The following is a 140985-nucleotide window of genomic DNA, read 5'->3' as shown; positions in this document are numbered from 1 at the left end:
ACTTTTACTGCCTTTCCATATAGGTATTGGCTGAATTTTTCACAACCATATACGATGGCTAACAGCTCTTTTTCTATGTGAGCATACCTTTTCTGGCAGTCAGTTAAAGCTCTTGAACCATATGCCAAAGGATGTCCATCTTGGAGGATGACTGCTCCCAGACCCTCTGAACTAGCATCAACAGAAAGAGTCACTTCCTTGTTGACATCATAATATTTGAGAACTGGTGCATCGCTCAGCTGTGCCTTCAGTTTCTCAAAGGTCTCTTGCTGCGACTTATCCCAGTGCCACTCCACCGCTGTATTCCAGAAGTTTTCTTAATGGCGCACTGGTCTCAGACAGATTCGGAACAAATTTTGCAAGGTATTGAACCATTCCAAGAAACCTCATTAAAGCAGATTTGTCTTGTGGCTTGGGAATTTTCACAATGGCTTTAATCTTCTCCTGGTCTGGCTTCAAACCCTCTCCAGTTAGTACATGACCAATGTACTTTAATTCATCCATTCTGAATTTGCACTTTTCCCGATTTAGTGTCAGATTAATACTCCTCACTCTTTCTAGAAGACTTTGCAGCCTCACATCATGCTGTTCCACATTTTCTCCCCACACGAGTATATCATCCATGACATTCACCACTCCATCCAGATCCTGAAGTCTTTGAGCAATGCACTTCTGGAAGACTTCTGGAGCTGAAGATACTCCAAAAGGCAACCTCTTGAAGCGGAATCTTCCAAAAGGTGTATTGAATGTGCATCTAGTACTGAGAAAATTTTTGCTTTTGGCATCTCGCTCACTACCTCTTCAATTGTCTTCAGTGGAAAATGCTCTCTTTTTATGGCTTTATTCAAGTTCTTTGGGTCAATGCAGATGCGAATTTTGTTGGGCTTTACAACAGTCACCATGCTATTTATCCATTCTGTGGGTTCTGTCTGTTTCTCAATGACTCCAAGACTTTCCATTCTCATTACTTCTGACTTAATTTTTTCTTTCAGTGCGATTGGCACTTTTCTGGGAGGATGAATCACAGGAGCCACTCTTGGATCAATCTGGATGTGATGCACGCCTGGTATGCAGCCTAACCCATTGAACACATCTTCAAACTCCTTCAGTACATCCTTGTTTTCATCACAGACTACATTGTAGATTCTCTGAACAAGTCCTAAATCCGTGCATGCAGATCTCCCCAGGATGGCAGGTAAGTCCTTTTCTATTACCTGAAACTCAATTTCTGCTTTTTTGTCTTTAAACTGGCAGGTGAGTTTTATGTTAACTTTTGGCTCCATCTTGTGGCCAGAATATGCAACCAACGTGCAGTTAGACTCGCTCAGTGATTTAGTTTTACCTATCATAACTTGAAAGTCTTTGTACCATATGACATTGCACTCTGCCCCTGTGTCCAATTTAAATGACAGTGCTTTTTTATTAACTGTTAGCGTTTCAGTCCATTTATCTCTTTTTAGTACTGTCGCTTCAGCTACCTTGTTAATTTGCAGCTCTTGACTGTTATCAGCCTGCCTCTCTTCAAGAGCACCCACAAACAGCTCTGTGTGATCCTCTTTTTCAATCTCATGCACTTTCTTCACAACGAACCTTGTTTTGTCTTTTTTAGTTTTACACATCCTGCCAAAGTGTTTTTTTCTGTGACACACTTTGCATGTTTGACCAAACGCTGGACACTTCTTCGGCTCGTGGCTGTACCCACACCTTTCACACTCTTCTTTTTTCAACACTGCACCCGAATAAGCACTTTTCTCTTTAGTTTTTTTTTGTAAATTGCATCTTTGCAATCTTGTTTACAGTCACTTCAGTTTCTTCTTGAAGAGCTTTTATCTGGCTTTTAGTGACTTCACTTGCTTTACAGATATTAATGGCTTTGTTCAAATCTAGATCTGGCTCTCTTAAGAGTCTTGCTCTGATTTAATCATTGTTCACTCCACAAACAATGCGGTCTCGGATCAGAGATTCTGTCAACTGTGCAAATTCGCACTCTTTAGCTTTATACTTTAAATCAGTCACATAAGCATCAATCAGTTCATTTGGTGCCTGTGTTCTACTGAAAAACAGGTGTCTAAGATATGTCAGGTTTTTTCTAGGTTCGCAGTAACTTTTGAACTTTTCCTTTAGCACTTCATAATCATTAGTTTCATCGGCTGTGAACTCCATGGTATTAAATACCTTATGTGCTTCATCTCCAGCGATGTGTTGAAATGTAGCACATTTTATTTTGCCTGACTTTTTAGATGTTCCACTTGCCACGAGATACAGTTCAAACTTTTGTATCCAGATTCTCCAATTCTCAGCAGTCCTTCCTTCAAAATTTAACTCTTTCGATGGCTTTAACTGATCCATCCTTAACTTCTGACACCATGTATTATATTCCGTAGACTCTTAAAGCTGTTTAGGCTTATTTAGATAAGAGGATAGAATGTTATAATAAAGACAGCAGAAGAGGTTCTTTTGTTAGCCGGAGTTTCTCTTGTTCTACTTATGTTGTACATGATGCTTCACAGCATACACAAGTACAGGGCACCACCTAGTGGTGTAACTCAGAATACATCACAAAAAACGCTATAATATTTACTCTAAATCACAATAGAGTTTTTCATGAGGTCATTAGTCCGCGATAAAAAATGTGAACGAGATCTCCGCCACTGGTGACTTTCCAGGTGGCAAAACAGCGAGGTTCGGCAAGTGTCCGACTTCTGATGTCATCAATTTTTGAGCCCTCCTCTTACTGCAGACGCCTGCTCTCGTTCACATTGCAGTCAAGGCAAGGTGCACCTCAAACGAGCCTACTGATAAGCGGCAGGCGGCAGGCGGCAGCGGCGATCACAGCTGATCCATGATAGACATGGTGGAGAAAACTCTGCAGACACGCGCTCGTTTCTGTATCAAGAAGTAACGCTGTAAGCCACTCCAGCAGGTCAAATTGGCCTTATTGGTGTGTGTGTGTGAGAGAGAGACAGAAATAAAGAAAGAAATGGAGTACTTTCATTCTCTCAATCGCAGTGAAATAGGGGCTTTTGCTGTAAATGTCAGTGAAAGACTGATCCAGCAAACACACACAGTGAAACTGCACAGTTTATGAGTTTTAAGTAGTTAGAGTAGAGTTGGAGTCGAGTCCACCTTTGTCGAGTCCAAGTCGAGACCAAGTCCTTAACCAGTCGAGTACAAGTCCAAGTCCGAGTCCAAAAGGGGTCGAGTCGGACTTAAGTCCGAGTCCTTAACATCCGATTCCGAGTCGAGTCGGGCCGAGTCCAGACAGTCTTAAAACTCATTTATTATTTTTTCTTTTGGCTTAGTCCCTTATTTATCAGGGGTTGCCACAGCGCAACGAACTGCCAACTAGTCCAGCATTTGTTTTACGCAGCGGATGCCCTTCCAGCCACAACCCATTCACACTCACACACCACGTCCATTTTAGTAAATTAAATTTACCTATAGCGCATGTTTTTGGACTGTGAGGGAAACTGGAGCACCCGGAGGAAACCCACACCAACACACGAAGAACATGCAAACTCCACACAGAAACACTCCTGGCCCAGTCGAGACTCGAACCAGTGACCTTCTTGCTGTGCGGCAACAGTGATAAGCATTGAGCCATGGTACCACGTATGTAAAAAAAAATGTAAAATAATAATAATAAATCAAATATATTTTTCTATTAACAATTAAACTGTTAAATGAATATTTTAAACTTTTGGTACATTTTTACAAAATGACTTGTATTTTTTTGTTAGCTTGCTTCAAATTAAAATGAAAATAGGAGGATATATGTCGAATTTTTATTATTTTACAAGACTCACACGTTTGACATTATTCTAATGCCACTTTTTCACATTTCTTGTTTAAATACGCTTGCATTACCAAGGCAACAATGCACAATGCAATGCACAATGCAAAGGCAACATTAATTCCAGAGTACTCTGTTATCAGCCCAGTGTGGAAAATGAAACCATATTCATGCCGACTGACCCAGATCTGCACAGAACATAAAAGGTTCAGCAATGGGAGACCATTCGGCTTCACCGCTGTCTTAACAGGGAATTAACAGTCAGAAGAATTTTGTTTTAAATAAACAAAGAGTAAATAAATAGCGGGGTGCAAAATAAAACCCAGTGGGAATCAGACTGAAAAAATAGTCCAGTGCAGTTTTCTAGGCTCATGATCTGGGTCTATCTGTTAATGATAGCCTGAAACGGGTTCTCAATGTCTACATTAAAAAGTCCAAATCTGAATTTTTTTTATTAAGGTCAAAGGTGCAGATTTCTAGGCTCATGATCTGGGTCTATCTGTTAATGATAGCCTGAAACGGGTTCTCAATGTCTACATTAAAAAGTCCAAATCTGATTTTTTTTTATTAAGGTCAAAGGTGCAGATTTCTAGGCTCATGATCTGGGTCTATCTGTTAATGATAGCCTGAAACGGGTTCTCAATGTCTACATTAAAAAGTCCAAATCTGAATTTTTTTTATTAAGGTCAAAGGTATGAAACAATTGATATTACATAACTTGTTTTTAATAAACATCTATAAGATGCAGCACGGTGGCGCAGTGGGTAGCACAATGGCCTCACACCAAGAAGGTTACTGATTCGAGCTGGCTTAGGGCAAAATAAACATACTTATCTGTTCATTCAACTTTGAACTGTCTATTCTCTTAATCAGTTCTTTTCAGTGAGGCAGACATCTTCTTCCATTAAAATCATTGCTTTGCTGCAGTGTGTTTAAACAGGCGTGCGTGCGCGATTATCCAGCATGATCATGATTAGGCCCGGCCCTAACCAATTTGGAGCCCTAGGCAAGATTTCAGGTGAATTCCAGTAAATTCAACTGCTAGTGTTCATTGACTCATAATACACTTATTTGCTTTGTCTTGAACATTATTTCCTTTTAATAAAGCAAGTATATATTCAAAATACTTAGAAGTTTTTGCAACTCTGGGACACCTCGAAAAAATACGCAGAGGACATTTAGGACAAATTTCTGTTATTTATTTAGAATATTAATTGTATAATAATAATAATTATATATATATATATATATATATATATAAATGGAGGGTGGGGGGCTTTTGAGGATATAGGTCATAGTCCTGGTCCTCAGTTCAAAAGACAGCGATGATGACATCAGCATACAACTATGCATAATTCTGAATCATTTTAAAATGAAACATTTGAGATGATTAATTGTGCAATACACATATTCTTGTGTCATTGACACCATATAAATAGAATCAGAAATGTGTCATTATCAGATTGTCTCTTGCATATTCAACATGTAGGGAAGATATATACTGCTGCTCACAATCAGTAATGTTTATTCTCACACAAAAGACTCACATTGTGGACACAGGCACACTTAATCTCTCCAATGTCTCTCATCAAAATATTACCTGAATATTAATTTTTACACAAATTCAAAGTCAAACCTCATTCTCTCTTTAAAAAGATAAAATTATTGCTTGAATTTGTGGACTTTCTGGATTTGAATATAACTCTACATTAAATTAATTTGTGCTTATATTGACTTAATATAATATGCAACTCCAAGCAACATTATTACAACATTTTTGGTAAACCATCATTTAATTACTGTAATTTTACACACTCGTTATACCCTCCCAACCCTATCCTCAAAAGCAGAAGCTGATCTGGGATGAGTTTATTATACGGAACGCGTCAGTCAGTCAGCATGTATAGGCTACACTGATTCAGAAATGTGATGATCGACGCACATCTTTAATGGAAGTGAATGCAGACATTTTTATATTCATTTTAACGTGCTTTCAAGCCAAAATAAAGCGAAAGCACAATTCTCTTGAACAGCTCTTGCAGTTCTATCGTATTTGAGTTTGGCTGTGTTGACGGTACTTTCACTTTTCATAGAAAGATTAAGCATAAGGGGGAAGTATTGGAAAATGAATCAGGATGATAGCGGGATGTCATTATAAGAGTCACACAGGAAAACTCCGGATTTGAGAAGCCCTGGCCTAAATCAAGCGCTGAACGCATAAAGTGCAAAACATTGAATCCTGCAGTTATTTGCGGACATTTTGACACCAATATAAACAACAAAACAATATCGCCAGTATGTTTTAACATCATCCCTACGATATGAATGTACAATTCAAGTAAATAAGCTCTTACCTTTCTTTGTTTTCTTTCAACATGTCGGTAGAAGACAAATTATTGCTGATTTTAAAGACATTATTGTCCTAAACCTACAGTAGCCACGCATTGTGTGATTATGGCTATTTCTGGTTACACGTTTAAGGTGATGACGTGCTGCTGCTGCCTGCTGGTATGGTGCGGTGGCGTAAATAAAAGCTGGCATGCAGCCAGAGAGATCGCTAAATTCTTGTTATAGTTTCATGCTGGTATTTATTAATTTTTAGTATCTTTATTTGGGTTGTGAATGATGTGGACTCGACTGGACTCGTGATATTTTCCGAGTCCAAAATGTCCAAGTCCGCGTCAAGTCCGAGTAACCGTACGTTCACACCGAAAGCGGCGAGAGCGTCAAAGTAGCCGGAAGTCATTCATTTTCAATGAGAGCCGGCTGCGATAAGCGGCGAGGATCAGCGCGGCGCGTCTTCGCCGGCGTGAGCGTCGAGGAGAGTTGAAATGAAGTCAACTTTATGGTAATGAGCTATGACGCGGTTCGGCGGCAAGCAATCAGAATGAAGACGTCCATTGCTTGTGGCAGTTCAGAGAACACAGACCTGTGAACTTTGGTTCCGACCACAGTTGTTCCCAAGGGTTTGATTATTGCGCTCGCCGGATTTCCAATTATTTACAATTTTTTCCTACAGGAACATGCATTAAATAAGTTACTGGCGAGTTACTGATGTTCATTAATGTTATATATTTATCTTAAAAAAGCGGGAATCTCACGCGATGTGACAGTACAAAACAGTACTGCTGCTTCAGGATATTTCAGGCATATGGACACATATTGGATAAATAGAGCAAAGCCACACGCAACTTGATCTTCCATTGTTGTATGAATTTGATAAGAAGTGCGCAACATTTTCACGCTAGAAACATGTTTTATGCAGGAATGTAACTGATATGCTGCAACGGCTCCTTTAAATATGAGATCAATGTAGCGAGTTTTGACGCTCTCGCCGCAGGAGCTGAAGGCAGAGAGCGTTGTCGCCAGGGCGGCCAGAGCGACCTTGGACGCTCTCGCCGCTTTCGGTGTGAACGTACGGTAAAAGTTTCCCCAAGTCCGTGACAAGTCCGAGTCCAAGTCCGGACTCGAGTCCAAGTCCAAGTTCGAGCACCCCAACACTAAGTTAGAGCATTGTAAATACTCGCACTCGCCTCCCTCACGACAGATTAATCCAGTGGTCACCAAACTTGTTCCTGGAGGGCCGGTGTCCTGCAGATTTTATCGCCAACCCTAATCAAACACACCTGAACAAGCTAATCAAGGTCTTACAAGGTATACTTGAAACATCCAGGCAGATGTGTTGAGGCAAAATGGAGCTAAACCCAGCAGGGACACCGGCCCTCCAGGACCAGGATTGGTGACCCCTGGATTAATCTGTGGTGACAAATGAGAGGTTCAGTTTAAGGATTTCTTGCAAGAAAGTAACCACTATTCTCTTCTCTGTGGAACATTAATATCATCATCAAAAGCATAATGAATTTAAAGACATCTACAATGCAGAAATAAACATTATTGAGACAGCAAAAGTTTGAAAAGGCAACTTAAAGCAAATATATCAATGCAAATCATCTGATTTTAATGATGTGGGTTAACAAACACATCAAAAGAATTATTTGAAAAAATTTACATTTATTCATTCAATTTCTTTCAGGCTTAGTCTCTTTATTAATCTTGTATTAAGCATGTCTTTGGACTGTGGGGCAAACACTAGGAGAACATCTACCTACAGCACTACCTACTGTGCCACTGTGTTGCCAAAAGATTTGCATATTAAAGCAAATTTATGTGTGAATACTTAACACTTTAACATGTAAATTCTAAACACTTTCGCTGACCCCCCTGCGTGAATTCCAGGGTGATTAAATAAGTTTATCATGTTACACAACAAAATAAGTATATATCTTTATTTTATTATTTTTTTAATGCCTAATACTTATATACTTAAATAACGGTGGCGCAGTGGCAACTGCTGTCACCTCACCGCAAGAAGGTCCATATAGTTCAAACCTTGCATGGGTCTGTTGGCATTTCTGTGTGGAGTTTACATGCTCTCCCTGTGTTGGTGCTCAGGTTTACCCCACAAGTCCAAAGACATGCGCTATATAGGTGAATTGGGTAAGCTAAATTGTCCGTAGTGTATGAGTGTGTATGAATGTTTCCCAGTACTGGGTTGCAGCTGGAAGAGCATGCACTGCATAAAACATATGCTTTATAAATCGAAGGTCTATTCCGCTGTGGCGACCCCAGATTAATAAAAGCTACAAAGAAAATGAATGAATGAAATATTGCAAAACATCCTAATTACATTGTGTAATACTGATTCTGAAATATATGTAGCAACATTCCTTTTTTTTTTAAACAGCTTAACAACGATCATATTTATGAGTAAAAGGGTGCCACCATTGTAATTGCTGCAGGAGAGATCAGAGCTGCTGGATTTACAACATGGTAATTCACCACTTTTTTTACCAAAACACATAAGAGTAAGTGGCTGTTTAACTGGGCGAATACATTTTAAAAAATAATTGTTTTTGCCTACTACACAAACGTGCAGGCCCGGATTGGCTAATCGGGAGGACCGGGAGAATTCCCGGTGGGCCGGTCGGTTTTTTGGCCGCGAGGGCCGGTGTCCCTAGCTCCAGAATCTGTTGCTCTCAGCAGTCACACTTTTTAAATTTATTTATTTACTTGACCAAAGCCTTTTTATTCATTATTTTATCGCAACTCTTCTCTTTTTATCTATTTTAATGATAATAAAAGTTAAATGTGTCTCCATGACATTCACAGCTGTTGTGGTCCAGTGGTAAGCACGTTCGGTTAAGACTCCGCTGACCTGGGTTCGATCCTCGTTAGAGTAATTTATTGTTTTCATTTTTATTGTTAAGATATATAATACTGTTAGGGTTGTTGAACATTTGAAGTTCTGAAGCAGCTGTTTTCTCAAAAAAAAGACGTGATAGTGTAATTAGCAACTGAATTGGAAATGAGCTTATTTTAATATAGTCAGTCGTGAACTGAGGTGGGCCGGTCTGAGGCTTGAAACTCCAGGGCTGAAAAGGAGTCCCACTCCGGCCCTGCAAACGTGTATGTTACAAAATGTTGTTTTGCTAGTACTTTGTGTATTTGAATGTCTGAAACCTAAACTATATGTTATTTGCTTGAAAACACTGATAATTTGTGATTTATGTCAAGCACCACTCCTCCGAATATGTCTCAGAGTAAGCCATCGTAGGAATCAGATTGAAATTTTTGATGACAGATTTTTAATCTGAACGATCTAAACAAACCGGTGAGATTGCATGCCGAAATGTTTTTTGAATATAATATAAATAAAATTAAACATAAACATGAAATATAAATTCATTGTTAGCATGTCAGCCATCAAAAAAGTTTTTCAAAATTGTCCTAAGACAAAAATGAGTGTGTGTGTGTGTGTGTGTGTGTGTGTGTATGTGTTAATATTTTCAATTATTCAAAATATACAAGTAAACATCCATGTTTGCTATAATTGGAAACAATTGCTCCATCTATGACATGTATTTTATATATGTGAAATCCAAATATAAAATTGTATGTCATATATGTAATTTTTTTATATTTCCATATATTAGATTTACACTCCCAGAAGTACAACACAAAACTTTCTGTAGTATAAACATTATTATAGATGGTGTGTCTCATAGTGATTAGTGCAGTTTTGGAGATTATGCACGTTGTACTATAAATGTTTCTTTGCTGCCATCTTGTGTCAGACTGCAATCAGTGTTGCCAATTTAGCAATTTTTTGGCTAGATTTAGCAACTTTTCGTACTACCCTAGCAACTTTTTTTTCAAAAGTGCCTAGCAACAAATTTAGAATTTTTTTTAATTCATTTGGCCACTTTTAGCAAAGTTATAAAAGTGACTCAGAAGAGCAGTGGCTCCAGACTTTACTCAGTAGAGAAAATTCCTAGCTCAGATGTTTTTCATAACTGTTATTTTACTGATATTTGATAACACATAAATGTGTTGGTAATTTAAGTAGAAATAAATTCCAATAGTGCTGTAATTGTTGTCTCTTTCACAAATGTGTACCCAGCTGTCCATTAACAGTGTTATATATAAAAAATAAATAAATAAAACTCAAAAAGTGTCTGTATTACTTCTACAAATAGTCAACTCTATTTTTCCTACACACCTATATGGATATATTTCAAATCATGTTTTTGCTGAAATGGCCAGTCAATTTGAGAAAACATGAATTATTTTCTATACTACATAAAGATGCAGTTTTGATTTGCAATTTCGCAATGACGTCATCACGCAAAGTAATATGTTAATAAGAACCTATTTATTATGCATCTGGATGTAATGTTTTAATATAATATAATATACGGCGCCTCAGAGAGTAGAGACATGATGGGCTTAAGCTTGTCAGATACTACATGATGACATCAGTGATATGCAAATTAGTGTGTGATGTCATCTGGCAACCTTTAGCTAGTTTTCAGGCAGGCTTTAGCTACTGACTGCAATAAAGTCTCAATTTCTCAGAAACGAATGCACATTGCAATCAAGCACTTCTAATCATGCATTTTATTATTTGATTATCAACGAAATAACAACATCAGCAATGATGTCAGAGAAGCGTTTGCTGCTGCCATAAATCTAAGAAGAGCAATACACAGTTGTTTCCAAATAAATCAAGTTCATAATTCCACAGTGAAGATGTTGATACACAAGTGAAAAACATTTAAAATAGACACTAAATGACTTTGCACATTTGAAATTAACCATGGGACATCAAAAACCTTTTATAAATGCAATTATGGATAGGGTTGCTTGATTATTTTAGTCTTTATTTATATATTGATTGTTTTACATGATTACTCATTGACTTTAGAAATTGGTTGAATGTATTGAACAAAACAGTAAATAGTCCATACAATAAAAAATATATATTGTAATCTATGACATTTACATTTTTACATTTATTAGAAACAGTTGAAGTCAGAATTATTAGCCCACGTTTGTTTTTTGTTTGTTTTTTTGTTTTTGTTTTTTTTCCTTTTTTAAATATTTCCCAAATTATGTTTAACAGGGCATAGAAACTTTCTGTCACCAACTCGGTCCCAGTCATTCCCCTCGCTGGCCAGCAGAGGTCATCATCACCGGACTTTTAACATTACGTCATCCCCAAAGACTGATTGCCACACATAACTGCAGCACATCACCTTGATGACCCAACACTCTTATATAAGCAGCATACACACACACACACCTCACTGCAAAATCTTGTTCTGCCCCTGCAAACACTACTGAGCGGTCCTGTTCCTTGCCTGCTTTCCCTGTTGCTAACCCGGACTGTATACAGACCTTGCCTTCCCTGCCACTTGCCTTAACCCCCCCTGTATCCTGACTGATCCTAGCTGCCTGCCTTTGACCCATGCCTGCTTATCCACTCTGTGTTTGCCTGCTGCCAGCCCATAGATTGAATACTACTGTGTTTAAAGTGAGTTCGCACACGAGTAACATCTGTGTGCCTTTTTTTTTTTTTTTTTTTTTTAAACTTTGTTTAATAAACATACTGCAAATGGATCCCTCCCTGTCAGACCCTTCGTTACACTTTCACAGTATGTCTGATAATATTTTTCTTTTGGAGACGGTCTTATTTGTTTTATTTTGGCTATACTAAAAGCAGTTAATTTTTTTTAAAAACTATTTTAAAGACAAAATTATTAGCCCCTTTAAGCTAATTTATTTTTAATGGTATACCGAACAACACATTGTTATACAATAATGTTATACAATAACTTGCCTAATTACCCTAACCTGCCTAGTTAACCTGGTTAAGCCTTTAAATGTCACTAAAATCTGTATAGACGCATCTTGAAAAAGATCTAAAATATTATTTACTGTCATCATGGCAAAGATAAAAGAAATCAGTTATTAGAAATGAGTTATTAAAACTATTATGTTTAGAAATGTGTTGGAAAAAAAATCTCTCTGTTAAACCGAAATTAGGGTAAAAATGAACAGGTGGGCTAATAATTCAGGGGGGCTAATAATTCTGACTTTAACTGTATATCTGTGACCTAAAAATGTTTAAAGGGCATTAAATTAAAAGGAACAATGTACAGTATTACACTTTCATAGTCTCTTAAAAACAAGTGATTTAATAAAATACAAAATATAAAATATATATTTTATAATAAATAAATGTGACCAATAAAGAAAATAATTGCGTGTGTGACTTGATATGGGTAACAAGTTACTGTACACTGAAGAGTGTAGACTGGAACCAGCGACCTTCTTGCTGTGAGGCGACAGCCTTACCTACTGCGCCACCTATTATTATTGGTATTATTATTGTGTCTGGAAGGGCATCCACCACATAAAACATATGCCAGAGAAATTGCTGGTTCTGAGGTTTTAGGAAACTGGTTGGAATAATCAAACAGATCAGCCACTTTTGATGCTCATAAACAATCATAAAGTCCTCGTGCTGCAGGAATTAGGAGGTTTGCTGAAGGTACAGCTGTCGTGCCGTGAGAAGTTTGCGTCTTTAATAATCTACAGTACGACAGTTTGCATTCATTGAACAGTAAGAATGATTAATCGAAATGAAACAGTCCCTTAAAGGTCACTTCTTGCTTTCAGTTTTGGGCCCAGGGGGGTATTCCAGAAAGCTGGGTTAACTTACCATCTGCTAAACCCTGAACTCTCGGTTGATTTACCCAAAACCTGCTTACCGCGAGTATGTTGGTTCCAAAACAGGTGAAAAGAGTTAGTTAAATCAACCTGAAGATAACCGCGGGTTAATGCGCGTGCACGGCACACACCTGAAGGCATTTTCAGTAGATCGCTGAATTCACGAGACACCATAGAAAGTCACGGTGAGAAAAAAAAAGGGCAACGCACTTTACAGAGGCGAAGCTGGAGGTTTTAATCACAGATTACACATCTGCTTCAACGAAGAAAATAAATATAAGATAATAAATAGATAAAAGAAAAAAATAAATAAGAAGAAAATTCGTTAGTTAATTAAATTACACATGCCACCCTCCATTTTATTGTAGTGAAAAATTTTAACTTTTCTTTAACATTCTTTTTGAGTATGTTGTGTAACCATTCATGAATTTATTTTTCTTGCCATAAGTTTCTTAAGACCACAAAACAAATGTGTATTGACTATTAAGGCTTATAGAAATTGTAATCTTTCTGGAGCTAGAACTCTGTCCTAAGTCATTAAACAAAGAAACATTATCATAAAAGGTCATATTTAATAACTGGAATTCTGTATTTAACACTCTAGAATATTCTTTCTGTCATGCAGCTAATAGAAAGAGGCCTGTCTAACTGCTGTGGGCCACCAGTTAGAGGAGCTGCTCTGTCCTTTAATAAAGGCTCATCAGTGATTGAGTTTTTGACTTAAACCACACAATCTGTCACTGTTGTAATTGATTGTTGTCAGGTAGTTTTAGGTTCTTTTTATGCTTTTTAATTAGCATACAGACGAAGTTCCTTCTGCCTCAACTAACAAGCAGTGTAAGAATTTGTCTGCACTTTTCCATATTTGAATTTTACTCTTGGATCACAAAATCTTATATTTATATATATATATATATATATATATATATATATATATATATATATATATATATATAAATAAATTCTAAAGTAGCTGTACAAGTCCATCTTCAAAGATAAATAAAGTCACATGAGTATCACCTTAAGGTGAGAAATGTATATGAAAAATCTGTTACATGTTCAAAGGTGCGTGTATAAAGCAGTGTAAAAAATCATTCATTTTATTTCAGGAAATGAAGAAATGAACAGGCCAAACTATTTGATTAAAAATACATTTTTGTGGCAAATTATATTTCTTAGCACTCTTCCATCTCTTTTTTTCTGCTTGGGTCAATGAGATTTTCTTTGGGTCAGGCTGCAGGTAGGGTGTCGTCGTATAAGGCAGAAAAGGTTATATTTTGTCCTCCAGCAAGTAACAATGTAGTGCCCAGTAATGATTTAATTGTATAATACAAATATATTAAAAATGAACATTGTGTAAAGAAACATTTGCTTTCCAGTTTGTTTTTTTTACTATATTTGTATTATACATTTAAATCATTACTTCCTGAAAATCAGCCATTTAGCCTCAACATAGTGTTGAGGTGAGGTCATCACATATGAGCTAGTGGAAGCAGTAATGGGTTTAACAGTTAAAATACCAAAAGATTAAGGACAGAAAATTAAGTTGTACCTGCACATTTATACTATCATTACTATGGACAGATTTCATATTATCAGTGTCCTTTAGTGACCGATGGAGCTTTAAAACCGGCTGCAATTAATGCACACAATAGAATTTGGAAACCCTGAAAAAAATATATATTAAAAAAATGTAGGTGTGTGTGCATGAATGTATACATATGAACGACGTCCTACATCTTAAATTATGGATATATTTTCCTACAAAAGACAAAGCTGCCACTTATAATATTATACAGAAAAATTTGAGGGTGCAGAAGGAGAGAAAAAACACAAGATCTGTATGTGAGATTCGAACTCGCTCCGTTGTGCGCTCCGTTGTTCTTTATCGACGCACTGTCCACTACACTATTGCCATGCGCTGAATCATCTGTGTAATGATACGCACTGATTTATGACCAAGGAACTGTACGAAAGTGTAAAAAACAGTTCAGTGCCAGGCATACTGTACAGGTGGTCATACTGCCACATTGTACAGTTGCCTAAAATGCCCTGACGCGAATACAAAGAGCTGCACTGAATGTTTTTTATGGTAAGCGCAGACCCGCGGTTTGTCACATTTGATTTCAAAAAGGTTTGTTAAATACATTAACATTATGAATTTGGTTATGAAAAAAACTATGCACTTATAACCCTCTCACAACGAAAAAACTTGTATCTGTGTGTCCACATCCATAAATATTCTCATCAAAAGAGCACGCAATGCTCAGTAAACTCTCTGAAACAGACACACTCTGGAACATAGCAACTTACTCTCTGAACATAACCTGCTCCCGAGCAGGTTATCTTCAGAGAGTAAGTTGCTATGGCTACTTAACATACCCAGAAGTTACCTCCGATTTTGGAACCAAAGTTGAGGTTATCCACCTACTTACTCTCAAACTTACCCGGGTATGTCACATAACCTGCTTTCTGGAACAGCCCCCCGCAGTTTGTCACATTTGATTTCAAAAGGTTTGTTGAATATATTAACAATTCTTCTGAGAATATAAATTATAAATTTGGTTATGAAAAGAACTATGCACTTATAACCCTCTCACAACGAAAAAACTTGTATCTGTGTGTCCACATCCATAAATATTCCCATCAAAAGAGCACGCAATGCTCAGTAAACTCTCTGAAACAGAACAACTCGGGAACATAGCAACTTACTCTCTGAACATAACCTGCTCCGGAGCAGATTATCTTTAGAGAGTATGTTGCTATGGCTACTTAACATACCCAGAAGTTACCTCTGATTTTGGAACCAAAGCTGAGGTTATCTACGTATTTACTCTCAAACTTACCCGGGTATGTCACATAACCTACTTTCTGGAACAGCCCCCAGGTATGCTTTGCACTCACACACAAGCTTACCTCGCTAACGCCCAAGTGAACCGCACTCAGGCCCAATTCAGAGCACTCGCTTTTCCCAACGATACGGGAAACGGGCCTGGGCACGATTCGTATAGCAAAGTGTAAATATGCCCTCAATGTTTAAGATAATTTGAACTGAAGACTTTTTCTGCATTGACCAAACCTCCCTTCAGCAGAAAGATTTAGGTTAAACAAAGCGTTTATTTTCAGGGGTCAGCTAGAAAATATTAAGGCCATAATCAACTGTGGTATATAATTTTCCCATTTAATTCTACCTAAAAAAAATAATAATAATTTCTACAGTAATATCATACATGATCGTTTTTTGGTAGCTAAAGCTATAAAGTTAAATGCTCTGCAATTTTGCTTTTGTTGACTTAGTGAGCGACATTTCAGTCAAAGATCTTGCAATGTGATTGCATCAGCTTTTATTTGGGAGGACTTTAAAAGCATGTCTGCACACAGGAGAAAACATCAGACATGTAATATTATGGCGTGTGGAATGAATAAGCATACTATTTTAATTAATTTGATGGTGTGCTTGTTATTTGTGAAAGACATTCACCCAGAAAAAAAATTAATGTGCTGTTTAATAAAAGGGTAAGACTTTATTTTGATGGTCCCTATTGCACATTTTGTTGACTAAAAGTTGCATTGCAACTACATGCCAATTACTTCTCCATGAAGTTAACCTCCACTCTCCAGCAGCCCTGTCCTGACCTCTTCATGCAGCTCAAAGGACCGAGCTGTCCCGGGAGAAGCTTGCTAATACCCAGAGTTGGACCATAGGCCATTTGGCCATTCAAAGCAGTTGCAGACATGGACAGTGTTGTCCAGCCTAGCACCTCTTTGTGTTGCAAATGGTATCATTTGTCCCAATTGGTTCTTAGCCAAGGTTTGAATTGCGCCTCCTTCCGGCGATCCTCTGAAGAATTGGCATTCTTTGACTGCGTCAGAAAGAGAGAGAGAGACAGACAGACAGGCAGAACCTTTTTAGGATCAAAGCCGCTGGTAGTCACAGGGGCATCACATGCATACTCACGTGGGTTGCGATGACAGTCCGTGCATCAGTAAAGGAGGGTTTGCCTGGAAGTCCCATACTGGTCCATGCAGATTGAAAGTATTTGTTCAGGGTCCAACAGGGACTTGCTCTGGAAGTAAAATAGAAATAGGTGGCCTGGCTCCCTCCGGGGAGTGCAGCCCGCAGACCCAAAAACCTGCAGAACTAGCTGTATTCTTCCTTGTTGAGAGACAACTGTTTGTCCTATGCATGGTGATTTGGCGTCAGAACAGGAAGAGAAAAAAAGTGAGTGAGTGAATGCATACTACTTGTGGCCCCCACCTTACTCGTGCCATACTCATGTTAATGACATGAGCAGACTCGTCGAGGCTTCTGGAGGCCTCTTCAACCTCCTGGATGGTCAAATTCTGGAAGACTCCACAGCTGTGCCCCGAGATGGAGGTTAGGTAACCAGTCAGAAAGCCATAAAAGCGCCTTTGTTGCCTAGTGTTTGGGTTGGACTCCAGGCTATCTGATGAAGGCAGTAAAGTTAGACAAATTAGACCCCCCAATGGTTTAACTTAGCAAGAGCCGTTGGTGCCCGAAAGCAAAAAAAAAAAATTCTGCTCCAGTTCACCAGCAACTCTTGGTTAACCCAGTTAAACCAGCCACGTCAGTCTGCCCCTCTTCCCCCCGAATGGAATCCTTTTCCCAAAAAGAGATTGTTTAAGCCCCATCGCAGCACTGTAGGGAGGGGCATCATTGGCACGTAGTTCTAACATCAGGTGATAATAGAATTCCGTGTTTGCTTGACATCGGGGGGTAAGCCAGCCATAAAACCCTGCTTCTCCAGGTTGCGTGCCTGTTGGCCTGCGTGGAAACGAACACTTTCACGCGGGTTAACAGCCCAGCCATAGACCCCTGCTTCTCCAGGACACGCGCCCATTGGCCTGCGGGGAAACGAACGCTTTTGCGCGGGTTAACAGCCCAGCTATAGACCCCTGCTTCTCCGCTAAGCGCTCCAGAACGCGCACCCGTTGGCCTGCGGGGAAACAAACGCTCTCGTGCGGGTTATCAGGCTTGGACCCCCTGGTTCTGTTTCAACCGCAAAGCCCAAAAATAAACGTCCCCTTTTCTTCGCCTTCGCCGAAACCTTGATGGCAGATCAGAGGAAACTAGCATCACACATGCATCTCCAGGCGTGGGACATGCCGGGAAAGGTGATCTCCCTTCGGCAATGGCTTAGTGGGCTTGGGCCTGGGTCTAATTAACCGAGAAGCGCATCATTGTTTCCACAGGCCGATCCAAAGACAGAACGAGTTTCTGCTGGAGCTTTGCCAGATGCTTAAACGGTGCCACTGGTGCCTCTACAGGGGCCCCACAGTGCCCACCTGCCCTGGCCCAGCTCGGACCCTCTTACCTGGGGCAGCGTTTGATGCCTCTGGACCCTGGATCCCCACCTGCACAAGGGCTATAGCGCGCACCAGCCTTGCCCGGACTCGGATACTTTTACCGCAGCAAGCTACCCAGGGGCCAGCCTCTCTCCCAAGACTTGCAGTCTGGGCCCCAGTGGGCCCCCTTGCTCTATACCTAAAGCGTCCCTGACCCCAGCAAGCTACCCTGGGGCCAACCTTTCTCCCAGGACTTGCAATCTGGGCCCAAGTGGGCCCGTTTGCCCTACACCTAAAGGGTCCCTGACCCCAGCAAGCTACCCAGGGGCCAACCTCTCTCCCTGGACTTGCTGTCTGGGCCCCAGATGACCCACTTGCCCTCCACCTAGGGGTCCCTGACCCAAGCTAGCTACAAAGGGAACCACCACTCTCCCTGGACTTGCAGTCTGGACCCCAGAAGGCCCCCTTGCCATATAACTAGTGGTCTATGACCCCAGCAAGCTAACCAGGGGCCAACCTCTTTCCCTGGACTTGCAGTCTGGGACCCAAAGGCCCCCCTGCCCTCCAAATAGGGGGCTCTGACCCCAGCAAGCTAACCAGGGGCCAACCTCTTTCCCTGGACTTGCAGTCTGGGCCCCAAAGTCCCCCTTGCCCTCCACCTAGGGGTCTCTGACCCATTCAAGCTACCCAGGGGCCCACTTTTCTCCCTGGACTTGCAGTATGAGAAACAGAAGGCCCCTAGCCCTCCCGCTTGGGATCTCTGACCCCAGCAAGCCACCCAGGGGTTCACCTCTCCCCCTGGACTTGCAGTCTGAGCCCCAGAGGGCATGCTTGCACTCCATTTTGGGGTCTCTGACCCCTACAAGCTACACCTCTCTCCCTGTACTTACAATCTGGGCCCAAGAGGGCCCCCTTGCCTTCCATCTAGGGGTCTTTGACCCCAGTAAGCTACCTAGGGGTACACCTCTCCCCCTGGACTTGCAGTCTGGGCTAAAGAGGGCCCCCTTGCCATCCAACTAGTGGTCACTGACCCCAGCAAGCTATCCAGGGGTCCACCTCTTACCCTGGACTTGCAGCCTGTGACACAGAGGGCCCCGTGGCCCTCCACCTAGGGGTCTCTGACCCCAGCAAGCTACCTAGGGGTCCACCTCTCTCCCTGGACTTGAAGTCTAGGCCCCAGAGGGCCCCCTTGCCCTCCAACTAGTGGTTTCTGACCCCAGCAAGCTACCCAGGGCTTCACCTCTCCCCCTGGACTTGCAGTCTGGGCCCCAGAGGGCACCCTTGCCCTCCATCTTGGGGTCTCTGATCCCTTCAAGCTACCCAAAGGCCAACCTACCTCCCTGAACTTGCAGTCTGGGCCACAGAAGGCCCCGTTGCCCTCCACCTAGGGGACCCTGACACCAGCAAGCTACCCAGGGGCCCACCTCTCTCCTTGTACTTGCAGTGTGGGCCCCAGAGTGCCCCCTTGCCCTCCACCTAGGGGTCTCTGACCCCAGCCAGCTACCTAGGGGTCCACTTCTCCCCCTGGACTTGCAGTCTGGGCCCCAGAGGGCCCCCTCGCTCTCCACATAGGGGTCTCTGGCCCCAGCAAGCTACCCTGGAGTCCACCTTTTTCCCTGGACTTGCTGTCTGGGACCCAGAGGGCCCTCTTGTCCTCCACCAAGGGGCCTTTCACGCCAGCAAGCTACCCTGGGGCCCACCTGTCTCCCTGGACATGCAGTCTGGTCCACTGAGGGCCCCTTGACCCCCACCTAAGGATCTCTGACCCCAGCAAGCTACCCAGGTTCCAACCTCTCTCCCTTGACTTGTTGTCTGTGCCCCAGAGGGCCCCCTTGCTCTCCACATACGAGTATCTGACCCCAGCAAGAAACCCAGGGGCCCACCTCTCTCCTTGAACTTGCATTCTGGGCAACAGAGTTTCCCCTTGCACTCCACTTAGGGGTCTCTGACCCCAGAAAGCTACCTAGGGGCCCACCTCTCTCCCTGGATTTGAAGTCTTGGCCCCAAAGGGCCCCTTGCCCTCCAACTAGGGGTCTCTGACCCCAGCAAGCTACCCAGGGGCACACCACTTTCCCTGGACTCGTTTTCTGGGCCCCAGAGGGCCCCCTTGCCTACCACCTAGCTAACAAGCTAACTAGGGGACCACCTCTCCTCCTGGACTTGCAGTCTGGGCCCCAACGGGCCTCCTTGCCCTCCACATAGGGGTCTCTGACCTTAGCAAGCTACCCAGGGGTCCACCTTTTTCCCTGGACTTGCAGTCTGGGCCCCAGAGGGTCCCTTGCCCTCCACCTAGGGGTCTCTGACCCCAGTTAGCTACCCAGTGGCCCACCTCTCTACCTTGACTTGTTGTCTTGGCCCCAGAGGGCCCCCTTGCCTTCCACCCAGGGGTTTCTGACCCCAGCAAGCAACCTAGGGGCCCACCTCTCTCCTTGGACATGCAGTCTGGGCCCTGGAGTTCCCCCTTGCCTTCCATCTAGGGGTCTCGGACCCCATTAAGCTACCCAGTGGCCCACCTCTCTCCCTTGACATGCAGTCTAGGCCCTGGAGTTCCCCCTTGCCCTCCTTGTACTTGCAGTGTGGGCCCCAGAGTGCCCCCTTGCCCTCCACCTAGGGGTCTCTGACCCCAGCAAGCTACACAGGGGTCCACTTCTCACCCTGGATTTGCAGTCTAGGCCCCAGAGGGCTCCCTTACCCTCCACCTAGAGGTCTCTGACCCCAGCAAGCTACCCAGGGGTTCTCTTCATCCTGGACTTGCAGTCTGGGCCCCAGAGGGCACCCTTGCCCTCCATCTTGGGGTATCTATTCCCTGCAAGCTACCCAGGGGCCAACCTACCTCCCTAAACTTGCAGTCTGGGCAAAGAGGGCCCCGTTGCCCTCCACCTAGGGGATCCTGACCCCAGCAAGCTACCCAGGGGCCCACCTCTCTCCTTGTACTTGCAGTGTGGGCCCCAGAGAGCCCCCTTGCCCTCCATCTACTGGTCTCTGACCCTAGCAAGCTACCAAGGGGCCCAACTCTCTCTCTCTCCCAGACTGCAAGTCCACCTAGGGTTTTCTGATCCCAGCAAGCTAACTAGGGGCCTACTACCTTCCCTAAACTGGAAGCCTGGGACCCAGAGGGCCCCCTTACCTTCCACCTAGGGGTTTCTGACCCCAGCAAGCTACGCAAGGGTCCACCTCTACCCCTGGACTTGCAGTCTGGGCCCCAGAAGGCCCCCTTGCCCTCAATCTAGGGGTCTCTGACCCCAGCAAGCTACCCAAGGGCCCACCTTTCTCCCTGGACTTGCAGTCTGGGCCCCAGAGGGTCCCCTTGCGCTCCACCTGGAGGTCTCTGACCCCATCAAGCTACTCAGGGGCCCACCTCTCTTACTGGACTTGCATTCTGGGACCAGAGGGCCCTCTTGTGCTCAACTAGGGGTCTCTCACACCAGCAAGCTACCCAGGGGCCCACCTCTCTCCCTGGACTTGCAGTTTGGACCTCAGAGGGCCCCTTGCCCTCCATCTAGAGGTCTCTGACCCCAGCAAGCTACCCATGGGCCAAAATCTCTTCCTGGACTTATGTCTGGGCCCCAGAGGGCCCCCTTGCCTTCCACCTAGGGGTCTCTGAACCCAGCAAGCTACCTAGGGGCCCACTACTCTCCCTGGACTTGCAGTCTCGGCCACAGAGTGCCCCGTTGCCTTCCACCTAGGGGACCCTGACCCCAGCAAGCTACGCAGGGGTCCACCTTTCCCCCTGAACTTGCAGTCTAGGCCACATAGAGCCCTCTTACCCTCCATCTACGGGTCACTGACCCCAGCAAGCTACCCAGGGGCCCACCTCTCTCCCTGGACTTGCAGTCTAGGCCCCAGAGGGCCCCCTTGCCCTCCACCTAGGGGTGTCTGATACCAGCAAGCTACCCAGGGGTCCACCTCTCTCCCTGGACTTGCAATATAGGCCCCAGGGTGCCCCCTTGCCCTCCACCTAGGGATCTCTGACCCCAGAAAGCTACCCTGGGGTCCACCTCTCTCCCTGGACTTGCAGTATATGCCCCAGGGTGCCCCCTTGCCCTCCACCTAGGGGTCTCTGACCAAAGCAAGCTACCCAGGGTTCTTCCTCTCTCCCTGGACTTGCAGTATAGGCCCCAAGGTGCCCCCTTGCCCTCCACCTAGGGTTCTCTGAACCCAGCAAGCTACCCAGGGGTCCACCTCTCTCCCTGGACTTGCAATATAGGCCCCAGGGTGCCCCCTTGCCCTCCACCTAGGGATCTCTGACCCCAGAAAGCTACCCTGGGGTCCACCTCTCTCCCTGGACTTGCAGTATATGCCCCAGGGTGCCCCTTGTTCTCCACCTAAGGGTCTCTGACCCCAGCAAGCTACCCACGGGCCACCTCTCTCCCTGGACTTGCAGTATAAGCCCCAGGGTGCCCCCTTGCCCTCCACCTAGGAGTCTCTATTCCAAGCAAGCTACCTAGGGGTCCACCTCTTTCCCTGGATTTGCAGTATAGGCCCCAGGGTGCCCCCTTGCCCTCCACCTAGGGGTCTATGACCCCAACAAGCTACCCAGGGGTCAAACTCTCTGCCTGAACTTGCATCATAGGCCCCCGAGTGGCCCCTTTCCTTCCACCTAGGGGTCTCTGACCCCAGCAAGCTACCAATGGGTCCAACTCTCTCCCTAGACTAGCAGTTTAGGCCCCAGGGTGCCCCCTTTCCCTCCACCTACGGGCCTCTGACCCCAGCAAGCTACACAGGGGTCCACCTCTCTCCCTGGACTTGCAGTATAGGCCCTAAGGTGCCCCCTTGCCCTACACCTGGAGGCCTCTGACCCCAGCAAGCTAACAAGGGGTCCAACTCTTTCCCTGGACTAGCAGTTTAGGCCCCAGGGTGCACTCTTTCCCTCCACATAGGGGCCTCTGAACCCAGCAAGCTACCCAGGGGTCCACCTCTCTCCCTGGACTTGCAGTATAGGCCCCAGGGTGCCCCCTTACCCTCCACCTAGGGGCCTCTGACCCCAGCCAGCTACCAAGGGGTCCACCTCTCTCACTGGACTTGAAGTATAGGCTCCAGGGTGCCCTCTTGCCCTCCACCTAGATGACTTTGACCAAAGCAAGCTACCCAGGGGCCCACCTCTCTCCCTGGACTTGCAGTCTGGGCCCCAGAGGGCCCCCTTGCCCTCCACCTAGGGGTGTCTGATGCCAGCAAGCTACCCAGGGGTCCACCTCTCTCCCTGGACTTGAAATATAGGCCCCAGGGTGCCCCCTTGCCCTCCACCTAGGGATCTCTGACCCCAGAAAGCTACCCTGGGGTCAACCTCTCTCCCTAGACTTGCAGTATATGCCCCAGGGTGCCCCCTTGCCCTCCACCTAGGGGTCTCTGACCCCAGCAAGCTACCAATGGGTCCAACTCTCTCCCTGGACTAGCAGTTTAGGCCCCAGGGTGCCCCCTTTCCCTCCACCTACGGGCCTCTGACCCCAGCAAGCTACACAGGGGTCCACCTCTCTCCCTGGACTTGCAGTATAGGCCCTAAGGTGCCCCCTTGCCCTACACCTGGAGGCCTCTGACCCCAGCAAGCTAACAAGGGGTCCAACTCTTTCCCTGGACTAGCAGTTTAGGCCCCAGGGTGCACTCTTTCCCTCCACCTAGGGGCCTCTGAACCCAGCAAGCTACCCAGGGGTCCACCTCTCTCCCTGGACTTGCAGTATAGGCCCCAGGGTGCCCCCTTGCCCTCCACCTAGGGGCCTCTGACCCCAGCCAGCTACCAAGGGGTCCACCTCTCTCACTGGACTTGAAGTATAGGCCCCAGGGTGCCCTCTTGCCCTCCACCTAGATGACTTTGACCAAAGCAAGCTACCCAGGGGCCCACCTCTCTCCCTGGACTTGCAGTCTGGGCCCCAGAGGGCCCCCTTGCCCTCCACCTAGGGGTGTCTGATGCCAGCAAGCTACCCAGGGGTCCACCTCTCTCCCTGGACTTGCAGTATAGGCCCCAGGGTGCCCCCTTGCCCTCCACCTAGGGATCTCTGACCCCAGAAAGCTACCCTGGGGTCAACCTCTCTCCCTGGACTTGCAGTATAGGCCCCAGGGTGCCCCCTTGCCCTCCACCTAGGGGTCTCTGACCAAAGCAAGCTACCCAGGGTTCCTCCTCTCTCCCTGGACTTGCAGTATAGGCCCCAAGGTGCCCCCTTGCCCTCCACCTAGGGTTCTCTGAACCCAGCAAGCTACCCTGGGGTCCACCTCTCTCCCTGGACTTGCATTATATGCCCCAGGGTGCCCCCTTGTCCTCCACCTAAGGGTCTCTGACCCCAGCAAGCTACCCACAGGCCACCTCTCTCCCTGGACTTGCAGTATAAGCCCCAGGGTGCCCCCTTGCCCTCCACCTTGGGGTCTCTAATCCAAGCAAGCTACCTAGGGGTCCACCTCTTTCCCTGGATTTGTAGTATAGGCCCCAGGGTCCCCCCTTGCCCTCCACCTAGGGGTCTATGACCTCAACAAGCTACCCAGGGGTCAAACTCTCTGCCTGGACTTGCATCATAGGCCCCCGGGTGCCCCCTTTCCTTCCACCTTGGGGTCTCTGACCCCAGCAAGCTACCAATGGGTCCAACTCTCTCCCTGGACTAGCAGTTTAGGCCCCAGGGTGCCCCCTTTCCCTCCACCTACGGGCCTCTGACCCCAGCAAGCTACCCAGGGGTCCACCTCTCTCCCTGGACTTGCAGTATAGGCCCTAAGGTGCCCCCTTGCCCTACACCTGGAGGCCTCTGACCCCAACTAGCTAACAAGGGGTCCAACTCTTTCCCTGGACTAGAAGTTTAGGCCCCAGGGTGCACTCTTTCCCTTCACCTAGGGGCCTCTGAACCCAGCAAGCTACCCAGGGGTCCACCTCTCTCCCTGGACTTGCAGTATAGGCCCCAGGGTGCCCCCTTGCCCTCCACCTAGGGGCCTCTGACCCCAGCCAGCTACCAAGGGGTCCACCTCTCTCACTGGACTTGAAGTATAGGCCCCAGGGTGCCCTCTTGCCCTCCACCTAGATGACTTTGACCAAAGCAAGCTACCCAGGGGCCCACCTCTCTCCCTGGACTTGCAGTCTGGGCCCCAGAGGGCCCCCTTGCCCTCCACCTAGGGGTGTCTGATGCCAGCAAGCTACCCAGGGGTCCACCTCTCTCCCTGGACTTGCAGTATAGGCCCCAGGGTGCCCCCTTGCCCTCCACCTAGGGATCTCTGACCCCAGAAAGCTACCCTGGGGTCAACCTCTCTCCCTGGACTTGCAGTATAGGCCCCAGGGTGCCCCCTTGCCCTCCACCTAGGGGTCTCTGACCAAAGCAAGCTACCCAGGGTTCCTCCTCTCTCCCTGGACTTGCAGTATAGGCCCCAAGGTGCCCCCTTGCCCTCCACCTAGGGTTCTCTGAACCCAGCAAGCTACCCTGGGGTCCACCTCTCTCCCTGGACTTGCATTATATGCCCCAGGGTGCCCCCTTGTCCTCCACCTAAGGGTCTCTGACCCCAGCAAGCTACCCACAGGCCACCTCTCTCCCTGGACTTGCAGTATAAGCCCCAGGGTGCCCCCTTGCCCTCCACCTTGGGGTCTCTAATCCAAGCAAGCTACCTAGGGGTCCACCTCTTTCCCTGGATTTGTAGTATAGGCCCCAGGGTCCCCCCTTGCCCTCCACCTAGGGGTCTATGACCTCAACAAGCTACCCAGGGGTCAAACTCTCTGCCTGGACTTGCATCATAGGCCCCCGGGTGCCCCCTTTCCTTCCACCTTGGGGTCTCTGACCCCAGCAAGCTACCAATGGGTCCAACTCTCTCCCTGGACTAGCAGTTTAGGCCCCAGGGTGCCCCCTTTCCCTCCACCTACGGGCCTCTGACCCCAGCAAGCTACCCAGGGGTCCACCTCTCTCCCTGGACTTGCAGTATAGGCCCTAAGGTGCCCCCTTGCCCTACACCTGGAGGCCTCTGACCCCAACAAGCTAACAAGGGGTCCAACTCTTTCCCTGGACTAGAAGTTTAGGCCCCAGGGTGCACTCTTTCCCTTCACCTAGGGGCCTCTGAACCCAGCAAGCTACCCAGGGGTCCACCTCTCTCCCTGGACTTGCAGTATAGGCCCCAGGGTGCCCCCTTGCCCTCCACCTAGGGGCCTCTGACCCCAGCCAGCTACCAAGGGGTCCACCTCTCTCACTGGACTTGAAGTATAGGCCCCAGGGTGCCCTCTTGCCCTCCACCTAGATGACTTTGACCAAAGCAAGCTACCCAGGGTCCCACCTCTCTCCCTGGACTTGCAGTCTGGGCCCCAGAGGGCCCCCTTGCCCTCCACCTAGTGGTGTCTGATGCCAGCAAGCTACTCAGGCCAAACACTTCCCCTGGACTTGTTGTCTGGGCCCCAGAGGGCCCCTTGGCCTTCCACCTACGGGTCTCTGACCCCAGCAAGTTACCCAGGGGTCCACCTCTCTCCCTGGATTTGCAGAATATTCCCCAGCGTGCCAACTTGCCCTCCACCTAGGGGTCTCTGACCCCAGCAAGCTACCCTGGTGTCCACCTCTTTCCCTGGACTTGCAGTATAGGCCCCAGGGTTTCCCCTTGCCCTCCACCTAGGGGTCTCTGTCCCCAGCAAGCTACCCAGTGTAGTGGCAATTTCCTTTAAGGAGGCGCTCTTGGTGGTCAAGAAACAAAGTCTTACCCGGGATGTCTTTTCAAAGCTTTTATTCTTTGCAAAGAAGGTCACAGTCATACAGCAACAACAGTTTCTGCAGAGTGAGACAATGATGCAAAGTGTGCTCATCCTTTTATCTGGGTTGTGCTGCTTACGAGGTCAATTCTAGTTCAACCTAAACCACACATACTACGACAGGTGTGAAAACCATTCTGCTGCTTTTCAGTCATATATCACACATCCCATGCCCCTTACCCCTAACAGATGTTTATCGTAAAGCCTAATTGGGAAGATAAGGACCAGGTGGTCACATACGGGAATGTAAGGCTGTATAAACAAAAGTACACTGTGAACACAAGTGACTTTTCACACATCTAAAGATGAGGAGTAAGCAAGTTTTCACTACACATTTTCATCTAAAAATTAATTTCCATTACACCAGGGATCCACCACTTTCCCTGGACTTGCAGTATAGGCCCCAGGGTGCCCCCTTGCCCTCCACCTAGTGGTCTCTGACCCCAGCAAGCTACCCAGGGGTCCACCTCTCTCCTTGGACTTGCAGTATAGGCCCCAGGGTGCCCCCTTGCCCTCCACCTAGGTGTCTCTGACCAAAGCAAGCTACCCAGGGTTCCTCCTCTCTCCCTGGACTTGCAGTATAGGCCCCAAGGTGACCCCTTGCCCTCCACATAGGGTTCTATGACCACAGCCAGCTACCCAGGGGTCCACCTCTCTCCCTGGACTTGCAATATAGGCCCCAGGGTGCCCCCTTGTCCTCCACCTAAGGGTCTCTGACCCCAGCAAGCTACCCAGGGGCCACCTCTCTCCCTGGACTTGCAGTATAAGCCCCAGGGTGCCCCCTTGCCCTCCACCTAGGGGTCTCTGATCCAAGCAAGCTACCTAGGGGTCCACCTCATTCCCTGGATTTGCAGTATAGGCCCCAGGGTGCCCCCTCGCCCTCCACCTAGGGGTCTCTGACCCCAACAAGCTACCAATGGGTCCAACTCTCTCCCTGGACTTGTAGTATAGGCTCCAAGGTGCCCTCTTGCCCTCCACCTAGGGGACTTTGACCAAAGCAAGCTACCCAGGGTTCCACCTCTCTCCCTGGACATGCAGTATAGGCCCCAGGGTGCCCCCTTGTCCTCCACCTAGGGTTCTCTGACCCCAGCAAGCTACCCAGGGGTCCACCCCTCTCCCTGGACTTGCAGTATAGGCCCCAGGGTGCCCCCTTGTCCTCCACCTGGGGGTCTCTGACCCCAGCAAGCTACCCAGGGGTCCATTTCTCTCCCTGTTCTTGCAGAAATAGGCCCCAGGGTGCCCTCTTGACCTCCACCTAGTTGTGTCTGACCCCAGCAAGCTACCCAGGGGTGCACCTCTCTCCCTGGACTTGCAGTATAGGCCCCAGGGTTCCCCCTTTCCCTCCACCTAGGGGCCTCTGACCCCAGCAAGCTACCCAGGGGTCCACCTCTCTCCCTGGACTTGCAGTATAGGCCCCAGGGTGCCCCGTTGCCCTCCACCTAGGGTTCTCTGACCCCAGCATGCTACCCATGGGTCCACCTCTCGCCCTGGACTTGCATTATAGGCCCCAAGGTGCCCCCTTTCCCTCCATCTGCAGGCCTCTTACCCCAGCAAGCTACCCAGGGGTCCACTTCTCTCCCTGGACTTGCAGTATAGGCCCCAGGGTGCCCCCTTGCCCTCCACCTAGGGGTCTCTGATCCCAGCAAGCTACCCAGGGGTCCACCTCTTTCCCTGGATTTGCAGTATAGGCCCCAGGGTGCCCCCTTGCCCTCCACCTAGGGCTTTCCGACCCCAGCAAGCTACCCAGGGGTCCAGCTCTCTCCATGGTCTTGCAGAAATAGGCCCCAGGGTGTCCCCTTGCCCTCCACCTAGAGGTCTCTAACCCCAGCAAACAACCCAGGGGTCCACCTCTCTCCCTTGGCTTGCAGTATAGGCCCCAAGGTGCCCCCTTGCCCTCCACCTGGAGGCCTCTCCCCCCAGCAAGCTACCCAGGGGTCCACCTCTCTCCATAGACTTGCAGTTTAGGCCCCAGGGTGTCCCCTTGCCCTCCACTTAGGGGTCTCTGACCCCAGCAAGCTACCCACAGGCCACCTCTCTCCCTGCACTTGCAGTTTAGGCCCCAGGGTGCCCACTTACCTTCCACCTAGGGTTCTCTGATCCCAGCAAGCTACCTAGGCGTCCACCTCTTTCCCTGTCTTTGCCGTCTACGCCCCAGGGTGCCCCCTTGCCCTCAACCTAGGGGTCTCTGACCCCAGCAAGCTACCTAGTTGTCAACCTCTACCCCTGGCATTGCAGTATATGCCCCAGGGTGACACCTTGCTCTCCACCTAGGGGTCTCTGACCCCAGCAAGCTACCCAGGGGTCCAACTCTCTCCCTGGACTTGCAGTATAGGCCCCAGAGTGCTCCTTGCCCTCCACCTAGGGGCCTCTGACCCCAGCAAGCTACCCAGAGGTCCACTTTTCTACCTGGTCTTGCAGAAATAGGCCCCAGGGTGCCCTCTTGAACTCCACCTAGTTGTGTCTGACCCCAGCAAGCGACCCAGGTTTCCACAACTCTCAATAGACTTGCAGTTTTGGCCCCAGGGTACCCCCTTGCCCACCACCTAGGCGTCTCTAACCCCAGCAAACAACCCAGAGGTCCACCTCTCTCCCTGGACTTGCAGTATAGGCCCCAAGGTGCCCCCTTGCCCTCCACCTGGAGGCCTCTGACCCCAGCAAGCTACCCAGGGGCCACCTCTCTCCTTGGACTTGCAGTATAGGCCTTAGGGTGACCACTTACCCTCCACCTAGGGTTCTCTGATCCCAGCAAGCTACCTAGGCGTCCACATCTTTCCCTGTATTTGCCGTCTCTGCTCCAGGGTCCCCCCTTGCCATCCAACTAGGGGTCTCTGACCCCAGCAAGCTACCCAGTGGTCCACCTCTCCCCCTGGACTTGCAGTATATGCCCCAAGGTGACACCTTGCTCTCAGCCTAGGGGTCTCTGACCCCAGCAAGCTACCCAGGGGTCCAACTCTCTCCCTGGACTTGCAGTATAGGCCCCAGAGTGCTCCTTGCCCTCCACCTAGGGGCCTCTGACCCCAGTAAGCTACCCAGGGGTCCACCTCTCTCCCTGGACTTGCAGTATAGGCCCCATGGTGCCCGCTTGCCATCCACCTAGGGGTCTCTAACCCCAGCAAGCTACCCAGGGGTTCACCTCTCTCACTTAACTTGCAGTATTGGCCCCAGGGTGCCCCCTTGCCCTCCACCTAGGGTTCTCTGACCCCAGCAAGCTACCCAGGAGTCCACCTCTCTCCCTGGACTTGCAGTATAGGCCACAAGGTGCCCCCTTTCCCTCCACCTGGAGGCCTCTGACCCCAGCAAGCTACCCAGGGGTCCACTTCTCTCCCTTGACTTGCAGTATAAGCCCCAGGGTGCCCCCTTGCCCTCCTCTTAGGGGTCTCTGACCCCAGCAAGCTACCCAGGGATCTACCTCTCTCCCTGGACTTGCAGAATAGGCCCCAGGGTGCCCCCTTGCCCTCCACCTAGTTGTGTCTTTCCCCAGCTAGCGACCCAGGGGTCCACCTCTCTCAATAGACTTGCAGTTTAGGCCCCAGGGTGCCCCCTTGCCCTCCACCTAGGCGTCTCTAACCCTAGCAAACTACCCAGGGGTCCACCTCTCTCCCTGGACTTGCAGTATAGGCCCCAAGGTGCCCCCTTGCACTCCACCTGGAGGTCTCTGACCCCAGCAAGCTACCCAGGGGCCACCTCTCTCCCTGGACTTGCAGTATAGGCCCCAGGGTGCCCCCTCGCCCTCCACCTAGGGGTCTCTGACCATAGCAAGCTAACAAGGGGTCCAACTCTCTACCTGGACTAGTAGTTTAGGCCCCAGGGTGCACCCTTTCCCTCCACCTAAGCAACTCTAACCCCAGCAAGCTACCCAGGGGTCCACCTCCCTCCCTGGACTTGCAGTATAGGCCCCAGGGTGCCCCCTTGCCCTCCACCTAGGGGTCTCTGACCAAAGCAAGCTACCCAGGGTTCCACCTCTCTCCCTGGACTTGCAGTATAATCCCCAGGGTGCCCCCTTGCCCTCCACCTAGGGGTCTCTGAACCCAGCAAGCTACCCAGGTGCCACCTCTCTCCCTGGACTTGCCTTATAAGCCCCAGGGTGCCCCCTTGCCCTCTACCTAGGGGTCTCTGATCCAAGCAAGCTACCTAGGGGTCTACCTCTTTCCCTGGATTTGCAGTATAGGCCCCAGGGTGCCCCCTTTCCTTCCACCTAGGGGTCTCTGACCCCAGCAAGCTACCAATGGGTCCAACTCTCTCCCTTGACTAGCAGTTTTGGGCCCATGGTGCCCTCTTGCCCTCCACCTAGGGGACTTTGACCAAAGCAAGCTAACCAGGGTTCAACCTCTCTCCCTGGACTTGCAGTATAGGCCCCAGGGTGCCCCCTTGCCCTCCACTTAGGGGTTTCTGACCCCAGCAAGCTACCCAGGGGTCCATTTCTCTCCCTGTTCTTGCAGAAATAGGCCCAAGGGTGCCCTCTTGACCTCCATTTAGTTGTGTCTGACTCCAGCAAGCTACCCAGGGGTCCACCTCTCTCCCTAGACTTGTATTATAGGCCCCAGGGTGCCCCCTTGCCCTCCACTTAGGGGTTTCTGACCCCAGCAAGCTACCCAGGGGCTACCTCTCTCCCTGGACTTGCAGTATAGGCCCCAGGGTGCCCCCTTTCCCTCAACCTAGGGTTCTCTGACCCCAGCAAGCTACCTAGGCGTCCACCTCTTTCCCTGGATTTGCAGTATAGGCCCCAGGGTGTCCCCTTTCCCTCAACCTAGGGTTATCTGACCCCAGCAAGCTACCCAGGGGTCCAACTCTCCCCTTGGTCTTGCAGTGTAGGCCCCAGGGTGACACCTTGCCCTCCACCTAGGGGTCTCTGACCCCAGCAAGCTACCCAGGGGTCCAACTCTCTCCCTGGACTTGCAGTATATGCCCCAGGGTGCTCATTGCCCTCCACCTAGGGGTCTCTGATCCCAGCAAGCTACCCAGGGGTCCACTTCTCTCCCTTGACTTGCAGTATAAGCCCCAGGGTGCCCCCTTGCCCTCCTCTTAGGGGTCTCTGACCCCAGCAAGCTACCCAGGGATCTACCTCTCTCCCTGGACTTGCAGAATAGGCCCCAGGGTGCCCCCTTGCCCTCCACCTAGTTGTGTCTTTCCCCAGCTAGCGACCCAGGGGTCCACCACTCTCAATAGACTTGCAGTTTAGGCCCCAGGGTGCCCCCTTGCCCTCCACCTAGGCGTCTCTAACCCTAGCAAACTACCCAGGGGTCCACCTCTCTCCCTGGACTTGCAGTATAGGCCCCAAGGTGCCCCTTTGCGCTCCACCTGGAGGTCTCTGACCCCAGCAAGCTACCCAAGGGCCACCTCTCTCCCTGGACTTGCAGTATAGGCCCCAGGGTGCCCCCTCGCCCTCCACCTAGGGGTCTCTGACCATAGCAAGCTAACAAGGGGTCCAACTCTCTACCTGGACTAGTAGTTTAGGCCCCAGGGTGCACCCTTTCCCTCCACCTAAGCACCTCTAACCCCAGCAAGCTACCCAGGGGTCCACCTCTCTCCCTGGACTTGCAGTATAGGCCCCAGGGTGCCCCCTTGCCCTCCACCTAGGGGTCTCTGACCAAAGCAAGCTACCCAAGGATCCACCTCTCTCCTTGGACTTGCAGTATAATCCCCAGGGTGCCCCCTTGCCCTCCACATAGGGGTCTCTGATCCAAGCAAGCTACCTATGGGTCCACCTCTTTCCCTGGATTTGCAGTATAGGCCCCAGGGTGCCCCCTTTCCTTCCACCTAGGGGTCTCTGACCCCAGCAAGCTACCAATGGGTCCAACTCTCTCCCTTGACTAGCAGTTTTGGGCCCATGGTGCCCTCTTGCCCTCCACCTAGGGGACTTTGACCAAAGCAAGCTAACCAGGGTTCAAGCTCTCTCCCTGGACTTGCAGTATAGGCCCCAGGGTGCCCCCTTGCCCTCCACTTAGGGGTTTCTGACCCCAGCAAGCTACCCAGGGGTCCATTTCTTTCCCTGTTCTTGCAGAAATAGGCCCAAGGGTGCCCTCTTGACCTCCATTTAGTTGTGTCTGACTCCAGCAAGCTACCCAGGGGTCCACCTCTCTCCCTAGACTTGTATTATAGGCCCCAGGGTGCCCCCTTGCCCTCCACTTAGGGGTTTCTGACCCCAGCAAGCTACCCAGGGGCTACCTCTCTCCCTGGACTTGCAGTATAGGCCCCAGGGTGCCCCCTTTCCCTCAACCTAGGGTTCTCTGACCCCAGCAAGCTACCTAGGCGTCCACCTCTTTCCCTGGATTTGCAGTATAGGCCCCAGGGTGTCCCCTTTCCCTCAACCTAGGGTTATCTGACCCCAGCAAGCTACCCAGGGGTCCAACTCTCCCCTTGGTCTTGCAGTATAGGCCCCAGGGTGACACCTTGCCCTCCACCTAGGGGTCTCTGACCCCAGCAAGCTACCCAGGGGTCCAACTCTCTCCCTGGACATGCAGTATATGCCCCAGGGTGCTCATTGCCCTCCACCTAGGGGTCTCTGATCCCAGCAAGCTACCTAGGGGTCCACCTCTTTCCCTGGATTTGCAGTATAGGCCCCAGGGTGCCCCTCTGCCCTCCACCTAGGGGCCTCTGACCCCAGCAAACTACCCAGGGGCCACCTCTCTCCCTGGACTTGCAGTATAGGCCCCAGGGTGCCCCCTTGCCCTCCACCTAGGGGCCTCTGACCCCAGCAAGCTACCCAGGGGCCACCTCTCTTGCTGGACTTGCAGTAGAGGCCCAGGGTGCCCCCTTGCCCTCCTCCTAGGGGTCTCTGATCCCAGCAAGCTACCTAGGGGTCCACCTCTCTCCCTGGACTTGCAGTATAGGCCCCTGGGTGCACCCTTGCCCTCCACATAGGGGTCTCTGACCCCAGCAAGCTACCCAGGGGTCTAACTCTCTCCCTGGACTTGCAGTATAGGCCCCATAGTGTCCCCTTGCCCTCCACCTAAAGGCCTCGGACCCCAGCAAGCAACCCAGGGGTCCACTTCTCTCCCTTGACTTGCAATATAGGCCCCAGGATGCCCCCTTGCCCTCCACCTAAGGGTCTCTGACCCCAGCAAGCTACCAAGGGGTCTGCTTCTCTCCCTGGACTCACAGTATAGGCCCCAGGGTGCCCCCTTGCGCTCCATCTAGGGGTCTCTGACCCCAGCAAGTACCCAGGGCTCCACCTCTCTCCCTGGACTTGCAGTATAGGCCCCAGGGTGCCCCCTTGCCCTCCACCTAGGGGTCTCTGACCCCAGCAAGCTACCCAGGGGTCCACCTCTCTCCCTATACTTGCAGTATAGGCCCCAGGGTGCCCCCTTGCTCTCCACCTAGGGGTCTCTGACCAAAGCAAGCTACCCAGGCGTCCACCTCTCTCCCTGGACTTGTAATATAGGCCCCAGGGTGCCCCCTTTCCTTCCACCTAGGGGTCTCTGACCCCAGCAAGCTACCAATGGGTCCAACTCTATCCCTTGACTAGCAGTTTTGGGCCCATGGTGCCCTCTTGCCCTCCACCTAGGGGACTTTGACCAAATCAAGCTAACCAGGGTTCAACCTCTCTCCCTGTTCTTGCAGAAATAGGCCCAAGGGTGCCCTCTTGACCTTCATTTAGTTGTGTCTGACTCCAGCAAGCTACCCAGGGGTCCACCTCTCTCCCTAGACTTGTATTATAGGCCCCAGGGTGCCTCCTTGCCCTCCACTTAGGGGTCTCTGACCCCAGCAAGCTACCCAGGGGCTACCTCTCTCCCTGGACTTGCAGTATAGGCCCCAGGGTGCCCCCTTTCCCTCAACCTAGGGTTCTCTGACCCCAGCAAGCTACCTAGGCGTCCACCTCTTTCCCTGGATTTGCAGTATAGGCCCCAGGGTGTCCCCTTTCCCTCAACCTAGGGTTCTCTGACCCCAGCAAGCTACCCAGGGGTCCAACTCTCCCCTTGGTCTTGCAGTATAGGCCCCAGGGTGACACCTTGCTCTCCACCTAGGGGTCTCTGACCCCAGCAAGCTACCCAGGGGTCCAACTCTCTCCCTGGACTTGCAGTTTATGCCCCAGGGTGCTCATTGCCCTCCACCTAGGGGTCTCTGATCCCAGCAAGCTACCTAGGGGTCCACCTCTCTCCCTGGACTTGCAGTATAGGCCCCTGGGTGCACCCTTGCCCTCCACATAGGGGTCTCTGACCCCAGCAAGCTACCCAGGGGTCTAACTCTCTCCCTGGACTTGCGGGATAGGCCCCATAGTGTCCCCTTGCCCTCCACCTAAAGGCCTCGGACCCCAGCAAGCAACCCAGGGGTCCACTTCTCTCCCTTGACTTGCAATATAGGCCCCAGGATGCCTCCTTGCCCTCCACCTAAGGGTCTCTGACCCCAGCAAGCTACCAAGGGGTCTGCTTCTCTCCCTGGACTCACAGTATAGGCCCCAGGGTGCCCCCTTGCCCCCCACCTAGGGGTCTCTCACCGCAGCAAGCTACCCAGGGGTCCACTTCTGTCCCTGGACTTGCAGAAATAGGCCCCAGGGTGCCCCCTTGCCCTCCAACTAGGGTTATCTGACCCCAGCAAGCTACCCAGTGGTCCACTTCTCTCCCTGGACTTGCAGTATAGGCCCCAGGGTGCCCCCTTGCCCTCCACCTAGGGGTCTCTGACCCCAGCAAGGTACCCAGGGGTGTACCTCTCTCCCTGGACTTGTAGTACAGACCCAGGGTGCCCTCTTGCCCTCCACCTAAGGGTCTCTGACCCTAGCAAGCTGCCCAGGGGTCCAACTCTCTCCCTTGACTTGCAGTTTAGGCCCCAGGGTGCCCCCTTTCCTTCCACCTAGGGGCCTCTGACTCCAGCAAGCTACCTAGGGGTCCACCTCTCTCCCTGGACTTGCAATATAGGCCCCAAGGTGCCCGTTTGCCCTCCACCTAGAAGTCTCTGACCAAAGCAAGCTACCAAGGGGTCCACCTCTCTCCCTGGTCTTGCAGTATAGGCCCCAGGGAGCCCCCTTGCCCTCCCTCTAGGGATCTCTGACCCTAGCAAGCTACCCAGGGGTCCATCTCTCTCCCTAGACTTGCAGTATAGGCCCCAGGGTGCCCCCTTGCCCCCCACCTAGGGGTCTCTGACCATAGCAAGCTACCCAGGGTTCCACCTCTCTCCCTGGACTTGCAGTATAGGCCCCAGGGTGCCCCCTTGCCCTCCACCTAGGGGTCTCTGACCCCAGCAAGCTACCCAGGGGTCCACTTCTCTCCCTTGACTTGCAGTATAGGCCCCAGGGTGCCCCCTTTCTCTCCATCTAGGGGCCTCTGACTCCAGCAAGCTACCTAGGGGTCCACTTCTCTCCCTGGACTTGCAGTATAGGCCCCAGGGTGCCCCCTTGCCCTCCACCTAGAAGTCTCTGACCAAAGCAAGCTACCCAGGGGTCCACCTCTCTCCCTGGACTTGCATTATAGGCCCCAGGGTGCCCCCTTGCCCTCCACCTAGGGGTCTCTGACCCAAGCAAGCTACCCAGGAGTCCAACTTTCTCCCTGAATTTGTAGTATAGGCCCCATAGTGCCCCCTTGCCCTCCACCTACAGGCCTCTGACCCCAGCAAGCTACCCAGGGGTCCACTTCTCTCCCTTGACTTGCAGTTTAGGCCCCAGGGTGCCCCGTTTCTCTCCACCTAGGGGCCTCTGACTCCAGCAAGCTACCTAGGGGTCCACTTCTCTCCCTGGACTTGCAGTATAGGCCCCAGGGTGCCCCCTTGCCCTCCACCTAGAAGTCTCTGACCAAAGCAAGCTACCCAGGGGTCCTCCTCTCTCCCTGGACTTGCATTATAGGCCCCAGGGTGCCCCGCTGCCCTCCACCTAGGGGTCTATGACCCAAGCAAGCTACCCAGGGGTCCACCTCTCTCCCTGGGTTTGTAGTATAGGCCCCATAGTGCCCCCTTGCCCTCCACCTAGAGGCCTCTGACCCCAGCAAGCTACCCAGGGGTCCACTTCTCTCCCTTGACTTGCAGTTTAGGCCCCAGGATGCCCCCTTGCCCTCCACCTAAGAGTCTCTGATCCCAGCAAGCTACCCAGGGGTCTACTTCTCTCCCTGGACTTGCAGTATAGGCCCCAGGGTGCCCCCTTGTGCTCCATCTAGAAAAATCTGACCAAAGCAAGCTACCCAGGGGTCCACCTCTCTCCCTGGACTTGCAGTATAGGCCCCAGGGTGCCCCCTTGCCCTCCACCTAGGGGTCTCTGACCCAAGCAAGCTACCCAGGGGTCCACTTCTCTCCCTTGACCTGCAGTATAGGCCCCAGGATGCCCCCTTGCCCTCCACATAAGAGTCTCTGACCCCAGCAAGCTACCCAGGGGTCCACCTCTCTCCCTGGACTTGCAGTATAGGCCCCATGGTGCCCGCTTGCCATCCACCTAGGGGTCTCTAACCCCAGCAAGCTACCCAGGGGTTCACCTCTCTCACTTGATTTGCAGTATTGGCCCCAGGGTGCCCCCTTGCCCTCCACCTAGGGTTCTCTGACCCCAGCAAGCTACCCAGGAGTCCACCTCTCTCCCTTGACTTGCAGTATAGGCCCCAAGGTGCCCCCTTTCCCTCCACCTGGAGGCCTCTGACCCCAGCAAGCTACCCAGGGGTCCACTTCTCTCCCTTGACTGGCAGTATAAGCCCCAGGGTGCCCCCTTGCCCTCCTCTTAGGGGTCTCTGACCCCAGCAAGCTACCCAGGGATCTACCTCTCTCCCTGGACTTGCAGAATAGGCCCCAGGGTGCCCCCTTGCCCTCCACCTAGTTGTGTCTTTCCCCAGCTAGCGACCCAGGGGTCCACCTCTCTCAATAGACTTGCAGTTTAGGCCCCAGGGTGCCCCCTTGCCCTCCACCTAGGCGTCTCTAACCCTAGCAAACTACCCAGGGGTCCACCTCTCTCCCTGGACTTGCAGTATAGGCCCCAAGGTGCCCCCTTGCGCTCCACCTGGAGGTCTCTGACCCCAGCAAGCTACCCAGGGGCCACCTCTCTCCCTGGACTTGCAGTATAGGCCCCAGGGTGCCCCCTCGCCCTCCACCTAGGGGTCTCTGACCATAGCAAGCTAACAAGGGTCCAACTCTCTACCTGGACTAGTAGTTTAGGCCCCAGGGTGCACCCTTTCCCTCCACCTAAGCAACTCTAACCCCAGCAAGCTACCCAGGGGTCCACCTCTCTCCCTGGACTTGCAGTATAGGCCCCAGGGTGCCCCCTTGCCCTCCACCTAGGGGTCTCTGACCAAAGCAAGCTACCCAGGGTTCCACCTCTCTCCCTGGACTTGCAGTATATGCCCCAGGGTGCCCCCTTGCCCTCCACCTAGGGGTCTCTGACCCCAGCAAGCTACCCAGGGATCCACCTCTCTCCTTGGACTTGCAGTATAATCCCCAGGGTGCCCCCTTGCCCTCCACCTAGGGGTCTCTGAACCCAGCAAGCTACCCAGGGGTCCACCTCTCTCCCTGGACTTGCAGTATAGGCCCCAGGGTGCCCCCTTGCCCTCCACCTAGGGGTCTCTGACCCCAGCAAGCTACCCAGTGGTCCACCTCTCCCCCTGGACTTGCAGTATATGCCCCAAGGTGACACCTTGCTCTCAGCCTAGGGGTCTCTGACCCCAGCAAGCTACCCAGGGGTCCAACTCTCTCCCTGGACTTGCAGTATAGGCCCCAGAGTGCTCCTTGCCCTCCACCTAGGGGCCTCTGACCCCAGCAAGCTACCCAGGTGTCCACCTCTCTCCCTGGACTTGCAGTATAGGCCCCATGGTGCCCGCTTGCCATCCACCTAGGGGTCTCTAACCCCAGCAAGCTACCCAGGGGTTCACCTCTCTCACTTGACTTGCAGTATTGGCCCCAGGGTGCCCCCTTGCCCTCCACCTAGGGTTCTCTGACCCCAGCAAGCTACCCAGGAGTCCACCTCTCTCCCTGGACTTGCAGTATAGGCCCCAAGGTGCCCCCTTTCCCTCCACCTGGAGGCCTCTGACCCCAGCAAGCTACCCAGGGGTCCACTTCTCTCCCTTGACTTGCAGTATAAGCCCCAGGGTGCCCCCTTGCCCTCCTCTTAGGGGTCTCTGACCCCAGCAAGCTACCCAGGGATCTACCTCTCTCCCTGGACTTGCAGAATAGGCCCCAGGGTGCCCCCTTGCCCTCCACCTAGTTGTGTCTTTCCCCAGCTAGCGACCCAGGGGTCCACCTCTCTCAATAGACTTGCAGTTTAGGCCCCAGGGTGCCCCCTTGCCCTCCACCTAGGCGTTTCTAACCCTAGCAAACTACCCAGGGGTCCACCTCTCTCCCTGGACTTGCAGTATAGGCCCCAGGGTGCCCCCTTGCCCTCCACCTAGGGGTCTCTGACCAAAGCAAGCTACCCAGGTTTCCACCTCTCTCCCTGGACTTGCAGTATAATCCCCAGGGTGCCCCCTTGCCCTCCACCTAGGGGTCTCTGAACCCAGCAAGCTACCCAGGTGCCACCTCTCTCCCTGGACTTGCCTTATAAGCCCCAGGGTGCCCCCTTGCCCTCCACCTAGGGGTCTCTGATCCAAGCAAGCTACCTAGGGGTCCACCTCTTTCCCTGGATTTGCAGTATAGGCCCCAGGATGCCCCCTTTCCTTCCACCTAGGGGTCTCTGACCCCAGCAAGCTACCAATGGGTCCAACTCTCTCCCTTGACTAGCAGTTTTGGGCCCATGGTGCCCTCTTGCCCTCCACCTAGGGGACTTTGACCAAAGCAAGCTAACCAGGGTTCAACCTCTCTCCATGGACTTGCAGTATAGGCCCCAGGGTGCCCCCTTGCCCTCCACTTAGGCGTTTCTGACCCCAGCAAGCTACCCAGGGGTCCACTTCTCTCCCTGTTCTTGCAGAAATAGGCCCAAGGGTGCCCTCTTGACCTCCATTTAGTTGTGTCTGACTCCAGCAAGCTACCCAGGGGTCCACCTCTCTCCCTAGACTTGTATTATAGGCCCCAGGGTGCCCCCTTGCCCTCCACTTAGGGGTTTCTGACCCCAGCAAGCTACCCAGGGGCTACCTCTCTCCCTGGACTTGCAGTATAGGCCCCAGGGAGCCCCCTTTCCCTCAACCTAGGGTTCTCTGACCCCAGCAAGCTACCTAGGCGTCCACCTCTTTCCCTGGATTTGCAGTATAGGCCCCAGGGTGTCCCCTTTCCCTCAACCTAGGGTTATCTGACCCCAGCAAGCTACCCAGGGGTCCAACTCTCCCCTTTGGTCTTGCAGTGTAGGCCCCAGGGTGACATCTTGCCCTCCACCTAGGGGTCTCTGACCCCAGCAAGCTACCCAGGGGTCCAACTCTCTCCCTGGACTTGCAGTATATGCCCCAGGGTGCTCATTGCCCTCCACTTAGGGGTCTCTGATCCCAGCAAGCTACCCAGGGGTCCACTTCTCTCCCTTGACTTGCAGTATAAGCCCCAGGGTGCCCCCTTGCCCTCCTCTTAGGGGTCTCTGACCCCAGCAAGCTACCCAGGGATCTACCTCTCTCCCTGGACTTGCAGAATAGGCCCCAGGGTGCCCCCTTGCCCTCCACCTAGTTGTGTCTTTCCCCAGCTAGCGACCCAGGGGTCCACCTCTCTCAAAAGACTTGCAGTTTAGGCCCCAGGGTGCCCCCTTGCCCTCCACCTAGGGGTCTCTGATCCCAGCAAGCTACCTAGGGGACCACCTCTTTCCCTGGATTTGCAGTATAGGCCCCAGGGTGCCCCTCTGCCCTCCACCTAGGGGCCTCTGACCCCAGCAAGCTACCCAGGGGCCACCTCTCTTGCTGGACTTGCAGTAGAGGCCCAGGGTGCCCCCTTGCCCTCCTCTTAGGGGTCTCTGATCCCAGGAAGCTACCTAGCGGTCCACATCTCTCCCTGGACTTGCAGTATAGGCCCCTGGGTGTACCCTGCCCTCCACATAGGGGTCTCTGACCCCAACAAGCTACCCAGGGGTCTAACCCTCTCCCTGGACTTGCAGTATAGGCCCCATAGTGTCCCCTTGCCCTCCACCTAAAGGCCTCGGACCCCAGCAAGCAACCCAGGGGTCCACTTCTCTCCCTTGACTTGCAATATAGGCCCCAGGATGCCCCCTTGCCCTCCACCTAAGGGTCTCTGACCCCAGCAAGCTACCAAGGGATCTGCTTCTCTCCCTGGACTCGCAGTATAGGCCCCAGGGTGCCCCCTTGCGCTCCATCTAGGGGTCTCTGACCCCAGCAAGTACCCAGGGCTCCACTTCTCTCCCTGGACTTGCAGTATAGGCCCCAGGGTGCCCCCTTGCCCTCCACCTAGGGGTCTCTGACCCCAGCAAGCTACCCAGGGGTCCACCTCTCTCCCTAGACTTGCAGTATAGGCCCCAGGGAGTCCCCTTGCCCTCCACCTAGGGGTCTCTGACCAAAGCAAGCTACCCAGGGGTCCACCTCTCTCCTTGGACTTGCAATATAGGCCCCAGGGTGCTCCCTTGCCCTCCACCTAGGGGTCTCTGACCCAAGCAAGCTACCCAGGGGTCCACCTCTCTCCCTGGGTTTGTAGTATAGGCCCCATAGTGCCCCCTTGCCCTCCACCTAGAGGCCTCTGACCCCAGCAACCTACCCAGGGGTCCTCTTCTCTCCCTTGACTTGCAGTATGGGCCCCAGCGTGCCCCCTTGCTCTCCACCTAGGGGTCTCTTACCACAGCAAGCTACCCAGGGGTCCACTTCTCTCCCTGGACTTGCAGAAATAGGCCCCAGGGTGCCCCCTTGCCCTCCACCTAGGGGTCTCTTACCGCAGCAAGCTACCCAGGGGTCCACTTCTCTCCCTGGACTTGCAGAAATAGGCCCCAGGGTGCCCCCTTGCCCTCCACCTAGGGGTCTCTGACCCCAGCAATCTACCCAGGGGTCCACCTCTCTCCCTGGACTTGCAGTATAGGCCCCATAGTCCCCCCTTGCCCTCAACCTAGGGGCTTCTGACCCCAGCCAGCTACCCAGGGGCTACCTCTCTCCCTGGACTTGTAGTATAGACCCCAGGGTGCCCCCTTGCCCTCCACCTAGGGGTCTCTGACCCCAGCAAGCCACCCAGGGGTCCAACTCTCTCCCTTGACTTGCAGTATAGGCCCCAGGGTGCCCCCTTGCCCTCCACCTAGGGGTCTCTGATCCCAAGCAAGCTACCCAGGGTTCCACCTCTTTCCCTGGACTTGCAGTATAGGCCCAGGGTGCCCCCTTTCCCTCCACCTAGGGGTCTCTGACCACAGCAAGCTACCCAGGCGTCCACCTCTCTCCCTGGACTTGCAGTAAAGGCCCCAGGGTGCCCCTTTGCCCTCCACCTAGGGGCCTCTGACTCCAGCAAGCTACCTAGGTGTCCACCTCTCTCCCTGGACTTGCAGTATAGGCCCCAGGGTGCCCGTTTGCCCTCCACCTAGAAGTCTCTGACCAAAGCAAGCTACCAAGGGGTCCACCTCTCTCCCTGTTCTTGCAGTATAGGCCCCAGGGAGCCCCCTTGCCCTCCCTCTAGGGGTCTCTGACCCCAGCAAGCTACCAAGGGGTCCACCTCTCTCCCTGGTCTTGCAGTATAGGCCCCAGGGAGCCCCCTTGCCCTCCCTCTAGGGGTTTCTGACCCCAGCAAGCTACCCAGGGGTCCACCTCTCTCCCTGGGCTTGCAATATAGGCCCCAGGGTGCCCCCTTACCCTCCACCTAGGGGTCCCTGACCCAAGCAAGCTACCCAGGGGTCCACCTTTCTCCCTGGGTTTGTAGTAGTCCCCATAGTGCCCCCTTGCCCTCCACCTAGAGGCCTCTGACCCCAGCAAGCTACCCAGGGGTCCACTTCTCTCCCTAGACTTGCAGAAATAGGCCCCAGGTTGCCCCCTTGCCCTCCACCTCTGGGTCTCTTGACCCCAGCAAGCTACCCAGGGGTCCACCTCTCTCCCTGGACTTGCAATATAGGCCCCAGGGTGCTCCCTTGCCCTCCACCTAGGGGTCTCTGACCCAAGCAAGCTACCCAGGGGTCCACCTCTGTCCCTGGACTTGCAGTATAGGCCTCAGGGTGCCCCCTTGCCCTCCACCTAGGGGTCTCTGACCCCAGCAAGCTACCCAGGGGTCCACCTCTCTCCCTGGACTTGCAGTTTAGGCCCCAGGGTGCCCCCTTTCCCTCCACCTAGGGGCCTCTGACTCCAGCAAGCTACCTAGGGGTCCACCTCTCTCCCTGGACTTGCAGTATAGGCCCAGGGTGCCCCCTTGCCCTCCACCTAGAAGTTTCTGACCAAAGCAAGCTACCCAGGGGTCCACCTCTCTCCCTGGACTTGCAGTATAGGCCTCAGGGTGCCCCCTTGCCCTCCACCTAGGGGTCTCTGACCCCAGCAAAAAACCCAGGGGTCCACCTCTCTCCCTGGACTTGCAGTATAGGCCCCAGGGTGCGCCCTTGCCCTCCACCCAGGGGTCTCTGACCCCAGCAAGCTACCCAGGGGTCTAACCCTCTCCCTGGACTTGCAGTATAGGCCCCATAGTGTCCCCTTGCCCTCCACCTAAAGTCCTCGGACCCCAGCAAGCAACCCAGGGGTCCACTTCTCTCCCTTGACTTGCAATATAGGCCCCAGGATGCCCCCTTGCCCTCCACCTAAGGGTCTCTGACCCCAGCAAGCTACCAAGGGATCTGCTTCTCTCCCTGGACTCGCAGTATAGGCCCCAGGGTGCCCCCTTGCCCTCCACCTAGAAGTCTCTGACCAAAGCAAGCTACCCAGGGGTCCACCTCTCTCCTTGGACTTGCAGTTTAGGCCCCAGGGGGCCCCCTTTCCCTCCACCTAGGGGCCTCTGACTCCAGCAAGCTACCTAGGGGTCCACCTCTCTCCCTGGACTTGCGGTATAGGCCCAGGGTGCCCCCTTGCCCTCCACCTAGAGGCCTCTGACCCCAGCAAGCTACCCAGGGGTCCACTTCTCTCCCTTGACTTGCAGTATAGGCCCCAGGATGCCCCCTTGCCCTCCACCTAAAAGTCTCTGACCCCAGCAAGCTACCCAGGGGTCCACCTCTCTCCTTGGACTTGCAGTTTAGGCCCCAGGGTGCCCCCTTTCCCTCCACCTAGGGGTCTCCGACCCCAGCAAGCTATCCAGGGGTCTACCTCTCTCCCTGGACTTTTAGTATAGGCCCCAGGGTGACCCCTTGTCCTCCACCTAGGGGTCTCTGATCCCAAGCAAGCTACCCAGGGGTCCACCTCTCTCCCTGGACTTGCAGTATAGGCCTCAGGGTGCCCCCTTGCCCTCCACCTAGGGGTCTCTGACCCCAGCAAGCTGCCCAGGGGTCCAACTCTCTAACTGGACTTGCAGTTTAGGCCCCAGGGTGCCCCCTTTCTCTCCACCTAGGGGCCTTTGACTCCAGCAAGCTACCTAGGGGTCCACTTCTCTCCCTGGGCTTGCAGTATAGGCCCCAGGGTGCCCCCTTGCCCTCCACCTAGAAATATCTGACCAAAGCAAGCTACCCAGGGGTCCACCTCTCTCCCTGGACTTGCAGTGTAGGCCCCAGGGTGCCCCCTTGCCCTCCACCTAGGGGTCTCTGACCCAAGCAAGCTATCCAGGGGTCTACCTCTCTCCCTGGACTTTTAGTATAGGCCCCAGGGTGACCCCTTGTCCTCCACCTAGGGGTCTCTGATCCCAAGCAAGCTACCCAGGGGTCCACCTCTCTCCCTGGACTTGCAGTATAGGCCTCAGGGTGCCCCCTTGCCCTCCACCTAGGGGTCTCTGACCCCAGCAAGCTGCCCAGGGGTCCAACTCTCTAACTGGACTTGCAGTTTAGGCCCCAGGGTGCCCCCTTTCTCTCCACCTGGGGGCCTTTGACTCCAGCAAGCTACCTAGGGGTCCACTTCTCTCCCTGGGCTTGCAGTATAGGCCCCAGGGTGCCCCCTTGCCCTCCACCTAGAAATATCTGACCAAAGCAAGCTACCCAGGGGTCCACCTCTCTCCCTGGACTTGCAGTATAGGCCCCAGGGTGCCCCCTTACCCTCCACCTAGGGGTCTCTGACCCAAGCAAGCTACCCAAGGGTCCACTTCTCTCCCTTGACTTGCAGTATAGGTCCCAGGATGCCCCCTTGCCCTCCACATAAGAGTCTCTGACCCCAGCAAGCTACCCAAGGGTCTACTTCTCTCCCTGGACTTGCAGTATAGGCCCCAGGGTGCCCCTTGCGCTCCATCTAGGGGTCTCTGACTCCAGCAAGCTACCTAGGGGTCCACTTCTCTCCCTGGACCTGCAGTATAGGCCCCAGGGTGCCCCCTTGCCCTCCACCTAGAAGTCTCTGACCAAAGCAAGCTACCCAGGGGTCCACCTATCTCCCTGGACTTGCAGTTTAGGCCCCAGGGTGCCCCCTTTACCTCCACCTAGGGGCCTCTGACTCCAGCAAGCTACCTAGGGGTCCACCTCTCTCCCTGGACTTGCAGTATAGGCCCAGGGTGCCCCCTTGCCCTCCACCTAGAAGTTTCTGACCAAAGCAAGCTACCCAGGGGTCCACCTCTCTCCCTGGACTTGCAGTATAGGCCTCAGGGTGCCCCCTTGCCCTCCACCTAGGGGTCTCTGACCCCAGCAAAATACCCAGGGGTCCACCTCTCTCCCTGGACTTGCAGTATAGGCCCCAGGGTGCCCCCTTGATCTCCACCCAGGGGTCTCTGACCATAGCAAGCTGTCCAGGGGTCCAACTCTCTGCCTGGACTTGCAGTTTAGGCCCCATGGTGCCCCCTTTCCATCCACATAGGGGCCTCTGACTCCAGCAAGCTACCTAGGGGTCCACTTCTCTCCCTGAACCTGCAGTATAGTCCCCAGGGTGCCCCCTTGCCCTCCACCTAGAAGTCTCTGACCAAAGCAAGCTACCCAGGGGTCCACCTCTCTCCTTGGACTTGCAGTTTAGGCCCCAGGGTGCCCCCTTTCCCTCCACCTAGGGGCCTCTGACTCCAGCAAGCTACCTAGGGGTCCACCTCTCTCCCTGGACTTGCGGTATAGGCCCAGGGTGCCCCCTTGCCCTTCACCTAGAGGCCTCTGACCCCAGCAAGCTAACCAGGGGTCCACTTCTCTCCCTTGACTTGCAGTATAGGCCCCAGGATGCCCCCTTGCCCTCCACCTAAAAGTCTCTGACCCCAGCAAGCTACCCAGGGGTCCACCTCTCTCCTTGGACTTGCAGTTTAGGCCCCAGGGTGCCCCCTTTCCCTCCACCTAGGGGTCTCCGACCCCAGCAAGCTATCCAGGGGTCTACCTCTCTCCCTGGACTTTTAGTATAGGCCCCAGGGTGACCCCTTGTCCTCCACCTAGGGGTCTCTGATCCCAAGCAAGCTACCCAGGGGTCCACCTCTCTCCCTGGACTTGCAGTATAGGCCTCAGGGTGCCCCCTTGCCCTCCACCTAGGGGTCTCTGACCCCAGCAAGCTGCCCAGGGGTCCAACTCTCTAACTGGACTTGCAGTTTAGGCCCCAGGGTGCCCCCTTTCTCTCCACCTAGGGGCCTTTGACTCCAGCAAGCTACCTAGGGGTCCACTTCTCTCCCTGGGCTTGCAGTATAGGCCCCAGGGTGCCCCCTTGCCCTCCACCTAGAAATATCTGACCAAAGCAAGCTACCCAGGGGTCCACCTCTCTCCCTGGACTTGCAGTATAGGCCCCAGGGTGCCCCCTTGCCCTCCACCTAGGGGTCTCTGACCCAAGCAAGCTATCCAGGGGTCTACCTCTCTCCCTGGACTTTTAGTATAGGCCCCAGGGTGACCCCTTGTCCTTCACCTAGGGGTCTCTGATCCCAAGCAAGCTACCCAGGGGTCCACCTCTCTCCCTGGACTTGCAGTATAGGCCTCAGGGTGCCCCCTTGCCCTCCACCTAGGGGTCTCTGACCCCAGCAAGCTGCCCAGGGGTCCAACTCTCTAACTGGACTTGCAGTTTAGGCCCCAGGGTGCCCCCTTTCTCTCCACCTAGGGGCCTTTGACTCCAGCAAGCTACCTAGGGGTCCACTTCTCTCCCTGGGCTTGCAGTATAGGCCCCAGGGTGCCCCCTTGCCCTCCACCTAGAAATATCTGACCAAAGCAAGCTACCCAGGGGTCCACCTCTCTCCCTGGACTTGCAGTATAGGCCCCAGGGTGCCCCCTTACCCTCCACCTAGGGGTCTCTGACCCAAGCAAGCTACCCAGGGGTCCACTTCTCTCCCTTGACTTGCAGTATAGGCCCCAGGATGCCCCCTTGCCCTCCACATAAGAGTCTCTGACCCCAGCAAGCTACCCAAGGGTCTACTTCTCTCCCGGGACTTGCAGTATAGGCCCCAGGGTGCCCCTTGTGCTCCATCTAGGGGTCTCTGACTCCAGCAAGCTACCTAGGGGTCCACTTCTCTCCCTGGACCTGCAGTATAGGCCCCAGGGTGCCCCCTTGCCCTCCACCTAGAAGTCTCTGACCAAAGCAAGCTACCCAGGGGTCCACCTATCTCCCTGGACTTGCAGTTTAGGCCCCAGGGTGCCCCCTTTCCCTCCACCTAGGGGCCTCTGACTCCAGCAAGCTACCTAGGGGTCCACCTCTCTCCCTGGACTTGCAGTATAGGCCCAGGGTGCCCCCTTGCCCTCCACCTAGAAGTTTCTGACCAAAGCAAGCTACCCAGGGGTCCACCTCTCTCCCTGGACTTGCAGTATAGGCCTCAGGGTGCCCCCTTGCCCTCCACCTAGGGGTCTCTGACCCCAGCAAAATACCCAGGGGTCCACCTCTCTCCCTGGACTTGCAGTATAGGCCCCAGGGTGCCCCCTTGATCTCCACCCAGGGGTCTCTGACCATAGCAAGCTGTCCAGGGGTCCAACTCTCTGCCTGGACTTGCAGTTTAGGCCCCATGGTGCCCCCTTTCCATCCACCTAGGGGCCTCTGACTCCAGCAAGCTACCTAGGGGTCCACTTCTCTCCCTGAACCTGCAGTATAGTCCCCAGGGTGCCCCCTTGCCCTCCACCTAGAAGTCTCTGACCAAAGCAAGCTACCCAGGGGTCCACCTCTCTCCTTGGACTTGCAGTTTGGGCCCCAGGGTGCCCCCTTTCCCTCCACCTAGGGGCCTCTGACTCCAGCAAGCTACCTAGGGGTCCACCTCTCTCCCTGGACTTGCGGTATAGGCCCAGGGTGCCCCCTTGCCCTCCACCTAGAGGCCTCTGACCCCAGCAAGCTACCCAGGGGTCCACTTCTCTCCCTTGACTTGCAGTATAGGCCCCAGGATGCCCCCTTGCCCTCCACCTAAAAGTCTCTGACCCCAGCAAGCTACCCAGGGGTCCACCTCTCTCCTTGGACTTGCAGTTTAGGCCCCAGGGTGCCCCCTTTCCCTCCACCTAGGGGTCTCCGACCCCAGCAAGCTATCCAGGGGTCTACCTCTCTCCCTGGACTTTTAGTTTAGGCCCCAGGGTGACCCCTTGTCCTCCACTTAGGGGTCTCTGATCCCAAGCAAGCTACCCAGGGGTCCACCTCTCTCCCTGGACTTGCAGTATAGGCCTCAGGGTGCCCCCTTGCCCTCCACCTAGGGGTCTCTGACCCCAGCAAGCTGCCCAGGGGTCCAACTCTCTAACTGGACTTGCAGTTTAGGCCCCAGGGTGCCCCCTTTCTCTCCACCTAGGGGCCTTTGACTCCAGCAAGCTACCTAGGGGTCCACTTCTCTCCCTGGGCTTGCAGTATAGGCCCCAGGGTGCCCCCTTGCCCTCCACCTAGAAATATCGGACCAAAGCAAGCTACCCAGGGGTCCACCTCTCTCCCTGGACTTGCAGTATAGGCCCCAGGGTGCCCCCTTACCCTCCACCTAGGGGTCTCTGACCCAAGCAAGCTACCCAGGGGTCCACTTCTCTCCCTTGACTTGCAGTATAGGCCCCAGGATGCCCCCTTGCCCTCCACATAAGAGTCTCTGACCCCAGCAAGCTACCCAAGGGTCTACTTCTCTCCCTGGACTTGCAGTATAGGCCCCAGGGTGCCCCTTGTGCTCCATCTAGGGGTCTCTGACTCCAGCAAGCTACCCAAGGGTCCACCTCTCTCCCTGGACTTGCAGTAGAGGCCCCAGGGTGCCCACAAGCCCTCCACCTAGGGGCCTCTGACCCCTGCAAGTTAATCAGGGGTACACCTCTCTCCCTGGACTTGCAATTTCGGCCCTAAGGTCCCCCCTGGCCCTCCACCTAGGGGCCTCTGACCACAGCAAGATACCCCGGGGTCCACCTGTCCCCCTGCACATGCAGTAGAAAGCCCAGAGTGCCCCCTGTCCCTCCACCTAGGGGCCTCTGACCACAGCAAGTTACCCAGGGGTCCACCTCTCACCCTGGACTTGCAGTATAGGCCATAGGGTGCCCCCTGGAGCTCCTCCTAGGGGCCTAAGACCCCAGCAAGCTACCCAGGGGTCCACCTCTCTCCCTGGACTTGCAGTAGAGGCCCCAGGGTGCCCTCTTGCCCTCCACCTAGGGGCCTCTGACCCCTACAAGCTACCCAGGGGTCCACATCTCTCCCTGGACTTGCAGTAGAGGCCCCAGGGTGCCCCCTGGCCCTCAACCAGTGGGCTTCTGACCCCAGCAAGTTACCCAGGGATCCACCTCTCTCCCTGGACTTGCAGAATAGGCCCTAGGGTGCCCCCTGGAGCTTCACCTAGGGGCCTTTGACCCCTACAAGCTACCCAGGGGTCCATGTCTCTCCTTGGACTAGCAGTAGAGGCCCCAGGGGGCCCCCTGGTCCTCCACCTAGGGGCCTCTGACCCCAGCATGCTACCCAGGGGTCCACCTCTCTCCTTGGACTAGCAGTAGAGGCCCCAGGGTGCCCCCTTGCCCTCCACCTAGGGGCCTCTGACCCCAGCAATCCACCCAGGGGTCCACCTCTCTCCCTGGACTTGCAGTACAGGCCCCAGGGTGCCCCCTGGCCTTCTACCTAGGGGCCTCTGACCCCAGCAGGCTACCCATGGGTCCACCTCTCTCCCTGGACATGCAGTATAGGCTCAAGGGTGCCCCCTGGCCCTCCACCTAGGGGCCTCTGACCCCAGCAGGCTACCCACGGGTCCACCTCTCTCCCTGTACTTGCAGGTTAGGCCCCAGGGTGCCCCCTGGCCCTACACCTAGGGGCCTCTGACTACAGCAAGCTACCCAGGGGTCCATTTCTATCCCTGGACTTGCAGTATAGGCTCCAGGGTGCCTTTTGCCCCGCCACCTAGGGGCCTAAGACCCCAGCAAGCTACCCACGGCTCCACCTCTCTCCCTGGACTTGCAGGATAGGCCCTAGGGTGCCCCCTGGCCCTACACCTAGGGGCCTCTGACCCCAGCCAGCTACCCAGTGGTCCACCTCTCTCTCTGGACTTGCAGTATAGGCCCTAGGGTGCCCCCTGGAGCTCCACCTAGGGGCCTAAGACCCCAGCAAGCTACCCAGGTGTCCACCTCTCTCCCTGGACTTGCAGTAGAGGCCCAAGGGTGCCCCCTTGCCCTCCACCAAGAGGCCTCTGACCCCAGCAAGCTACCCAGGGGTCCACCTCTCTCCCTGGACATGCAGTATAGGCTCCAGGGTGCCTTTTGCCCCTCCACCTAAGGGCCTAATACCCCAGCAAGCTACCCAGGGGTCCACATCTCTCCCTGGACTTGCAGTAGAGGCCCCAGGGTGCCCCCTGGCCCTCAACCAGTGGGCTACTCAGGGGTCCACCTCTCTCCCTGGACTTGCAGTATAGGTCCCAGGGTGCCCACAGGCCCTCCACCTATTGGCCTCTGACCCCTGCAAGTTACCCAGGGCTCCACAACTCTCCCTGGACTTGCAATGGAGGCCCCAGGGTGCCCCTGGCCCTCCACCCAGGGGCCTCTGACCCCTGTAAGCTACCCAGGGGTCCACTTCTCTCCCTGGACTTGCATTATAGGTCCCAGGGTGCCCCCTTGCCCTCCACCTAGGGGCCTCTGACCCCTGCAAGCTACCCAGGGGTCCACGTTTCTCCCTGGACTTGCAGTATAGACTCCAGGGTGCCTTCTGCCCCTCCACTTATGGGCCTAAGACCCCAGCCAGCTACCCAGGGGTCCACATCTCTCCCTGGACTTGCAGTAGAGGCCCCAGGGTGCCCAGAGGCCCTCCACCTAGGGGCCTATGACCCCTGCAAGCTAACCAGGGGTCCACATCTCTCCCTGGACTTGCAGTAGAGGTCCCAGGGTGCCCCCTTGCCCTCCAACCAGGGGCCTCTGACCCAAGCAAGCTACCCAGGGGTCCACCTCTCTCCCTGGACTTGCAGTATAAGCCCCAAGGTTCCCCCTGGCCCTCCACCTAGGGGCCTAAGACCCCAGCAAGCTACCCAGGGGTCCACCTCTCTCCCTGGACTTGCAGTAGAGGCCCCAGGGTGCCCACAAGCCCTCCACCTAGGGGCCTCTGACCCCTGCAAGTTAATCAGGAGTCCACCTCTCTCCCTGGACTTGCAATTTAGGCCCTAAGGTCCCCCCTGGCCCTCCACCTAGGGGCCTCTGACCACAACAAGCTACCCCGGGGTCCACCTGTCCCCCTGCACATGCAGTAGAAAGCCCAGGATGCCCCCTGTCCCTCCACCTAGGGGCCTCTGACCACAGCAAGTTACCCAGGGGTCCACCTCTCACCCTGGACTTGCAGTATAGGCCATAGGGTGCCCCCTGGAGCTCCTCCTAGGGGCCTAAGACCCCAGCAAGCTACCCAGGGGTCCACCTCTCTCCCTGGACTTGCAGTAGAGGCCCCAGGGTGCCCTCTTGCCCTCAACCAGTGGGCTTCTGACCCCAGCAAGTTACCCAGGGTCCACCTCTCACCTTGGACTTGCAGAATAGGCCCTAGGGTGCCCCCTGGAGCTGCACCTAGGGGCCTTTGACCCCTACAAGCTACCCAGGGGTCTACCTCTCTCCCTGGACTTGCAGTAGAGGCCCCAGGGGGCCCCCTGGTCCTCCACCTAGGGGCCTCTGACCCCAGCATGCTACCCAGGGGTCCACCTCTCTCCTTGGACTAGCAGTAGAGGCCCCAGGGTGCCCCCTTGCCCTCCACCTAGGGGCCTCTGACCCCAGCAATCTACCCAGGTGTCCACCTCTCTCCCTGGACTTGCAGTGGAGGCCCCAGGGTGCTCCCTTGCCCTACACCAAGGGGCCTCTGACCCCAGCAAGCTACCCAGGGATCCACCTCTCTCCCTGGACTTGCAGTTTAGGCCCCAGGGTGCCCCCTGGCCCTACACCTAGGGGCCTCTGACCCCAGCAAGCTACCCATGGGTCCACCTCTCTCCCTGGACTTGCAGTATAGGCCCCAGGGTCACCCATGGCCCTCCACCTAAGGGCCTCTGACCCCAGATAGCCACCCAAGGGTCCACCTCTCTCCCTGGACTTGCAGTAGAGGCCCCAGGGTACCCCCTGGCCTTCTACCTAGGGGCCTCTGACCCCAGCAAGCTACCCAGGGGTCTACCTCTTTCCCTGGACATAAAGTATAGGCCTTAGGGTGCCCCTTGGCCCTCCACCTAGGGGCCTCTGACCCCAGCAGGCTACCCACGGGTCCACCTCTCTCCCTGGTCTTGCAGGTTAGGCCCCAGGGTGCCCCCTGGCCCTACACCTAGGGGCGTCTGACCCCAGCAAGCTACCCAGGGGTCCATCTCTCTCCCTGGACTTGCAGTATAGGCTCCATGGTGCCTTTTGCCCCTCCACCTAGGGGCCTAAGACCCCAGCAAGCTACCCAGGGGTCCGCATCTCTCCCTGGACTTGCAGTAGAGGCCCCATGGTGCCCACAGGCCCTCCACCTAGGGGCCTCTGACGCCTGCAAGTTACCCAGGGCTCCACAAATCTCCCTGGACTTGCAGTAGAGGCCCCAGGGTGCCCCCTGGTCCTCCACTCAGGGGCCTCATACCCCAGCAAGCTACCCAGGGGTCCACCGCTCTCCCCGGACTTGCAGTATAGGCCCAAAGGTGCCCCCTGGCCCTCCAACTAAGGGCCTCTGACCCCTGCAAGCTACCCAGGGGTCCACCTTTCTACCTGGTCTTGCAGTGTAGGCTCCAGGGTGGCTTCTGCCCCTCCACCTAGGGGCCTAAGACCCCAGCAAGCTACTCAGTGGTCCACATCTCTCCCTGGACTTGCAGTAGAGGCCCCAGGGTGCCCAAAGGCCCTCCACCTAGGGGCCTATTACCCCTGCAAGCTACCCAGGGGGCCACCTCTCTCCTTGGACTTGCAGTAGAGGCCCCAGGGTGCCCCCTGGCCCTCCACCTAAGGGTCTCTGACCCCTGCAAGTTACCCAGGGCTCCACAACTCTCCCTGGACTTGCAGTAGAGGCCCCAGGGTGCCCCCTGGCCCTCCACCTAGGGGCCTCTGACTCCAACAAGTTACTCAGGGGTCCACCTTTCTCCCTGGACTTGCAGTATTGGCCCTAGGGTGCACCCTGGCCCTCCACCTAGGGGCCTCTGACCCCAGCTGGCTACCCACGAGTCCACCTCTCTCCCTGGACTTGCAGGATAGGCCCCAGGGTGCCACCTGGCCCTACACCTAGGGGCCTCTGACCCCAGCAAGCTACCCAGGGGTCCACCTCTCTCCCTGGACTTGCAGTATAGGCCCCAGGGTGCCCCCTGGCCCTCTACCTAGGGGCCCCTGACCCCGGCAAGCTACCCAGGGGTCCACCTGTCTCCCTTGACTTGCAGTAGAGAGCCCAGGGTGCCCCCTGTCCCTCCACCTAGGGGCCTCTGACCCCAGCAAGTTACCCAGGGGTCCACCTCTCTCCCTGGACTTGCAGTATAGTCCCTAGGGTGCCCCCTGGAGCTCCACCTAGGGGCCTAAGACCCCTGCAAGCTACCCAGGTGTCCACATCTCTCCCTGGACTTGCAATGAAGGCCCCAGGGTGCTCCCTTGCCCTCCACCTAGGGGCCTCTGACCCCAGCAAGCTACCCAGGGGTCCACCTCTCTCCCTGGACTTGCAGTATAGGCCCCAGGGTGCCCCTTGACCCTCCACCTAGAGCCTCTGACCCCAGCAAGCTACCCAGGGGTCTACCTGTCTCCCTGGACTTGCAGTAGAGAGCCCAGGGTGCCCCCTGTCCCTCCACCTAGGGGCCTCTGACCCCAGCAAGCCACCCAGGGGTCTACCTCTTTCCCTGGACTTGCAGTAGAGGCCCCAGGGTGCCCCCTGGCCTTCTACTTAGGGGCCTCTGACCCCAGCAAGCTACCCAGAGGTCTACCTCTTTCCCTGGACATAAAGTATAGGCCTTAGGGTGCCCCCTGGCCCTCCACCTAGTGGCCTCTGACCCCAGCATGCTACCCAGGGGTCCACCTCTCTCCCTGAACTTGCAGCACAAGCCCCAGGGTGAGCCCTGGCCCCCCACATAGGGACCCCTGACCCCAGCAAGCTACCCAGTGGTCCACCTGTCTCCCTGGACTTGCAGTAGAGAGCCCATGGTGCCCCCTGTCCCTCCACCTAGGGGCCTCTGACCCCAGCAAGTTACCCAGGGGTCCACCTCTCTCCCTGGACTTGCAGGACAGGCCCCAGGGTGCCCCCTGGTACTACACCTAGGGGCCTCTGACCCCAGCAAGCTACCCAGTGGTCCACCTCTCACCCTGGACTTGCAGTATAGGCCCTAGGGTGCCACCTGGAGCTCCACCTGGGGGCCTAAGACTCCTGCAAGCTACCCAGGTGTCCACCTCTCTCCCTGGACTTGCAATGGAGGCCCCAGCGTGCTCCCTTGCCGTCCACCTAGGGGCCTCTGACCCCAGCAAGCTACTCAGGGGTCCACCTCTCACCCTGGACTTGCAGTATAGGCTCTAGGGTGCCCCCTGGAGCTCCACCTAGGGGCCTAAGACCCCAGCAAGCTACCCTGTGGTCCACCTCTCACCCTGGACTTGCAGTATAGGCCCTAGGGTGCCCCCGGGAGCTTCACATAGGGGCCTCTGACCCCAGCAAGCTACCCAGGGGTCCACCTGTCTCCCTGGACTTGCAGTAGAGAGCCCAGGGTGCCCCCTGTTCCTCCACCCAGGGGCCTCTGACCCCAGCAAGCCATCAAAGGGACAACCTCTCTCCCTGGACTTGCAGTAGAGGCCCCAGGGGTCCATCTCTCTCCCTGGACTTGCAGTATAGGCTCCAGGGTGCCTTTTGCCCCTCCACCTAGGGGCCTAAGACCCCAGCAAGCTACCCAGGGGTCCGCATCTCTACCTGGACTTGCAGTAGAGGCCCCAAGGTGCCCACTGGCCCTCCACCTAGGGGCCTCTGACGCCTGCAAGTTACCCAGGGCTCCACAACTCTACTTGGACTTGCAGTAGAGGCCCCAGGTTGCCCCCTGGCCCTCCACCTAGGGGCCTCTGACCCCTGCAAGCTACCCAGGGGTCCACCTCTCTCCCTGGACTTGCAGTATAGGTCCCAGGGTGCCCCCTTGCCCTCCACCCAGGGGCCTCTGACACCAGCAAGCTACCCAGGGGTCCACCGCTCTCCCCGGACTTGCAGTATAGGCCCAAAGGTGCCCTCTGGCCCTCCAACTAACGGGCCTCTGACCCCTGCAAGCTACCCAGGGGTCCACCTTTCTACCTGGTCTTGCAGTATAGGCTCCAGGGTGGCTTCTGCTCCTCCAGCTAGTTGCCTAAGACCCCAACAAGCTGCCCAGGGGTCCACATCTCTCCCTGGACTTGCAGTAGAGGCCCCAGGGTGCCCACTGGCCCTCCACCTAGGGGCCTCTGACCCCAGCAGTCTACCCACGAGTCCACCTCTCTCCCTGGACTTGCAGGATAGGCCCCAGTTTGCCCCCTGGCCCTACACCTAGGGGACTCTGACCCCAGCAAGCTACCCAGGGGTCCACCTCTCTCGCTGGACTTGCAGTATAGGCCCCAGGGTGCCCCCTGGCCCTCTACCTAGGGGCCTCTGACCCCATCAAGCTACCAAGGCGTCCACCTCTCTCCCTGGACTTGCAGTATAGGCCCCAGGGTGCCCCATGGCCCTCCATCTAAGGGCCTCTGACCCCTGCAAGCTACCCAGGGGTCCACATCTGTCCCTGGACTTGCAGTAGAGGCCCCAGGGTGCCACCTGGCCTTCTACCTTGGGGCCTCTGACCCCAGCTGGCTACCCATGGGTCCACCTCTCTCCCTGGACTTGCAGGATAGGCCCCAGGGTGCCCCCTTGCCCTACACCTAGGGGCCTCTGACCCCAGCAAGCCACCCAGGGGTCCACCTCTCTCCCTGGACTTGCAGTAGAGGCCACAGAGTGCCCCCTGGCCTTCTACCTAGGGGCCTCTGACCCCAGCAAGCTACCAAGGGGTCTACCTCTCTCCCTGGACTTGCAGTGTAGGCCCCAGCGTGCCCCATGGCCCTCCATCTAAGGGCCTCTGACCCCTGCAAGCTACCCAGGGGTCCACATCTGTCCCTGGACTTGCAGTAGAGGCCCCAGGGTGCCACCTGGCCTTCTACCTTGGGGCCTCTGACCCCAGCTGGCTACCCATGGGTCCACCTCTCTCCCTGGACTTGCAGGATAGGCCCCAGGGTGCCCCCTTGCCCTACACCTAGGGGCCTCTGACCCCAGCAAGCCACCCAGGGGTCCACCTCTCTCCCTGGACTTGCAGTAGAGGCCACAGAGTGCCCCCTGGCCTTCTACCTAGGGGCCTCTGACCCCAGCAAGCTACCAAGGGGTCTACCTCTCTCCCTGGACTTGCAGTGTAGGCCCCAGCGTGCCCCATGGCCCTCCACTTAAGGGCCTCTGACCCCTGCAAGCTACCCAGGGGTCCACCTCTCTCCCTGGACTTGCAGTAGAGGCCCCAGGGTGCCCCTTTGCCCTCCACCTAGGGGCCTCTGACCCCTGCAAACTACCCAGGGGTCGACCTCTCTCCCTGGACTTGCAGTATAGTCCCTAGGGTGCCCCCTGGAGCTCCACCTAGCGGCCTAAGACCCCTGCAAGCTACCCAGGTGTCCACCTCTCTCCCTGGACTTGCAATGGAGGCCCCAGGGTGCTCCCTTGCCCTCCACCTAGGGGCCTCTGACCCCAGCAAGCTACCCAGGGGTCCACCTCTCTCCCTGGACTTGCAGTATATGCCCCAGGGTGCCCCTTGGCCCTCCACCTAGAGCCTCTGACCCCAGCAAGCTACCCAGGGGTCTACCTGTCTCCCTGGACTTGCAGTAGAGGCCCCAGGGTGCCCCCTTGCCCTCCACCTAGGGGCCTCTGACCCCAGCAAGCCGCCCAGGGGTCCACCTCTCTCCCTGGACTTGCAGTAGAGACCCCAGGGTGCCCCCTGGCCTTCTACCTAGGGGCCTCTGACCCCAGCAAGCTACCCAGAGGTCTACCTCTTTCCCTGGACATAAAGTATAGGCCTTAGGGTGCCCCCTGGCCCTCCACCTAGTGTCCTCTGACCCCAGCATGCTACCCAGGGGTCCACCTCTCTCCCTGGACTTGCAGCACAAGCCCCAGGGTGAGCCTTGGCCCTCCACATAGGGGCCCCTGACCCCAGCAAGCTACCCAGGGGTCCACCTGTCTCCCTGGACTTGCAGTAGAGAGCCCATGGTGCCCCCTGTCCCTCCACCTAGGGGCCTCTGACCCCAGCAAGTTACCCAGGGGTCCACCTCTCTCCCTGGACTTGCAGGATAGGCCCCAGGGTGCCCCCTGGCCCTCCACCTAGGGGCCTCTGACCCCTGCAAACTACCCAGGTGTCCACCTCTCTCCCTGGACTTGCAGTATAGTCCCTAGGGTGCCCCCTGGAGCTCCACCTAGGGGCCTAAGATCCCTGCAAGCTACCCAGGTGTCCACCTCTCTCCCTGGACTTGCAATGGAGGCCCCAGTGTGCTCCCTTGCCCTCCACCTAGGGGCCTCTGACCCCAGCAAGCTACCCAGGGGTCCACCTCTCTCCCTGGACTTGCAGTATATGCCCCAGGGTGCCCCTTGGCCCTCCACCTAGAGCCTCTGACCCCAGCAAGCTACCCAGGGGTCTACCTGTCTCCCTGGACTTGCAGTAGAGAGCCCAGGTTGCCCCCTGTCCCTCCACCTAGGGGCCTCTGACCCCAGCTAGCCACCCAGGGGTCTACCTCTTTCCCTGGACTTGCAGTAGAGGCCCCAGGGTGCCCCCTTGCCCTCCACCTAGGGGCCTCTGACCCCAGCAAGCCACCCAGGGGTCCACCTCTCTCCCTGGACTTGCAGTAGAGAACCCAGGGTGCCCCCTGGCCTTCTACCTAGGGGCCTCTGACCCCAGCAAGCTACCCAGAGGTCTACCTCTTTCCCTGGACATAAAGTATAGGCCTTAGGGTGCCCCCTGGCACTCCACCTAGTGTCCTCTGACCCCAGCATGCTACCCAGGGGTCCACCTCTCTCCCTGGACTTGCAGCACAAGCCCCAGGGTGAGCCCTGGCCCTCCACATAGGGGCCCCTGACCCCAGCAAGCTACCCAGTGGTCCACCTCTAACCCTGGACTTGCAGTATAGGCCCTAGGGTGCCCCCTGGAGCTCCACCTAGGGGCCTAAGACTCCTGCAAGCTACCCAGGTGTCCACCTCTCTCCCTGGACTTGCAATGGAGGCCCCAGGGTGCTCCCTTGCCGTCCACCTAGGGGCCTCTGACCCCAGCAAGCTACCCTGTGGTCCACCTCTCACCCTGGACTTGCAGTATAAGCCCTAGGGTGCCCTCTGGAGCTTCTCCTAGGGGCTTCTGACCCCAGCAAGTTACCCAGGGGTCCACCTCTCTCCCTGGACTTGCAGGATAGGCCCCAGGGTGCCCCCTGGCCCTACACCTAGGGGCCTCTGACCCCAGCAAGCTACCCAGTGGTCCACCTCTCACCCTGGACTTGCAGTATAGGCCCTAGGGTGCCACCTGGAGCTCCACCTAGGGGCCTAAGACTCCTGCAAGCTACCCAGGTGTCCACCTCTCTCCCTGGACTTGCAACGGAGGCCCCAGGGTGCTCCCTTGCCGTCCACCTAGGGGCCTCTGACCCCAGCAAGCTACTCAGGGGTCCACCTCTCACCCTGGACTTGCAGTATAGGCTCTAGGGTGCCCCCTGGAGCTCCACCTAGGGGCCTAAGACCCCAGCAAGCTACCCTGTGGTCCACCTCTCACCCTGGACTTGCAGTATAGGCCCTAGGGTGCCCCCGGGAGCTTCACCTAGGGGCCTCTGACCCCAGCAAGCTACCCAGGGGTCCACCTGTCTCCCTGGACTTGCAGTAGAGAGCCCAGGGTGCCCCCTGTTCCTCCACCCAGGGGCCTCTGACCCCAGCAAGCCATCAAAGGGACAACCTCTCTCCCTGGACTTGCAGTAGAGGCCCCAGGGGTCCATCTCTCTCCCTGGACTTGCAGTATAGGCTCCAGGGTGCCTTTTGCCCCTCCACCTAGGGGCCTAAGACCCCAGCAAGCTACCCAGGGGTCCGCATCTCTCCCTGGACTTGCAGTAGAGGCCCCAAGGTGCCCACTGGCCCTCCACCTAGGGGCCTCTGACGCCTGCAAGTTACACAGTGCTCCACAACTCTACCTGTACTTGCAGTAGAGGCCCCAGGTTGCCCCCTGGCCTTCCACCTAGGGGCCTCTGACCCCTGCAAGCTACCCAGGGGTCCACCTCTCTCCCTGGACTTGCAGTATAGGTCCCAGGGTGCCCCCTTGCCCTCCACCCAGGGGCCTCTGACCCCAGCAAGCTACCCAGGGGTCCACCGCTCTCCCCGGACTTGCAGTATAGGCCCAAAGGTGCCCTCTGGCCCTCCAACTAAGGGGCCTCTGACCCCTGCCAGCTACCCAGGGGTCCACCTTTCTACCTGGTCTTGCAGTATAGGCTCCAGGGTGGCTTCTGCCCCTCCAGCTAGTTGTCTAAGACCCCAACAAGCTACCCAGGGGTCCACATCTCTCCCTGGACTTGCAGTAGAGGCCCCAGGGTGCCCACTGGCCCTCCACCTAGGGGCCTCTGACCCCAGCAGGCTACCCACGAGTCCACCTCTCTCACTGGACTTGCAGGATAGGCCCCAGTTTGCCCCCTGGCCCTACACCTAGGGGACTCTGACCCCAGCAAGCTACCCAGGGGTCCACCTCTCTCGCTGGACTTGCAGTATAGGCCCCAGGGTGCCCCCTGGCCCTCTACCTAGGGGCCTCTGACCCCATCAAGCTACCAAGGCGTCCACCTCTCTCCCTGGACTTGCAGTATAGGCCCCAGGGTGCCCCATGGCCCTCCATCTAAGGGCCTCTGACCCCTGCAAGCTACCCAGGGGTCCACATCTGTCCCTGGACTTGAAGTAGAGGCCACAGGGTGCCCCCTGGCCTTCTACCTAGGGGCCTCTGACCCCAGCAAGCTACCCAGGGGTCTACCTCTCTCCCTGGACTTGCAGTGTAGGCCCCATCATGCCCCATGGCCCTCCACTTAAGGGCCTCTGACCCCTGCAAGCTACCCAGGGGTCCACCTCTCTCCCTGGACTTGCAGTAGAGGCCCCAGGGTGCCCCTTTGCCCTCCACCTAGGGGCCTCTGACCCCTGCAAACTACCCAGGGGTCCACCTCTCTCCCTGGACTTGCAGTATAGTCCCTAGGGTGCCCCCTGGAGCTCCACCTAGGGGCCTAAGACCCCTGCAAGCTACCCAGGTGTCCACCTCTCTCCCTGGACTTGCAATGGAGGCCCCAGGGTGCTCCCTTGCCCTCCACCTAGGGGCCTCTGACCCCAGCAAGCTACCCAGGGGTCCACCTCTCTCCCTGGACTTGCAGTATATGCCCCAGGGTGCCCCTTGGCCCTCCACCTAGAGCCTCTGACCCCAGCAAGCTACCCAGGGGTCTACCTGTCTCCCTGGACTTGCAGCAGAGAGCCCAGGGTGCACCCTGTCCCTCCAGCTAGGGGCCTCTGACCCCAGCAAGCCACCCAGGGGTCTACCTCTTTCCCTGGACTTGCAGTAGAGGCCCCAGGGTGCCCCCTTGCCCTCCACCTAGGGGCCTCTGACCCCAGCAAGCCACCCAGGGGCCCACCTCTCTCTCTGGACTTGCAGTAGAGACCCCAGGGTGCCCCCTGGCCTTCTACCTAGGGGCCTCTGACCCCAGCAAGCTACCCAGAGGTCTACCTCTTTCCCTGGACATAAAGTATAGGCCTTAGGGTGCCCCCTGGCCCTCCACCTAGTGTCCTCTGACCCCAGCATGCTACCCAGGGGTCCACCTCTCTCCCTGGACTTGCAGCACAAGCCCCAGGGTGAGCCTTGGCCCTCCACATAGGGGCCCCTGACCCCAGCAAGCTACCCAGGGGTCCACCTGTCTCCCTGGACTTGCAGTAGAGAGCCCATGGTGCCCCCTGTCCCTCCACCTAGGGGCCTCTGACCCCAGCAAGTTACCCAGGGGTCCACCTCTCTCCCTGGACTTGCAGGATAGGCCCCAGGGTGCCCCCTGGCCCTCCACCTAGGGGCCTCTGACCCCTGCAAACTACCCAGGTGTCCACCTCTCTCCCTGGACTTGCAGTATAGTCCCTAGGGTGCCCCCTGGAGCTCCACCTAGGGGCCTAAGACCGCTGCAAGCTACCCAGGTGTCCACCTCTCTCCCTGGACTTGCAATGGAGGCCCCAGTGTGCTCCCTTGCCCTCCACCTAGGGGCCTCTGACCCCAGCAAGCTACCCAGGGGTCCACCTCTCTCCCTGGACTTGCAGTAGAGAGCCCAGGGTGCCCCCTGTCCCTCCAGCTAGGGGCCTCTGACCCCAGCAAGCCACCCAGGGGTCTACCTCTTTCCCTGGACTTGCAGTAGAGGCCCCAGGGTGCCCCCTTGCCCTCCACCTAGGGGCCTCAGACCCCAGCAAGCCACCCAGGGGCCCACCTCTCTCTCTGGACTTGCAGTAGAGACCCCAGGGTGCCCCCTGGCCTTCTACCTAGGGGCCTCTGACCCCAGCAAGCTACCCAGAGGTCTACCTCTTTCCCTGGACATAAAGTATAGGCCTTAGGGTGCCCCCTGGCCCTCCACCTAGTGTCCTCTGACCCCAGCATGCTACCCAGGGGTCCACCTCTCTCCCTGGACTTGCAGCACAAGCCCCAGGGTGAGCCTTGGCCCTCCACATAGGGGCCCCTGACCCCAGCAAGCTACCCAGGGGTCCACCTGTCTCCCTGGACTTGCAGTAGAGAGCCCATGGTGCCCCCTGTCCCTCCACCTAGGGGCCTCTGACCCCAGCAAGTTACCCAGGGGTCCACCTCTCTCCCTGGACTTGCAGGATAGGCCCCAGGGTGCCCCCTGGCCCTCCACCTAGGGGCCTCTGACCCCTGCAAACTACCCAGGTGTCCACCTCTCTCCCTGGACTTGCAGTATAGTCCCTAGGGTGCCCCCTGGAGCTCCACCTAGGGGCCTAAGACCGCTGCAAGCTACCCAGGTGTCCACCTCTCTCCCTGGACTTGCAATGGAGGCCCCAGTGTGCTCCCTTGCCCTCCACCTAGGGGCCTCTGACCCCAGCAAGCTACCCAGGGGTCCACCTCTCTCCCTGGACTTGCAGTAGAGAGCCCAGGGTGCCCCCTGTCCCTCCACCTAGGGGCCTCTGACCCCAGCTAGCCACCCAGGGGTCTACCTCTTTCCCTGGACTTGCAGTAGAGGCCCCAGGGTGCCCCCTTTCCCTCCACCTAGAGCCTCTGACCCCAGCAAGCTACCCAGGGGTCTACCTGTCTCCCTGGACTTGCAGTAGAGAGCCCAGGGTGCCCCCTGTCCCTCCACCTAGGGGCCTCTGACCCCAGCTAGCCACCCAGGGGTCTACCTCTTTCCCTGGACTTGCAGTAGAGGCCCCAGGGTGCCCCCTTGCCCTCCACCTAGGGGCCTCTGACCCCAGCAAGCCACCCAGGGGTCCACCTCTCTCCCTGGACTTGCAGTAGAGGCCCCAGGGTGCGCCCTGGCCTTCTACCTAGGGGCCTCTGACCCCAGCAAGCTACCCAGAGGTCTACCTCTTTCCCTGGACATAAAGTATAGGCCTTAGGGTGCCCCCTGGCACTCCACCTAGTGTCCTCTGACCCCAGCATGCTACCCAGGGGTCCACCTCTCTCCCTGGACTTGCAGCACAAGCCCCAGGGTGAGCCCTGGCCCTCCACATAGGGGCCCCTGACCCCAGCAAGCTACCCAGTGGTCCACCTCTAACCCTGGACTTGCAGTATAGGCCCCTAGGGTGCCCCCTGGAGCTCCACCTAGGGGCCTAAGACTCCTGCAAGCTACCCAGGTGTCCACCTCTCCCTGGACTTGCAATGGAGGCCCCAGGGTGCTCCCTTGCCGTCCACTTAGGGGCCTCTGACCCCAGCAAGCTACCCTGTGGTCCACCTCTCACCCTGGACTTGCAGTATAGGCCCTAGGGTGCCCTCTGGAGCTTCACCTAGGGGCTTCTGACCCCAGCAAGCTACCCAGGGGTCCACCTCTGTCCCTGGACTTGCAGTAGAGGCCCCAGGGTGCCCCTGGCCCTCCACCTAGGGGCCTCTGACCCCAGCAGGCTACCCACGGGTCCACCTCTCTCCCTGGACTTGCAGGATAGGCCCCAGGGTGCCCCCTGGCCCTACACCTAGGGACCTCTGACCCCAGCAAGCTACCCAGGGGTCCACTTGTATCCCTGGACTTGCAGTATAGGCCCAAGGGTGCCCCCTGGCCCTCTACCTAGGGGCCTCTGACCCCATCAAGCTACCAAGGGGTCCACCTCTCTCCCTGGACTTGCAGTATAGGCCCCAGGGTGCCCCATGGCCCTCCACATGGGGGCCTCTGACCCCAGCAGGCTACCCACGGGTCCACCTCTCTCCCTGGACTTGCAGCAGAGGCCCCAGGGTGCCCCATGGCCCTCCACCTAAGGGCCTCTGACCCCTGCAAGCTACCCAGGGGTCCACCTCTCTCCCTGGACTTGCAGTAGAGGCCCTATGGTGCCCCCTGGCCCTCCAACTAGGGGCCTAAGACGCCAGCAAGCTACCCAGGGGACCACCTCTCTCCCTGGACTTGCAGCACAGGCCCCAGGGTGAGCCTTGGCCCTCCATCTAGGGGCCTCTGACCCCAGCAAGCCACCCAGGGGTCCAACTCCCTCCCTGGACTTGCAGTAGAGGCCCCAGGGTGCCCACAGGCCCTCCACCTAAGGGCCTCAGACCCCTGCAAGCTACCCAGAGGTTCACCTGTCTCCCTGGACTTACAGTAGAGATCCCAGGGTGCTCCCTTGTCCTCCACCTACGGGCCTCTGACCCCAGCAAACTACCCAGGGGTCCACCTCTCTCCCTGGACTTACAGTATAGGCTCCAGGGTGCCTTCTGGCTCTCCACCTAGGGGCCTCGGACCCCAGCAAATTACTCAGGGGTCCACCTCTCTTCCTGGACTTGCAGTATAGGCCCTATGTTAACCCCTGGCCCTCCACCTAGGGGCCTAAGACGCCAGCAAGCTACCCAGGGGACCACCTCTCTCCCTGGACTTGCAGCACAGGCCCCAGGGTGAGCCTTGGCCCTCCACCTAGGGGCCTCTGACCCCAGCAAGCCACCCAGGGGTCCAACTCCCTCCCTGGACTTGCAGTAGAGGCCCCAGGGTGCCCCCTGGCCCTCCACCTAGGGGCCTCTGACCCCAGCAAGCTACCCAGGGGTCCACTTGTATCCCTGGACTTGCAGTATAGGCCCCAGGGTGCCCCCTGGCCCTCTACCTAGGGGCCTCTGACCCCATCAAGCTACCAAGGCGTCCACCTCTCTCCCTGGACTTGCAGTATAGGCCCCAGGGTGCCCCATGGCCCTCCACATAGGGGCCTCTGACCCCAGCAGGCTACCCACGGGTCCACCTCTCTCCCTGGACTTGCAGTATAGGCCCCAGGGTGCCCCATGGCCCTCCACCTAAGGGCCTCTGACCCCTGCAAGCTACCCAGGGGTCCACCTCTCTCCCTGGACTTGCAGTAGAGGCCCTATGGTGCCCCCTGGCCCTCCACCTAGGGGCCTAAGACGCCAGCAAGCTACCCAGGGGACCACCTCTCTCCCTGGACTTGCAGCACAGGCCCCAGGGTGAGCCTTGGCCCTCCATCTAGGGGCCTCTGACCCCAGCAAGCCACCCAGGGGTCCAACTCCCTCCCTGGACTTGCAGTAGAGGCCCCAGGGTGCCCCCTGGCCCTCCACCTAGGGGCCTCTGACCCCAGCAAATTACCCAGGGGTCCACCTCTCAGCCTGGACTTGCAGTATAGGCCCTAGGGTGCCCACAGGCCCTCCAACTAGGGGCCTTGAACCCTGCAAGCTACCCAGGGGTCCACCTCTCTCCCTGGACTTGCAGTAGAGGCCCCAGGGTGCCCACAGGCCCTCCACCTAAGGGCCTCAGACCCCTGCAAGCTACCCAGAGGTCCACCTGTCTCCCTGGACTTACAGTAGAAATCCCAGGGTGCTCCCTTGCCCTCCACCTACGGGCCTCTGACCCCAGCAAACTACCCAGGGGTCCACCTCTCTCCCTGGACTTACAGTATAGGCTCCAGGGTGCCTTCTGGCTCTCCACCTAGGGGCCTCGGACCCCAGCAAATTACTCAGGGGTCCACCTCTCTTCCTGGACTTGCAGTATAGGCCCTATGTTAACCCCTGGCCCTCCACCTAGGGGCCTAAGACGCCAGCAAGCTACCCAGGGGACCACCTCTCTCCCTGGACTTGCAGCACAGGCCCCAGGGTGAGCCTTGGCCCTCCACCTAGGGGCCTCTGACCCCAGCAAGCCACCCAGGGGTCCAACTCCCTCCCTGGACTTGCAGTAGAGGCCCCAGGGGTGCCCCCTGGCCTTCTACCTAAGGCCTCTGACCCCTGCAAGTTACCCAGGGGTCCACCTCTCTCCCTGGACTTGCGGTAGAGGCCCCAGGGTGCCCCCTGGCCCTCCACCTAGGGGCCTCAGACCCCAGCAAGTTACTCAGGGGTCCACCTCTCTCCCTGGACTTGCAGTATAGGCCCTAGGGTGCCCCCTGGCCCTCCACCTAGGGGCCTAAGACACCAGCAAGCTACCCAGGGGTCCACCTCTCTCCCTGAACTTGCAGTATAGGCCCTAGGGTGCCCCCTGGCCCTCCACCTAGGGGCCTAAGACACCAGCAAGCTACCCAGGGGTCCACCTCTCTCCCTGGACTTGCAGTAGAGGCCAAAGGGTGCCCTTTTGCCTTCTACCTAGGGGCCTCTGACCCCAGTAAGCCACCCAGGGGTCCATCTCTCTCCCTGGACTTGCAGTAGAGGCCCCAGGGTACCCCCTGGCCTTCTACCTAGGGGCCTCTGACCCCAGCAAGCTACCCAGGGGTCCACTTCTCTCCCTGGACTTGCAGCATAGGCCACAAGGTGAGCCTTGGCCCTCCACCTAGGGGCCTAAGACCCCAGCAAGCTACCCAGGGGTCCAACTGTCTCACTGGACTTGCAGTAGAGGCCCCAGGTGCCCCCTGGCCTTCTACCTAGGGGCTTCTGACCCCAGCAAGTTACTCTGGGGTCCACCTCTCTCCCTGGACTTGCAGTATAGGCCCTATGGTGCCCCCTGGCCTTCTACCTAGGGGCCTCTGACCCCAGCAAGCCACCCAAAGGTCCACCTCTCTCCCTGGACTTGCAACAGAGGCCCAAGGGTGCCCCCTGGCCCTTCACCTAGGGACCTCTGACCCCAGCATGCTACCCAGGGGTCCACCTCTCTTCTTAGACTTGCAGTAAATGCCCCAGGGTGCCCGCAGGCCCTCCACCTAGTTGCCTCTGACCCCTACAAGCTACCCAGGGGTCCACCTCTCTCCCTGCACTTGCAGTATAGGTCCCAGGGTGCCCCCTTGCCCTCCACCCAGGGGTCTCTGACCCCAGCAAGCTACCCAGGGGTCCACCTCTTTCCTTGGACATGTAGTATAGGCCCCAGTGTGCCCCTTGGCCCTCCACCTAGGGGCCTCTGACCCCAGCAGGCTACCCACGGGTCCACCTCACCCCTGGACTTGCAGAGTAGGCCCCAGGGTGCCCCCTGGCCCTCCACCTAGGTGCCTCTGACCCCAGGATGCTACCTAGCGGTCCACCTCTGTCCCTGGACTTGCAGTATAGGCCCTAGGGTTTCAGCTGGAGCTCCACCTACGGGCCTAAGACCCCAGCAAGCTACCCAGATGTCCACCTCGCTCCCTGGACTTGCAGTAGAAGCCCCAGGGTGCCCCCTTGCCCTCCACCTAGGGGCCTCTGACCCCTGCAAGCTACCCAGGGGGCCACATCACTCCCTGGACTTGCAATAGAGGCCCCAGGGTGCCCCCTGGCCCTCCACCTAGGGGCCTCTGACCCCAGCATGCTACCCAGGGGTCCACCTCTCTCCTTGTACTTGCAGTATAATTCCCAGGGTGCCCGTTGGCCCTCTACCTAGGGGCCTCTGACCCCAGCAAGCTACCCAGTGGTCCACCTCTCACCCTGGACTTGCAGCATAGGCCATAGGGTGCCCCTTGGAGCTCCACTTAGGGGCCTAAGACCCCAGCAAGCTACACAGGTGTCCACCTCTCTCCCTGGACTTGCAGTAGAGGCCCAAGGGTGCCCCCTTGCCCTCCACCTATGGGCTTCTGACCCCAGCAAGCTACCCATGGGTCCACCTCTCTCCCTGGACTTGCAGTGTAGGCTCCAGGGTGCCTTCTGCCCGTCCACCTAAGGGCCTAAGACCCCAGCAAGCTACACAGGTTTCCACATCTCTCCCTGGACTTGCAGTAGAGGCCCCAGGGTGCCCACAGGCCCTCTACCTAGGGGCCTATGACCCCTGCAAGTTACCCAGGGCTCCACAACTCTCCCTGGACTTGCAGTAGAGGCCCCAGGGTGCCCCCTGGCCCTCCACCTAGGGGCCTCTGACCCCAACAAGTTACTCAGGGGTCTACCTTTCTCCCTGGACTTGCTGTATTGGCCCTAGGGTGCACCCTGGCCCTCCACCTAGGGGCCTCTAACTTCAGCAGGCTACCCAGGGGTCCACCTCTCTCCCTGGACTTGCAGCATAGGCCCCAGGAAGCCCCCTGGCCCTCTACCTAGGGTCCTCTGACCCCATCAAGCTACCAAGAGGTCCACCTCTCTCCCTGGACTTGCAGTATAGGCCCCAGGGAGCCCCATGACCCTCCATCTAAGGGCCTCTGACCCCTGCAGGCTACCCAGGGGTCTACCTCTCTCCCTGGACTTGCAGTATAGGCCCCAGGATGCCCCCTGGCCCTCTACCTAGGGGCCTCTGACCCCATCAAGCTACCAAGTGGTCCACCTCTCTCCTTGGACTTGCAGTATAGGCCCCAGGGTGCCCCCTGGCCCTCTACCTAGGGGCCTCTGACCCCAGCAAGCTACCCAGGGGTCTACCTCTCTCCCTGGACTTGCAGTATAGGCCCCAGGGTGCCCCTTGGCCCTCCACCTAGGGGCCTCTGACCCCTGCAAGCTACCCAGGGGTCTACCTCTTTCCCTGGACTTGCAGTGGAGGCCCCAGGGTGCCCCCTTGCCCTCCACCTAGTTGCCTCTGACCCCAGCAAGACACCCAGGGGTCCACCTCTCTCCCTGGACTTGCAGTAGAGGCCCCAGGGTACCCCCTGGCCTTCTACCTAGGGGCCTCTGTCCCCAGCAAGCTACCCAGGGGTCTACCTCTTTCCCTGGACATAAAGTATAGGCCTTAGGGTGCCCCCTGGCCCTCCACCTAGAGGCATCTGACCCCTGCAAGCTACCCAGGGCTCCACAACTCTCCCTGGACTTGCAGTAGAGGCCCCAGGGTGCCCCCTGGCCCTCCACCTAGGGGCCTCTGACCCCAGCAAATTACTCAGGGGACCACCTCTCTCCCTGGACTTGCAGCACAGGACCCAGGGTGAGCCTTGGCCCTCCACCTAGGGGCCTCTGACCCCAGCAAGCCAACCAGGGGTCCAACTCCCTCCCTGGACTTGCAGTAGAGGCCACAGGGTGCCCCCTGGCCTTCTACCTAGGGCCTCTGACCCCTGCAAGCTACCCAGGGGTCCACCTCTCTCCCTGGACTTGCAGTAGAGGCCCCAGGGTGCCCCCTGACCCTCCACCTAGGGGCCTCAGACCCCAGCAAGTTACTCAGGGGTCCACCTCTCTCCCTGGACTTGGAGTAAAGGCCCTAGGGTGCCCCCTGGCCCTCCACCTAGGGGCCTAAGACACCAGCAAGCTATCCAGGGGTCCACCTCTCTCCCTGGACTTGCAGTATAGGCCCTAGGGTGCCCCCTGGCCCTCCACCTAGGGTCTAAGACACCAGCAAGCTACCCAGGGGTCCACCTCTCTCCCTGGACTTGCAGTATAGGCCCCAGGGTGAGCATTGGCCCTCCATCTAGGGGCCTCTGACCCCAGCAAGCCACCCAGGGGTCCAACTCCCTCCCTGGACTTGCTGTAGAGGCCCCAGGGTGCCCCCTGGCGCTCCACCTAGGGGCCTCTGAACCCAGCAAGTTACCCAGGGGTCCACCTCTCAGCCTGGACTTGCAGTATAGGCTCTATGGTGCCCACAGGCCCTCCACCTAGGGGCCTCTGAACCCTGCAAGCTACCCAGGGGTCAACCTCTCTCCCTGGACTTGCAGTACAGGCCCCAGGGTGCCCACAGGCCCTCCACCTAAGGGCCTCAGACCCCTGCAAGCTACCCAGAGGTCCAGCTGTCTCCCTGGACTTGCAGTAGAGAGCCCAGGGTGCCCCCTGTCCCTCCACCTAGGAGCCTCTGACCCCAGCAAGTTACCCAGGGGTCCACCTGTAACCCTGGACTTGCAATATAGGCCCTAGGATACCCTCTGGTGCTCCACCTAGGGGCCTCTGACCCCAGCAAGCTACCCAGGGGTCCACCTATCTCCCTGGACTTGCAGCATAGGCCCTAGGGTGCCCCCTGCAGCTCCACCTAGGGGCCTAAGACCCCTGCAAGCTACCCAGGGATCCACCTCTCTCCCTAGACTTACAGTAGAGATCCCAGGGTGCTCCCTTGCCCTCCACCTAGGGGCCTCTGTCCCCAGCAAGCTACCCAGGGGTCCACCTCTCTCCCTGGACTTACAGTATAGGCTCCAGGGTGCCTTCTGGCTCTCCACTTAGGGGCCTCTGACCCCAGCAAATTACTCAGGGGTCCACCTCTCTCCCTGGACTTGCAGTATAGGCCCTATGGTGCCCCCTGGCCCTCCACCTAGGGGCCTAAGACGCCAGCAAGCTACCCAGGGGACCACCTCTCTCCCTGGACTTGCAGCACAGGCCCCAGGGTGAGCCTTGGCCCTCCATCTAGGGGCCTCTGACCCCAGCAAGCCACCCAGGGGTCCAACTCCCTCCCTGGACTTGCAGTAGAGGCCCCAGGGTGCCCCCTGGCCCTCCACCTAGAGGAATCTGACCCCAGCAAGTTACCCAGGGGTCCACCTCTCAGCCTGGACTTGCAGTATAGGCCCTAGGGTGCCCACAGACCCTCCACCTAAGGGCCTCTGAACCCTGCAAGCTACCCAGGGGTCCACCTCTCTCCCTGGACTTGCAGTATAGGCCCCAGAGTGCTCCTTGCCCTCCACCTAGGGGCCTCTGACTCCAGCAAGCTACCCAGGGGACCACCTCTCTCCCTGGACTTGCAGCACAGGACCCAGGGTGGTGCTCCACCTAGGGGCCTAAGACCCCTGCAAGCTACCCAGGGGTCCACCTCTCTCCCTGGACTTGCAGTAGAGATCCCAGGGTGCTCCCTTGCCCTCCACCTAGGGGCCTCTGACTCCAGCAAGCTACCCAGGGGACCACCTCTCTCCCTGGACTTGCAGTATAGGCCTCAGGGTGCCCCCTTGCCCTCCACCTAGGGGTCTCTGACCCCAGCAAGCTGCCCAGGGGTCCAACTCTCTAACTGGACTTGCAGTTTAGGCCCCAGGGTGCCCCCTTTCTCTCCACCTAGGGGCCTTTGACTCCAGCAAGCTACCTAGGGGTCCACTTCTCTCCCTGGGCTTGCAGTATAGGCCCCAGGGTGCCCCCTTGCCCTCCACCTAGAAATATCTGACCAAAGCAAGCTACCCAGGGGTCCACCTCTCTCCCTGGACTTGCAGTATAGGCCCCAGGGTGCCCCCTTGCCCTCCACCTAGGGGTCTCTGACCCAAGCAAGCTATCCAGGGGTCTACCTCTCTCCCTGGACTTTTAGTATAGGCCCCAGGGTGACCCCTTGTCCTTCACCTAGGGGTCTCTGATCCCAAGCAAGCTACCCAGGGGTCCACCTCTCTCCCTGGACTTGCAGTATAGGCCTCAGGGTGCCCCCTTGCCCTCCACCTAGGGGTCTCTGACCCCAGCAAGCTGCCCAGGGGTCCAACTCTCTAACTGGACTTGCAGTTTAGGCCCCAGGGTGCCCCCTTTCTCTCCACCTAGGGGCCTTTGACTCCAGCAAGCTACCTAGGGGTCCACTTCTCTCCCTGGGCTTGCAGTATAGGCCCCAGGGTGCCCCCTTGCCCTCCACCTAGAAATATCTGACCAAAGCAAGCTACCCAGGGGTCCACCTCTCTCCCTGGACTTGCAGTATAGGCCCCAGGGTGCCCCCTTACCCTCCACCTAGGGGTCTCTGACCCAAGCAAGCTACCCAGGGGTCCACTTCTCTCCCTTGACTTGCAGTATAGGCCCCAGGATGCCCCCTTGCCCTCCACATAAGAGTCTCTGACCCCAGCAAGCTACCCAAGGGTCTACTTCTCTCCCGGGACTTGCAGTATAGGCCCCAGGGTGCCCCTTGTGCTCCATCTAGGGGTCTCTGACTCCAGCAAGCTACCTAGGGGTCCACTTCTCTCCCTGGACCTGCAGTATAGGCCCCAGGGTGCCCCCTTGCCCTCCACCTAGAAGTCTCTGACCAAAGCAAGCTACCCAGGGGTCCACCTATCTCCCTGGACTTGCAGTTTAGGCCCCAGGGTGCCCCCTTTCCCTCCACCTAGGGGCCTCTGACTCCAGCAAGCTACCTAGGGGTCCACCTCTCTCCCTGGACTTGCAGTATAGGCCCAGGGTGCCCCCTTGCCCTCCACCTAGAAGTTTCTGACCAAAGCAAGCTACCCAGGGGTCCACCTCTCTCCCTGGACTTGCAGTATAGGCCTCAGGGTGCCCCCTTGCCCTCCACCTAGGGGTCTCTGACCCCAGCAAAATACCCAGGGGTCCACCTCTCTCCCTGGACTTGCAGTATAGGCCCCAGGGTGCCCCCTTGATCTCCACCCAGGGGTCTCTGACCATAGCAAGCTGTCCAGGGGTCCAACTCTCTGCCTGGACTTGCAGTTTAGGCCCCATGGTGCCCCCTTTCCATCCACCTAGGGGCCTCTGACTCCAGCAAGCTACCTAGGGGTCCACTTCTCTCCCTGAACCTGCAGTATAGTCCCCAGGGTGCCCCCTTGCCCTCCACCTAGAAGTCTCTGACCAAAGCAAGCTACCCAGGGGTCCACCTCTCTCCTTGGACTTGCAGTTTGGGCCCCAGGGTGCCCCCTTTCCCTCCACCTAGGGGCCTCTGACTCCAGCAAGCTACCTAGGGGTCCACCTCTCTCCCTGGACTTGCGGTATAGGCCCAGGGTGCCCCCTTGCCCTCCACCTAGAGGCCTCTGACCCCAGCAAGCTACCCAGGGGTCCACTTCTCTCCCTTGACTTGCAGTATAGGCCCCAGGATGCCCCCTTGCCCTCCACCTAAAAGTCTCTGACCCCAGCAAGCTACCCAGGGGTCCACCTCTCTCCTTGGACTTGCAGTTTAGGCCCCAGGGTGCCCCCTTTCCCTCCACCTAGGGGTCTCCGACCCCAGCAAGCTATCCAGGGGTCTACCTCTCTCCCTGGACTTTTAGTTTAGGCCCCAGGGTGACCCCTTGTCCTCCACTTAGGGGTCTCTGATCCCAAGCAAGCTACCCAGGGGTCCACCTCTCTCCCTGGACTTGCAGTATAGGCCTCAGGGTGCCCCCTTGCCCTCCACCTAGGGGTCTCTGACCCCAGCAAGCTGCCCAGGGGTCCAACTCTCTAACTGGACTTGCAGTTTAGGCCCCAGGGTGCCCCCTTTCTCTCCACCTAGGGGCCTTTGACTCCAGCAAGCTACCTAGGGGTCCACTTCTCTCCCTGGGCTTGCAGTATAGGCCCCAGGGTGCCCCCTTGCCCTCCACCTAGAAATATCGGACCAAAGCAAGCTACCCAGGGGTCCACCTCTCTCCCTGGACTTGCAGTATAGGCCCCAGGGTGCCCCCTTACCCTCCACCTAGGGGTCTCTGACCCAAGCAAGCTACCCAGGGGTCCACTTCTCTCCCTTGACTTGCAGTATAGGCCCCAGGATGCCCCCTTGCCCTCCACATAAGAGTCTCTGACCCCAGCAAGCTACCCAAGGGTCTACTTCTCTCCCTGGACTTGCAGTATAGGCCCCAGGGTGCCCCTTGTGCTCCATCTAGGGGTCTCTGACTCCAGCAAGCTACCCAAGGGTCCACCTCTCTCCCTGGACTTGCAGTAGAGGCCCCAGGGTGCCCACAAGCCCTCCACCTAGGGGCCTCTGACCCCTGCAAGTTAATCAGGGGTACACCTCTCTCCCTGGACTTGCAATTTCGGCCCTAAGGTCCCCCCTGGCCCTCCACCTAGGGGCCTCTGACCACAGCAAGATACCCCGGGGTCCACCTGTCCCCCTGCACATGCAGTAGAAAGCCCAGAGTGCCCCCTGTCCCTCCACCTAGGGGCCTCTGACCACAGCAAGTTACCCAGGGGTCCACCTCTCACCCTGGACTTGCAGTATAGGCCATAGGGTGCCCCCTGGAGCTCCTCCTAGGGGCCTAAGACCCCAGCAAGCTACCCAGGGGTCCACCTCTCTCCCTGGACTTGCAGTAGAGGCCCCAGGGTGCCCTCTTGCCCTCCACCTAGGGGCCTCTGACCCCTACAAGCTACCCAGGGGTCCACATCTCTCCCTGGACTTGCAGTAGAGGCCCCAGGGTGCCCCCTGGCCCTCAACCAGTGGGCTTCTGACCCCAGCAAGTTACCCAGGGATCCACCTCTCTCCCTGGACTTGCAGAATAGGCCCTAGGGTGCCCCCTGGAGCTTCACCTAGGGGCCTTTGACCCCTACAAGCTACCCAGGGGTCCATGTCTCTCCTTGGACTAGCAGTAGAGGCCCCAGGGGGCCCCCTGGTCCTCCACCTAGGGGCCTCTGACCCCAGCATGCTACCCAGGGGTCCACCTCTCTCCTTGGACTAGCAGTAGAGGCCCCAGGGTGCCCCCTTGCCCTCCACCTAGGGGCCTCTGACCCCAGCAATCCACCCAGGGGTCCACCTCTCTCCCTGGACTTGCAGTACAGGCCCCAGGGTGCCCCCTGGCCTTCTACCTAGGGGCCTCTGACCCCAGCAGGCTACCCATGGGTCCACCTCTCTCCCTGGACATGCAGTATAGGCTCAAGGGTGCCCCCTGGCCCTCCACCTAGGGGCCTCTGACCCCAGCAGGCTACCCACGGGTCCACCTCTCTCCCTGTACTTGCAGGTTAGGCCCCAGGGTGCCCCCTGGCCCTACACCTAGGGGCCTCTGACTACAGCAAGCTACCCAGGGGTCCATTTCTATCCCTGGACTTGCAGTATAGGCTCCAGGGTGCCTTTTGCCCCGCCACCTAGGGGCCTAAGACCCCAGCAAGCTACCCACGGCTCCACCTCTCTCCCTGGACTTGCAGGATAGGCCCTAGGGTGCCCCCTGGCCCTACACCTAGGGGCCTCTGACCCCAGCCAGCTACCCAGTGGTCCACCTCTCTCTCTGGACTTGCAGTATAGGCCCTAGGGTGCCCCCTGGAGCTCCACCTAGGGGCCTAAGACCCCAGCAAGCTACCCAGGTGTCCACCTCTCTCCCTGGACTTGCAGTAGAGGCCCAAGGGTGCCCCCTTGCCCTCCACCAAGAGGCCTCTGACCCCAGCAAGCTACCCAGGGGTCCACCTCTCTCCCTGGACATGCAGTATAGGCTCCAGGGTGCCTTTTGCCCCTCCACCTAAGGGCCTAATACCCCAGCAAGCTACCCAGGGGTCCACATCTCTCCCTGGACTTGCAGTAGAGGCCCCAGGGTGCCCCCTGGCCCTCAACCAGTGGGCTACTCAGGGGTCCACCTCTCTCCCTGGACTTGCAGTATAGGTCCCAGGGTGCCCACAGGCCCTCCACCTATTGGCCTCTGACCCCTGCAAGTTACCCAGGGCTCCACAACTCTCCCTGGACTTGCAATGGAGGCCCCAGGGTGCCCCTGGCCCTCCACCCAGGGGCCTCTGACCCCTGTAAGCTACCCAGGGGTCCACTTCTCTCCCTGGACTTGCATTATAGGTCCCAGGGTGCCCCCTTGCCCTCCACCTAGGGGCCTCTGACCCCTGCAAGCTACCCAGGGGTCCACGTTTCTCCCTGGACTTGCAGTATAGACTCCAGGGTGCCTTCTGCCCCTCCACTTATGGGCCTAAGACCCCAGCCAGCTACCCAGGGGTCCACATCTCTCCCTGGACTTGCAGTAGAGGCCCCAGGGTGCCCAGAGGCCCTCCACCTAGGGGCCTATGACCCCTGCAAGCTAACCAGGGGTCCACATCTCTCCCTGGACTTGCAGTAGAGGTCCCAGGGTGCCCCCTTGCCCTCCAACCAGGGGCCTCTGACCCAAGCAAGCTACCCAGGGGTCCACCTCTCTCCCTGGACTTGCAGTATAAGCCCCAAGGTTCCCCCTGGCCCTCCACCTAGGGGCCTAAGACCCCAGCAAGCTACCCAGGGGTCCACCTCTCTCCCTGGACTTGCAGTAGAGGCCCCAGGGTGCCCACAAGCCCTCCACCTAGGGGCCTCTGACCCCTGCAAGTTAATCAGGAGTCCACCTCTCTCCCTGGACTTGCAATTTAGGCCCTAAGGTCCCCCCTGGCCCTCCACCTAGGGGCCTCTGACCACAACAAGCTACCCCGGGGTCCACCTGTCCCCCTGCACATGCAGTAGAAAGCCCAGGATGCCCCCTGTCCCTCCACCTAGGGGCCTCTGACCACAGCAAGTTACCCAGGGGTCCACCTCTCACCCTGGACTTGCAGTATAGGCCATAGGGTGCCCCCTGGAGCTCCTCCTAGGGGCCTAAGACCCCAGCAAGCTACCCAGGGGTCCACCTCTCTCCCTGGACTTGCAGTAGAGGCCCCAGGGTGCCCTCTTGCCCTCAACCAGTGGGCTTCTGACCCCAGCAAGTTACCCAGGGTCCACCTCTCACCTTGGACTTGCAGAATAGGCCCTAGGGTGCCCCCTGGAGCTGCACCTAGGGGCCTTTGACCCCTACAAGCTACCCAGGGGTCTACCTCTCTCCCTGGACTTGCAGTAGAGGCCCCAGGGGGCCCCCTGGTCCTCCACCTAGGGGCCTCTGACCCCAGCATGCTACCCAGGGGTCCACCTCTCTCCTTGGACTAGCAGTAGAGGCCCCAGGGTGCCCCCTTGCCCTCCACCTAGGGGCCTCTGACCCCAGCAATCCACCCAGGGGTCCACCTCTCTCCCTGGACTTGCAGTAGAGGCCCCAGGGTGCCCCCTGGCCTTCTACCTAGGGGCCTCTGACCCCAGCAGGCTACCCAGGGGTCAACCTCTCTCCCTGGACTTGCAGCACAGGCCCCAGTGTGAGCCCTGGCCCTCCACATAGGGGCCTCTGACCCCAGGAAGCTACCCAGGGGTCCACCTGTCTCCCTGGACTTGCAGTAGAGAGCCCAGGGTGCTCCCTAAAGCTCCACCTAGGGGCCTAAGACTCCAGCAATCTACCCAGGTGTCCACCTCTCTCCCTGGACTTGCAGTGGAGGCCCCAGGGTGCTCCCTTGCCCTACACCAAGGGGCCTCTGACCCCAGCAAGCTACCCAGGGATCCACCTCTCTCCCTGGACTTGCAGTTTAGGCCCCAGGGTGCCCCCTGGCCCTACACCTAGGGGCCTCTGACCCCAGCAAGCTACCCATGGGTCCACCTCTCTCCCTGGACTTGCAGTATAGGCCCCAGGGTCACCCATGGCCCTCCACCTAAGGGCCTCTGACCCCAGATAGCCACCCAAGGGTCCACCTCTCTCCCTGGACTTGCAGTAGAGGCCCCAGGGTACCCCCTGGCCTTCTACCTAGGGGCCTCTGACCCCAGCAAGCTACCCAGGGGTCTACCTCTTTCCCTGGACATAAAGTATAGGCCTTAGGGTGCCCCTTGGCCCTCCACCTAGGGGCCTCTGACCCCAGCAGGCTACCCACGGGTCCACCTCTCTCCCTGGTCTTGCAGGTTAGGCCCCAGGGTGCCCCCTGGCCCTACACCTAGGGGCGTCTGACCCCAGCAAGCTACCCAGGGGTCCATCTCTCTCCCTGGACTTGCAGTATAGGCTCCATGGTGCCTTTTGCCCCTCCACCTAGGGGCCTAAGACCCCAGCAAGCTACCCAGGGGTCCGCATCTCTCCCTGGACTTGCAGTAGAGGCCCCATGGTGCCCACAGGCCCTCCACCTAGGGGCCTCTGACGCCTGCAAGTTACCCAGGGCTCCACAAATCTCCCTGGACTTGCAGTAGAGGCCCCAGGGTGCCCCCTGGTCCTCCACTCAGGGGCCTCATACCCCAGCAAGCTACCCAGGGGTCCACCGCTCTCCCCGGACTTGCAGTATAGGCCCAAAGGTGCCCCCTGGCCCTCCAACTAAGGGCCTCTGACCCCTGCAAGCTACCCAGGGGTCCACCTTTCTACCTGGTCTTGCAGTGTAGGCTCCAGGGTGGCTTCTGCCCCTCCACCTAGGGGCCTAAGACCCCAGCAAGCTACTCAGTGGTCCACATCTCTCCCTGGACTTGCAGTAGAGGCCCCAGGGTGCCCAAAGGCCCTCCACCTAGGGGCCTATTACCCCTGCAAGCTACCCAGGGGGCCACCTCTCTCCTTGGACTTGCAGTAGAGGCCCCAGGGTGCCCCCTGGCCCTCCACCTAAGGGTCTCTGACCCCTGCAAGTTACCCAGGGCTCCACAACTCTCCCTGGACTTGCAGTAGAGGCCCCAGGGTGCCCCCTGGCCCTCCACCTAGGGGCCTCTGACTCCAACAAGTTACTCAGGGGTCCACCTTTCTCCCTGGACTTGCAGTATTGGCCCTAGGGTGCACCCTGGCCCTCCACCTAGGGGCCTCTGACCCCAGCTGGCTACCCACGAGTCCACCTCTCTCCCTGGACTTGCAGGATAGGCCCCAGGGTGCCACCTGGCCCTACACCTAGGGGCCTCTGACCCCAGCAAGCTACCCAGGGGTCCACCTCTCTCCCTGGACTTGCAGTATAGGCCCCAGGGTGCCCCCTGGCCCTCTACCTAGGGGCCCCTGACCCCGGCAAGCTACCCAGGGGTCCACCTGTCTCCCTTGACTTGCAGTAGAGAGCCCAGGGTGCCCCCTGTCCCTCCACCTAGGGGCCTCTGACCCCAGCAAGTTACCCAGGGGTCCACCTCTCTCCCTGGACTTGCAGTATAGTCCCTAGGGTGCCCCCTGGAGCTCCACCTAGGGGCCTAAGACCCCTGCAAGCTACCCAGGTGTCCACATCTCTCCCTGGACTTGCAATGAAGGCCCCAGGGTGCTCCCTTGCCCTCCACCTAGGGGCCTCTGACCCCAGCAAGCTACCCAGGGGTCCACCTCTCTCCCTGGACTTGCAGTATAGGCCCCAGGGTGCCCCTTGACCCTCCACCTAGAGCCTCTGACCCCAGCAAGCTACCCAGGGGTCTACCTGTCTCCCTGGACTTGCAGTAGAGAGCCCAGGGTGCCCCCTGTCCCTCCACCTAGGGGCCTCTGACCCCAGCAAGCCACCCAGGGGTCTACCTCTTTCCCTGGACTTGCAGTAGAGGCCCCAGGGTGCCCCCTGGCCTTCTACTTAGGGGCCTCTGACCCCAGCAAGCTACCCAGAGGTCTACCTCTTTCCCTGGACATAAAGTATAGGCCTTAGGGTGCCCCCTGGCCCTCCACCTAGTGGCCTCTGACCCCAGCATGCTACCCAGGGGTCCACCTCTCTCCCTGAACTTGCAGCACAAGCCCCAGGGTGAGCCCTGGCCCCCCACATAGGGACCCCTGACCCCAGCAAGCTACCCAGTGGTCCACCTGTCTCCCTGGACTTGCAGTAGAGAGCCCATGGTGCCCCCTGTCCCTCCACCTAGGGGCCTCTGACCCCAGCAAGTTACCCAGGGGTCCACCTCTCTCCCTGGACTTGCAGGACAGGCCCCAGGGTGCCCCCTGGTACTACACCTAGGGGCCTCTGACCCCAGCAAGCTACCCAGTGGTCCACCTCTCACCCTGGACTTGCAGTATAGGCCCTAGGGTGCCACCTGGAGCTCCACCTGGGGGCCTAAGACTCCTGCAAGCTACCCAGGTGTCCACCTCTCTCCCTGGACTTGCAATGGAGGCCCCAGCGTGCTCCCTTGCCGTCCACCTAGGGGCCTCTGACCCCAGCAAGCTACTCAGGGGTCCACCTCTCACCCTGGACTTGCAGTATAGGCTCTAGGGTGCCCCCTGGAGCTCCACCTAGGGGCCTAAGACCCCAGCAAGCTACCCTGTGGTCCACCTCTCACCCTGGACTTGCAGTATAGGCCCTAGGGTGCCCCCGGGAGCTTCACATAGGGGCCTCTGACCCCAGCAAGCTACCCAGGGGTCCACCTGTCTCCCTGGACTTGCAGTAGAGAGCCCAGGGTGCCCCCTGTTCCTCCACCCAGGGGCCTCTGACCCCAGCAAGCCATCAAAGGGACAACCTCTCTCCCTGGACTTGCAGTAGAGGCCCCAGGGGTCCATCTCTCTCCCTGGACTTGCAGTATAGGCTCCAGGGTGCCTTTTGCCCCTCCACCTAGGGGCCTAAGACCCCAGCAAGCTACCCAGGGGTCCGCATCTCTACCTGGACTTGCAGTAGAGGCCCCAAGGTGCCCACTGGCCCTCCACCTAGGGGCCTCTGACGCCTGCAAGTTACCCAGGGCTCCACAACTCTACTTGGACTTGCAGTAGAGGCCCCAGGTTGCCCCCTGGCCCTCCACCTAGGGGCCTCTGACCCCTGCAAGCTACCCAGGGGTCCACCTCTCTCCCTGGACTTGCAGTATAGGTCCCAGGGTGCCCCCTTGCCCTCCACCCAGGGGCCTCTGACACCAGCAAGCTACCCAGGGGTCCACCGCTCTCCCCGGACTTGCAGTATAGGCCCAAAGGTGCCCTCTGGCCCTCCAACTAACGGGCCTCTGACCCCTGCAAGCTACCCAGGGGTCCACCTTTCTACCTGGTCTTGCAGTATAGGCTCCAGGGTGGCTTCTGCTCCTCCAGCTAGTTGCCTAAGACCCCAACAAGCTGCCCAGGGGTCCACATCTCTCCCTGGACTTGCAGTAGAGGCCCCAGGGTGCCCACTGGCCCTCCACCTAGGGGCCTCTGACCCCAGCAGTCTACCCACGAGTCCACCTCTCTCCCTGGACTTGCAGGATAGGCCCCAGTTTGCCCCCTGGCCCTACACCTAGGGGACTCTGACCCCAGCAAGCTACCCAGGGGTCCACCTCTCTCGCTGGACTTGCAGTATAGGCCCCAGGGTGCCCCCTGGCCCTCTACCTAGGGGCCTCTGACCCCATCAAGCTACCAAGGCGTCCACCTCTCTCCCTGGACTTGCAGTATAGGCCCCAGGGTGCCCCATGGCCCTCCATCTAAGGGCCTCTGACCCCTGCAAGCTACCCAGGGGTCCACATCTGTCCCTGGACTTGCAGTAGAGGCCCCAGGGTGCCACCTGGCCTTCTACCTTGGGGCCTCTGACCCCAGCTGGCTACCCATGGGTCCACCTCTCTCCCTGGACTTGCAGGATAGGCCCCAGGGTGCCCCCTTGCCCTACACCTAGGGGCCTCTGACCCCAGCAAGCCACCCAGGGGTCCACCTCTCTCCCTGGACTTGCAGTAGAGGCCACAGAGTGCCCCCTGGCCTTCTACCTAGGGGCCTCTGACCCCAGCAAGCTACCAAGGGGTCTACCTCTCTCCCTGGACTTGCAGTGTAGGCCCCAGCGTGCCCCATGGCCCTCCATCTAAGGGCCTCTGACCCCTGCAAGCTACCCAGGGGTCCACATCTGTCCCTGGACTTGCAGTAGAGGCCCCAGGGTGCCACCTGGCCTTCTACCTTGGGGCCTCTGACCCCAGCTGGCTACCCATGGGTCCACCTCTCTCCCTGGACTTGCAGGATAGGCCCCAGGGTGCCCCCTTGCCCTACACCTAGGGGCCTCTGACCCCAGCAAGCCACCCAGGGGTCCACCTCTCTCCCTGGACTTGCAGTAGAGGCCACAGAGTGCCCCCTGGCCTTCTACCTAGGGGCCTCTGACCCCAGCAAGCTACCAAGGGGTCTACCTCTCTCCCTGGACTTGCAGTGTAGGCCCCAGCGTGCCCCATGGCCCTCCACTTAAGGGCCTCTGACCCCTGCAAGCTACCCAGGGGTCCACCTCTCTCCCTGGACTTGCAGTAGAGGCCCCAGGGTGCCCCTTTGCCCTCCACCTAGGGGCCTCTGACCCCTGCAAACTACCCAGGGGTCGACCTCTCTCCCTGGACTTGCAGTATAGTCCCTAGGGTGGCCCCTGGAGCTCCACCTAGCGGCCTAAGACCCCTGCAAGCTACCCAGGTGTCCACCTCTCTCCCTGGACTTGCAATGGAGGCCCCAGGGTGCTCCCTTGCCCTCCACCTAGGGGCCTCTGACCCCAGCAAGCTACCCAGGGGTCCACCTCTCTCCCTGGACTTGCAGTATATGCCCCAGGGTGCCCCTTGGCCCTCCACCTAGAGCCTCTGACCCCAGCAAGCTACCCAGGGGTCTACCTGTCTCCCTGGACTTGCAGTAGAGGCCCCAGGGTGCCCCCTTGCCCTCCACCTAGGGGCCTCTGACCCCAGCAAGCCGCCCAGGGGTCCACCTCTCTCCCTGGACTTGCAGTAGAGACCCCAGGGTGCCCCCTGGCCTTCTACCTAGGGGCCTCTGACCCCAGCAAGCTACCCAGAGGTCTACCTCTTTCCCTGGACATAAAGTATAGGCCTTAGGGTGCCCCCTGGCCCTCCACCTAGTGTCCTCTGACCCCAGCATGCTACCCAGGGGTCCACCTCTCTCCCTGGACTTGCAGCACAAGCCCCAGGGTGAGCCTTGGCCCTCCACATAGGGGCCCCTGACCCCAGCAAGCTACCCAGGGGTCCACCTGTCTCCCTGGACTTGCAGTAGAGAGCCCATGGTGCCCCCTGTCCCTCCACCTAGGGGCCTCTGACCCCAGCAAGTTACCCAGGGGTCCACCTCTCTCCCTGGACTTGCAGGATAGGCCCCAGGGTGCCCCCTGGCCCTCCACCTAGGGGCCTCTGACCCCTGCAAACTACCCAGGTGTCCACCTCTCTCCCTGGACTTGCAGTATAGTCCCTAGGGTGCCCCCTGGAGCTCCACCTAGGGGCCTAAGATCCCTGCAAGCTACCCAGGTGTCCACCTCTCTCCCTGGACTTGCAATGGAGGCCCCAGTGTGCTCCCTTGCCCTCCACCTAGGGGCCTCTGACCCCAGCAAGCTACCCAGGGGTCCACCTCTCTCCCTGGACTTGCAGTATATGCCCCAGGGTGCCCCTTGGCCCTCCACCTAGAGCCTCTGACCCCAGCAAGCTACCCAGGGGTCTACCTGTCTCCCTGGACTTGCAGTAGAGAGCCCAGGTTGCCCCCTGTCCCTCCACCTAGGGGCCTCTGACCCCAGCTAGCCACCCAGGGGTCTACCTCTTTCCCTGGACTTGCAGTAGAGGCCCCAGGGTGCCCCCTTGCCCTCCACCTAGGGGCCTCTGACCCCAGCAAGCCACCCAGGGGTCCACCTCTCTCCCTGGACTTGCAGTAGAGAACCCAGGGTGCCCCCTGGCCTTCTACCTAGGGGCCTCTGACCCCAGCAAGCTACCCAGAGGTCTACCTCTTTCCCTGGACATAAAGTATAGGCCTTAGGGTGCCCCCTGGCACTCCACCTAGTGTCCTCTGACCCCAGCATGCTACCCAGGGGTCCACCTCTCTCCCTGGACTTGCAGCACAAGCCCCAGGGTGAGCCCTGGCCCTCCACATAGGGGCCCCTGACCCCAGCAAGCTACCCAGTGGTCCACCTCTAACCCTGGACTTGCAGTATAGGCCCTAGGGTGCCCCCTGGAGCTCCACCTAGGGGCCTAAGACTCCTGCAAGCTACCCAGGTGTCCACCTCTCTCCCTGGACTTGCAATGGAGGCCCCAGGGTGCTCCCTTGCCGTCCACCTAGGGGCCTCTGACCCCAGCAAGCTACCCTGTGGTCCACCTCTCACCCTGGACTTGCAGTATAAGCCCTAGGGTGCCCTCTGGAGCTTCTCCTAGGGGCTTCTGACCCCAGCAAGTTACCCAGGGGTCCACCTCTCTCCCTGGACTTGCAGGATAGGCCCCAGGGTGCCCCCTGGCCCTACACCTAGGGGCCTCTGACCCCAGCAAGCTACCCAGTGGTCCACCTCTCACCCTGGACTTGCAGTATAGGCCCTAGGGTGCCACCTGGAGCTCCACCTAGGGGCCTAAGACTCCTGCAAGCTACCCAGGTGTCCACCTCTCTCCCTGGACTTGCAACGGAGGCCCCAGGGTGCTCCCTTGCCGTCCACCTAGGGGCCTCTGACCCCAGCAAGCTACTCAGGGGTCCACCTCTCACCCTGGACTTGCAGTATAGGCTCTAGGGTGCCCCCTGGAGCTCCACCTAGGGGCCTAAGACCCCAGCAAGCTACCCTGTGGTCCACCTCTCACCCTGGACTTGCAGTATAGGCCCTAGGGTGCCCCCGGGAGCTTCACCTAGGGGCCTCTGACCCCAGCAAGCTACCCAGGGGTCCACCTGTCTCCCTGGACTTGCAGTAGAGAGCCCAGGGTGCCCCCTGTTCCTCCACCCAGGGGCCTCTGACCCCAGCAAGCCATCAAAGGGACAACCTCTCTCCCTGGACTTGCAGTAGAGGCCCCAGGGGTCCATCTCTCTCCCTGGACTTGCAGTATAGGCTCCAGGGTGCCTTTTGCCCCTCCACCTAGGGGCCTAAGACCCCAGCAAGCTACCCAGGGGTCCGCATCTCTCCCTGGACTTGCAGTAGAGGCCCCAAGGTGCCCACTGGCCCTCCACCTAGGGGCCTCTGACGCCTGCAAGTTACACAGTGCTCCACAACTCTACCTGTACTTGCAGTAGAGGCCCCAGGTTGCCCCCTGGCCTTCCACCTAGGGGCCTCTGACCCCTGCAAGCTACCCAGGGGTCCACCTCTCTCCCTGGACTTGCAGTATAGGTCCCAGGGTGCCCCCTTGCCCTCCACCCAGGGGCCTCTGACCCCAGCAAGCTACCCAGGGGTCCACCGCTCTCCCCGGACTTGCAGTATAGGCCCAAAGGTGCCCTCTGGCCCTCCAACTAAGGGGCCTCTGACCCCTGCCAGCTACCCAGGGGTCCACCTTTCTACCTGGTCTTGCAGTATAGGCTCCAGGGTGGCTTCTGCCCCTCCAGCTAGTTGTCTAAGACCCCAACAAGCTACCCAGGGGTCCACATCTCTCCCTGGACTTGCAGTAGAGGCCCCAGGGTGCCCACTGGCCCTCCACCTAGGGGCCTCTGACCCCAGCAGGCTACCCACGAGTCCACCTCTCTCACTGGACTTGCAGGATAGGCCCCAGTTTGCCCCCTGGCCCTACACCTAGGGGACTCTGACCCCAGCAAGCTACCCAGGGGTCCACCTCTCTCGCTGGACTTGCAGTATAGGCCCCAGGGTGCCCCCTGGCCCTCTACCTAGGGGCCTCTGACCCCATCAAGCTACCAAGGCGTCCACCTCTCTCCCTGGACTTGCAGTATAGGCCCCAGGGTGCCCCATGGCCCTCCATCTAAGGGCCTCTGACCCCTGCAAGCTACCCAGGGGTCCACATCTGTCCCTGGACTTGAAGTAGAGGCCACAGGGTGCCCCCTGGCCTTCTACCTAGGGGCCTCTGACCCCAGCAAGCTACCCAGGGGTCTACCTCTCTCCCTGGACTTGCAGTGTAGGCCCCATCATGCCCCATGGCCCTCCACTTAAGGGCCTCTGACCCCTGCAAGCTACCCAGGGGTCCACCTCTCTCCCTGGACTTGCAGTAGAGGCCCCAGGGTGCCCCTTTGCCCTCCACCTAGGGGCCTCTGACCCCTGCAAACTACCCAGGGGTCCACCTCTCTCCCTGGACTTGCAGTATAGTCCCTAGGGTGCCCCCTGGAGCTCCACCTAGGGGCCTAAGACCCCTGCAAGCTACCCAGGTGTCCACCTCTCTCCCTGGACTTGCAATGGAGGCCCCAGGGTGCTCCCTTGCCCTCCACCTAGGGGCCTCTGACCCCAGCAAGCTACCCAGGGGTCCACCTCTCTCCCTGGACTTGCAGTATATGCCCCAGGGTGCCCCTTGGCCCTCCACCTAGAGCCTCTGACCCCAGCAAGCTACCCAGGGGTCTACCTGTCTCCCTGGACTTGCAGCAGAGAGCCCAGGGTGCACCCTGTCCCTCCAGCTAGGGGCCTCTGACCCCAGCAAGCCACCCAGGGGTCTACCTCTTTCCCTGGACTTGCAGTAGAGGCCCCAGGGTGCCCCCTTGCCCTCCACCTAGGGGCCTCTGACCCCAGCAAGCCACCCAGGGGCCCACCTCTCTCTCTGGACTTGCAGTAGAGACCCCAGGGTGCCCCCTGGCCTTCTACCTAGGGGCCTCTGACCCCAGCAAGCTACCCAGAGGTCTACCTCTTTCCCTGGACATAAAGTATAGGCCTTAGGGTGCCCCCTGGCCCTCCACCTAGTGTCCTCTGACCCCAGCATGCTACCCAGGGGTCCACCTCTCTCCCTGGACTTGCAGCACAAGCCCCAGGGTGAGCCTTGGCCCTCCACATAGGGGCCCCTGACCCCAGCAAGCTACCCAGGGGTCCACCTGTCTCCCTGGACTTGCAGTAGAGAGCCCATGGTGCCCCCTGTCCCTCCACCTAGGGGCCTCTGACCCCAGCAAGTTACCCAGGGGTCCACCTCTCTCCCTGGACTTGCAGGATAGGCCCCAGGGTGCCCCCTGGCCCTCCACCTAGGGGCCTCTGACCCCTGCAAACTACCCAGGTGTCCACCTCTCTCCCTGGACTTGCAGTATAGTCCCTAGGGTGCCCCCTGGAGCTCCACCTAGGGGCCTAAGACCGCTGCAAGCTACCCAGGTGTCCACCTCTCTCCCTGGACTTGCAATGGAGGCCCCAGTGTGCTCCCTTGCCCTCCACCTAGGGGCCTCTGACCCCAGCAAGCTACCCAGGGGTCCACCTCTCTCCCTGGACTTGCAGTAGAGAGCCCAGGGTGCCCCCTGTCCCTCCAGCTAGGGGCCTCTGACCCCAGCAAGCCACCCAGGGGTCTACCTCTTTCCCTGGACTTGCAGTAGAGGCCCCAGGGTGCCCCCTTGCCCTCCACCTAGGGGCCTCAGACCCCAGCAAGCCACCCAGGGGCCCACCTCTCTCTCTGGACTTGCAGTAGAGACCCCAGGGTGCCCCCTGGCCTTCTACCTAGGGGCCTCTGACCCCAGCAAGCTACCCAGAGGTCTACCTCTTTCCCTGGACATAAAGTATAGGCCTTAGGGTGCCCCCTGGCCCTCCACCTAGTGTCCTCTGACCCCAGCATGCTACCCAGGGGTCCACCTCTCTCCCTGGACTTGCAGCACAAGCCCCAGGGTGAGCCTTGGCCCTCCACATAGGGGCCCCTGACCCCAGCAAGCTACCCAGGGGTCCACCTGTCTCCCTGGACTTGCAGTAGAGAGCCCATGGTGCCCCCTGTCCCTCCACCTAGGGGCCTCTGACCCCAGCAAGTTACCCAGGGGTCCACCTCTCTCCCTGGACTTGCAGGATAGGCCCCAGGGTGCCCCCTGGCCCTCCACCTAGGGGCCTCTGACCCCTGCAAACTACCCAGGTGTCCACCTCTCTCCCTGGACTTGCAGTATAGTCCCTAGGGTGCCCCCTGGAGCTCCACCTAGGGGCCTAAGACCGCTGCAAGCTACCCAGGTGTCCACCTCTCTCCCTGGACTTGCAATGGAGGCCCCAGTGTGCTCCCTTGCCCTCCACCTAGGGGCCTCTGACCCCAGCAAGCTACCCAGGGGTCCACCTCTCTCCCTGGACTTGCAGTAGAGAGCCCAGGGTGCCCCCTGTCCCTCCACCTAGGGGCCTCTGACCCCAGCTAGCCACCCAGGGGTCTACCTCTTTCCCTGGACTTGCAGTAGAGGCCCCAGGGTGCCCCCTTTCCCTCCACCTAGAGCCTCTGACCCCAGCAAGCTACCCAGGGGTCTACCTGTCTCCCTGGACTTGCAGTAGAGAGCCCAGGGTGCCCCCTGTCCCTCCACCTAGGGGCCTCTGACCCCAGCTAGCCACCCAGGGGTCTACCTCTTTCCCTGGACTTGCAGTAGAGGCCCCAGGGTGCCCCCTTGCCCTCCACCTAGGGGCCTCTGACCCCAGCAAGCCACCCAGGGGTCCACCTCTCTCCCTGGACTTGCAGTAGAGGCCCCAGGGTGCGCCCTGGCCTTCTACCTAGGGGCCTCTGACCCCAGCAAGCTACCCAGAGGTCTACCTCTTTCCCTGGACATAAAGTATAGGCCTTAGGGTGCCCCCTGGCACTCCACCTAGTGTCCTCTGACCCCAGCATGCTACCCAGGGGTCCACCTCTCTCCCTGGACTTGCAGCACAAGCCCCAGGGTGAGCCCTGGCCCTCCACATAGGGGCCCCTGACCCCAGCAAGCTACCCAGTGGTCCACCTCTAACCCTGGACTTGCAGTATAGGCCCCTAGGGTGCCCCCTGGAGCTCCACCTAGGGGCCTAAGACTCCTGCAAGCTACCCAGGTGTCCACCTCTCCCTGGACTTGCAATGGAGGCCCCAGGGTGCTCCCTTGCCGTCCACTTAGGGGCCTCTGACCCCAGCAAGCTACCCTGTGGTCCACCTCTCACCCTGGACTTGCAGTATAGGCCCTAGGGTGCCCTCTGGAGCTTCACCTAGGGGCTTCTGACCCCAGCAAGCTACCCAGGGGTCCACCTCTGTCCCTGGACTTGCAGTAGAGGCCCCAGGGTGCCCCTGGCCCTCCACCTAGGGGCCTCTGACCCCAGCAGGCTACCCACGGGTCCACCTCTCTCCCTGGACTTGCAGGATAGGCCCCAGGGTGCCCCCTGGCCCTACACCTAGGGACCTCTGACCCCAGCAAGCTACCCAGGGGTCCACTTGTATCCCTGGACTTGCAGTATAGGCCCAAGGGTGCCCCCTGGCCCTCTACCTAGGGGCCTCTGACCCCATCAAGCTACCAAGGGGTCCACCTCTCTCCCTGGACTTGCAGTATAGGCCCCAGGGTGCCCCATGGCCCTCCACATGGGGGCCTCTGACCCCAGCAGGCTACCCACGGGTCCACCTCTCTCCCTGGACTTGCAGCAGAGGCCCCAGGGTGCCCCATGGCCCTCCACCTAAGGGCCTCTGACCCCTGCAAGCTACCCAGGGGTCCACCTCTCTCCCTGGACTTGCAGTAGAGGCCCTATGGTGCCCCCTGGCCCTCCAACTAGGGGCCTAAGACGCCAGCAAGCTACCCAGGGGACCACCTCTCTCCCTGGACTTGCAGCACAGGCCCCAGGGTGAGCCTTGGCCCTCCATCTAGGGGCCTCTGACCCCAGCAAGCCACCCAGGGGTCCAACTCCCTCCCTGGACTTGCAGTAGAGGCCCCAGGGTGCCCACAGGCCCTCCACCTAAGGGCCTCAGACCCCTGCAAGCTACCCAGAGGTTCACCTGTCTCCCTGGACTTACAGTAGAGATCCCAGGGTGCTCCCTTGTCCTCCACCTACGGGCCTCTGACCCCAGCAAACTACCCAGGGGTCCACCTCTCTCCCTGGACTTACAGTATAGGCTCCAGGGTGCCTTTTGGCTCTCCACCTAGGGGCCTCGGACCCCAGCAAATTACTCAGGGGTCCACCTCTCTTCCTGGACTTGCAGTATAGGCCCTATGTTAACCCCTGGCCCTCCACCTAGGGGCCTAAGACGCCAGCAAGCTACCCAGGGGACCACCTCTCTCCCTGGACTTGCAGCACAGGCCCCAGGGTGAGCCTTGGCCCTCCACCTAGGGGCCTCTGACCCCAGCAAGCCACCCAGGGGTCCAACTCCCTCCCTGGACTTGCAGTAGAGGCCCCAGGGTGCCCCCTGGCCCTCCACCTAGGGGCCTCTGACCCCAGCAAGCTACCCAGGGGTCCACTTGTATCCCTGGACTTGCAGTATAGGCCCCAGGGTGCCCCCTGGCCCTCTACCTAGGGGCCTCTGACCCCATCAAGCTACCAAGGCGTCCACCTCTCTCCCTGGACTTGCAGTATAGGCCCCAGGGTGCCCCATGGCCCTCCACATAGGGGCCTCTGACCCCAGCAGGCTACCCACGGGTCCACCTCTCTCCCTGGACTTGCAGTATAGGCCCCAGGGTGCCCCATGGCCCTCCACCTAAGGGCCTCTGACCCCTGCAAGCTACCCAGGGGTCCACCTCTCTCCCTGGACTTGCAGTAGAGGCCCTATGGTGCCCCCTGGCCCTCCACCTAGGGGCCTAAGACGCCAGCAAGCTACCCAGGGGACCACCTCTCTCCCTGGACTTGCAGCACAGGCCCCAGGGTGAGCCTTGGCCCTCCATCTAGGGGCCTCTGACCCCAGCAAGCCACCCAGGGGTCCAACTCCCTCCCTGGACTTGCAGTAGAGGCCCCAGGGTGCCCCCTGGCCCTCCACCTAGGGGCCTCTGACCCCAGCAAATTACCCAGGGGTCCACCTCTCAGCCTGGACTTGCAGTATAGGCCCTAGGGTGCCCACAGGCCCTCCAACTAGGGGCCTTGAACCCTGCAAGCTACCCAGGGGTCCACCTCTCTCCCTGGACTTGCAGTAGAGGCCCCAGGGTGCCCACAGGCCCTCCACCTAAGGGCCTCAGACCCCTGCAAGCTACCCAGAGGTCCACCTGTCTCCCTGGACTTACAGTAGAAATCCCAGGGTGCTCCCTTGCCCTCCACCTACGGGCCTCTGACCCCAGCAAACTACCCAGGGGTCCACCTCTCTCCCTGGACTTACAGTATAGGCTCCAGGGTGCCTTCTGGCTCTCCACCTAGGGGCCTCGGACCCCAGCAAATTACTCAGGGGTCCACCTCTCTTCCTGGACTTGCAGTATAGGCCCTATGTTAACCCCTGGCCCTCCACCTAGGGGCCTAAGACGCCAGCAAGCTACCCAGGGGACCACCTCTCTCCCTGGACTTGCAGCACAGGCCCCAGGGTGAGCCTTGGCCCTCCACCTAGGGGCCTCTGACCCCAGCAAGCCACCCAGGGGTCCAACTCCCTCCCTGGACTTGCAGTAGAGGCCCCAGGGGTGCCCCCTGGCCTTCTACCTAAGGCCTCTGACCCCTGCAAGTTACCCAGGGGTCCACCTCTCTCCCTGGACTTGCGGTAGAGGCCCCAGGGTGCCCCCTGGCCCTCCACCTAGGGGCCTCAGACCCCAGCAAGTTACTCAGGGGTCCACCTCTCTCCCTGGACTTGCAGTATAGGCCCTAGGGTGCCCCCTGGCCCTCCACCTAGGGGCCTAAGACACCAGCAAGCTACCCAGGGGTCCACCTCTCTCCCTGAACTTGCAGTATAGGCCCTAGGGTGCCCCCTGGCCCTCCACCTAGGGGCCTAAGACACCAGCAAGCTACCCAGGGGTCCACCTCTCTCCCTGGACTTGCAGTAGAGGCCAAAGGGTGCCCTTTTGCCTTCTACCTAGGGGCCTCTGACCCCAGTAAGCCACCCAGGGGTCCATCTCTCTCCCTGGACTTGCAGTAGAGGCCCCAGGGTACCCCCTGGCCTTCTACCTAGGGGCCTCTGACCCCAGCAAGCTACCCAGGGGTCCACTTCTCTCCCTGGACTTGCAGCATAGGCCACAAGGTGAGCCTTGGCCCTCCACCTAGGGGCCTAAGACCCCAGCAAGCTACCCAGGGGTCCAACTGTCTCACTGGACTTGCAGTAGAGGCCCCAGGTGCCCCCTGGCCTTCTACCTAGGGGCTTCTGACCCCAGCAAGTTACTCTGGGGTCCACCTCTCTCCCTGGACTTGCAGTATAGGCCCTATGGTGCCCCCTGGCCTTCTACCTAGGGGCCTCTGACCCCAGCAAGCCACCCAAAGGTCCACCTCTCTCCCTGGACTTGCAACAGAGGCCCAAGGGTGCCCCCTGGCCCTTCACCTAGGGACCTCTGACCCCAGCATGCTACCCAGGGGTCCACCTCTCTTCTTAGACTTGCAGTAAATGCCCCAGGGTGCCCGCAGGCCCTCCACCTAGTTGCCTCTGACCCCTACAAGCTACCCAGGGGTCCACCTCTCTCCCTGCACTTGCAGTATAGGTCCCAGGGTGCCCCCTTGCCCTCCACCCAGGGGTCTCTGACCCCAGCAAGCTACCCAGGGGTCCACCTCTTTCCTTGGACATGTAGTATAGGCCCCAGTGTGCCCCTTGGCCCTCCACCTAGGGGCCTCTGACCCCAGCAGGCTACCCACGGGTCCACCTCACCCCTGGACTTGCAGAGTAGGCCCCAGGGTGCCCCCTGGCCCTCCACCTAGGTGCCTCTGACCCCAGGATGCTACCTAGCGGTCCACCTCTGTCCCTGGACTTGCAGTATAGGCCCTAGGGTTTCAGCTGGAGCTCCACCTACGGGCCTAAGACCCCAGCAAGCTACCCAGATGTCCACCTCGCTCCCTGGACTTGCAGTAGAAGCCCCAGGGTGCCCCCTTGCCCTCCACCTAGGGGCCTCTGACCCCTGCAAGCTACCCAGGGGGCCACATCACTCCCTGGACTTGCAATAGAGGCCCCAGGGTGCCCCCTGGCCCTCCACCTAGGGGCCTCTGACCCCAGCATGCTACCCAGGGGTCCACCTCTCTCCTTGTACTTGCAGTATAATTCCCAGGGTGCCCGTTGGCCCTCTACCTAGGGGCCTCTGACCCCAGCAAGCTACCCAGTGGTCCACCTCTCACCCTGGACTTGCAGCATAGGCCATAGGGTGCCCCTTGGAGCTCCACTTAGGGGCCTAAGACCCCAGCAAGCTACACAGGTGTCCACCTCTCTCCCTGGACTTGCAGTAGAGGCCCAAGGGTGCCCCCTTGCCCTCCACCTATGGGCTTCTGACCCCAGCAAGCTACCCATGGGTCCACCTCTCTCCCTGGACTTGCAGTGTAGGCTCCAGGGTGCCTTCTGCCCGTCCACCTAAGGGCCTAAGACCCCAGCAAGCTACACAGGTTTCCACATCTCTCCCTGGACTTGCAGTAGAGGCCCCAGGGTGCCCACAGGCCCTCTACCTAGGGGCCTATGACCCCTGCAAGTTACCCAGGGCTCCACAACTCTCCCTGGACTTGCAGTAGAGGCCCCAGGGTGCCCCCTGGCCCTCCACCTAGGGGCCTCTGACCCCAACAAGTTACTCAGGGGTCTACCTTTCTCCCTGGACTTGCTGTATTGGCCCTAGGGTGCACCCTGGCCCTCCACCTAGGGGCCTCTAACTTCAGCAGGCTACCCAGGGGTCCACCTCTCTCCCTGGACTTGCAGCATAGGCCCCAGGAAGCCCCCTGGCCCTCTACCTAGGGTCCTCTGACCCCATCAAGCTACCAAGAGGTCCACCTCTCTCCCTGGACTTGCAGTATAGGCCCCAGGGAGCCCCATGACCCTCCATCTAAGGGCCTCTGACCCCTGCAGGCTACCCAGGGGTCTACCTCTCTCCCTGGACTTGCAGTATAGGCCCCAGGATGCCCCCTGGCCCTCTACCTAGGGGCCTCTGACCCCATCAAGCTACCAAGTGGTCCACCTCTCTCCTTGGACTTGCAGTATAGGCCCCAGGGTGCCCCCTGGCCCTCTACCTAGGGGCCTCTGACCCCAGCAAGCTACCCAGGGGTCTACCTCTCTCCCTGGACTTGCAGTATAGGCCCCAGGGTGCCCCTTGGCCCTCCACCTAGGGGCCTCTGACCCCTGCAAGCTACCCAGGGGTCTACCTCTTTCCCTGGACTTGCAGTGGAGGCCCCAGGGTGCCCCCTTGCCCTCCACCTAGTTGCCTCTGACCCCAGCAAGACACCCAGGGGTCCACCTCTCTCCCTGGACTTGCAGTAGAGGCCCCAGGGTACCCCCTGGCCTTCTACCTAGGGGCCTCTGTCCCCAGCAAGCTACCCAGGGGTCTACCTCTTTCCCTGGACATAAAGTATAGGCCTTAGGGTGCCCCCTGGCCCTCCACCTAGAGGCATCTGACCCCTGCAAGCTACCCAGGGCTCCACAACTCTCCCTGGACTTGCAGTAGAGGCCCCAGGGTGCCCCCTGGCCCTCCACCTAGGGGCCTCTGACCCCAGCAAATTACTCAGGGGACCACCTCTCTCCCTGGACTTGCAGCACAGGACCCAGGGTGAGCCTTGGCCCTCCACCTAGGGGCCTCTGACCCCAGCAAGCCAACCAGGGGTCCAACTCCCTCCCTGGACTTGCAGTAGAGGCCACAGGGTGCCCCCTGGCCTTCTACCTAGGGCCTCTGACCCCTGCAAGCTACCCAGGGGTCCACCTCTCTCCCTGGACTTGCAGTAGAGGCCCCAGGGTGCCCCCTGACCCTCCACCTAGGGGCCTCAGACCCCAGCAAGTTACTCAGGGGTCCACCTCTCTCCCTGGACTTGGAGTAAAGGCCCTAGGGTGCCCCCTGGCCCTCCACCTAGGGGCCTAAGACACCAGCAAGCTATCCAGGGGTCCACCTCTCTCCCTGGACTTGCAGTATAGGCCCTAGGGTGCCCCCTGGCCCTCCACCTAGGGTCTAAGACACCAGCAAGCTACCCAGGGGTCCACCTCTCTCCCTGGACTTGCAGTATAGGCCCCAGGGTGAGCATTGGCCCTCCATCTAGGGGCCTCTGACCCCAGCAAGCCACCCAGGGGTCCAACTCCCTCCCTGGACTTGCTGTAGAGGCCCCAGGGTGCCCCCTGGCGCTCCACCTAGGGGCCTCTGAACCCAGCAAGTTACCCAGGGGTCCACCTCTCAGCCTGGACTTGCAGTATAGGCTCTATGGTGCCCACAGGCCCTCCACCTAGGGGCCTCTGAACCCTGCAAGCTACCCAGGGGTCAACCTCTCTCCCTGGACTTGCAGTACAGGCCCCAGGGTGCCCACAGGCCCTCCACCTAAGGGCCTCAGACCCCTGCAAGCTACCCAGAGGTCCAGCTGTCTCCCTGGACTTGCAGTAGAGAGCCCAGGGTGCCCCCTGTCCCTCCACCTAGGAGCCTCTGACCCCAGCAAGTTACCCAGGGGTCCACCTGTAACCCTGGACTTGCAATATAGGCCCTAGGATACCCTCTGGTGCTCCACCTAGGGGCCTCTGACCCCAGCAAGCTACCCAGGGGTCCACCTATCTCCCTGGACTTGCAGCATAGGCCCTAGGGTGCCCCCTGCAGCTCCACCTAGGGGCCTAAGACCCCTGCAAGCTACCCAGGGATCCACCTCTCTCCCTAGACTTACAGTAGAGATCCCAGGGTGCTCCCTTGCCCTCCACCTAGGGGCCTCTGTCCCCAGCAAGCTACCCAGGGGTCCACCTCTCTCCCTGGACTTACAGTATAGGCTCCAGGGTGCCTTCTGGCTCTCCACTTAGGGGCCTCTGACCCCAGCAAATTACTCAGGGGTCCACCTCTCTCCCTGGACTTGCAGTATAGGCCCTATGGTGCCCCCTGGCCCTCCACCTAGGGGCCTAAGACGCCAGCAAGCTACCCAGGGGACCACCTCTCTCCCTGGACTTGCAGCACAGGCCCCAGGGTGAGCCTTGGCCCTCCATCTAGGGGCCTCTGACCCCAGCAAGCCACCCAGGGGTCCAACTCCCTCCCTGGACTTGCAGTAGAGGCCCCAGGGTGCCCCCTGGCCCTCCACCTAGAGGAATCTGACCCCAGCAAGTTACCCAGGGGTCCACCTCTCAGCCTGGACTTGCAGTATAGGCCCTAGGGTGCCCACAGACCCTCCACCTAAGGGCCTCTGAACCCTGCAAGCTACCCAGGGGTCCACCTCTCTCCCTGGACTTGCAGTATAGGCCCCAGAGTGCTCCTTGCCCTCCACCTAGGGGCCTCTGACTCCAGCAAGCTACCCAGGGGACCACCTCTCTCCCTGGACTTGCAGCACAGGACCCAGGGTGGTGCTCCACCTAGGGGCCTAAGACCCCTGCAAGCTACCCAGGGGTCCACCTCTCTCCCTGGACTTGCAGTAGAGATCCCAGGGTGCTCCCTTGCCCTCCACCTAGGGGCCTCTGACTCCAGCAAGCTACCCAGGGGACCACCTCTCTCCCTGGACTTGCAGCACAGGACCCAGGGTGAGCCTTGGCCCTCCACCTAGGGGCCTCTGACCCCAGCAAGCCACCCAGGGGTCCAACTTCCTCCCTGGACTTGCAGTAGAGGCCCCAGGGTGCCCCCTGGCCTTCTACCTAGGGCCTCTGACCCCTGCAAGTTACCCAGGGGTCCACCTCTCTCCCTGGACTTGCAGTAGAGGTCCCAGGGTGCCCCCTGACCCTCCACCTAGGGGCCTCAGACCCCAGCAAGTTACTCAGGGGTCCACCTCTCTCCCTGGACTTGGAGTAAAGGCCCTAGGGTGCCCCCTGGCCCTCCACCAAGGGGCCTAAGACACCAGCAAGCTATCCAGGGGTCCACCTCTCTCCCTGGACTTGCAGTATAGGCCCTAGGGTGCCCCCTGGCCCTCCACCTAGGGTCTAAGACACCAGCAAGCTACCCAGGGGTCCACCTCTCTCCCTGGACTTGCAGTATAGGCCCTATGGTGCCCCCTGGCCCTCCACCTAGGGGCCTAAGACGCCAGCAAGCTACCCAGGGCACCACCTCTCTCCCTGGACTTGCAGTACAGGCCCCAGGGTGAGCCTTGGCCCTCCATCTAGGGGCCTCTGACCCCAGCAAGCCACCCAGGGGTCCAACTCCCTCCCTGGACTTGCTGTAGAGGCCCCAGGGTGCCCCCTGGCGCTCCACCTAGGGGCCTCTGAACCCAGCAAGTTACCCAGGGGTCCACCTCTCAGCCTGGACTTGCAGTATAGGCCCTATGGTGCCCACAGGCCCTCCACCTAGGGGCATCTGAACCCTGCAATCTACCCAGGGGTCAACCTCTCTCCCTGGACTTGCAGTAGAGGCCCCAGGGTGCCCACAGGCCCTCCACCTAAGGGCCTCAGACCCCTGCAAGCTACCCAGAGGTCCACCTGTCTCCCTGGACTTGCAGTAGAGAGCCCAGGGTGCCCCCTGTCCCTCCACCTAGGAGCCTCTGACCCCAGCAAGTTACCCAGGGGTCCACCTGTAACCCTGGACTTACAGTAGAGATCCCAGGGTGCTCCCTTGCCCTCCACCTAGGGGCCTCTGTCCCCAGCAAGCTACCCAGGGGTCCACCTCTCTCCCTGGACTTACAGTATAGGCTCCAGGGTGCCTTCTGGCTCTCCACTTAGGGGCCTCTGACCCCAGCAAATTACTCAGGGGTCCACCTCTCTCCCTGGACTTGCAGTATAGGCCCTATGGTGCCCCCTGGCCCTCCACCTAGGGGCCTAAGACGCCAGCAAGCTACCCAGGGGTCCACCTCTCTCCCTGGACTTGCAGTAGAGATCCCAGGGTGCTCCCTTGCCCTCCACCTAGGGGCCTCTGACTCCAGCAAGCTACCCAGGGGACCACCTCTCTCCCTGGACTTGCAGCACAGGACCCAGGGTGGTGCTCCACCTAGGGGCCTAAGACCCCTGCAAGCTACCCAGGGGTCCACCTCTCTCCCTGGACTTGCAGTAGAGATCCCAGGGTGCTCCCTTGCCCTCCACCTAGGGGCCTCTGACTCCAGCAAGCTACCCAGGGGACCACCTCTCTCCCTGGACTTGCAGCACAGGACCCAGGGTGAGCCTTGGCCCTCCACCTAGGGGCCTCTGACACCAGCAAGCCACCCAGGGGTCCAACTTCCTCCCTGGACTTGCAGTAGAGGCCCCAGGGTGCCCCCTGGCCTTCTACCTAGGGCCTCTGACCCCTGCAAGTTACCCAGGGGTCCACCTCTCTCCCTGGACTTGCAGTAGAGGTCCCAGGGTGCCCCCTGACCCTCCACCTAGGGGCCTCAGACCCCAGCAAGTTACTCAGGGGTCCACCTCTCTCCCTGGACTTGGAGTAAAGGCCCTAGGGTGCCCCCTGGCCCTCCACCTAGGGGCCTAAGACACCAGCAAGCTATCCAGGGGTCCACCTCTCTCCCTGGACTTGCAGTATAGGCCCTAGGGTGCCCCCTGGCCCTCCACCTAGGGTCTAAGACACCAGCAAGCTACCCAGGGGTCCACCTCTCTCCCTGGACTTGCAGTATAGGCCCTATGGTGCCCCCTGGCCCTCCACCTAGGGGCCTAAGACGCCAGCAAGCTACCCAGGGCACCACCTCTCTCCCTGGACTTGCAGTACAGGCCCCAGGGTGAGCCTTGGCCCTCCATCTAGGGGCCTCTGACCCCAGCAAGCCACCCAGGGGTCCAACTCCCTCCCTGGACTTGCTGTAGAGGCCCCAGGGTGCCCCCTGGCGCTCCACCTAGGGGCCTCTGAACCCAGCAAGTTACCCAGGGGTCCACCTCTCAGCCTGGACTTGCAGTATAGGCCCTATGGTGCCCACAGGCCCTCCACCTAGGGGCCTCTGAACCCTGCAAGCTACCCAGGGGTCAACCTCTCTCCCTGGACTTGCAGTAGAGGCCCCAGGGTGCCCACAGGCCCTCCACCTAAGGGCCTCAGACCCCTGCAAGCTACCCAGAGGTCCACCTGTCTCCCTGGACTTGCAGTAGAGAGCCCAGGGTGCCCCCTGTCCCTCCACCTAGGAGCCTCTGACCCCAGCAAGTTACCCAGGGGTCCACCTGTAACCCTGGACTTGCAGTATAGGCCCTAGGGTACCCCCTGGTGCTCCACCTAGGGGCCTCTGACCCCAGCAAGCTACCCAGGGGTCCACCTATCTCCCTGGACTTGCAGCATAGGCCCTAGGGTGCCCCCTGCAGCTCCACCTAGGGGCCTAAGACCCCTGCAAGCTACCCAGGGATCCACCTCTCTCCCTGGACTTACAGTAGAGATCCCAGGGTGCTCCCTTGCCCTCCACCTAGGGGCCTCTGACCCCAGCAAGCTACCCAGGGGTCCACCTCTCTCCCTGGACTTACAGTATAGGCTCCAGGGTGCCTTCTGGCTCTCCACCTAGGGGCCTCGGACCCCAGCAAATTACTTAGGGGTCCACCTCTCTTCTTGGACTTGCAGTATAGGCCCTATGTTGCCCCCTGGCCCTCCACCTAGGGGCCTAAGACGCCAGCAAGGTACCCAGGGGACCACCTCTCTCCCTGGACTTGCAGCACAGGCCCCAGGGTGAGCCTTGGCCCTCCACCTAGGGGCCTCTGACCCCAGCAAGCCACCCAGGGGTCCAACTCCCTCCCTGGACTTGCAACAGAGGCCCCAGGGTGCCCCTTGGCCTTCTACCTAGGGCCTCTAATCCCTGCAAGTTACCCAGGGGTCCACCTCTCTCCCTGGACTTGCGGTAGAGGCCCCAGGGTGCCCCCTGACCCTCCACCTAGGGGCCTCAGACCTCAGCAAGTTACTCAGGGGTCCACCTCTCTCCCTGGACTTGCAGTATAGGCCCTAGGGTGCCCCCTGGCCCTCCACCTAGGGGCCGAAGAGACCAGCAAGCTACCCAGGGGTCCACTTCTCTCCCTGGACTTGCAGCATAGGCCCTAGTGTGCCCCTGGCCCTCCACCTAGGGGCCTAAGACACCAGCAAGCTACCCAGGGGTCCACCTCTCTCCCTGGACTTGCAGTAGAGGCCACAGGGTGCCCTCTTGCCTTCTACCTAGGGGCCTCTGACCCCAGAAAGCCACCCAGGGGTCCACCTCTCTCCCTGGACTTGCATTAGAGGCCCCAGGGTGCCCCCTGGCCTTCTCCCTAGGGCCCTCTGACCCCAGCAAGCTACCCAGGGGTCCACTTCTCTCCCGGGACTTGCAGCATAGGCCACAAGGTGAGCCTTGGCCCTCCACCTAGGGGCCTAAGACCCCAGCAAGCTACCCATGGGTCCAACTGTCTCACTGGACTTGCAGTAGAGGCCCCAGGTGCCCCCTGGCCTTCTACCTAGGGCCTTCTACCTAGGGGCTTCTGACCCCAGCAAATTACTCAGGGGTCCACCTCTCTCCCTGGACTTGCAGTATAGGCCCTAGGGTGCCCCCTGGCCCTCCACCTAGGGGCCTGAGACACCAGCAAGCTATCCAGGGGTCCACCTCTCTCCCTGGACTTGCAGTATAGGCCCTAGGGTGCCCCCTGGCCCTCCACCTAGGGTCTAAGACACCAGCAAGCTACCCAGGGGTCCACCTCTCTCCCTGGACTTGCAGTAGAGATCCTAAGGTGCTCCCTTGCCCTCCACCTAGGGGCCTCTGACCCCAGCAAGCTACCCAGGGGTCCACTTTTCTTCCTGGACTTGCAGTAGCGATCCCAGGGTGCTCCCTTGCCCTCCACCTAGGGGCCTCTGACCCCAGCAAGCTACCCAGGGGTCCACTTCTCTCCCTGGACTTACAGTATAGGCTCCAGGGTGCCCCCTGGCCCTCCACCTAGGGGCCTAAGACGCCAGCAAGCTACCCAGGGGACCACCTCTCTCCCTGGACTTGCAGCACAGGCCCCAGGGTGAGCCTTGGCCCTCCATCTAGGGGCCTCTGACCCCAGCAAGCCACCCAGGGGTCCAACTCCCTCCCTGGACTTGCAGTAGAGGCCCCAGTTTGCCCCCTGGCCCTCTACCTAGGGGCCTCTGACCCCAGCAAATTCCCCAGGGGTCCACCTCTCAGCCTGGACATGCAGTATAGGCCCTAGGGTGCCCACAGGCCCTCCACCTAGGGGCCTCTGAACCCTGCAAGCTACCAAGGGGTCCACCTCTCTTCCTGGACTTGCAGTAGAGGCCCCAGGGTGCCCACAGGCCCTCCACCTAAGGGCCTCAGACCCCTGCAAGCTACCCAGAGGTCCACCTGTCTCCCTGGACTTACAGTAGAGATCCCAGGGTGCTCCCTTGCCCTCCACCTACGGGCCTCTGACCCCAGCAAGCTACCCAGGGGTCCACCTCTCTCCCTGGACTTACAGTATAGGCTCCAGGGTGCCTTCTGGCTCTCCACCTAGGGGCCTCGGACCCCAGCAAATTACTCAGGGGTCCACCTCTCTTCCTGGACTTGCATTATAGGCCCTATGTTGCCCCCTGGCCCTCCACCTAGGGGCCTAAGACGCCAGCAAGCTACCCAGGGGACCACCTCTCTCCCTGGACTTGCAGCACAGGCCCCAGGGTGAGCCTTGGCCCTCCAACTAGGGGCCTCTGACCCCAGTAAGCCACCCAGGGGTCCAACTCCCTCCCTGGACTTGCAGTAGAGGCCCCAGGGTGCCCCCTGGCCTTCTACCTAGGGCCTCTGACCACTGCAAGTTACCCAGGGGTCCACCTCTCTCCCTGGACTTGCGGTAGAGGCCCCAGGGTGCCCCATGGCCCTCCACCTAGGGGCCTCAGACCCCAGCAAGTTACTCAGGGGTCCACCTCTCTCCCTGGACTTGCTGTATAGGCCCTAGGGTGCCCCCTGGCCCTCCACCTAGGGGCCTAAGACACCAGCAAGCTACCCAGGGGTCCACCTCTCTCTTCCTCAACTTGCAGTATAGGCCCTAGGGTGCCCCCTGGCCCTCCACCTAGGGGCCTAAGACACCAGCAAGCTACCCAGGGGTGCACCTCTCTCCCTGGACTTGCAGTAGAGGCCAAAGGGTGCCCTCTTGCCTTCTACCTAGGGGCCTCTGACCCTAGTAAGCCACCCAGGGGTCCACCTCTCTCCCTGGACTTGCAGTAGAGGCCCCAGTGTGCCCCCTTGCCTTCTCCCTAGGGCCCTCTGACCCCAGCAAGCTACCCAGGGGTCCACTTCTCTCCCTGGACTTGCAGCATAATCCACAAGGTGAGCCTTGGCCCTCCACCTAGGGGCCTAAGACCCCAGCAAGCTACCCAGGGGTCCAACTGTCTCACTGGACTTGCAGTAGAGGCCCCAGGTGCCCCCTGGCCTCCTACCTAGGGGCTTCTGACCCCAGCAAGTTACTCAGGGGTCCACCTCTCTCCCTGGACTTGCAGTATAGGCCCTATGGTGCCCCCTGGCCTTCTCCCTAGGGGCCTCTGACCCCAGCAAGCCACCCAAAGGTCCACCTCTCTCCCTGGACTTGCAACAGAGGCCCAAGGGTGCCCCCTGGCCCTTCACCTAGGGACCACTGACCCCAGCATGCTACCCAGGGGTCCACCTCTCTTCTTGGACTTGCAGTATAGGCCCCAGGGTGCCCCTTGGCCTTCCACCTAAGGGCCTCTGACCCCAGCAGGCTACCCACGGGTTCACCTCTCTCCCTGGACTTGCTGGATAGGCCCCAGGGTGCCCCCTGGCCCTACACCTAGGGACCTCTGACACCAGCAAGCTACCCAGGGGTCCACCTCTCTCCCTGGACTTGCAGTATAGGCCCTAAGGTGCCCCTTGAGCTCCACCTAGGGGCCTAAGACCCCAGCAAGCTACCCAGGGGTCCACCTCTCTCCCTGCACTTGCAGTAAAGGCCATATGGTGCCTCCTGGCCTTCTACCTAGGGGCCTCTAGCCCCAGCAAGCCACACAGGTTTTCATTTCTCTCCCTGGATTTGCAGTAGAGGCACCAGAGTGCCCCCTGGCCTTCTACCTACGGGCCTCTGACCCCAGCATGCTACCCAGGGGTCTACCTCTTTCCCTGGACTTAAAGTATAGGCCTTAGGGTGCCCCCTGGACCTCCACCTAGGGGCCTCTGACCCCAGCATGCTACCCAGGGGTCTACCTCTCTCCCTGGACTTGCAGCTTAGGCACCAGGGTGAGCCTTGGCCCTCCATCTAGAGGCTTCTGACCCCAGCAAGCCACCCAGGGGTCCAACTCCCTCCCTGGACTTGCAGTAGAGGCCCCAGGGTGCCCCCTGGCTCTCCACCTAGGGGCCTCTGACCCCAGCAAATTACTCAGGGGTCCACCTCTCTCCCTGGACTTGCAGTATAGGCCCTATGGTGCCCCTGGCCCTCCACCTAGGGGCCTAAGACGCCAGCAAGCTACCCAGGGGACCACCTCTCTCCCTGGACTTGCAGCACAGGCCCCAGGGTGAGCCTTGGCCCTCCATCTAGGGGCCTCTGACCCCAGCAAGCCACCCAGGGGTCCAACTCCCTCCCTGGACTTGCAGTAGAGGCCCCAGGGTGCCCACAGGCCCTCCACCTAGGGGCCTCTGACCCCTACAAGCTACCCAGGGGTCCACCTCTCTCCATGGACTAGTAGTATAGGTCCCAGGGTGCCCCCTTGCCCTCCACCCAGGGGTCTCTGACCCCAGCAAGCTACCCAGGGGTCCACCTCTCTCCTTGGACTTGCAGTATAGGCCCCAGGGTGCCTCTTGACCCTCCACCCAGGGGCCTCTGACCCCAGCAGGCTACCCACGGGTCCACCTCTCTCCCTGGACTTGCAGGATAGACCCCAGGGTGCCCCCTGGCCCTTTACCCAGGGACCTCTGACACCAACAAGCTACGCAGGGGTCCACCTCTCACCCTGGACTTGCAGTATAGACCCTAGGGTGCTCCCTGGAGCTCCACCTAGGGGCCTAAGACTCCAGCAAGCTACCCAGGGGTCCACCTCTCTCCCTGGACTTGCAGTATAGTCCCCAGGGTGCCCCCTGGCCTATTACCTAAGGGCATCTGACCCCAGCAAGCTACCCAGGGTTCTACTTCTTTCCCTGGACTTAAAGCCCCCTGGCCCTCCATCTAGGGGCCTCTGACGCCAGCATGCTACCTAGGGGTCCACCTCTCTTCTTGCACTTTCAGTATAGGCCCGAGGGTGCCCGTTGGCCCTCCAACTAGGGAACTCTGACCCTAGCAGGCTACCCACGGGTCCACCTCTCTCCCTGGACTTGCAGGATAGGCCCCAGGGTGCCCCCTGGCCCTCCAACTAGGGGCCTCTGACCCCAGCATGCTACCCAGGGGTCCACCTCTCTCCCTGGACTTGCAGTATAGGCCCCAGGGTGCCCCATGGCCCTCCACCTAAGGGCCTCTGACCCCAGCAGCTACCCAGGGGTCCACCTCTCTCCCTGGACTTGCAGTAGAGGCCCCAGGGTACCCCCTTGCCATCCACCTAGCGGCCTCCGACCCCAGCAAGCCACCCAGGGGTCCACCTCTCTCCCTGGACTTGCAGTATAGGCCCCAGGGTGCCCCCTGGCCTTCTACCTAGGGGCCTCTGACCCCAGCAAGCTACCCAGGGGTCTACCTCTCTCCCTGGACTTGCAGTATAGGCCCTAGGGTGACCCATGGCCCTCCACCTAAGGGCCTCTGACCCCTGCAAGCTACCCAGGGGTCAACCTCTCTCCCTGGACTTGCAGCTTAGGCCCCAGGGTGAGCCTTGGCCCTCCACCTAGGGGCTTCTGACCCCAGCAAGCCACCCAGGGGTCCAACTCCCTCCCTGGACTTGCAGTAGAGGCCCCAGGGTGCCCCCTGGCTCTCCACCTAGGGGCCTCTGACCCCAGCAAATTACTCAGGGGTCCACCTCTCTCCCTGGACTTGCAGTATAGGCCCTATGGTGCCCCCTGGCCCTCCACCTAGGGGCCTAAGACGCCAGCAAGCTACCCAGGGGACCACCTCTCAGCCTGGACTTGCAGTATAGGCCCTATGGTGCCCACAGGCCCTCCACCTAGGGGCCTCTGAACCCTGCAAGCTACCCAGGGGTCAACCTCTCTCCCTGGACTTGCAGTAGAGGCCCCAGGGTGCCCACAGGCCCTCCACCTAAGGGCCTCAGACCCCTGCAAGCTACCCAGAGGTCCACCTGTCTCCCTGGACTTGCAGTAGAGAGCCCAGGGTGCCCCCTGTCCCTCCACCTAGGAGCCTCTGACCCCAGCAAGTTACCCAGGGGTCCACCTGTAACCCTGGACTTGCAGTATAGGCCCTAGGGTACCCCCTGGTGCTCCACCTAGGGGCCTCTGACCCCAGCAAGCTACCCAGGGGTCCACCTATCTCCCTGGACTTGCAGCATAGGCCCTAGGGTGCCCCCTGCAGCTCCACCTAGGGGCCTAAGACCCCTGCAAGCTACCCAGGGATCCACCTCTCTCCCTGGACTTACAGTAGAGATCCCAGGGTGCTCCCTTGCCCTCCACCTAGGGGCCTCTGACCCCAGCAAGCTACCCAGGGGTCCACCTCTCTCCCTGGACTTACAGTATAGGCTCCAGGGTGCCTTCTGGCTCTCCACCTAGGGGCCTCGGACCCCAGCAAATTACTTAGGGGTCCACCTCTCTTCTTGGACTTGCAGTATAGGCCCTATGTTGCCCCCTGGCCCTCCACCTAGGGGCCTAAGACGCCAGCAAGGTACCCAGGGGACCACCTCTCTCCCTGGACTTGCAGCACAGGCCCCAGGGTGAGCCTTGGCCCTCCACCTAGGGGCCTCTGACCCCAGCAAGCCACCCAGGGGTCCAACTCCCTCCCTGGACTTGCAACAGAGGCCCCAGGGTGCCCCTTGGCCTTCTACCTAGGGCCTCTAATCCCCGCAAGTTACCCAGGGGTCCACCTCTCTCCCTGGACTTGCGGTAGAGGCCCCAGGGTGCCCCCTGACCCTCCACCTAGGGGCCTCAGACCTCAGCAAGTTACTCAGGGGTCCACCTCTCTCCCTGGACTTGCAGTATAGGCCCTAGGGTGCCCCCTGGCCCTCCACCTAGGGGCCGAAGAGACCAGCAAGCTACCCAGGGGTCCACTTCTCTCCCTGGACTTGCAGCATAGGCCCTAGTGTGCCCCTGGCCCTCCACCTAGGGGCCTAAGACACCAGCAAGCTACCCAGGGGTCCACCTCTCTCCCTGGACTTGCAGTAGAGGCCACAGGGTGCCCTCTTGCCTTCTACCTAGGGGCCTCTGACCCCAGAAAGCCACCCAGGGGTCCACCTCTCTCCCTGGACTTGCATTAGAGGCCCCAGGGTGCCCCCTGGCCTTCTCCCTAGGGCCCTCTGACCCCAGCAAGCTACCCAGGGGTCCACTTCTCTCCCGGGACTTGCAGCATAGGCCACAAGGTGAGCCTTGGCCCTCCACCTAGGGGCCTAAGACCCCAGCAAGCTACCCATGGGTCCAACTGTCTCACTGGACTTGCAGTAGAGGCCCCAGGTGCCCCCTGGCCTTCTACCTAGGGCCTTCTACCTAGGGGCTTCTGACCCCAGCAAATTACTCAGGGGTCCACCTCTCTCCCTGGACTTGCAGTATAGGCCCTAGGGTGCCCCCTGGCCCTCCACCTAGGGGCCTGAGACACCAGCAAGCTATCCAGGGGTCCACCTCTCTCCCTGGACTTGCAGTATAGGCCCTAGGGTGCCCCCTGGCCCTCCACCTAGGGTCTAAGACACCAGCAAGCTACCCAGGGGTCCACCTCTCTCCCTGGACTTGCAGTAGAGATCCTAAGGTGCTCCCTTGCCCTCCACCTAGGGGCCTCTGACCCCAGCAAGCTACCCAGGGGTCCACTTTTCTTCCTGGACTTGCAGTAGCGATCCCAGGGTGCTCCCTTGCCCTCCACCTAGGGGCCTCTGACCCCAGCAAGCTACCCAGGGGTCCACTTCTCTCCCTGGACTTACAGTATAGGCTCCAGGGTGCCCCCTGGCCCTCCACCTAGGGGCCTAAGACGCCAGCAAGCTACCCAGGGGACCACCTCTCTCCCTGGACTTGCAGCACAGGCCCCAGGGTGAGCCTTGGCCCTCCATCTAGGGGCCTCTGACCCCAGCAAGCCACCCAGGGGTCCAACTCCCTCCCTGGACTTGCAGTAGAGGCCCCAGTTTGCCCCCTGGCCCTCTACCTAGGGGCCTCTGACCCCAGCAAATTCCCCAGGGGTCCACCTCTCAGCCTGGACATGCAGTATAGGCCCTAGGGTGCCCACAGGCCCTCCACCTAGGGGCCTCTGAACCCTGCAAGCTACCAAGGGGTCCACCTCTCTTCCTGGACTTGCAGTAGAGGCCCCAGGGTGCCCACAGGCCCTCCACCTAAGGGCCTCAGACCCCTGCAAGCTACCCAGAGGTCCACCTGTCTCCCTGGACTTACAGTAGAGATCCCAGGGTGCTCCCTTGCCCTCCACCTACGGGCCTCTGACCCCAGCAAGCTACCCAGGGGTCCACCTCTCTCCCTGGACTTACAGTATAGGCTCCAGGGTGCCTTCTGGCTCTCCACCTAGGGGCCTCGGACCCCAGCAAATTACTCAGGGGTCCACCTCTCTTCCTGGACTTGCATTATAGGCCCTATGTTGCCCCCTGGCCCTCCACCTAGGGGCCTAAGACGCCAGCAAGCTACCCAGGGGACCACCTCTCTCCCTGGACTTGCAGCACAGGCCCCAGGGTGAGCCTTGGCCCTCCAACTAGGGGCCTCTGACCCCAGTAAGCCACCCAGGGGTCCAACTCCCTCCCTGGACTTGCAGTAGAGGCCCCAGGGTGCCCCCTGGCCTTCTACCTAGGGCCTCTGACCACTGCAAGTTACCCAGGGGTCCACCTCTCTCCCTGGACTTGCGGTAGAGGCCCCAGGGTGCCCCATGGCCCTCCACCTAGGGGCCTCAGACCCCAGCAAGTTACTCAGGGGTCCACCTCTCTCCCTGGACTTGCTGTATAGGCCCTAGGGTGCCCCCTGGCCCTCCACCTAGGGGCCTAAGACACCAGCAAGCTACCCAGGGGTCCACCTCTCTCTTCCTCAACTTGCAGTATAGGCCCTAGGGTGCCCCCTGGCCCTCCACCTAGGGGCCTAAGACACCAGCAAGCTACCCAGGGGTGCACCTCTCTCCCTGGACTTGCAGTAGAGGCCAAAGGGTGCCCTCTTGCCTTCTACCTAGGGGCCTCTGACCCTAGTAAGCCACCCAGGGGTCCACCTCTCTCCCTGGACTTGCAGTAGAGGCCCCAGTGTGCCCCCTTGCCTTCTCCCTAGGGCCCTCTGACCCCAGCAAGCTACCCAGGGGTCCACTTCTCTCCCTGGACTTGCAGCATAATCCACAAGGTGAGCCTTGGCCCTCCACCTAGGGGCCTAAGACCCCAGCAAGCTACCCAGGGGTCCAACTGTCTCACTGGACTTGCAGTAGAGGCCCCAGGTGCCCCCTGGCCTCCTACCTAGGGGCTTCTGACCCCAGCAAGTTACTCAGGGGTCCACCTCTCTCCCTGGACTTGCAGTATAGGCCCTATGGTGCCCCCTGGCCTTCTCCCTAGGGGCCTCTGACCCCAGCAAGCCACCCAAAGGTCCACCTCTCTCCCTGGACTTGCAACAGAGGCCCAAGGGTGCCCCCTGGCCCTTCACCTAGGGACCACTGACCCCAGCATGCTACCCAGGGGTCCACCTCTCTTCTTGGACTTGCAGTATAGGCCCCAGGGTGCCCCTTGGCCTTCCACCTAAGGGCCTCTGACCCCAGCAGGCTACCCACGGGTTCACCTCTCTCCCTGGACTTGCTGGATAGGCCCCAGGGTGCCCCCTGGCCCTACACCTAGGGACCTCTGACACCAGCAAGCTACCCAGGGGTCCACCTCTCTCCCTGGACTTGCAGTATAGGCCCTAAGGTGCCCCTTGAGCTCCACCTAGGGGCCTAAGACCCCAGCAAGCTACCCAGGGGTCCACCTCTCTCCCTGCACTTGCAGTAAAGGCCATATGGTGCCTCCTGGCCTTCTACCTAGGGGCCTCTAGCCCCAGCAAGCCACACAGGTTTTCATTTCTCTCCCTGGATTTGCAGTAGAGGCACCAGAGTGCCCCCTGGCCTTCTACCTACGGGCCTCTGACCCCAGCATGCTACCCAGGGGTCTACCTCTTTCCCTGGACTTAAAGTATAGGCCTTAGGGTGCCCCCTGGACCTCCACCTAGGGGCCTCTGACCCCAGCATGCTACCCAGGGGTCTACCTCTCTCCCTGGACTTGCAGCTTAGGCACCAGGGTGAGCCTTGGCCCTCCATCTAGAGGCTTCTGACCCCAGCAAGCCACCCAGGGGTCCAACTCCCTCCCTGGACTTGCAGTAGAGGCCCCAGGGTGCCCCCTGGCTCTCCACCTAGGGGCCTCTGACCCCAGCAAATTACTCAGGGGTCCACCTCTCTCCCTGGACTTGCAGTATAGGCCCTATGGTGCCCCTGGCCCTCCACCTAGGGGCCTAAGACGCCAGCAAGCTACCCAGGGGACCACCTCTCTCCCTGGACTTGCAGCACAGGCCCCAGGGTGAGCCTTGGCCCTCCATCTAGGGGCCTCTGACCCCAGCAAGCCACCCAGGGGTCCAACTCCCTCCCTGGACTTGCAGTAGAGGCCCCAGGGTGCCCACAGGCCCTCCACCTAGGGGCCTCTGACCCCTACAAGCTACCCAGGGGTCCACCTCTCTCCATGGACTAGTAGTATAGGTCCCAGGGTGCCCCCTTGCCCTCCACCCAGGGGTCTCTGACCCCAGCAAGCTACCCAGGGGTCCACCTCTCTCCTTGGACTTGCAGTATAGGCCCCAGGGTGCCTCTTGACCCTCCACCCAGGGGCCTCTGACCCCAGCAGGCTACCCACGGGTCCACCTCTCTCCCTGGACTTGCAGGATAGACCCCAGGGTGCCCCCTGGCCCTTTACCCAGGGACCTCTGACACCAACAAGCTACGCAGGGGTCCACCTCTCACCCTGGACTTGCAGTATAGACCCTAGGGTGCTCCCTGGAGCTCCACCTAGGGGCCTAAGACTCCAGCAAGCTACCCAGGGGTCCACCTCTCTCCCTGGACTTGCAGTATAGTCCCCAGGGTGCCCCCTGGCCTATTACCTAAGGGCATCTGACCCCAGCAAGCTACCCAGGGTTCTACTTCTTTCCCTGGACTTAAAGCCCCCTGGCCCTCCATCTAGGGGCCTCTGACGCCAGCATGCTACCTAGGGGTCCACCTCTCTTCTTGCACTTTCAGTATAGGCCCGAGGGTGCCCGTTGGCCCTCCAACTAGGGAACTCTGACCCTAGCAGGCTACCCACGGGTCCACCTCTCTCCCTGGACTTGCAGGATAGGCCCCAGGGTGCCCCCTGGCCCTCCAACTAGGGGCCTCTGACCCCAGCATGCTACCCAGGGGTCCACCTCTCTCCCTGGACTTGCAGTATAGGCCCCAGGGTGCCCCATGGCCCTCCACCTAAGGGCCTCTGACCCCAGCAGCTACCCAGGGGTCCACCTCTCTCCCTGGACTTGCAGTAGAGGCCCCAGGGTACCCCCTTGCCATCCACCTAGCGGCCTCCGACCCCAGCAAGCCACCCAGGGGTCCACCTCTCTCCCTGGACTTGCAGTATAGGCCCCAGGGTGCCCCCTGGCCTTCTACCTAGGGGCCTCTGACCCCAGCAAGCTACCCAGGGGTCTACCTCTCTCCCTGGACTTGCAGTATAGGCCCTAGGGTGACCCATGGCCCTCCACCTAAGGGCCTCTGACCCCTGCAAGCTACCCAGGGGTCAACCTCTCTCCCTGGACTTGCAGCTTAGGCCCCAGGGTGAGCCTTGGCCCTCCACCTAGGGGCTTCTGACCCCAGCAAGCCACCCAGGGGTCCAACTCCCTCCCTGGACTTGCAGTAGAGGCCCCAGGGTGCCCCCTGGCTCTCCACCTAGGGGCCTCTGACCCCAGCAAATTACTCAGGGGTCCACCTCTCTCCCTGGACTTGCAGTATAGGCCCTATGGTGCCCCCTGGCCCTCCACCTAGGGGCCTAAGACGCCAGCAAGCTACCCAGGGGACCACCTCTCTCCCTGGACTTGCAGCACAGGCCCCAGGGTGAGCCTTGGCCCTCCATCTAGGGGCCTTTGACCCCAGCAAGCCACCCAGGGGTCCAACTCCCTCCCTGGACTTGCAGTAGAGGCCCCAGGGTGCCCACAAGCCCTCCACCTAGGGGCCTCTGACCCCTACAAGCTACCCAGGGGTCCACCTCTCTCCATGGACTAGCAGTATAGGTCCCAGGGTGCCCCCTTGCCCTCCACCCAGGGGTCTCTGACCCCAGCAAGCTACCCAGGGGTCCACCTCTCTCCTTGGACTTGCAATATAGGCCCCAGGGTGCCTCTTGACCCTCCACCCAGGGGCCTCTGACCCCAGCAGGCTACCCACGGGTCCACCTCTCTCCCTGGACTTGCAGGAGAGACCCCAGGGTGCCCCCTGGCCCTTTACCTAGGGACCTCTGACACCAACAAGCTACGCAGGGGTCCACCTCTCACCCTGGACTTGCAGTATAGGCCCTAGGGTGCTCCCTGGAGCTCCACCTAGGGGCCTAAGACTCCAGCAAGCTACCCAGGGGTCCACCTCTCTCCCTGGACTTGCAGTAGAGTCCCCAGGGTGCCCCCTGGCCTACTACCTAAGGGCATCTGACCCCAGCAAGCTACCCAGGGTTCGACTTCTTTCCCTGGACTTAAAGCCCCCTGGCCCTCCATCTAGGGGCCTCTGACGCCAGCATGCTACCTAGGGGTCCACCTCTCTTCTTGCACTTTCAGTATAGGCCCCAGGGTGCCCGTTGGCCCTCCAACTAGGGAACTCTGACCCCAGCAGGCTACCCACGGGTCCGCCTCTCTCCCTGGACTTGCAGAATAGGCCCCAGGGTGCCCCCTGGCCCTCCAACTAGGGGCCTCTGACCCCAGCATGCTACCCAGGGGTCCACCTCTCTCCTTGGACTTGCAGCATTGGCCCCAGGGTGAGCCCTGGCCCTCCACCTAGGGGCCTCTGACCCCAGCAAGCCACCCAGCCGTCCACATCCCTCTCTGGACTTGCAGTAGAGGCCCCAGGGTGCCCCCTGGGCTTCTACCTTGGGGACTCTGACCCCAGCAAGCTACCCAGGGGTCCACCTCTCTCCATGGACTTGCAATAGAGGCCCCAGGGTGCCGACAGGCCCTCCACCTAGGGGCCTCTGACCCCTGCAAGTTACCTAGGGGTCCACAACTCTCCCTGGACTTGCATTAGAGGCCCCAGGGTGCCCCCCGGCCCTCCACCTATGGGCCTCTGATGCCTGCAAGCTACCCAGGGGTCCACCTCTCTCCTTGGACTTGCAGTATAGGCCCCGGGTTGCCCCCTGGCCCTCCACCTAGTGGCCTCTGACCACAGCAAGTTACTCAGGGGTCCACCTCTCTCCCTGGACTTGAAGAATAGGCCTTATGGTGCCCCCTGGCCTTCTACATAGGGGCCTCTGACCCCAGCAAGCCACATAGGGGTCCACCGCTCTCCCTGGATTTGCCGTAGAGGCACCAGGGTGCCCCCTGGCCTTCTACCTAGGTGCCTCTGACCCCAGCAAGCTACCCAGGGGTCTACCTCTTTCCCTGGACTTGCAGTAGAGGCCCCAAGGTACCCCCTGGCCTTCTACCTAGGGGCCTCTGACCCCAGCAAGCTACCCAGGGGTCTACCTCTTTCCCTGGACATAAAGTATAGGCCTTAGGGTGCCCCCTTGCCCTCCACCTAGTGGCCTCTGACCCCAGCATGCTACCCAGGGGTCAACCTCTCTCCCTGGACTTGCAGGATAGGCCCCAGGGAGCCCCCTGGCCCTACAACTAGGGGCCTCTGACCCCAGCAAGCTACCCAGGGGTCCACCTCTCTCCCTGGACTTGCAGTATAGGCCCCAGGATGCCCCCTGGCCCTCTACCTAGGGGCCTCTGACCCCATCAAGCTACCAAGTGGTCCACCTCTCTCCCTGGACTTGCAGTATAGGCCCCAGGGTGCCCCATGACCCTCCATCTAAGGGCCTCTGACCCCTGCAAGCTACCCAGGGGTCCACCTCTGTCCCTGGACTTGCAGTAGAGGCCCCAGGGTGCCCCCTTGCCCTCCACCTAGAGGCCTCTGACCCCAGCAAGCCACCCAGGGGTCCACCTCTCTCCCTGGACTTGCAGTAAAGGCCCCAGGGTGCCCCCTGGCCCTCTACCTAGGGGCCTCTGACCCCAGCAAGCTACCCAGGGGTCCACCTCTTTCCTTGGACTTGTAGTATAGGCCCCAGTGTGCCCCTTGGCCCTCCACCTAGGGGCCTCTGACCCCAGCAGGCTACCCACGGGTCCACCTCACTCCCTGGACTTGAAGTAGAGGCCCCAGGGTGCCCCCTGGCCTTCTACCTAGGGGCATCTGACCCCTGCAAGTTACCCAGGGATCCACGTCTCTCCCTGGACTTGCAGTAGATGCCCCAGGGTGCCCGCAGGCCCTCCACCCAGGGGCTTCTGAACCCTACAAGCTACCCAGGGGTCCACCTCTCTCCCTGGACTTGCAGTATAGGTCCCAGGGTGCTCCCTTGCCCTCCACCCAGGGGTCTCTGACCCCAGCAAGCTACCCAGGGGTCCACCTCTTTCCTTGGACTTGTAGTATAGGCCCCAGTGTGCCCCTTGGCCCTCCACCTAGGGGCCTCTGACCCCAGCAGGCTACCCACGGGTCCACCTCACTCCTGGACTTGCAGTAGAGGCCCCAGTGTGCCCCCTTGCCCTCCACCTAGGGGCCTCTGACCACTGCAAGCTACCCAGGGGGCCACATCACTCCCTGGACTTGCAATAGAGGCCCCAGGGTGCCCCCTGGCCCTCCACCTAGGGGCCTCTGACCCCAGCATGCTACCCAGGGGTCCACCTCTCTCCTTGTACTTGCAGTATAATCCCCAGGGTGCCCGTTGGCCCTCCACCTAGGGGCCTCTGACCCCAGCAAGCTACCCAGGGGTCAACCTCTCTCCCTGGACTTGCAGTAGAGGCCCCAGGGTACCCCCTGGCCTTCTACCTAGGGGCCTCTGACCCCAGCAAGCTACCCAGGGGTCCACCTCTCTCCCTGGACTTGCAGTAGAGGCCCCAGGGTGCCCCCTTGCCCTCCACCTAGGGGCCTCTGACCCCAACAAGTTACTCAGGGGTCCACCTTTCTCCCTGGACTTGCAGTATTGGCCCTAGGGTGCACCCTGGCCCTCCACTTAGGGGCCTCTAATTCCAGCAGGCTACCCACGGGTCCACCTCTCTCCCTGGACTTGCAGGATAGGCCCCAGGGTGCCCCCTGGCCCTACAACTAGGGGCCTCTGACCCCAGCAAGCTACCCAGGGGTCCACCTCTCTCCCTGGACTTGCAGTATAGGCCCCAGGATGCCCCCTGGCCCTCTACCTAGGGGCCTCTGACCCCATCAAGCTACCAAGTGGTCCACCTCTCTCCCTGGACTTGCAGTATAGGCCCCAGGGTGCCCCATGACCCTCCATCTAAGGGCCTCTGACCCCTGCAAGCTACCCAGGGGTCCACCTCTGTCCCTGGACTTGCAGTAGAGGCCCCAGGGTGCCCCCTTGCCCTCCACCTAGAGGCCTCTGACCCCAGAAAGCCACCCAGGGGTCCACCTCTCTCCCTGGACTTGCAGTAAAGGCCCCAGGGTGCCCCCTGGCCCTCTACCTAGGGGCCTCTGACCCCAGCAAGCTACCCAGGGGTCTACCTCTCTCCCTGGACTTGCAGTATAGGCCCCAGGGTGCCCCATGGCCCTCCATCTAAGGGCCTCTGACCCCTGCAAGCTACCCAGGGGTCCACCTCTTTCCATGGACTTGCAGTAGAGGCCCCAGGGTGCCCCCTTGCCCTCCACCTAGTTGCCTCTGACCCCAGCAAGACACCCAGGGGTCCACCTCTCTCCCTGGACTTGCAGTAGAGGCCCCAGGGTAACCCCTGGCCTTCTACCTAGGGGCCTCTTTCCCCAGCAAGCTACCCAGGGGTCTACCTCTTTCCCTGGACATAAAGTATAGGCCTTAGGGTGCCCCCTGGCCCTCCACCTAGGGGCCTCTGACCCCTGCAAGTTACCCAGGGCTCCACAACTCTCCCTGGACTTGCAGTAGAGGCCCCAGGGTGCCCCCTGGCCCTCCACCTAGGGGCCTCTGACCCCTGCAAGTTACCCAGGGCTCCACAACTCTCCCTGGACTTGCAGTAGAGGCCCCAGGGTGCCCCCTGGCCCTCCACATAGGGGCCTCAGACCCCAGCAGGCTACCCACGGGTCCACCTCTCTCCCTGGACTTGCAGGATAAGCCCCAGGGTGCCCTCTGGCCCTACACCTAGGGACCTCTGACCCCAGCAAGCTACCCAGGGGTCCACTTGTATCCCTGGACTTGCAGTATAGGCCCCAGGGTGCCCCCTGGCCCTCTACCTAGGGGCCTCTGACCCCATATAGCTACCAAGGGGTCCACCTCTCTCCCTGGACTTGCAGTTTAGGCCCCAGGGTGCCCCATGGCCCTCCACCTAAGGGCCTCTGACCCCTGCAAACTACGCAGGGGTCCACCTCTCTCCCTAGACTTGCAGGAGAGGCCCCAGGGTGCCCCCTGGCCTTCTACCTAGGGGCCACTGACCCCAGCAAGCTACTCAGGGGTCTACCTCTCTCCCTGGACTTGCAGTAGAGGCCCCAAGGTACCCCCTGGCCTTCTACCTAGGGGCCTCTGACCCCAGCAAGCTACCCAGGGGTCTACCTCTTTCCCTGGACATAAAGTATAGGCCTTAGGGTGCCCCCTTGCCCTCCACCTAGTGGCCTCTGACCCCAGCATGCTACCCAGGGGTCAACCTCTCTCCCTGGACTTGCAGCACAGGCCCCAGGGTGAGCCCTGGCCCTCCACATAGGGGCCCCTGACTCCAGCAAGCTACCCAGGGGTCCACCTGTCTGCCTGGACTTGCAGTAGAGAGCCCAGGGTGCCCCCAGGAGCTCCACCTAGGGGCCTAAGACCCCAGCAAGCTACCCAGGTGTCCACCTCTCTCCCTGGACTTGCAGTGGAGGCCCCAGGGTGCTCCCTTGCCCTACACCTAGGGGCCTCTGACCCCAGCAAGCTACCCAGGGATCCACCTCTCTCCCTGAACTTGCAGTATAGGCCCCAGGGTGCCCCCTGGCCCTACACCTAAGGGCCTCTGACCCCAGCAAGCTACCCATGGGTCCACCTCTCTCCCTGGACTTGCAGTATAGGCCCCAGGGTGCCCCATGGCCCTCCACCTAAGGGCCTCTGACCCCTGCAAGCTACCCAGGGGTCCACCTCTTTCCCTGGACTTGAAGTAGAGGCCCCAGGGTGCCCCCTTGCCCTCCACCTAGCAGCCTCCGACCCCAGCAAGCCACCCAGGGGTCCACCTCTTTCCCTGGACTTGCAGTAGAGGCCCCAGGGTGAGCCCTGGCCCTCCACCTAGAGGCCTCTGTCCCCAGCAAGCTACCCAGGGGTCTACCTCTTTCCCTGGACATAAAGTATAGGCCTTAGGGTGCCCCTGGCCCTCCACCTAGTGGCCTCTGACCCCAGCATGCTACCCAGGGGTCCACATCTCTCCCTGGACTTGCAGTAGAGGCCCCAGGGTGCCCCTTGCCCTCCACCTAGGGCTTTCCGACCCCAGCAAGCTACCCAGGGGTCCAGCTCTCTCCATGGTCTTGCAGAAATAGGCCCCAGGGTGTCCCCTTGCCCTCCACCTAGAGGTCTCTAACCCCAGCAAGCAACCCAGGGGTCCACCTCTCTCCCTTGACTTGCAGTATAGGCCCCAAGGTGCCCCCTTGCCCTCCACCTGGAGGCCTCTCCCCCCAGCAAGCTACCCAGGGTTCCACCTCTCTCCATAGACTTGCAGTTTAGGCCCCAGGGTGTCCCCTTGCCCTCCACTTAGGGGTCTCTGACCCCAGCAAGCTACCCAGGGGTTCACCTCTCTCCCTGCACTTGCAGTTTAGGCCCCAGGGTGCCCACTTACCTTCCACCTAGGGTTCTCTGATCCCAGCAAGCTACCTAGGCGTCCACCTCTTTCCCTGTCTTTTCCGTCTACGCCCCAGGGTGCCCCCTTGCCCTCAACCTAGGGGTCTCTGACCCCAGCAAGCTACCTAGTTGTCAACCTCTACCCCTGGCATTGCAGTATATGCCCCAGGGTGACACCTTGCTCTCCACCTAGGGGTCTCTGACCCCAGCAAGCTACCCAGGGGTCCAACTCTCTCCCTGGACTTGCAGTATAGGCCCCAGAGTGCTCCTTGCCCTCCACCTAGGGGCCTCTGACCCCAGCAAGCTACCCAGAGGTCCACTTTTCTACCTGGTCTTGCAGAAATAGGCCCCAGGGTGCCCTCTTGAACTCCACCTAGTTGTGTCTGACCCCAGCAAGCGACCCAGGTTTCCACAACTCTCAATAGACTTGCAGTTTTGGCCCCAGGGTACCCCCTTGCCCACCACCTAGGCGTCTCTAACCCCAGCAAACAACCCAGAGGTCCACCTCTCTCCCTGGACTTGCAGTATAGGCCCCAAGGTGCCCCCTTGCCCTCCACCTGGAGGCCTCTGACCCCAGCAAGCTACCCAGGGGCCACCTCTCTCCTTGGACTTGCAGTATAGGCCTTAGGGTGACCACTTACCCTCCACCTAGGGTTCTCTGATCCCAGCAAGCTACCTAGGCGTCCACATCTTTCCCTGTATTTGCCGTCTCTGCTCCAGGGTCCCCCCTTGCCATCCAACTAGGGGTCTCTGACCCCAGCAAGCTACCCAGTGGTCCACCTCTCCCCCTGGACTTGCAGTATATGCCCCAAGGTGACACCTTGCTCTCAGCCTAGGGGTCTCTGACCCCAGCAAGCTACCCAGGGGTCCAACTCTCTCCCTGGACTTGCGGTATAGGCCCCAGAGTGCTCCTTGCCCTCCACCTAGGGGCCTCTGACCCCAGCAAGCTACCCAGGGGTCCACCTCTCTCCCTGGACTTGCAGTATAGGCCCCATGGTGCCCGCTTGCCATCCACCTAGGGGTCTCTAACCCCAGCAAGCTACCCAGGGGTTCACCTCTCTCACTTGACTTGCAGTATTGGCCCCAGGGTGCCCCCTTGCCCTCCACCTAGGGTTCTCTGACCCCAGCAAGCTACCCAGGAGTCCACCTCTCTCCCTGGACTTGCAGTATAGGCCCCAAGGTGCCCCCTTTCCCTCCACCTGGAGGCCTCTGACCCCAGCAAGCTACCCAGGGGTCCACTTCTCTCCCTTGACTTGCAGTATAAGCCCCAGGGTGCCCCCTTGCCCTCCTCTTAGGGGTCTCTGACCCCAGCAAGCTACCCAGGGATCTACCTCTCTCCCTGGACTTGCAGAATAGGCCCCAGGGTGCCCCCTTGCCCTCCACCTAGTTGTGTCTTTCCCCAGCTAGCGACCCAGGGGTCCACCTCTCTCAATAGACTTGCAGTTTAGGCCCCAGGGTGCCCCCTTGCCCTCCACCTAGGCGTCTCTAACCCTAGCAAACTACCCAGGGGTCCACCTCTCTCCCCGGACTTGCAGTATAGGCTCCAAGGTGCCCCCTTGCACTCCACCTGGAGGTCTCTGACCCCAGCAATCTACCCAGGGGCCACCTCTCTCCCTGGACTTGCAGTATAGGCCCCAGGGTGCCCCCTCGCCCTCCACCTAGGGGTCTCTGACCATAGCAAGCTAACAAGGGGTCCAACTCTCTACCTGGACTAGTAGTTTAGGCCCCAGGGTGCACCCTTTGCCTCCACCTAAGCAACTCTAACCCCAGCAAGCTACCCAGGGGTCCACCTCCCTCCCTGGACTTGCAGTATAGGCCCCAGGGTGCCCCCTTGCCCTCCACCTAGGGGTCTCTGACCAAAGCAAGCTACCCAGGGTTCCACCTCTCTCCCTGGACTTGCAGTATAATCCCCAGGGTGCCCCCTTGCCCTCCACCTAGGGGTCTCTGAACCCAGCAAGCTACCCAGGTGCCACCTCTCTCCCTGGACTTGCCTTATAAGCCCCAGGGTGCCCCCTTGCCCTCCACCTAGGGGTCTCTGATCCAAGCAAGCTACCTAGGGGTCCACCTCTTTCCCTGGATTTGCAGTATAGGCCCCAGGGTGCCCCCTTTCCTTCCACCTAGGGGTCTCTGACCCCAGCAAGCTACCAATGGGTCCAACTCTCTCCCTTGACTAGCAGTTTTGGGCCCATGGTGCCCTCTTGCCCTCCACCTAGGGGACTTTGACCAAAGCAAGCTAACCAGGGTTCAACCTCTCTCCCTGGACTTGCAGTATAGGCCCCAGGGTGCCCCCTTGCCCTCCACTTAGGGGTTTCTGACCCCAGCAAGCTACCCAGGGGTCCATTTCTCTCCCTGTTCTTGCAGAAATAGGCCCAAGGGTGCCCTCTTGACCTCCATTTAGTTGTGTCTGACTCCAGCAAGCTACCCAGGGGTCCACCTCTCTCCCTAGACTTGTATTATAGGCCCCAGGGTGCCCCCTTGCCCTCCACTTAGGGGTTTCTGACCCCAGCAAGCTACCCAGGGGCTACCTCTCTCCCTGGACTTGCAGTATAGGCCCCAGGGTGCCCCCTTTCCCTCAACCTAGGGTTCTCTGACCCCAGCAAGCTACCTAGGCGTCCACCTCTTTCCCTGGATTTGCAGTATAGGCCCCAGGGTGTCCCCTTTCCCTCAACCTAGGGTTATCTGACCCCAGCAAGCTACCCAGGGGTCCAACTCTCCCCTTGGTCTTGCAGTGTAGGCCCCAGGGTGACACCTTGCCCTCCACCTAGGGGTCTCTGACCCCAGCAAGCTACCCAGGGGTCCAACTCTCTCCCTGGACTTGCAGTATATGCCCCAGGGTGCTCATTGCCCTCCACTTAGGGGTCTCTGATCCCAGCAAGCTACCCAGGGGTCCACTTCTCTCCCTTGACTTGCAGTATAAGCCCCAGGGTGCCCCCTTGCCCTCCTCTTAGGGGTCTCTGACCCCAGCAAGCTACCCAGGGATCTACCTCTCTCCCTGGACTTGCAGAATAGGCCCCAGGGTGCCCCCTTGCCCTCCACCTAGTTGTGTCTTTCCCCAGCTAGCGACCCAGGGGTCCACCTCTCTCAATAGACTTGCAGTTTAGGCCCCAGGGTGCCCCCTTGCCCTCCACCTAGGCGTCTCTAACCCTAGCAAACTACCCAGGGGTCCACCTCTCTCCCTGGACTTGCAGTATAGGCCCCAAGGTGCCCCCTTGCGCTCCACCTGGAGGTCTCTGACCCCAGCAAGCTACCCAAGGGCCACCTCTCTCCCTGGACTTGCAGTATAGGCCCCAGGGTGCCCCCTCGCCCTCCACCTAGGGGTCTCTGACCATAGCAAAATAACAACGGGTCCAACTCTCTACCTGGACTAGTAGTTTAGGCCACAGGGTGCACCCTTTCCCTTCACCTAAGCAACTCTAACCCCAGCAAGCTACCCAGGGGTCCACCTCTCTCCCTGGACTTGCAGTATAGGCCCCAGGGTGCCCCCTTGCCCTCCACCTAGGGGTCTCTGACCAAAGCAAGCTACCCAGGGATCCACCTCTCTCCTTGGACTTGCAGTATAATCCCCAGGGTGCCCCCTTGCCCTCCACCTAGGGGTCTCTGAACCCAGCAAGCTACCCAGGGGTCCATTTCTCTCCCTGTTCTTGCAGAAATAGGCCCAAGGGTGCCCTCTTGACCTCCATTTAGTTGTGTCTGACTCCAGCAAGCTACCCAATGGTCCACCTCTCTCCCTAGACTTGTATTATAGGCCCCAGGGTGCCCCCTTGCCCTCCACTTAGGGGTTTCTGACCCCAGCAAGCTACCCAGGGGCTACCTCTCTCCCTGGACTTGCAGTATAGGCCCCAGGGTGCCCCCTTTCCCTCAACCTAGGGTTCTCTGACCCCAGCAAGCTACCTAGGCGTCCACCTCTTTCCCTGGATTTGCAGTATAGGCCCCAGGGTGTCCCCTTTCCCTCAACCTAGGGTTATCTGACCCCAGCAACCTACCCAGGGGTCCAACTCTCCCCTTGGTCTTGCAGTATAGGCCCCAGGGTGACACCTTGCCCTCCACCTAGGGGTCTCTGACCCCAGCAAGCTACCCAGGGGTCCAACTCTCTCCCTGGACTTGCAGTATATGCCCCAGGGTGCTCATTGCCCTCCACCTAGGGGTCTCTGATCCCAGCAAGCTACCTAGGGGTCCACCTCTTTCCCTGGATTTGCAGTATAGGCCCCAGGGTGCCCCTCTTCCCTCCACCTAGGGGCCTCTGACCCCAGCAAACTACCCAGGGGCCACCTCTCTCCCTGGACTTGCAGTATAGGCCCCAGGGTGCCCCCTTGTCCTCCACCTAGGGGCCTCTGACCCTAGCAAACTACCCAGGGGCCACCTCTCTCCCTGGACTTGCAGTATAGTCCCCAGGGTGCCCCCTTGTCCTCCACCTAGGGGCTTCTGAACCCAGCAAGCTACCCAGCGGCCACCTCTCTTGCTGGACTTGCAGTAGAGGCCCAGGGTGCCCCCTTGCCCTCCTCCTAGGGGTCTCTGATCCCAGCAAGCTACCTAGGGGTCCACCTCTCTCCCTGGACTTGCAGTATAGGCCCCTGGGTGCACCCTTGCCCTCCACATAGGGGTCTCTGACCCCAGCAAGCTACCCAGGGGTCTAACTCTCTCCCTGGACTTGCAGTATAGGCCCCATAGTGTCCCCTTGCCCTCCACCTAAAGGCCTCGGACCCCAGCAAGTACCCAGGGGTCCACCTCTCTCCCAAGACTTGCAGTATAGGCCCCAGGGTGCCCCCTTGCCCTCCACCTAGGGGTCTCTGACCAAAGCAAGCTACCCAGGTGTCCACCTCTCTCCCTGGACTTGCAATATAGGCCCCAGGGTGCCCCCTTTCCTTCCACCTAGGGGTCTCTGACCCCAGCAAGCTACCAATGGGTCCAACTCTATCCCTTGACTAGCAGTTTTGGGCCCATGGTGCCCTCTTGCCCTCCACCTAGGGGACTTTGACCAAATCAAGCTAACCAGGGTTCAACCTCTCTCCCTGTTCTTGCAGAAATAGGCCCAAGGTTGCCCTCTTGACCTTCATTTAGTTGTGTCTGACTCCAGCAAGCTACCCAGGGGTCCACCTCTCTCCCTAGACTTGTATTATAGGCCCATGGTGCCTCCTTGCCCTCCACTTAGGGGTCTCTGACCCCAGCAAGCTACCCAGGGGCTACCTCTCTCCCTGGACTTGCAGTATAGGCCCCAGGGTGCCCCCTTTCCCTCAACCTAGGGTTCTCTGACCCCAGCAAGCTACCTAGGCGTCCACCTCTTTCCCTGGATTTGCAGTATAGGCCCCAGGGTGTCCCCTTTCCCTCAACCTAGGGTTCTCTGACCCCAGCAAGCTACCCAGGTGTCCAACTCTCCCCTTGGTCTTGCAGTATAGGCCCCAGGGTGACACCTTGCTCTCCACCTAGGGGTCTCTGACCCCAGCAAGCTACCCAGGGGTCCAACTCTCTCCCTGGACTTGCAGTTTATGCCCCAGGGTGCTCATTGCCCTCCACCTAGGGGTCTCTGATCCCAGCAAGCTACCCAGGGGACCACCTCTTTCCCTGGATTTGCAGTATAGGCCCCAGGGTGCCCCTCTGCCCTCCACCTAGGGGCCTCTGACCCCAGCAAGCTACCCAGGGGCCACCTCTCTTGCTGGACTTGCAGTAGAGGCCCAGGGTGCCCCCTTGCCCTCCTCCTAGGGGTCTCTGATCCCAGGAAGCTACCTAGCGGTCCATATCTCTCCCTGGACTTGCAGTATAGGCCCCTGGGTGCACCCTGCCCTCCACATAGGGGTCTCTGACCCCAGCAAGCTACCCAGGGGTCTAACCCTCTCCCTGGACTTGCAGTATAGGCCCCATAGTGTCCCCTTGCCCTCCACCTAAAGGCCTCGGACCCCAGCAAGCAACCCAGGGGTCCACTTCTCTCCCTTGACTTGCAATATAGGCCCCAGGATGCCCCCTTGCCCTCCACCTAAGGGTCTCTGACCCCAGCAAGCTACCAAGGGATCTGCTTCTCTCCCTGGACTCGCAGTATAGGCCCCAGGGTGCCCCCTTGCCCTCCACCTAGGGGTCTCTGACCCCAGCAAGCTACCCAGGGGTCCACCTCTCTCCCTAGACTTGCAGTATAGGCCCCAGGGAGTCCCCTTGCCCTCCACCTAGGGGTCTCTGACCAAAGCAAGCTACCCAGGGGTCCACCTCTCTCCTTGGACTTGCAATATAGGCCCCAGGGTGCTCCCTTGCCCTCCACCTAGGGGTCTCTGACCCAAGCAAGCTACCCAGGGGTCCACCTCTCTCCCTGGGTTTGTAGTATAGGCCCCATAGTGCCCCCTTGCCCTCCACCTAGAGGCCTCTGACCCCAGCAAGCTACCTAGGGGTCCACCTCTCTCCCTGGACTTGCAGTATAGGCCCCTGGGTGCACCCTTGCCCTCCACATAGGGGTCTCTGACCCCAGCAAGCTACCCAGGGGTCTAACTCTCTCCCTGGACTTGCAGTATAGGCCCCATAGTGTCCCCTTGCCCTCCACCTAAAGGCCTCGGACCCCAGCAAGTACCCAGGGGTCCACCTCTCTCCCAAGACTTGCAGTATAGGCCCCAGGGTGCCCCCTTGCCCTCCACCTAGGGGTCTCTGACCAAAGCAAGCTACCCAGGTGTCCACCTCTCTCCCTGGACTTGCAATATAGGCCCCAGGGTGCCCCCTTTCCTTCCACCTAGGGGTCTCTGACCCCAGCAAGCTACCAATGGGTCCAACTCTATCCCTTGACTAGCAGTTTTGGGCCCATGGTGCCCTCTTGCCCTCCACCTAGGGGACTTTGACCAAATCAAGCTAACCAGGGTTCAACCTCTCTCCCTGTTCTTGCAGAAATAGGCCCAAGGTTGCCCTCTTGACCTTTATTTAGTTGTGTCTGACTCCAGCAAGCTACCCAGGGGTCCACCTCTCTCCCTAGACTTGTATTATAGGCCCATGGTGCCTCCTTGCCCTCCACTTAGGGGTCTCTGACCCCAGCAAGCTACCCAGGGGCTACCTCTCTCCCTGGACTTGCAGTATAGGCCCCAGGGTGCCCCCTTTCCCTCAACCTAGGGTTCTCTGACCCCAGCAAGCTACCTAGGCGTCCACCTCTTTCCCTGGATTTGCAGTATAGGCCCCAGGGTGTCCCCTTTCCCTCAACCTAGGGTTCTCTGACCCCAGCAAGCTACCCAGGTGTCCAACTCTCCCCTTGGTCTTGCAGTATAGGCCCCAGGGTGACACCTTGCTCTCCACCTAGGGGTCTCTGACCCCAGCAAGCTACCCAGGGGTCCAACTCTCTCCCTGGACTTGCAGTTTATGCCCCAGGGTGCTCATTGCCCTCCACCTAGGGGTCTCTGATCCCAGCAAGCTACCCAGGGGACCACCTCTTTCCCTGGATTTGCAGTATAGGCCCCAGGGTGCCCCTCTGCCCTCCACCTAGGGGCCTCTGACCCCAGCAAGCTACCCAGGGGCCACCTCTCTTGCTGGACTTGCAGTAGAGGCCCAGGGTGCCCCCTTGCCCTCCTCCTAGGGGTCTCTGATCCCAGGAAGCTACCTAGCGGTCCATATCTCTCCCTGGACTTGCAGTATAGGCCCCTGGGTGCACCCTGCCCTCCACATAGGGGTCTCTGACCCCAGCAAGCTACCCAGGGGTCTAACCCTCTCCCTGGACTTGCAGTATAGGCCCCATAGTGTCCCCTTGCCCTCCACCTAAAGGCCTCGGACCCCAGCAAGCAACCCAGGGGTCCACTTCTCTCCCTTGACTTGCAATATAGGCCCCAGGATGCCCCCTTGCCCTCCACCTAAGGGTCTCTGACCCCAGCAAGCTACCAAGGGATCTGCTTCTCTCCCTGGACTCGCAGTATAGGCCCCAGGGTGCCCCCTTGCCCTCCACCTAGGGGTCTCTGACCCCAGCAAGCTACCCAGGGGTCCACCTCTCTCCCTAGACTTGCAGTATAGGCCCCAGGGAGTCCCCTTGCCCTCCACCTAGGGGTCTCTGACCAAAGCAAGCTACCCAGGGGTCCACCTCTCTCCTTGGACTTGCAATATAGGCCCCAGGGTGCTCCCTTGCCCTCCACCTAGGGGTCTCTGACCCAAGCAAGCTACCCAGGGGTCCACCTCTCTCCCTGGGTTTGTAGTATAGGCCCCATAGTGCCCCCTTGCCCTCCACCTAGAGGCCTCTGACCCCAGCAACCTACCCAGGGGTCCTCTTCTCTCCCTTGACTTGCAGTATGGGCCCCAGGGTGCCCCCTTGCTCTCTACCTAGTGGTCTCTTACCACAGCAAGCTACCCAGGGGTCCACTTCTCTCCCTGGACTTGCAGAAATAGGCCCCAGGGTGCCCCCTTGCCCTCCACCTAGGGGTCTCTTACCGCAGCAAGCTACCCAGGGGTCCACTTCTCTCCCTGGACTTGCAGAAATAGGCCCCAGGGTGCCCCCTTGCCCTCCACCTAGGGGTCTCTGACCCCAGCAATCTACCCAGGGGTCCACCTCTCTCCCTGGACTTGCAGTATAGGCCCCATAGTCCCCCCTTGCCCTCAACCTAGGGGCTTCTGACCCCAGCCAGCTACCCAGGGGCTACCTCTCTCCCTGGACTTGTAGTATAGACCCCAGGGTGCCCCCTTGCCCTCCACCTAGGGGTCTCTGACCCCAGCAAGCCACCCAGGGGTCCAACTCTCTCCCTTGACTTGCAGTATAGGCCCCAGGGTGCCCCCTTGCCCTCCACCTAGGGGTCTCTGATCCCAAGCAAGCTACCCAGGGTTCCACCTCTTTCCCTGGACTTGCAGTATAGGCCCAGGGTGCCCCCTTTCCCTCCACCTAGGGGTCTCTGACCACAGCAAGCTACCCAGGCGTCCACCTCTCTCCCTGGACTTGCAGTAAAGGCCCCAGGGTGCCCCTTTGCCCTCCACCTAGGGGCCTCTGACTCCAGCAAGCTACCTAGGTGTCCACCTCTCTCCCTGGACTTGCAGTATAGGCCCCAGGGTGCCCGTTTGCCCTCCACCTAGAAGTCTCTGACCAAAGCAAGCTACCAAGGGGTCCACCTCTCTCCCTGTTCTTGCAGTATAGGCCCCAGGGAGCCCCCTTGCCCTCCCTCTAGGGGTCTCTGACCCCAGCAAGCTACCAAGGGGTCCACCTCTCTCCCTGGTCTTGCAGTATAGGCCCCAGGGAGCCCCCTTGCCCTCCCTCTAGGGGTCTCTGACCCCAGCAAGCTACCCAGGGGTCCACCTCTCTCCCTGGGCTTGCAATATAGGCCCCAGGGTGCCCCCTTACCCTCCACCTAGGGGTCCCTGACCCAAGCAAGCTACCCAGGGGTCCACCTTTCTCCCTGGGTTTGTAGTAGTCCCCATAGTGCCCCCTTGCCCTCCACCTAGAGGCCTCTGACCCCAGCAAGCTACCCAGGGGTCCACTTCTCTCCCTAGACTTGCAGAAATAGGCCCCAGGTTGCCCCCTTGCCCTCCACCTCTGGGTCTCTTGACCCCAGCAAGCTACCCAGGGGTCCACCTCTCTCCCTGGACTTGCAATATAGGCCCCAGGGTGCTCCCTTGCCCTCCACCTAGGGGTCTCTGACCCAAGCAAGCTACCCAGGGGTCCACCTCTGTCCCTGGACTTGCAGTATAGGCCTCAGGGTGCCCCCTTGCCCTCCACCTAGGGGTCTCTGACCCCAGCAAGCTACCCAGGGGTCCACCTCTCTCCCTGGACTTGCAGTATAGGCCCCAGGGTGCCCCCTTGCCCTCCACCCAGGGGTCTCTGACCCTAGCAAGCTGTCCAGGGGTCCAACTCTCTCCCTGGACTTGCAGTTTAGGCCCCAGGGTGCCCCCTTTCCCTCCACCTAAGGGCCTCCGACTCCAGCAAGCTACCTAGGGGTCCACTTCTCTCCCTGGACCTGCAGTATAGGCCCCAGGGTGCCCCCTTGCCCTCCAACTAGAAGTCTCTGACCAAAGCAAGCTACCCAGGGGTCCACCTATCTCCCTGGACTTGCAGTTTAGGCCCCAGGGTGCCCCCTTTCCCTCCACCTAGGGGCCTCTGACTCCAGCAAGCTACCTAGGGGTCCACCTCTCTCCCTGGACTTGCAGTATAGGCCCAGGTTGCCCCCTTGCCCTCCACCTAGAAGTTTCTGACCAAAGCAAGCTACCCAGGGGTCCACCTCTCTCCCTGGACTTGCAGTATAGGCCTCAGGGTGCCCCCTTGCCCTCCACCTAGGGGTCTCTGACCCCAGCAAAAAACCCAGGGGTCCACCTCTCTCCCTGGACTTGCAGTATAGGCCCCAGGGTGCGCCCTTGCCCTCCACCCAGGGGTCTCTGACCATAGCAAGCTGTCCAGGGGTCCAACTCTCTCCCTGGACTTGCAGTTTAGGCCCCAGGGTGCCCCCTTTCCATCCACCTAGGGGCCTCTGACTCTAGCAAGCTACCTAGGGGTCCACTTCTCTCCCTGGACCTGCAGTATAGGCCCCTGGGTGCACCCTGCCCTCCACATAGGGGTCTCTGACCCCAGCAAGCTACCCAGGGGTCTAACCCTCTCCCTGGACTTGCAGTATAGGCCCCATAGTGTCCCCTTGCCCTCCACCTAAAGGCCTCAGACCCCAGCAAGCAACCCAGGGGTCCACTTCTCTCCCTTGACTTGCAATATAGGCCCCAGGATGCCCCCTTGCCCTCCACCTAAGGGTCTCTGACCCCAGAAAGCTACCAAGGGATCTGCTTCTCTCCCTGGACTCGCAGTATAGGCCCCAGGGTGCCCCCTTGCCCTCCACCTAGAAGTCTCTGACCAAAGCAAGCTACCCAGGGGTCCACCTCTCTCCTTGGACTTGCAGTTTAGGCCCCAGGGTGCCCCCTTTCCCTCCACCTAGGGGCCTCTGACTCCAGCAAGCTACCTAGGGGTCCACCTCTCTCCCTGGACTTGCGGTATAGGCCCAGGGTGCCCCCTTGCCCTCCACCTAGAGGCCTCTGACCCCAGCAAGCTACCCAGGGGTCCACTTCTCTCCCTTGACTTGCAGTATAGGCCTCAGGGTGCCCCCTTGCCCTCCACCTAGGGGTCTCTGACCCCAGCAAGCTGCCCAGGGGTCCAACTCTCTAACTGGACTTGCAGTTTAGGCCCCAGGGTGCCCCCTTTCTCTCCACCTGGGGGCCTTTGACTCCAGCAAGCTACCTAGGGGTCCACTTCTCTCCCTGGGCTTGCAGTATAGGCCCCAGGGTGCCCCCTTGCCCTCCACCTAGAAATATCTGACCAAAGCAAGCTACCCAGGGGTCCACCTCTCTCCCTGGAATTGCAGTATAGGCCCCAGGGGTGCCCCCTTACCCTCCACCTAGGGGTCTCTGACCCAAGCAAGCTACCCAGGGGTCCACTTCTCTCCCTTGACTTGCAGTATAGGCCCCAGGATGCCCCCTTGCCCTCCACATAAGAGTCTCTGACCCCAGCAAGCTACTCAAGGGTCTACTTCTCTCCCTGGACTTGCAGTATAGGCCCCAGGGTGCCCCTTGCGCTCCATCTAGGGGTCTCTGACTCCAGCAAGCTACCTAGGGGTCCACTTCTCTCCCTGGACCTGCAGTATAGGCCCCAGGGTGCCCCCTTGCCCTCCACCTAGAAGTCTCTGACCAAAGCAAGCTACCCAGGGGTCCACCTATCTCCCTGGACTTGCAGTTTAGGCCCCAGGGTGCCCCCTTTCCCTCCACCTAGGGGCCTCTGACTCCAGCAAGCTACCTAGGGGTCCACCTCTCTCCCTGGACTTGCAGTATAGGCCCAGGGTGCCCCCTTGCCCTCCACCTAGAAGTTTCTGACCAAAGCAAGCTACCCAGGGGTCCACCTCTCTCCCTGGACTTGCAGTATAGGCCTCAGGGTGCCCCCTTGCCCTCCACCTAGGGGTCTCTGACCCCAGCAAAATACCCAGGGGTCCACCTCTCTCCCTGGACTTGCAGTATAGGCCCCAGGGTGCCCCCTTGATCTCCACCCAGGGGTCTCTGACCATAGCAAGCTGTCCAGGGGTCCAACTCTATGCCTGGACTTGCAGTTTAGGTATATGGTGCCCCCTTTCCATCCACCTAGGGGCCTCTGACTCCAGCAAGCTACCTAGGGGTCCACTTCTCTTCCTGAACCTGCAGTATAGACCCCAGGGTGCCCCCTTGCCCTCCACCTAGAAGTCTCTGACCAAAGCAAGCTACCCAAGGGTCCACCTCTCTCCTTGGACTTGCAGTTTAGGCCCCAGGGTGCCCCCTTTCCCTCCACCTAGGGGCCTCTGACTCCAGCAAGCTACCTAGGGGTCCACCTCTCTCCCTGGACTTGCGGTATAGGCCCAGGGTGCCCCCTTGCCCTCCACCTAGAGGCCTCTGACCCCAGCAAGCTACCCAGGGGTCCACTTCTCTCCCTGGGCTTGCAGTATAGGCCCCAGGGTGCCCCCTTGCCCTCCACCTAGGGGTCTCTGACCCAAGCAAGCTATCCAGGGGTCTACCTCTCTCCTTGGACTTTTAGTATAGGCCCCAGGGTGACCCCTTGTCCTTCACCTAGGGGTCTCTGATCCCAAGCAAGCTACCCAGGGGTCCACCTCTCTCCCTGGACTTGCAGTATAGTCCTCAGGGTGCCCCCTTGCCCTCCACCTAGGGGTCTCTGACCCCAGCAAGCTGCCCAGGGGTCCAACTCTCTAACTGGACTTGCAGTTTAGGCCCCAGGGTGCCCCCTTTCTCTCCACCTAGGGGCCTTTGACTCCAGCAAGCTACCTAGGGGTCCACTTCTCTCCCTGGGCTTGCAGTATAGGCCCCAGGGTGCCCCCTTGCCCTCCACCTAGAAATATCTGACCAAAGCAAGCTACCCAGGGGTCCACCTCTCTCCCTGGACTTGCAGTATAGGCCCCAGGGTGCCCCCTTACCCTCCACCTAGGGGTCTCTGACCCAAGCAAGCTACCCAGGGGTCCACTTCTCTCCCTTGACTTGCAGTATAGGCCCCAGGATGCCCCCTTGCCCTCCACATAAGAGTCTCTGACCCCAGCAAGCTACCCAAGGGTCTACTTCTCTCCCTGGACTTGCAGTATAGGCCCCAGGGTGCCCTTTGCGCTCCATCTAGGGGTCTCTGACTCCAGCAAGCTACCCAAGGGTCCACCTCTCTCACTGGACTTGCAGTAGAGGCCCCAGGGTGCCCACAAGCCCTCCACCTAGGGGCCTCTGACCCCTGCAAGTTAATCAGGGGTACACCTCTCTCCCTGGACTTGCAATTTAGGCCCTAAGGTCCCCCCTGGCCCTCCACCTAGGGGCCTCTGACCACAGCAAGATACCCCGGGGTCCACCTGTCCCCCTGCACATGCAGTAGAAAGCCCAGAGTGCCCCCTGTCCCTCCACCTAGGGGCCTCTGACCACAGCAAGTTACCCAGGGGTCCACCTCTCACCCTGGACTTGCAGTATAGGCCATAGGGTGCCCCCTGGAGCTCCTCCTAGGGGCCTAAGACCCCAGCAAGCTACCCAGGGGTCCACCTCTCTCCCTGGACTTGCAGTAGAGGCCCCAGGGTGCCCTCTTGCCCTCCACCTAGGGGCCTCTGACCCCTACAAGCTACCCAGGGGTCCACATCTCTCCCTGGACTTGCAGTAGAGGCCCCAGGGTGCCCCCTGGCCCTCAACCAGTGGGCTTCTGACCCCAGCAAGTTACCCAGGGATCCACCTCTCTCCCTGGAGTTGCAGAATAGGCCCTAGGGTGCCCCCTGGAGCTTCACCTAGGGGCCTTTGATCCCTACAAGCTACCCAGGGGTCCACCTCTCTCCTTGGACTAGCAGTAGAGGCCCCAGGGGGCCCCCTGGTCCTCCACCTAGGGGCCTCTGACCCCAGCATGCTACCCAGGGGTCCACCTCTCTCCTTGGACTAGCAGTAGAGGCCCCAGGGTGCCCCCTTGCCCTCCACCTAGGGGCCTCTTACCCCAGCAATCCACCCAGGGGTCCACCTCTCTCCCTGGACTTGCAGTAGAGGCCCCAGGGTGCCCCCTGGCCTTCTACCTAGGGGCCTCTGACCCCAGCAGGCTACCCATGGGTCCACCTCACTCCCTGGACATGCAGTATAGGCTCAAGGGTGCCCCCTGGCCCTCCACCTAGGGAACTCTGACCCCAGCAGGCTACCCACGGGTCCACCTCTCTCCCTGTACTTGCAGGTTAGGCCCCAGGGTGCCCCCTGGCCCTACACCTAGGGGCCTCTGACTACAGCAAGCTACCCAGGGGTCCATTTCTATCCCTGGACTTGCAGTATAGGCTCCAGGGTGCCTTTTGCCCCGCCACCTAGGGGCCTAAGACCCCAGCAAGCTACCCACGGCTCCACCTCTCTCCCTGGACTTGCAGGATAGGCCCTAGGGTGCCCCCTGGCCCTACACCTAGGGGCATCTGACCCCAGCCAGCTACCCAGTGGTCCACCTCTCTCTCTGGACTTGCAGTATAGGCCCTAGGGTGCCCCCTGGAGCTCCACCTAGGGGCCTAAGACCCCAGCAAGCTACCCAGGTGTCCACCTCTCTCCCTGGACTTGCAGTAGAGGCCCAAGGGTGCCCCCTTGCCCTCCACCTAGAGGCCTCTGACCCCAGCAAGCTACCCAGGGGTCCACCTCTCTCCCTGGACATGCAGTATAGGCTCCAGGGTGCCTTTTGCCCCTCCACCTAAGGGCCTAATACCCCAGCAAGCTACCCAGGGGTCCACATCTCTCCCTGGACTTGCAGTAGAGGCCCCAGGGTGCCCCCTGGCCCTCAACCAGTGGGCTACTCAGGGGTCCACCTCTCTCCCTGGACTTGCAGTATAGGTCCCAGGGTGCCCACAGGCCCTCCACCTAGGGGCCTCTGACCCCTGCAAGTTACCCAGGGCTCCACAACTCTCCCTGGACTTGCAATGGAGGCCCCAGGGTGCCCCTGGCCCTCCACCTAGGGGCCTCTGACCCCTGTAAGCTACCCAGGGGTCCACTTCTCTCCCTGGACTTGCATTATAGGTCCCAGGGTGCCCCCTTGCCTTCCACCTAGGGGCCTCTGACCCCTGCAAGCTACCCAGGGGTCCACGTTTCTCCCTGGACTTGCAGTATAGACTCCAGGGTGCCTTCTGCCCCACCACTTATGGGCCTAAGACCCCAGCAAGCTACCCAGGGGTCCACATCTCTCCCTGGACTTGCAGTAGAGGCCCCAGGGTGCCCAGAGGCCCTCCACCTAGGGGCCTATGACCCCTGCAAGCTAACCAGGGGTCCACATCTCTCCCTGGACTTGCAGTAGAGGTCCCAGGGTGCCCCTTTGCCCTCCAACCAGGGGCCTCTGACCCAAGCAAGCTACCCAGGGGTCCACCTCTCTCCCTGGACTTGCAGTATAAGCCCCAAGGTTCCCCCTGGCCCTCCACCTAGGGGCCTAAGACCCCAGCAAGCTACCCAGGGGTCCACCTCTCTCCCTGGACTTGCAGTAGAGGCCCCAGGGTGCCCACAAGCCCTCCACCTAGGGGCCTCTGACCCCTGCAAGTTAATCAGGAGTCCACCTCTCTCCCTGGACTTGCAATTTAGGCCCTAAGGTCCCCCCTGGCCCTCCACCTAGGGGCCTCTGACCACAACAAGCTACCCCGGGGTCCACCTGTCCCCCTGCACATGCAGTAGAAAGCCCAGGATGCCCCCTGTCCCTCCACCTAGGGGCCTCTGACCACAGCAAGTTACCCAGGGGTCCACCTCTCACCCTGGACTTGCAGTATAGGCCATAGGGTGCCCCCTGGAGCTCCTCCTAGGGGCCTAAGACCCCAGCAAGCTACCCAGGGGTCCACCTCTCTCCCTGGACTTGCAGTAGAGGCCCCAGGGTGCCCTCTTGCCCTCAACCAGTGGGCTTCTGACCCCAGCAAGTTACCCAGGGTCCACCTCTCACCTTGGACTTGCAGAATAGGCCCTAGGGTGCCCCCTGGAGCTGCACCTAGGGGCCTTTGACCCCTACAAGCTACCCAGGGGTCCACCTCTCTCCCTGGACTTGCAGTAGAGGCCCCAGGGGGCCCCCTGGTCCTCCACCTAGGGGCCTCTGACCCCAGCATGCTACCCAGGGGTCCACCTCTCTCCTTGGACTAGCAGTAGAGGCCCCAGGGTGCCCCCTTGCCCTCCACCTAGGGGCCTCTGACCCCAGCAATCCACCCAGGGGTCCACCTCTCTCCCTGGACTTGCAGTAGAGGCCCCAGGGTGCCCCCTGGCCTTCTACCTATTGGCCTCTGACCCCAGCAGGCTACCCAGGGGTCAACCTCTCTCCCTGGACTTGCAGCACAGGCCCCAGTTTGAGCCCTGGCCCTCCACATAGGGGCCTCTGACCCCAGGAAGCTACCCAGGGGTCCACCTGTCTCCCTGGACTTGCAGTAGAGAGCCCAGGGTGCCCCCTGGAGCTCCACCTAAGGGCCTAAGACCCCAGCAATCTACCCAGGTGTCCACCTCTCTCCCTGGACTTGCAGTGGAGGCCCCAGGGTGCTCCCTTGCCCTACACCAAGGGGCCTCTGACCCCAGCAAGCTACCCACGGATCCACCTCTCTTCTTGGACTTGCAGTTTAGGCCCCAGGGTGCCCCCTGGCCCTACACCTAGGGGCCTCTGACTACAGCAAGCTACCCAGGAGTCCATTTCTATCCCTGGACTTGCAGTATAGGCTCCAGGGTGCCTTTTACCCCTCCACCTAGGGGCCTAAGACCCCAGCAAGCTACCCACGGGTCCACCTCTCTCCCTGGACTTGCAGGATAGGCCCCAGGGTGCCCCCTTGCCCTCCACCTAGGGGCCTAAGACCCCTGCAAGCTACCCAGGTGTCCACCTCTCTCCCTGGACTAACAGTGGAGGCCCCAGGGTGCTCCCTTGCCCTACACCTAGGGGCCTCTGACCCCAGCAAGCCACCCAGGGATCCACCTCTCTCCCTGGACTTGCAGTAGAGGCCCCAGGTTGCCCCCTGGCCCTCCACCTAGGGGCCTCTGACCCCAGCAAGCTACCCAGAGGTCTACCTCTTTCCCTGGACATAAAGTATAGGCCTTAGGGTGCCCCCTGGCCCTCCACCTAGTGTCCTCTGACCCCAGCATGCTACCCAGGGGTCCACCTCTCTCCCTGGACTTGCAGCACAAGCCCCAGGGTGAGCCTTGGCCCTCCACATAGGGGCCCCTGACCCCAGCAAGCTACCCAGGGGTCCACCTGTCTCCCTGGACTTGCAGTAGAGAGCCCATGGTGCCCCCTGTCCCTCCACCTAGGGGCCTCTGACCCCAGCAAGTTACCCAGGGGTCCACCTCTCTCCCTGGACTTGCAGGATAGGCCCCAGGGTGCCTCCTGGCCCTCCACCTAGGGGCCTCTGACCCCTGCAAACTACCCAGGTGTCCACCTCTCTCCCTGGACTTGCAGTATAGTCCCTAGGGTGCCCCCTGTAGCTCCACCTAGGGGCCTAAGACCCCTGCAAGCTACCCAGGTGTCCACCTCTCTCCCTGGACTTGCAATGGAGGCCCCAGTGTGCTCCCTTGCCCTCCACCTAGGGGCCTCTGACCCCAGCAAGCTACCCAGGGGTCCACCTCTCTCCCTGGACTTGCAGTATATGCCCCAGGGTGCCCCTTGGCCCTCCACCTAGAGCCTCTGACCCCAGCAAGCTACCCAGGGGTCTACCTGTCTCCCTGGACTTGCAGTAGAGAGCCCAGGCTGCCCCCTGTCCCTCCACCTAGGGGCCTCTGACCCCAGCTAGCCACCCAGGGGTCTACCTCTTTCCCTGGACTTGCAGTAGAGGCCCCAGGGTGCCCCCTTGCCCTCCACCTTGGGGCCTCTGACCCCAGCAAGCCACCCAGTAGTCCACCTCTCTCCCTGGACTTGCAGTAGAGGCCCCAGGGTGCCCCCTGGCCTTCTACCTAGGGGCCTCTGACCCCAGCAAGCTACCCAGAGGTCTACCTCTTTCCCTGGACATAAAGTATAGGCCTTAGGGTGCCCCCTGGCACTCCACCTAGTGTCCTCTGACCCCAGCAAGCTACCCAGGGGTCCACCTCTCTCCCTGGACTTGCAGCACAAGCCCCAGGGTGAGCCCTGGCCCTCCACATAGGGGCCCCTGACCCCAGCAAGCTACCCAGTGGTCCACCTCTAACCCTGGACTTGCAGTATAGGCCCTAGGGTGCCCCCTGGAGCTCCACCTAGGGGCCTAAGACTCCTGCAAGCTACCCAGGTGTCCACCTCTCTCCCTGGACTTGCAATGGAGGCCCCAGGGTGCTCCCTTGCCGTCCACCTAGGGGCCTCTGACCCCAGCAAGCTACCCACGGATCCACCTCTCTTCTTGGACTTGCAGTTTAGGCCCCAGGGTGCCCCCTGGCCCTACACCTAGGGGCCTCTGACTACAGCAAGCTACCCAGGAGTCCATTTCTATCCCTGGACTTGCAGTATAGGCTCCAGGGTGCCTTTTACCCCTCCACCTAGGGGCCTAAGACCCCAGCAAGCTACCCACGGGTCCACCTCTCTCCCTGGACTTGCAGGATAGGCCCCAGGGTGCCCCCTTGCCCTCCACCTAGGGGCCTAAGACCCCTGCAAGCTACCCAGGTGTCCACCTCTCTCCCTGGACTAACGTGGAGGCCCCAGGGTGCTCCCTTGCCCTACACCTAGGGGCCTCTGACCCCAGCAAGCCACCCAGGGATCCACCTCTCTCCCTGGACTTGCAGTAGAGGCCCCAGGTTGCCCCCTGGCCCTCCACCTAGGGGCCTCTGACCCCAGCAAGCTACCCAGAGGTCTACCTCTTTCCCTGGACATAAAGTATAGGCCTTAGGGTGCCCCCTGGCCCTCCACCTAGTGTCCTCTGACCCCAGCATGCTACCCAGGGGTCCACCTCTCTCCCTGGACTTGCAGCACAAGCCCCAGGGTGAGCCTTGGCCCTCCACCTAGGGGCCTCTGACCCCAGCATGCTACCCAGGGGTCCACCTCTCTCCTTGGACTAGCAGTAGAGGCCCCAGGGTGCCCCCTTGCCCTCCACCTAGGGGCCTCTGACCCCAGCAATCCACCCAGGGGTCCACCTCTCTCCCTGGACTTGCAGTAGAGGCCCCAGGGTGCCCCCTGGCCTTCTACCTATTGGCCTCTGACCCCAGCAGGCTACCCAGGGGTCAACCTCTCTCCCTGGACTTGCAGCACAGGCCCCAGTTTGAGCCCTGGCCCTCCACATAGGGGCCTCTGACCCCAGGAAGCTACCCAGGGGTCCACCTGTCTCCCTGGACTTGCAGTAGAAAGCCCAGGGTGCCCCCTGGAGCTCCACCTAAGGGCCTAAGACCCCAGCAATCTACCCAGGTGTCCACCTCTCTCCCTGGACTTGCAGTGGAGGCCCCAGGGTGCTCCCTTGCCCTACACCAAGGGGCCTCTGACCCCAGCAAGCTACCCACGGATCCACCTCTCTTCTTGGACTTGCAGTTTAGGCCCCAGGGTGCCCCCTGGCCCTACACCTAGGGGCCTCTGACTACAGCAAGCTACCCAGGAGTCCATTTCTATCCCTGGACTTGCAGTATAGGCTCCAGGGTGCCTTTTACCCCTCCACCTAGGGGCCTAAGACCCAGCAAGCTACCCACGGGTCCACCTCTCTCCCTGGACTTGCAGGATAGGCCCCAGGGTGCCCCCTTGCCCTCCACCTAGGGGCCTAAGACCCCTGCAAGCTACCCAGGTGTCCACCTCTCTCCCTGGACTAACAGTGGAGGCCCCAGGGTGCTCCCTTGCCCTACACCTAGGGGCCTCTGACCCCAGCAAGCCACCCAGGGATCCACCTCTCTCCCTGGACTTGCAGTAGAGGCCCCAGGTTGCCCCCTGGCCCTCCACCTAGGGGCCTCTGACCCCAGCAAGCTACCCAGAGGTCTACCTCTTTCCCTGGACATAAAGTATAGGCCTTAGGGTGCCCCCTGGCCCTCCACCTAGTGTCCTCTGACCCCAGCATGCTACCCAGGGGTCCACCTCTCTCCCTGGACTTGCAGCACAAGCCCCAGGGTGAGCCTTGGCCCTCCACATAGGGGCCCCTGACCCCAGCAAGCTACCCAGGGGTCCACCTGTCTCCCTGGACTTGCAGTAGAGAGCCCATGGTGCCCCCTGTCCCTCCACCTAGGGGCCTCTGACCCCAGCAAGTTACCCAGGGGTCCACCTCTCTCCCTGGACTTGCAGGATAGGCCCCAGGGTGCCTCCTGGCCCTCCACCTAGGGGCCTCTGACCCCTGCAAACTACCCAGGTGTCCACCTCTCTCCCTGGACTTGCAGTATAGTCCCTAGGGTGCCCCCTGTAGCTCCACCTAGGGGCCTAAGACCCCTGCAAGCTACCCAGGTGTCCACCTCTCTCCCTAGACTTGCAATGGAGGCCCCAGTGTGCTCCCTTGCCCTCCACCTAGGGGCCTCTGACCCCAGCAAGCTACCCAGGGGTCCACCTCTCTCCCTGGACTTGCAGTATATGCCCCAGGGTGCCCCTTGGCCCTCCACCTAGAGCCTCTGACCCCAGCAAGCTACCCAGGGGTCTACCTGTCTCCCTGGACTTGCAGTAGAGAGCCCAGGCTGCCCCCTGTCCCTCCACCTAGGGGCCTCTGACCCCAGCTAGCCACCCAGGGGTCTACCTCTTTCCCTGGACTTGCAGTAGAGGCCCCAGGGTGCCCCCTTGCCCTCCACCTTGGGGCCTCTGACCCCAGCAAGCCACCCAGTAGTCCACCTCTCTCCCTGGACTTGCAGTAGAGGCCCCAGGGTGCCCCCTGGCCTTCTACCTAGGGGCCTCTGACCCCAGCAAGCTACCCAGAGGTCTACCTCTTTCCCTGGACATAAAGTATAGGCCTTAGGGTGCCCCCTGGCACTCCACCTAGTGTCCTCTGACCCCAGCATGCTACCCAGGGGTCCACCTCTCTCCCTGGACTTGCAGCACAAGCCCCAGGGTGAGCCCTGGCCCTCCACATAGGGGCCCCTGACCCCAGCAAGCTACCCAGTGGTCCACCTCTAACCCTGGACTTGCAGTATAGGCCCTAGGGTGCCCCCTGGAGCTCCACCTAGGGGCCTAAGACTCCTGCAAGCTACCCAGGTGTCCACCTCTCTCCCTGGACTTGCAATGGAGGCCCCAGGGTGCTCCCTTGCCGTCCACCTAGGGGCCTCTGACCCCAGCAAGCTACCCACGGATCCACCTCTCTTCTTGGACTTGCAGTTTAGGCCCCAGGGTGCCCCCTGGCCCTACACCTAGGGGCCTCTGACTACAGCAAGCTACCCAGGAGTCCATTTCTATCCCTGGACTTGCAGTATAGGCTCCAGGGTGCCTTTTACCCCTCCACCTAGGGGCCTAAGACCCCAGCAAGCTACCCACGGGTCCACCTCTCTCCCTGGACTTGCAGGATAGGCCCCAGGGTGCCCCCTTGCCCTCCACCTAGGGGCCTAAGACCCCTGCAAGCTACCCAGGTGTCCACCTCTCTCCCTGGACTAACAGTGGAGGCCCCAGGGTGCTCCCTTGCCCTACACCTAGGGGCCTCTGACCCCAGCAAGCCACCCAGGGATCCACCTCTCTCCCTGGACTTGCAGTAGAGGCCCCAGGTTGCCCCCTGGCCCTCCACCTAGGGGCCTCTGACCCCAGCAAGCTACCCAGAGGTCTACCTCTTTCCCTGGACATAAAGTATAGGCCTTAGGGTGCCCCCTGGCCCTCCACCTAGTGTCCTCTGACCCCAGCATGCTACCCAGGGGTCCACCTCTCTCCCTGGACTTGCAGCACAAGCCCCAGGGTGAGCCTTGGCCCTCCACATAGGGGCCCCTGACCCCAGCAAGCTACCCAGGGGTCCACCTGTCTCCCTGGACTTGCAGTAGAGAGCCCATGGTGCCCCATGTCCCTCCACCTAGGGGCCTCTGACCCCAGCAAGTTACCCAGGGGTCCACCTCTCTCCCTGGACTTGCAGGATAGGCCCCAGGGTGCCTCCTGGCCCTCCACCTAGGGGCCTCTGACCCCTGCAAACTACCCAGGTGTCCACCTCTCTCCCTGGACTTGCAGTATAGTCCCTAGGGTGCCCCCTGTAGCTCCACCTAGGGGCCTAAGACCCCTGCAAGCTACCCAGGTGTCCACCTCTCTCCCTGGACTTGCAATGGAGGCCACAGTGTGCTCCCTTGCCCTCCACCTAGGGGCCTCTGACCCCAGCAAGCTACCCAGGGGTCCACCTCTCTCCCTGGACTTGCAGTATATGCCCCAGGGTGCCCCTTGGCCCTCCACCTAGAGCCTCTGACCCCAGCAAGCTACCCAGGGGTCTACCTGTCTCCCTGGACTTGCAGTAGAGAGCCCAGGCTGCCCCCTGTCCCTCCACCTAGGGGCCTCTGACCCCAGCTAGCCACCCAGGGGTCTACCTCTTTCCCTGGACTTGCAGTAGAGGCCCCAGGGTGCCCCCTTGCCCTCCACCTTGGGGCCTCTGACCCCAGCAAGCCACCCAGTAGTCCACCTCTCTCCCTGGACTTGCAGTAGAGGCCCCAGGGTGCCCCCTGGCCTTCTACCTAGGGGCCTCTGACCCCAGCAAGCTACCCAGAGGTCTACCTCTTTCCCTGGACATAAAGTATAGGCCTTAGGGTGCCCCCTGTCACTCCACCTAGTGTCCTCTGACCCCAGCATGCTACCCAGGGGTCCACCTCTCTCCCTGGACTTGCAGCACAAGCCCCAGGGTGAGCCCTGGCCCTCCACATAGGGGCCCCTGACCCCAGCAAGCTACCCAGTGGTCCACCTCTAACCCTGGACTTGCAGTATAGGCCCTAGGGTGCCCCCTGGAGCTCCACCTAGGGGCCTAAGACTCCTGCAAGCTACCCAGGTGTCCACCTCTCTCCCTGGACTTGCAATGGAGGCCCCAGGGTGCTCCCTTGCCGTCCACCTAGGGGCCTCTGACCCCAGCAAGCTACCCACGGATCCACCTCTCTTCTTGGACTTGCAGTTTAGGCCCCAGGGTGCCCCCTGGCCCTACACCTAGGGGCCTCTGACTACAGCAAGCTACCCAGGAGTCCATTTCTATCCCTGGACTTGCAGTATAGGCTCCAGGGTGCCTTTTACCCCTCCACCTAGGGGCCTAAGACCCCAGCAAGCTACCCACGGGTCCACCTCTCTCCCTGGACTTGCAGGATAGGCCCCAGGGTGCCCCCTTGCCCTCCACCTAGGGGCCTAAGACCCCTGCAAGCTACCCAGGTGTCCACCTCTCTCCCTGGACTAACAGTGGAGGCCCCAGGGTGCTCCCTTGCCCTACACCTAGGGGCCTCTGACCCCAGCAAGCCACCCAGGGATCCACCTCTCTCCCTGGACTTGCAGTAGAGGCCCCAGGTTGCCCCCTGGCCCTCCACCTAGGGGCCTCTGACCCCAGCAAGCTACCCAGAGGTCTACCTCTTTCCCTGGACATAAAGTATAGGCCTTAGGGTGCCCCCTGGCCCTCCACCTAGTGTCCTCTGACCCCAGCATGCTACCCAGGGGTCCACCTCTCTCCCTGGACTTGCAGCACAAGCCCCAGGGTGAGCCTTGGCCCTCCACATAGGGGCCCCTGACCCCAGCAAGCTACCCAGGGGTCCACCTGTCTCCCTGGACTTGCAGTAGAGAGCCCATGGTGCCCCCTGTCCCTCCACCTAGGGGCCTCTGACCCCAGCAAGTTACCCAGGGGTCCACCTCTCTCCCTGGACTTGCAGGATAGGCCCCAGGGTGCCTCCTGGCCCTCCACCTAGGGGCCTCTGACCCCTGCAAACTACCCAGGTGTCCACCTCTCTCCCTGGACTTGCAGTATAGTCCCTAGGGTGCCCCCTGTAGCTCCACCTAGGGGCCTAAGACCCCTGCAAGCTACCCAGGTGTCCACCTCTCTCCCTGGACTTGCAATGGAGGCCCCAGTGTGCTCCCTTGCCCTCCACCTAGGGGCCTCTGACCCCAGCAAGCTACCCAGGGGTCCACCTCTCTCCCTGGACTTGCAGTATATGCCCCAGGGTGCCCCTTGGCCCTCCACCTAGAGCCTCTGACCCCAGCAAGCTACCCAGGGGTCTACCTGTCTCCCTGGACTTGCAGTAGAGAGCCCAGGCTGCCCCCTGTCCCTCCACCTAGGGGCCTCTGACCCCAGCTAGCCACCCAGGGGTCTACCTCTTTCCCTGGACTTGCAGTAGAGGCCCCAGGGTGCCCCCTTGCCCTCCACCTTGGGGCCTCTGACCCCAGCAAGCCACCCAGTAGTCCACCTCTCTCCCTGGACTTGCAGTAGAGGCCCCAGGGTGCCCCCTTGCCCTCCACCTAGGGGCCTCTGACCCCAGTAAGCCACCCAGGGCTCCACCTCTCTCCCTGGACTTGCAGTAGAGGCCCCAGGGTACCTCCTGGCCTTCTACCTAGGGGCCTCTGACCCCAGCAAGCTACCCAGGGGTCCACCTCTCTCTCTGGACTTGCAGTATAGGCCCTAGGGTGCCCCCTGGAGCTCCACCTAGGGGCCTAAGACCCCAGCAAGCTACCCAGGTGTCCACATCTCTCCCTGGACTTGCAGTAGAGGCCCAAGGGTGCCCCCTTGCCCTCCACCTAGGGGCCCCTGACCCCAGCAAGCTACCCAGGGGTCCACCTCTCTCCCTGGACTTGCAGTAGAGGCCCCAGGGTGCCCCCTGGCCTTCTACCTAGGGGCATCTGACCCCAGCAAGCTACCCAGGGGTCTACCTCTTTTCCTGGACATAAAGTATAGGCCTTAGGGTGTCCCCTTGCCCTCCACCTAGTGGCCTCTGACCCCAGCATGCTACCCAGGGGTCAACCTCTCTCCCTGGACTTGCAGCGCAGGCCCCAGGGTGAGCCCTGGCCCTCCACATGAGGGCCCCTGACCCCAGCAAGCTACCCAGGGGTCCACCTGTCTCCCTGGACTTGCAGTAGAGAGCCCAGGTTGCCCCCTGGAGCTCCACCTAGGGGCCTAAGACCCCAGCAAGCTACCCAGGTGTCCACCTCTCTCCCTGGACTTGCAGTGGAGGCCCCAGGGTGCTCCCTTGCCCTACACCTAGGGGCCTCTGACCCCAGCAAGCTACCCAGGGATCCACCTCTCTCCCTGGACTTGCAGTATAGGCGCAAGGGTGCCCCCTGGCCCTACACCTAGGGGCCTCTGACCCCAGCAAGCTACCCATGGGTCCACCTCTCTCCCTGGACTTGCAGTATAGGCCCCAGGGTGCCCCATAGCCCTCCACCTAAGGGCCTCTGACCCCTGCAAGCTACCCAAGGGTCCACCTCTCTCCCTGGACTTGCAGTAGAGGCCCCAGGGTGCCCCCTTGCCCTCAACCTAGCGGCCTCCGACCCCAGCAAGCCACCCAGGGGTCCACCTCTCTCCCTGGACTTGCAGTAGAGGCCCCAGGGTGCCCCCTGGCCTTCTACCTAGGGGCCTCTGACCCCAGCAAGCTACCCAGGGGTCAACCTCTCTCCCTGGACTTGCAGTATAGGCCCCAGGGTGCCCCATGGCCCTCCACCTAAGGGCATCTGACCCCTGCAAGCTACCCAGGGGTCCACCTCTCTCCCTGGACTTGCAGTAGAGGCCCCAGGGTGCCCCCTTGCCCTCCACCTAGGGGCCTCTGACCCCAGCAAGCCACCCTGGGGTCCACCTCTCTCCCTGGACTTGCAGTAGAGGCCCCAGGGTGCCCCCTGGCCTTCTACCTAGGGGCCTCTGACCCCAGCAAGCTACCCAGGGGTCTACCTCTTTCCCTGGACATAAAGTATAGGCCTTAGTGTGCCCCCTGGCCCTCCACCTAGGGGCCTCTGACCCCAGCAGGCTACCCACGGGTCCACCTCACTCCCTGGACTTGCAGGTTAGGCCCCAGGGTGCCCCCTGGCCCTACACCTAGGGGCCTCTGACTACAGCAAGCTACCCAGGGGTCCATTTCTATCCCTGGACTTGCAGTATAGGCTCCAGGGTGCCTTTTACCCCTCCACCTAGGGGCCTTAGACCCCAGCAAGCTACCCACGGGTCCACCTCTCTCCCTGGACTTGCAGTGGAGGCCCCAGGGTGCTCCCTTGCCCTCCACCTAAGGGCCTCTGACCCCTGCAAACTACCCAGGGGTCCACCTCTCTCTACTTAGACTTGCAGTAGAGGCCCCAGGGTAACCCCTGGCCTTCTACCTAGGGGCCTCTGACCCCAGCA

The sequence above is a fragment of the Danio rerio genome, chromosome 8 (assembly GCF_049306965.1).
Source record: "Danio rerio strain Tuebingen ecotype United States chromosome 8, GRCz12tu, whole genome shotgun sequence".
In the NCBI taxonomy this organism is placed as follows: domain Eukaryota; kingdom Metazoa; phylum Chordata; class Actinopteri; order Cypriniformes; family Danionidae; genus Danio; species Danio rerio.
The sequence above is the reverse complement of the archived record's forward strand: the minus strand, read 5'-3'. Positions refer to the sequence as shown.